Genomic DNA, 102,970 nt, shown 5'->3' on the forward strand with positions numbered 1-102,970 from the left:
AGCTGCATACGGAGCTGCAGGCTCAGAACAGCTCTCGGTCCCAAAGGAGCCCCTGGTGAATCTGGATTCACGGCTTCGATCCTTAATGCTTCCCAAACACCTAGATGCCTGTGCTGGCTGAGAAGGGTAAAGTACTGAACTATTAACATTCTGTTGCTTAATCTTGGAACACTCCATCTGCATGCTCTGCCCACCCTTCCAGGCATCTTCATTCCCCACACTCCACACCAGGGGCTGTCTTAAAAGACGGTCCTCAGGGCCCGGGAGCACCGTCCCCAGCTAACAAGACCCAGCAGCGTGTCCATACTGCACGTGTCCAGGTGCAGCCCAGCATCCCCGACAGGCCCAGGCGAAAGCACAGCACAGACCAGTTCCTCAAAGGACTGCAGTCTTGCCTCAGTCTCACAGCCCCACGCTGAACTGTGTCAGCGCCTGTCAAGAGGTGAAGCCGAGGGCCCGAGGTGCTAGCCTTGCACACAGCTGGCCAGGGTTCGATCCCCAGCACTGCATAAGCTCTCATGAGCACAGGCCGAGGAGTGAGCCTTGAGCATAGCTGGGTGTGGCCCCAACCAACCCCTACACACCACACACAAACACACACACACACATACACAAACACAAGCACACACACAGAGGTGAAGCCTAATTCTTCTCTCCTTGAAAGGGGGAGGATCTATGTGACGCCCTCAACACAGAATGTGGCAAAAGCAATGCTGAGTGCCTGTGTATCTGTGCGTCTGTGTGTCTGTCCAGCCGTGAAAGGCAATGCTACACCTTTGCACGCTGCTCTCTGGACACGTGGCTTTGGAGATCACGTGCGGTGCTGTGAGGAGGCTCAGGCCTCCCGAGGGAGCTGGGACAGCTGTGCCACGGCAGGGAGACCCGAGCACGTGTGCCGGTGGAGACTGAGTGACCATTCCCACGTGCCGCTCGCACCAGGACTTATCATTTGTGGCCATATGTACGAACCTTGAGGATAGTAAGCGTAGAGAAAAGTAAGTTAGAGAAATACAAGCACCCATGATTTTACTTCTCTGTGGGATATAGCAGCAGTAATGAGCCAACAGAGATTGGATTGGTGTTACCAAAGGGGATAGGGGTGGAGGGCTAGGCCAAGTGGGTAAAGGGAGACAACTGGGTAATAATGAGTGGAAACTAGATTTTTTCTTAGAAACTAGATTTTTGGTGATGATTATGTTGAATTATACAGAGGTTGTTGTGTGCCTGACGTTCATGTTACAGAGAGAGAGAGAGAGAGAGGTCACAAGACCTCACTTGTAGCATGGATGAAGAGCAGTCTTAGAGCACCTGCCTTGCAGGCATGCAGTCATGAGTTATAACCCCCAGAGCCCCACATGGATAGAGCATGAGCCTGGTCACCCTGACAGCTGCCTTCTCTGGCTCCAATAGCGATTTCTGGCCACAGGACCATCGAGGTGTCTGAAAGCACCGTGAAGAGAGTGCCACCCTGACAAGCACACGTAGGCCCACCTCAGCCACATTGGGCCTGTGCCTAAGGAAGAGTGTGACCCAGGGGAGCACTGTGTGGGCACCAAGCAGCCCCCAGCTGGCCCTGCGGGCACAGGCAATAACACTGCCACTGAAGAGTGCCCATGTGCCAGGCCACAGTCAACAATAGCAGCAAAGCAGGCAAGGGGAAGGATGACTGGGAAAGCAGCGTCCAGAGGCAGGGAAGGCAGCTGGCATCTTGGCCTTAATCCAAGCCTGCAGTGATGGGGCAGGGCTCAGGGGACTTGACCCAGCGAGGCATGCAACTCAGTGGTTAAAGACATGATCTGCACATGCAAAGCCCTGAGTTGGATTACAGCACCCCTCCAAAGAGAGGAACTGACCAGTTCTCTAAAATACCCACCCAAGTTCTTCTGGGCTCCAGCCTCACCCGACATTGCTGCTTCTTGGCATTTGGCATTCCCAACACTGATCTGATGCTTTTCTCATCTGTGGGTGTTTTCCTGGAAAAAACCTATAGTGTCCAAGAAAGTGATTCCAGGAACATATGCAGATCCGCAATGATCGCTGTCATGTCAGGAAGTTAGATGAGCAGAACCCTGCACGTTTGGCAGGAGCAGGCTTTCTGCAAGGCAAGCTCAATCCCGCTGCTGTGGATCTGGGTGCTGGCCCGGGCATGTGCAACCAGGTCCCTTCGTTCCTCTCACCCAGGAAGAGTCCAGCAGCCAGCCACCTGGAATTGTTTGGTTTGGGTTGGGGGGCACACCCAGCAGTGCTCAGGGCTTACTCCTGGCTCTGCAGTCAGGAATTACTCCTGGAGATGCTCAGGGGACCATATGGGATGCCAGGGATCAAACTCGGGTCGACCGCGTGCAAGGCAAGTGCTTTAGCCACTATACTGTGGTTCTGGCCCCGCCATAAGGCATTCTTTTAAAATTTTTATCAAATCACCGTGAGATGCAGTTACAAAGCCTTCATGTTTGAGTTCAGTCATACAATGATCAAACACCATCCCTCCACCAATGCACATTCTCCACCACCAATGTCCCCAGTATACCCCTCCCCCTTTCCACCCCTCCTCCGGCCTCTATGGCAGACAATTTCCTCCAAACTCTCTCTCCACTTTGGGGCATAATGGTTTGCAGTACAGATAATGAGAGACCATCATGTTTGGTCCTTTATCTACTTTCAGCACACATATCCCATCCCGAACTATCCCTCCAACCATCATTGACTTAGTGATCCCTTCTCTATCCCAGCTTCCTTCTCCCCTAGCTCATGAGGCAGTCTTCCAACTTTGGGGCAATCTTCCTGGCCAACAAGGCATTCTTTCTTTCTTTCTTTCTTTCTTTCTTTCTTTCTTTCTTTCTTTCTTTTGGTTTTGTTTTGATTTTTGGGTCACACCTGGCAATGCACAGGGGTCACTCCTGGCTCTGCACTCAGGAGTTACCCCTGGAGGTGCTCAGGGGACCATATAGGATGCTGGGAATCAAACTGGGGTTAGCTGCATGCAAGGCAAGTGCCCCACCCGCTGTGCTATTGCTCTAGCCCCACAACAAGGCATTCTTGACAAGGGAGAAGGTTGCTGCCTAAGCCTCCCTGTGTTCCAAGGAGCTGGATGCAGATGAGGGTCCCTGCTCCATCTGTCATTCAGAATAAAGGCCCCGCAGCCAGTGGCTATCCTCGTGACATGGTAGTGCTCCAAAGAGATGGAAAAACTGCAAAGTGTGAGTGCTGACATTCATCAAAGACCCAAATGAACAGAATCCGTAGTGCTCAGGACTCAGCATTCAGGATTGTTCAATTGTCCATTCCCCACCAATTGATGCAGTGCATCAATGAAATCCCACCCCAGCCCTGTAAAACAAATCCCAGGGGAACTGATTCTAAAATACACATGAAACGACCAAAAACAACTTTGAGAGAGAACAGAATCAGAGGAATGCTGCCTGGTTTCAAGTTGATGCTCAAATTTATCAAGGCAAGGTGGCATTGGCATAAAGACAGACTAGCAGACCCAAAGGGCACGGAATAAAACGTCCAGAAATAGACTCACGCCTATGTGGGCAAGTGAGTTCCAACAAAGGCACAAAGGCAAGGCACTGGCAAAAATAACTTTCGACAAATGGCGCTGGAACGATTGGAAGGCCGAAAGAAAAAGAAGGAACTTCAATGCCAGCCTTTGACTGTGGACGGAAAATGGCTCCCCTGACTCTGGCCTGAAGTGTGAAGACCACAATGAAAGGACTTGTGGCAGGCAGAAGAGAAAGGTCTTGTGGTCTTGGGTTAGGCTAGATTTTCTTGATTAAGAGAGCAAGAACATAATCTAAAGGAGAAAGTGATGAGTCACTTGGCACAGTGGCCTGGGCTTGTTTCCTGGTTCCACACACAGCACAGAGAGGAGACTGACCACCCTTGCATGATGCACCCCTTAAAATGGAGCAAGATTTGAGTAAACACACCTGCAAATATACAGATGGTAAGAATTGGGGCTGGGCCTCAGTGGTGATCACATGCTATGCACCTGTGAGGCCCTGGTTTGATTCCCTACAGAGGGAGGGAGGAGAGAGAGAGAGAGAGACAGACAGACAAAGATAGAGACAGAGAGAGCAGGTCTTCCTCAACTTACAATGGGGTCACATCTTGACCAATTCAACAGAAGTTGAAAATACCCTAAGTTTAAAAGCATTTTCACCGGGGCTAGAGCAATAGTACAGGGGGGAGGGCATTTGCCTTGCACACTGCTAACCACGGTTCCATCCCCAACATCCCACAGGGTCCCTTGAGCATTGTGAGGAATAATTCCTGAGTACAGAGTCAGGAGTCACCCCTGAACATTGCTAGGTGTGGCCCAAAAACCAAAACATTTTTAAATTTAATAAAATAAAATAAAAAGCTTTCACTATGCCTAACTGACCTGACATCATAGCTTTGACTCCCCTAGAAGTTTGGAGGAAATATCTGCCAACCAAATGTGCTCAGAACACTTACATTAGGCTACAATTGGGTAAAATAATCTAACGGTCTATTTTCCGATGAAGATGAAGCGTTGCGTATCTCCTGTAATTCACTGATTACTAGACTGAAAGTGAAAGTGCTTGATGATTGGCTGGGCTGGCCACAGCAACTGCTCACCACCACTAGAGACCAACCCCAGACAGTCTCAACCTCCAATCTTGAAGCACAGTTTCTGCTGAGTATATGCTGCTTTTACCTCATCCTAAAGTCGAAAAGTCCCAGAGTGAACCTTCATAAATCTGAGACCGTCTGTCAACACAGTGACAGATGTTCACCATCGCTGAGATCCACAGATGTTCTCATTGAGGAGCTCGTGAGACAAAACTGAAGCAATGGCATGATGTTGGCATGATGTACTCAATTGAAGGGCTGAAATAAGGAAGAATGAACATAGCAAGTATTGAAAAGGATGTGGGTAACTGGAACCCTCACCCGCTGCTGGCGGGAGTGTGGACAGCTGTAGTCCTTTAGGAAGAGTTCGTTAGCTTCTCACATGTTAATGACACTGACTGGTGGTCTAGACGTTCCACTCCAAGGTGCTTCCTCCACACAAACTAAAACACGTGTCTATTCAAAGTCTGAGATACAAATGTTCATAGAAGTTTTAGTCATTAAAAGTCCAAACTGAACACACCCCCACTGGGGCATGATAAATTATTGTCAATTTATGCAATGGACTATTTGCCACTCAGCATTAAAAAATAAGAAACTATTCACATATGCACCAGCATGGAAACAAAAACACTGTCCTCCTGTTGTTCATCGATTTGCTCGAGCAGGCCCAGTAATGTCTCCATTTTGAGACTTGTTGTTACTGTGTTTGGCATATTGAATACGTCATGGGTAGCTTGCCAGGCTTTGCCGTGCGGGCGAGATACTCTCAGTAGCTTGGCAGGCTCCTTGAGAGGGGCGGAGGAATCGAACCCGACTCGGTCAGGCTGGCTGCGTGCAAGGCAAACGCCCTACCACTGTGCTATCACTCCAGCATAGAAAAAAGCTCAAAATAATTGAAAACCTAAGTGAAAAACATCACAGGGAAAAGAACACATTCTGAGAAATGAAGCTCCCAGAAGAGAGCAAAAGAGAATGTCCAGACCCCATGTCAGGCTGTCTTAACTGGGGCAACTCAGAGGGGGGCAGGTGAGTTTCACTCCCTACCCCAATAGACCCCCCCAGCAGCCAAAAGACCTCCAGAACTCAATTTCCGCCATGCTCATCTTGCAGGCTCGGATGAACCTCACCCATGAGTGAATCTGCAGAAAAACCCAAGTATGGAGGCCCCGGGACTGAAATCTCCAAGCTCATTTGGAATGGGACTGGGCCTCCCCCCCCCCCCCCCGCATCTCCCCAGTTTTCCACTAGCTTGGCAGTCACACCCACAAACTGCCTCTGGTGCCATATAATCTCCTTAAGGGCCAAGATCCAGAGACTCAGAAATAAAGCTCCTGGAAGAGAGCAAAATAAGCCTCACCCGGGAGTGAATCTGCTCTATCATTGTATTTTAAATTTTAGAATTCCTGGAGTGCATGACTGCATTCGTGGCTATGAGGAGCACACATTTGCTTATGCTCAACAAACATGTTTGTCATCTCTGATACAAGGGCTTAATGACTCCAGGATGAAATACAACAATCTTCACACACTTTTCTCTTATGGTGGTGGGATTAGTGTTTGAATATTAAATGTAATGAATTATTGTGAGCAACTTTATAAAAATAAAATTTAAAATAGTTAAAGGGAAGAAAGAACATATTCCTTTTCCCTTCAGAGATTATAACTGACCTATAGTTTGCTCAATAGTTTATAGGATAGGTGGGTTGTGAGGAACAAGAGAGGAATTTCAAGAGGGCACAAGGAGCTTTGCGGGGTGGTGTTCAGTAAACTGTGGTGATAGTTTCACAGATATAGACACTTGGGCCTCATCTAGCTGTGCACTTTATATGCAGTGTATTGTCTTTTTGAAATCTTTTTTTTCCCAGTGTATTGTCTTTAAATTCTACTTTGATAAACCCTTGACAAAGCCTCCTTCCAGCTTCTCTTTAACTCATTCAGAGCGAAGGTCTTTACAAAGGACAAGTCATATACCAGACTGACCTCCAATAACAGCACCATTTCCTCGCTTCTAGAACAGAGCCTGGAACACAGAAAGAACTAAACAACACATACTGAATGACTGTCTGCCAGTCCCTCGATTAATTGTAGTGGGATGACTGTTAATACAAGGTGGGCTTTGATACTGCCTGGCAGTGTCTGGTGACCTGGGTCCAGGGAGCCAATTCCAATGCGGTCTGTGATTGAAGGTTCGATAGATGCAGACTTCAGGCTAGTTGCACAATCGATGAATTTTATTCAGGGTGAACAGTGATTATATAGGGGCAAAATGCTCATTGAGTAACCAATAGTATCTCAGTTGGAAGGAGCTTAACAATAGGAATACCAGAGTTGCAGAGACAGTACAGTAGGCAGGACATTTGCTTTGCAAGTTGTAGACCTGTGCTAGAATCCCAGCACCCCATATGATCCCCCAGGTTCCTGCAGGAGTGATTCCCGAGAACAAAGCCAGGTGTAAATCCTGAGCACCTAGATATGGTCCCCGAACAACAACAAAATAAAACAAGACAAAATCCATCCAATTGAGATGGATTCTGAGCAAAGCCTTGTTAAGCAATTTCATTGTGGTACAAACACCATTGACCAAGAGCTTTCAGTCTTTCCACCTCGGGATCCAGCACTGCTCAGCAGTGTAAACCACAGCCAGAGATGGGAAGTACATAGCCAGTGCATGGAGCCTACTTCACACCTCGGGAGCAGTGGCATACACGCAAGTCATTCATGGTACAAGTGGAATCAGGTAGCTGTCAAACGGAATAGTACTCAGTCATGAAAAGGAGTGGATCACTAGCACAAACTGCAGCAGCCATGGGCCTCGGAAGCTCTGAGCTGCATGCAAGCAGGCGGTCACCAAAGCTCACATCCTACGATCCCAGTGATAGGTCCTGGGCTAGGGGTATGTCTCTGCCAAAGACCACTTGCTTCACATGCCAGAGGGGGCCTGGGTTTGAGGCCAGGAACCACACAGTCCCCTAAATACCATAGAAGGGACTTCTGAGCACTGCCCAAACCAAAATCAAACACTATAAAATCCTGAGGGTGATAAGAGGGAGAAAGGTGTGATAGCTGAATGGCACAGGATTGCTTTGTTCTGTATTCCAAAATTGTGATGGTGAACGTGTCTATATCTATATATGGATTTTCTTGTTTGTCTGGAGTCCATACCCGGCAGTGCTCAGGCTTAGTCCTGACTCTGTGCTCAGGAATCACGCCTGGTGGTGCTCAAGGGACCATATGTGAGGATGTCAGGGATAGAAGTGGGGTTGGCCGCATGCAAGGCAAGCACCTGTACTCTTAACCTCTGTACTCTTTCCAGCTCCAGTATCTGTAATAACAATCACTGACCATGCACTCACATGTTGAGTTATAGGAATGTAAACTAATTCAAGGGAGCTGTTTAGAGACACCAAACAGGGTGGAGGCACAGAGGAATCACGCAGGAGCTCAGAGCAGGCTTCGGAAATGGTTTCCACTCACGACCCCGTTCTGCCCAGATTGGCTAGCACTGCCAGAAACACCTTGGATTCATTTCGCATTTGATTTTGAATTCATTTTCAGCTGATATGCATTGAGAAACCTTTTACTGTTGCCAGCATTTTCTCGACACCCACGTTCAGTTACGTGACCCCATATGGTGTCACAACCCACAGCCGAAGAAGTTAGGCTTGGGTCGCGGAGAGTTCAGCGGCTGAGCGCAAGCTTTACGTGAGGCGGCCCGCATCTGCTCCCTGCCCACACGTCCTCCCAAAGCACCATTGGGGGTGGCCCCATGCACAGAGCTGGGAGTAGTTCCCAAGAAATTCTGGATGTGCCTCCACCCCCCACCCTCCCAAGACGAGCTCGGGTTTAGAGTACCCATTCTGCAAGCATATGGTGATGAGCCCAAGGTAGGATGGGTGCTGTCACAGGCAGCCAGTGTGATCCCAACAGCTCTGTGATTCCTGGCCCAGAAGCCATTCCCAGCTGCACCAGAGCCTGCTACGTGCGACCCCCACAAAGCAATCATTGACCGTGCACTCACATGGGTGTTATAGGAATGTAAATTATGCTTCAAGAAAGCTGTTCAGAGACACAGGATATGGGTGGAGGCAGGACGACAGGTAGGAAGCCAGTCTTGCACACAGCCCGCCCAGGTTTCATTCCCAGCACCCCATACAGAGGCATCCCTCCCACACAGAGCCCGCCAGGAGTGGTCCCTAAGCACAGAGCCAGGAGTAAGCCCTGAGCACTGCTGGGTATGGCCTCCAGATCATTAGTAATAGTACTAATAATTTAAATTTTGAAAAGCATGGAAGATCAAGAGCTAGCTCTGCGGTAGACCACGAGGGGGAGGCCCTGAGTTTGTTCCTTGGCAACTGCACATGACCCCGAGTACTGCAGGGTGTAGCCCTGTTGATCTCCGAGTACCCACCGCCCTGAGCAGCACTGTATCACCAATCCAAACACCAAACCATCAGGACTCACCACCAAGCTGAGCATCAACCAGGCATGGCTTCTGGGCAGTCCCCACCCCTCCCCCCAGCATCCTTGAGTGTGGCCACGTAAGAGAAAACTAAAGCCAAGGGGTGTCTCAGGAGGGTGTGTGGGCGCGGTCCTCCTCACCCTCTGCTCTCCCACAGGCTGAGGACTCAGGAAGGACCCCTGAGATGGCTCAGTAGTCTGCAGAGCAGGGACCAAGAACCCACAGAGGACACTGGGCTGGCCCTGGCCCCTCCGATGCGACCCTGAACGGACACTGGGCTCCTCGTCTTGGGATTGGCAGAGGACAGTGACACTCGCTACCCCTCAGCTCATGCTGGACTCCACCTGAGCAGCACTGAGCACCACAACGACCCCCAGGCACCCGAACCTTCCCTCAGAGCACTGCTCACACTGACTCAGCAAAGCCAGTCCACTGCAGCTGCTCCCCCTGTGCCTCCCCTCCCCCACACTGCACTGTGGTGTCATTCAAGAATGGGGGTACATGCTCCCGCAGGGTTCTCTTCCAGCACGCCCCTCCCGCTAGCCTCAGCGCCCACCCCACCCAAAGGGACACAGGAGACCCGTGTTTGAGTCCTGGCTCTGCACGGTTACCCCCAAAACAGAACCTTACAGCAGAGGAGAAAGCAGGCTCAGCACCACCCCGCCCCCACCCCACCTCTCCATCTCCTGCCTCTTCAGCCACAACCCCAGCCTACCTGGGACTGGTAAAACCCAGGGTGCGACATTCTGGGGCTGGAGAGAGAGTATGGGGCAGGATGTTGCCTGGCATGTGGCCAGCCTGGTTTTGAGCTCCAGAGTCCCAGTTGGTCCCTGAGAACCCCCGGAGTGATCCCAGAGCACAGAGCAGAAGTAAGTCCTGAGCATCACTGGGTATAGCCCAAAATGGAAAAAAGAAAAAGGAAAAAAAAAGAATCTGGCTCTTTCCTGCCATGTGAAAACCACACCTGTCTGTCTGGTGTGATTTGCTAAATTATTTTGGGGGTCTGGGAATGATGCCACCGATTAATATGGAACATTTATATTAATAATAGGGATACCAGCGTGTGTGTGTGTGTGTGTGTGTGTGTGTGTGTGTGTGTGTGTGGTGTTTCCAGACTGAAACATAATTCATCAGCTCCTAGCAAGAGGCTCACTCCACTCTGGGGCGAGGGGGGGTCTGCATGCCGCCTTTCGCCTGTCTCTGCTCCCTGTAGGGTGCTATCCACGACCACTGTAGCTCCTAGCGAATCTTCCTCGCCCGCACTCTTCACACACAGTCGAGCCTGCAGCTGCCTTGTGCACTGGGTAAAGCCCGGCCAGGGAATAAGACGTGGGGCAAGCGGGCATCCTGGAAGGCTTCTCCCGGGGGCAGTAAGGGAAGGCCCCCACCTCCAGGACCCTCCCCCTTTCTCCACTCAGACTTCGACCTGAATGAAGGAAGCCTCCAGCTGCCGTGAGGCAGGGCGGCAGGGCTGGGTCAGGGACAATGGTGGGACCAGGTCCATGTCTGGGCCCAAGGGAGGCGAGCATGCACCTTCCAGGGCAAATTTGCTGAGTCTGCAGTGCTCCGTGTCAAGCATGAGGGCTGGCCCCGGCTGTGGAACTAAGAAACTAATTAGCCTTCTCTGTCTAGCCCTAGAAAGGGGGGGGGGTTGGAGGGGCTTCTATTCAGAGGGCAGGGAGGGGATCCATAGACTCTGAGATATGTGAGGGTTCAGCATGGATTCTGCAGTCAAGGATGGGCGTGTGGCTGGATGGAGGCAGACTGTAGTGCGGGGACCCCCGGAGTCCTGGGCGGATGGGGGTGGGGTCAGAAGCTGATTTCACTCTCCTAGCACCCTTGCTTCTCTCCTCCTCCACCTGCTCCCAAGGCCTTTGCCAAGCCAAACTGGCAGCTCAAAGCAGGCGAGGCATCTCTGCGTCCCGTTCCTCTCTGCTTGCCGCATGACAGACACTCCTGCGACCACGAGTCATCTCCCCAGAGGCTGGTCCAAGCAGGTTTGCCAGTTTGAGCCGTGTCCGCCACCTTGGACGTCCGATCCGAACGCTCATGTTTGCCTGACAGCTGACCCAGAAACCATCCAGCTTACTAGAGGGACTTGGAAACAGGGAGTTTGATAGTTGTGTGGCCTGGATGAAAAATGACCTTTCTCCCTGCAGCTCGAAGGTCTCACCTGTGCCATGGGGGGCACTGTCAGACCTGCCCCAGAGGACAGCGGAGGACTAGGTACTTTTATCCATCTGCAGCCGTTAGGGCTGGCCGCAGAGCAAGCATCAGCTTATAGCACATTACTCGCACAATTAGCCCAAGATGTGACTGAAATTGTCTTTCATAATTTGAATGGGGATTTCCTTATTACTCTCTGGGAACATATTTAAAAGTTCCGTCAATTAGTTGGTTCCCACTCTATTTTGGCAAATCACACCCGACGTTTCTCAGCAGAGCGCTGTCTGAGCCCAGGGCTGTTTAGGGTATCTGGGGATCACTGCCACTTCCATTGGGCACTGTCTCCTGGGTCTCCTGGGGCTGACATCAGCCATTTGAGTCCATTGCATGAACTGTCGGCACCATAGCAGCTTCCTTCAGGAGGGCTCAGCTTTGTCTTTTTCGGCTGTCATCAATGCTCACACTTTCTAGAGGTTTCTGATCGTCCTGCAGAGACTGGACTGCACTCAGGAAACAAGCACAATCCACACACAGGAGCATTCCAGTACATTCTCTCTCCCTTTGGCAGCAGAAATAAACCCAAAGAGCTCAGCTCCTCCCCTCTGCCCCCCAACCTCACTGGCTAGACAGGGCCTGTCTCTTCCCCTAACAAAGGACGGCTGAGCCCCCAGCCCCACAGAGGGCTTTCGGAATGAGTCATCGAGTCCATGTGTGTTAGGGGCTCTGAGAAGCTATTTCAGTCACAGTCTGGCCGCAAACAATCCCACTCCCGGCTTCTCCCTGCTGCTCTTTCGCTGATACCCGTCTGCTCGGGCTTCAGCAAAACAAATGATTGATGGGAGAATGAACGCACACATCGTCCAGAGAGCTTCTTCTCATGGAAAAACGAACCGCCAAAGGTTCCAGCCCCCCTGAGCCAGTGCTTCCAGCCAACTCCCTCTTCCCCTGGGCCCCTCTTCCCCACTGCCGACATTTCCTCTCAATGGGCTGGGAACCGGTGGCGCTTCCTCTCATCATTTCCGAGCAGCGCTGTGAGTGCTGATCTCCAGAGTCTGCCAAGGGGCAGCAGAGTGGCCCCCGGGGCAGCCGGTGGTGATGAGACCAGAGGACAAAGCGCCTGTGGCATGTTAACAAAGGGCAAGACTTCATTTTTGTTGTTGGGGGCCACAGCAGGGGTGCTAGGGCTCATTCCTGGGTCCCTCGCATCCTGGCAGGAGAGGGAAAGGCATGCTGGGAAGTGGAACTGGCAGGGAGAAGTGTGAGTGTGTGGGGAAGGCTGGGGAGGAGGGCCGCGCACTGCTGCAGGGGGCGGCTGGGGAAGGTCAGAGTCCCGGGGCCCACCTCAGGAGGGGGGGGACGCCTGTCCAGGCTATGGAGAGCCACCAGAGGGACCTAAGCCTGGGAGAGAGCGGATTCTTGGGGGTGGGGGCGTAGAGTTTGAGAGTGTTTACATGTGTGTGAGTGTGGGTATATGTTAATGTGTGTAAGTGTGCGAATTGTGTGAGTGTATGTGTTTGAGTGTGAATGAGTGTGTGTGAGTGCATGTATGAGTGCGTGTATATGGCTATGTGAGTGTGCATGCGTGTGTACATATGTGAGTACATGTATGAGTGCATGAGTGTATAAGTATGGGTGTGTGAGTGCGTGAATGTATGTATATACGAGCGCATGTATATGTGAATGTGTGTGTAACTGTGAGTATGCGTGTGACTGTGTGTGTGTGGGGGGGGGGGAATGAACCAGGTTCCTCGGCGCACAGCCTTCACTGCTGAGCTGCCTTGGTGGCTGGTTTTAGTTTAAGGAGAAAACCACCAAGCGGGACTGTAAAGGAAAGACCCTCAAGCAGAGTGTCCCAGGGAGGGGAGGTGGGGGACGTGGGGACTCCCATTTTTTTTAAAAAATCTGATTTTTTAATTATTATTTTACAATGTTGTTCATGATGATTTGTCACTAGCATTCAACATTCCAACATCAACCCCACCACTACACCTTCCCACCACCATTATCCATTTTAGCATAGTGTCCCAGGTGGACTCTGCAAGGTCTTATGGAGTTATGGAAAGGGAGAGACTGAGTCCTGGGGAAAATGAGGGGAAACAGGGTTCACTGGGAAGAAAGTGCTCCTGGGCAAGAGGCTGATGAGGGTGCAGCCCTGTGGTTAGGGTGGCTTTATACCAAAGGAGGTTGATCAGAGGGTTGGACGGTAGTCTCTCCTTGTGGGCTTCCAGGATTTTGGAGCTGTGAAACCCCTTATCTCTGGGCCAACCCAACAGACCCCACACAAGCCAGTGTCTCCCTGGACGAGATAGAGGAGAAAGAGGACATAGGTGCTTCTGAGCCCCCCAGGGCCCTGGGGCAGTCAGAGGCAGCCTGTGAACTCACGGCTCCCCTCGCTCCCCCAAGCCGTGTGTCTCCTCGTGGAGCTTCCAAAGCCTGCAGCGGGGAGAGTCCTGGCTGCACCTTGGACCCCCTCAGTAACCCTCAGCTCTTCCATCATCCAGGAGGCTTTGCTCATGCTAAAATGCAGGCATTTGTGGGTCCAGAGAGATTATGCAGTGGGGAAGATGTTTACCTTGCATGTGTCCAACCCCTGTTCAATCGCTGACACTCGATAACGTGCCCTGAGCATCACTAGGAGTGATCCCTGAGCACAGAACCAGAAGTCCTAAGCACAGCCGGTGTAGCCCCCAAACAAACAAACAGACAAACTCCCTGGGCATTTGTAATCAGTCAGGAGCCTTGCCAGAATAGTGCCTGACACAGAATAGGGATTTGGAAAACGAAGGAAGAACAGAAGGAGGGAGAAGGGCCAGCTAGTCAAAGTCACGCGTTCACCTCCAGAAAAGCTCTTCTATTCACCAGAACTGCTTCCCCACAAAGCTCTTTCACTCTGGGCTCCTAATGCCTGGGAAGATGGCCCCAGCCTCAGCTTCACGCTCCATCCCACACCCACCTCCATTTATTCTCCCCGTCACACATGCTCATCACACCCCATCCTCTAATCTCCCGACCAACAGAGGATTGCTTCTACGCTGGAAGGAAATCAGGACATCAGGCAACTTGTCTCCCTCTCAAGACTTTAAGCTGAGCTGTGCCATGCTGTGTTATATTCTGTGCTATGTCCACGGTTGGCGTGAATTTTTACAAATTAAATCACCATGAGATACACAGGTACAAAGTTGTTCATGATTGGGTTTTGGTGATCGGTGTCCCAACACCCATCCCTTCACCTGTGTGCATTTTCCCCCATCAATGCACCAGTGTTCCATTTCCCTCCTTCCACACTCCACTCCCAGTCTGCCTCCTCTACAGTAGGCACTCCCCCCCCCCCCCTTTGGGCATTATGGCATTATGATTTGCAAGAGAGATACTGAAAGGTTATCATGTATATCCCTTTACTTCATTTCAGCACTCAGTTCTTGTCCAGAGTGATCATCTCTATCATTGTCACAGCGGTCTTCTCTATCCTAACTGCTTTCTCCCCCCAACTGAGTCAGTCTTCCTGGCTCTTATTTCTACTGTTCCTCGGTAATAGTATCTTCTACTATCCTTGGGTAATAGGCTCATACATGATTTTTTTTTTTTGCTTTTTGGGTCACACCCGGCAATGCTCAGGGGTTACTCCTGGCTCATGCACTCAGGAATTACTCCTGGCGGTGCTCGGGGGACCATATGGGATGCTGGGAATTGAACCTGGATCAGCCATGTTGGCTGCGTGTAAGGCAAACGCCCTACCGCTGTGCTATTGCTCCAGCCCCTCATACATGATTTTTATATCCCACAAATGAGTGCAATCATTTTATGGCATGAGAGTTTTAACTGACATATAGTAAGCAATTTTTGTTGTTGTTTTTGGACCATGCCTAGCAAATGCTTAGGGTTTACTTCTAACTCTGTGTTTGGGGATCACTCTTGGTGGGCTTGGGGACCACCTGTAGTACCAGAGATCAAACCTAAGTTGGCCACATGCAGGGCAAACGCCCTACCCACTGTACTATTGCTCTGGCCCAAAATCTCTTGTTTCTTTCTCTCATCTTTACACATAATTCACAATCCACAGCCAAGTAAAAAATATGAAGAATAGTGATCTGGTTCTAAGAACAAGCTTCCAGGAGCACTTGCTACCCTCCAAAGCATCTTCCATTCCATTCTCCCCAGAGGTGGTAGGTTTACCGCTCCTTGTCAGAGCTGCCCAGCTAAAAACAAATGCTGTAATCTCTAAAGAACTGTTCGATATTTTTAGATCTCTGACTCATTCGAACAATGAGGTATTAACTATGGCAACCCCAAAGCCTGTTTCTTTGATGCCCTCCTCCCCTATTCTGTTTTGCTTTCGGTTCTGGAGATCGAATGTTTTTTGAATTAGGAAAGTTGCAGATGTGGTCAACTCTCGCAACTTCAGGAGTAGGGAGGAACCAAGTGGGGTGGGAGAGAGCTTGGAAAAGTCAAGGATTAATGTGACCACTGGTCCAAGTTCTCGAGGGAAGGAGGGAGCTGAGCAGGAGTCTGAGAGGGGAGACAAAACAGACGGAATCTTGCTGGACCGTCTCACCTTGGAACATCTCGAGTCTCACCCCAGACTCCCTCAAGCAGGAGCTTCTGAATATTTAGACTATCAGTCGGTGAGGTGGTATAACTATGAAAAGGTTCATTCCCTCCAATATAAAACCAGAGACAGGCTTTCTAGCTAAGCAAGCTTATTTAATCATGTCCCTCCACAATATGCCTCTCAACCTTAAATCACCTTATGATTTCAGAGGGTAACTAGAACTTCAGCCATTACATCCACATTTTTGGAAGTGTGACTGAGGAAATAAAATGGCAGAAGAGCAAAGGTACTCAGCACACAGACTGAGGAATTAGCCACCTTGAGACTAGAGTGGTAAAATACCAGGTAGGCTAGGAGTAATTTCTGAGTGCAGAGCCAGGAGTAACTTTTGAGCATCGCCAGGTATGATCCTGAAAAAAAAAAAAAAAGAATTAGCCACCTATATATGTGGCCTTCCAAGAAATCGCACATATTATTTAACTTTAAAAATACAGTTTAACCTTTAAAAAACAGTTTCTTTATTTGGCGGTGGTGGTGGCCAGGGGTGGCACACTCATCAATACTCAGGGATTACTACTAGCGCTACACTCAGGGATCTCTTCTGGAGTGCTCAGGGGACAAATGGGATGCTGGGGATTGAATTCAGGTTGCCTCATGCAAAACAAGCACCTCTCCACTGTCCTATCGCTCCAGGTCCTAAACATACAGGTTCACCTAATGGAAAAGATAGTCTTTCATTTGGGTACAAAGCACCCCCAAACGGGTGCTCTGTTGCTGAAAAAAAAGAAGGTGAAGGTTAGATTCCAGATCTAACTGCTATTGAGAAGACAAGCCCAAACTTTGCTAGGGAAAGTGAAAGTTCACCCTAAAATTGCTTCCTTAAGTTCAAATCTTATATTGGGTATCTGACTGTCTCTCTGAAGGAAAATATTGATGTTAGGGTTTCGTGGGGTGAGTTATGGTACACATGTACGTGTGCTGAGAAACTCACATTTAGCCAGAGTGGTCAGAGATGAGAAAAAGCATGGCCCTTGTCCTGTTCTCTGCATCCACCCTGCATGCCCAGGGTCCTGGCTCACAGTACACTCTCCACAACTTCCTGGCTTATGGCCATGTTGCTCCCCCTTTGCGAGCAGAGGTAGGAACCCTGTTCCCCCATGGGACTAGGCCACAATGTAGTACTCAAACCTTTCTCTCAGGCCAGAGATGGGAGAGGGTAAGATGCTTGCCTTGCACGCAGCCCACCTGGATTGATCCCCAGCAGCCCATGCGGGTCCCCCCGACACTGCCAGAGGTGATGACAGAGGAGATCACTGATTAGGGGTGATCAGACCAAGGAGCAAGCCCTGAGCACTCCTGGATGCTCCCACCTCCACAAAAATCAAACGTTTTTTCTCATTCCTGTAGCCCACTGTAAGCTCTATTCTTATTAGTACTACTGTAACTGTAATAGTTCTTACTATTCAGTACAACTATAACTGTAATAGTTCTTACCATTCAGTACAACAGAGCTGCCACCCCCACACACATACATGCACAAGTACACAAACACTTCATAACATACTGTTTAGCATTTGATAGTTTCTCAATAAATATTCATTAACTATTTGGCAGCATACCAGAAGCCGAACAATGATAGAAATTCTTAACAAGTTCAGTTGTTAGATACACAGTCTGATGATCCAACTTTATACTGCCTATGAAAAACTTATTGATGGGGCCAGAGCGATAGTACAGTGGTACGGTGCTGGCCTTGTATGCAGTCGGCTCCTGCCAGTGGTTAGCCAGGGCGGGTGGTCATAGATGAGAAGGTGCTGGATAGATAGGTGCTGGACTCCAGCACCTTGTATGGTCCTGTATGAGCACTGCCAGGAGTGATCTATGAGTGCAGAGCCAGGAGTAAGTCCTGAGCATCACCAGGTATGTTCTAAAAACAAAAAGACAAAAATCCAAAGATGTATGCTCTAAAGACACAGATAGATTGAAAACAAAATGCTATAAAAAGATATTCAATGCAAAAGGTAATCTAAAGACAGTGAGGTGACTATACTAATTCCAGGAGAAAAGTTTAATTAAAAATTGTACAAGAGACTCACAAAAGAGGGATTTCACATTGATAAAAGGGCATATCTACCAAGAAGTTACAATAATTATAAATATATATGCGCTGAACATCTGAGCCCCAAAATACATTAAGCAAACACTGGCAAATTTGAAAGACAAAATGAACAGTTTTATAATAATAATTGGAGACTTCAATACTTAGTTTCATTTTATTTTATTTTGGGGGTTGGGAAGGCAACATTTATTGGTTCTCAGGGGCTACTCTGGCTCTGTGCTAAGGGGTCACTTGTGGTACTCAGGGAGGCATATGCAGTTCTGGGGATCAAGTCAGGGTCAGCTGTGTGTAAAGCAGAAGGCTCATTTCTTAGAATACCTCTCTGCTCACTTACCCAAGTCTCTTTAGGGTCAAGTGGTCTACAAAGCCTGGTTGTCCCATGCAGCTCATCAGAGGAAGAGAGAAGCCTATAACCTCGGTGAAAAACTTTGGGAGTGACAAAGAAGATAAATAAGTTCCCTAGAACATATTTTGGGGGCTATCTCTGTGATATGAACTAAATGTATCCCAGGAAAATTCATAGGGTTAGAAGGCCAATGAGTATGACTATACGATGATCTCTGGAAACGGGGCCTTTGGGGAGTAACTCAATGTATTCATGAGAATGGAACTTTGTATTCATGATAGGATTTGGGGGAGACAAATTTCAGCCACATACAACTGTGCTCAGGGGCTACTTCAGGCTCCATGCTCAGGAATGACTCATGGTAATAACTGTGGGCCCACACATAGGGCCAGGAACTGCAGTGGTGCCCTACCTCCTATACTGTCTGGCCCAGAAGCCACTCTCAAAAATGACTAGAAGAACTAGATCGAATATTAATAAGGCAATAGTGGCTCACATTCCCCTTCTTCCAAACGCCAATTAGAAAGAAAAGAAGCAAGGTCATGGGGGTGGAACCACAGTACAGTGGATAGGGTACCTGCCTTGAAAGTGGCCAACCCGGCTTCAATCCTCAGCACCCCCATATGGTTTCCCAAGTCCCACCAGGAGTGATCCCTGAGTTCAGATCCAGGAGTAAGCTCTAAGCACTGATGGGTGTGGTCCAAGGTTTTTTTTTTAATTTAAAAAATAGTGCCAAGAAACAAGCCCACTCCTGTTATTGTAAGTGCCTTTATACTATTTGTGGGCTGGAGCGATAGCACAGTGGGTAGGGCGTTCGCCTTACAAGCGGCCAACATGGCCAACCCGAGTTCGATTCCTCCGTCCCTCTCGGAGAGCCTGGCAAGCTACCGAGAGTATTTGATATGCCAGACACAGTAACAACAAAGTCTCCAATGGAGACGTTACTGGGCCCGCTCGAGCAAATCGACGATCAACGGGAGGGCCTTTACCTTTTTACCTTTTACCTTTTTATACTATTTGTAGCATTGCTTCTCTATTACTATTCAGCAGCACTTTACCTAATGGGCGCCCCTGGGCACCAAGGATACCATCCTTTCAAACCCCAAATTTGGTTCAACCCTAGTCTTCAATTTCCACACAGTGCCAAAGACTTACAGGGCCTCAAACATCATTGCATCTTGTGCCACCAAAGCATATAAACTTGTTTATTCTAGTTTCAGGTCAGACTCCTCTTCCTCAAAATAATTTCATTTCAAGGACCTTTTCTCCCAGCTTCTGAGCTGGGGTTGGACACTGCCTAGTGCCTCTTATATTTCTTCATCAAGGCCTCTGACCTCTGATTTAGAAGAAAACAAATTAAACCTCTTTCTATTTTCATCCTGGAAGGACCTGTGTCCAAAGGTTTCCTTTCTCACTCACCAGGTCTATATGTGGAGATTTTTGCCAAAGCACAGAAACATGAGTGGCCTTACGCATCCTAATTCCAGGCAAGTGTGGAGGTTGTGGGGGAAATGGTTTTCTGCATTTGTACAACTAAGAAAGCAACTCAAGTGACACTTAATAGGATAGAGACAATCAGCTTCTCTAATTTATACATGTGTTTGTCCTATCACACAATTAATTGCTCATGAGTAATTCGTTGAGTATTGAGGAATTCTGAGATCAATATGATCAAAGAGGTTTGGAAGTACCCAGGAAATTGTTGTTGCTGTTGCTGCTGCTATTTTGTTATTTTATTTGGGGTCATCCAGGCAATGTTTAGGGGTTACTTCCATCTCTGCACTCAGAAATTATTCCTGGTGGTGCTCAGGGGACCTCAGGGGATGCCAGAGATCAAATCCGGGTCAGCCACATACAAGGAAAGCGCCCTTCCCACTGTACTGTCTCTCCAACCCCACCCAGGGAATTTTGGATTTGTCATCTGATGTGTAATCAATAAATAAGTGAGTGAGCTGCACGTGCGTTCAGTGGCCATGAGCCGCTTCCCCACCCCGGCCTGCAGCTGCTGCCAACAGATGCATGAAGGAGGGGACAGGCCGCCAGGCTGGTTGGTGATCAGTTGCCGTTTATTCCGATCTCCATCCTGCTGTTTATTCCTTTCTCCCCGTGCGCCTGTTTCAGTCCCTCTGAGCGCCCCATTGCAGTCTTACATTGCCCCTCATTCCCATCTCCTTCTGTCCCTCATGCCACGCTCTCCACGCCCAGCCTTAGTCTAGAGTCCAACCTCTGAGCATTGAGGGTAGCAACTACATGTAGGTCAGATAGCACAATCAATTTATGTAAAGCCTTTCCCTTCCTTCTGGGGAAGCTCTTCTAAGACAAAGATCTCCTTCTAGGACATCTGCTCAAGGGTGAGATTTCATCTAAGGACATGCTTCTTTCTCCTTTCCTTAGTCCATAAATAATCATTTTAGATTTACTTCTTACTAATCTTTCTAATCATTTTGTATGGACCCAGTAAGAGATATATTAAGCTGGTAGGGTGGTTCTCCTGGGGGCATCTCGCTGTAGGTTCCAGACCACAGTCCTCAGGCCAGATTAATCCTTCCTAATCTCTGCAGGGTCCTGGTCGGTCACTTCTCTTAGGGTCATGATGGAATTCATCCATGACCATGTTCTTAGCTTGGACTTTCTGTCTTGTTTCAATGCCAGGGTAGCTTACTTGCCCCAGATCCTTCATCGGGACTCTGTTTTAAGGGGAACTGAGGCTTAAGTTGAGTAAATATGACAGTTTCCCAGGAGTAAATATTATTCAGAATCAATTAATTCCCAAGTTATAAAAACATAGCATTAACTATCTTCCTGTGTCTATACAGAAAGGACATTGTTCTAAAGTAAACTATGCAAAGAGCATAAGGAAAAAGAGAAGAGCAATATTTCACTTACAAATACTAATCCAGAGATCTCTGAAGAATTTGACTTTACAAGTCACAGGTTCTGGTTAGGGGAAATGAGTGAATAACAGATAGAGAAAGCAGATCACAGAGAAGTTATAGATATTCCAAGGAAATGGGAGTGCTTCAGGAGCACTGTGATGGGTGTAGCCCAACAAACCTAAGCTCCTTGCAGCAGAGGAGAAAGCACAAACCAATGTTGTCCTACAATTGGAAATGCAGAATTTTACATCAAAATCTTACCAACACAGATTAATTTTTAAGAGGAAATTTTTTGGAGCAAACTCCTTTACTCATATTTCATTCCTAATCAATTTTCTCTTTCACACAGTTATATTATTTCTAATTTTTTGTTAAGATCTAAAATTTGAGGGGATAACTGTCACTGTCCTCCCGTTGTTCATCGATTTGCTTGATCGGGTCCAGTAACGTCTCCAACGGAGACTTTGTTGTTACTGTGTTTGGCATATCGAGTACATCACGGGTAGCTTGCCAGGCTCTGCCGTGCGGGCAAGATACTTTTGGTAGCTTGCCCGGCTCTCTGAGAGGGGCGGAGGAATCGAACTCGGGTTGGCCATGTTGGCTGCGTGCAAGGCAAATGCCCTACCACTGTGCTATTGCTCCAGCCCACTGAGGGGATAAATTGTTTTCAATTTTTTTTTCAGTGAGATTTTCCCAATTACTTGCATTTGCTAACTATTTGATTGAGATATAGTTCACATATCATAAAATTAATCTATTTAGTTTAGAATGTGTAATCTGCATTTTGGGGGGTAAACTCACAGAACTATGCAATCAGCACCAGGATCAATTTTGAACATTTTTATAATCCTCAAAAACACTCAGGCTCACTAACAGCCACTCCCATTCTTCCTAAATTGTCAGCACCAGTAGCTTACTTCTGTCATTTCTGATTTGTCTCTTTGTGGGGTGAGGGTAGGAGCACACCTGGCGATGCTCAGGGCTTACTCCTGGCTCTGAACTCAGGAATCACTCTTGGCAGGGCTCAGGGGACCATGCGGGATGCGGGGGATCAAACCCAGGTCGGCTGCTTGCAAGGCAAGTGCCCCACCACTATATTATTGCTCTGACCCCGATCTGTACACTTCATATAAATAAAATCATACAAAGTGTCACCTTTTGTGTCTTCTTTTATGGTTTCTTTTATTGTGTAATGCTTTTAATATTTGTTCCCAGTGTAGTATATATATAGCACTTCATTCCTTTTTTATTACAGAATACTTAGTTCTCTGCACACATACTACTTCGTACTTATCTGTTGACAGTTGATGCACCCACATGGGTTGCTTTGGTTGTTTTCACTCTGGGACTATTATGAATAAGACTACGTGAGCATTGATGTTCAGCTTCGTGTGTGGATATTTGCTTCCATTTATCTTGGTACATTCCTAGGAGTGGAACTGACAACTGGTCACACTTGATTATACCTGCTTAACGCTTCTGTCTTTGTCTTTCTTTCTTTAAAAATCTTTTTAACTACATTTTGCAGTGTTCAGGGCTTACTCCTGGTTCTGTACTCAGGAATCACTCCTGGAAGACTCAGGGGATCATATGAGGGATTGAACGCAGTTCAGCTGCAAGGAAAGCAAATACCCAACCTGCTGTACAATTTACTCTGGGCCCTGTCCTTGTATTTCTTTTAATGACAATGACACAGAGACAGAAAAAGAGAAAGACAGACTGTCCTTCCCCAGGAATCTTATCTGAAGTTCTCAAGGCCATGGAAGAAAGCCAATGATCTTAGGTTGAAATGATGGCATTGAAGTGATTGGATCAAAATCTCCCACAAAGGAAGAGATTTCTGAGTGGGGTAAAGTTCTAACTGGAGCTGAAGTGTGTATCTGAAGAGCTGGAGAGGAGGAAGAGAAGACAGCTTTTGAGTGAAGCCCCTAGCATAGACAAAGGAACAGTGATTGGGCTGCGTGCAGTACTTGGTGGCGAAGTAAGAGGCAGTAGAAGGTAACGTTAGAGTGGTTTGCTGGAAATCACTTCAGCCTAATGGTCTGGAGCTTAGATAGTAGAGTAAGGGTTTAAAGACTGAAATCTCATAGCTCCAGTAAATCGCTAGAGACTGTGATCAAAAAATTTTGATTTCAGAGCAGATCGTACAGGCTGGACAGAGCAAGGACTGGAGGTGCCTGCAGGATGACCCAGGAGGGGGAGATGTCTGCGAGCCAAGCCCCATCCTCAGGGGGACTGAGCAAGGCAGGAGGAAGGCAAAGGCCTTGAGGAGAGTCATGGAGAAGTCAGTGATTTAAATACTGACTCAGTGCAGAAGTGTCATTCCCTAAGGGCCAGCGTCTGAATTCAGGGAGCTTGGCATGTTTCTGTCTCACAAATTGATTAGGTCATTCAGAGCTGAGATTAATGCCAGAGGGCATTAATCTACCAAGCAAACCAGACTAAAGAGCTGGAGAACACGGCCAGCTCCCTGCCAAGGCAAGGAACTGACCCACAGGCCTGGAACACTGCAGCGAAGCACTCAGTCTCTGCCTCTGTGGTGTGGGCAGAGAAAGTGTCTGCGGAGTCTGCAGATGCCCATCAGCTGCATCTGGACAGCCCGGGGCCAACTGCAGAACGAAACTTCTCAGGGCTTCCCTCAGCGCTAGGTGGAATCCAACCCTGCCTGCTCTGTAGCTGCAGGAGCTAGTAAGAGGAGAGGGGACAGACTGGGAAGTCACCCTGGAGAGCACCGGGGTGGCACTGCAGGCAAGGGACCGGCCTTCCCCAGAAGAGAGCAGTTGGGGTGCATTTTGCTAATACCAACAGCAGTCAGCCAGGACAATCATTTGTGTTTCTCTAAGACTTGATCTGTGGGTGAGACATACTCCCCCATCACTGTCCTAGGATATTCCAAGGGGGCCACAGATGAAAAATCACATACCTGGAAGTCTTTTGCAGGAGGTGGAGAAGCACATGGTAGAATGGGGGGGGGGGGGGCACACAGGAAGGAAACAAGGTCCAAGGGGCCCAGGGCTGAGATACACTGCTACAGAGGGCAGCTCCCAGAGTGAGAAGCCTGGTCCCCACGACAGTGGTGACATCTTTCTCCATCTGTCCCCTACTAGCACGGAGGAGCTGCATTTCTAGGAAGATTCGATCCTCCAGGGTGCCCGGTTTGGGCAAATCAATGTCCACAAAGTTCAAGGCCTTTGATCTTGGGCCAGCATCCCTAACCACACCATCTGGTCTCCTTGGGGAGCCCTGAAAAGCTGAGGGGCCCCGATTAACACTCCACCCTTTAGAGGACTAACTACAGTGGCCACATTGGCTGACCTTGGGGAGAGGGTTAGCCATAGTGCGAGATGTTGGGGACAGGGGCGGCTTGGCATTCTGCCAGTTTCCCCGCTGGGGGCATCTAAGCGCAGAGGCTTAGATCATTCTTAGATCAATCATTCCTACAGCCCACCATCTCCGGGGGGCCCTCTTGCGCCAAGGCTACCAGAGGACAGTTTTCTGTCTGAACCAAGAACCTCTCTCACACAGAACTCGAGCGGGCCTGAGTCCAAGCGCGAAGGTCCAGCCATAAGCGCACGGAAGAGCTCTCCTCTCCCCCGGCCCCACCTCCCGGCTCCAGGCGTGGGGAGGGGGAGGAACCCGCACAGGGCTTCTCCTGATGCCTTTGGGACGGCCCTCCTGGGGGCGCGGACTCTTCATTCCTCTGGTGGCACCTGGGTCCCGGAGTAGCGCGTGACTCCTCCTCCCCCGTCTTTATTCCGCAGCGTCCCCGCCCTGTCGGCGCGAGGCTTCGGGGTGCGGTGGGGGGGAAGCGCGGAGGTCGAGAGCGGACCCGAGAGGGTCTGCTCGCCCTGGCGCAGCGGGCCGTGCCGCATCCCGGGGCCCGCATCCCGGGGCCCGCATCCCGGCGCCCGCACCCCAGAGCCCGCACCTCCGGGCCCGCGCCTCCGGACCCGCATCCCAGACCCCGCATCCCGACCCCGCATCCCCAGCCCGGCATCCCGGCCCGCCCGCTCGCGGCTGCGGCAGCGACGCGCTGTCCGCGGTGCTGACGCCGGCCGCGCTCACTGCGGGGCGCCGCGCCCCGGGGACCAGCTCGGGCTCCTTCCCCGGCGGGGAGCGCGGCGCGCGGCGGCCACTTCCCCTCGGGGGCCGCGCCCGGGAGGCCGCGGGGCCGCCGCAAGTTTGGCAAAGTTTGGCAGCAGCCGGGAGCCGCGACGGCGCGTCGGGGGCCGCCTCGGGGGGCCCGCCACCCACGGGAGGCGTCGGCGCCGCCCGGCTCCGCACCCCGCCCCTCCCTCCCGGACTCCCCCACCCTCCGCACCCCGCCCCGGGCCCGGTGACTCCGCCCCTCCGTGCCGCCCGGCCGCTCCGCATCCCGCCGCCGAGCGCATCCCGCGCTTGCCCCGGCGCCCAGCCCGGCGCGCCACTGGGCGCCCCCGGGGGCCTGTCCGCAGGGGAGGATGCGGGGCGCGCGGCGGGAGCCGGGCCGCGGGCCCCCGTGCCCCAGGGCCGGGGAGCCGGCGAGGCGTCGGGGCGCCGCCAGCGGAGCCCCCTCCCGGGCGCGCGCGGCCTGAGCGCCCCCGTGCTCCCGCCGCCGTGCTCCCGCCGTGCTCCCGCCGCGCTCCCGCCGCGCTCCCGCCGCGCTCCCGCCGTGCTCCCGCCGCGGGGATGCGGCGGCCCGGGCGCCGGGGCTGAGCTCCGGACCATGTCCTCCCGCAGCCCCCGGCCCCCGCCCCGCCGCTGCCGCCGCCGCCTGCCGCGCCCCTCCTGCTGCTGCTGCTGCTGCCGCCGCGCGCACCTCGACGAGGACACCGGCCGCTTCGTGCTGCTGGCGGCGCTCATCGGCCTGTACCTGGTGGCGGGCGCCACGGTCTTCTCGGCGCTCGAGAGCCCCGGGGAGGCGGCGGCGCGGGCGCGCTGGGGGGCCACGCTGCGCAACTTCAGCGACGCGCACGGGGTGGCCGAGCCCGAGCTGCGCGCCCTCCTCCGCCACTACGAGGCGGCCCTGGCCGCGGGGGTCCGCGCCGACGCGCTGCGCCCGCGCTGGGACTTCCCCGGCGCCTTCTACTTCGTGGGGACCGTGGTGTCGACCATAGGTGAGCGCTGCGCCCCCGGGGAGAGCCGGCCCCGAACGCCGGCCTCACTTCGGTGCGCCGGCCCCCGGGCGAGAGAACTGTGTCCGGGCCTCTGTTCCTGTGCCCCGCCTCGGCTTCCCCGTCCTTGGGAACGCTTCTTGTGTCTGCGCGCGGAGGGCTGTTTTCTTCATCTCTTCTCTCTTTTTTGCTTCCTTTCTACCCTACGTTTCCCCTTCAGTGTCCTGGCCCGTTTACCCTGGGAAGACTAACCACTTTCCCCCAGAATCTCTTTCTCCTAGGCGCTCACCTTCCTAGGCGCTTCTCCTGCCTTCTACGCTGCCCCCTTTCTCAAAGAAAAGAACGACGCAGAAGGCCCGGACTCAAGCCACCCTCATGCTGGCCCCGGGGCTTTCTCCTGCCCTCCCTCTCCCAGGCTCTAAACTTCCCCCTCCCGCCCTCCCTCCCTCCCTTCCTTCCTTCCTTCCACCTCCCTTCCACCTCCCTTCCACCTCCCTTCTTTCTTCTTTCTTCCTTTGGTTTTGGGCCACACCGGGTGTGCTCAGGGCTTGGCTCTGCACTCAGGAATTACTCCTGCTGGGACTTGGGGGACCCTACTGATTCAACCCAGGTCAGCAGGGTGCCTCCTCCGCCCTCCCCACTGTACTCCCTCTCCAGCCCCTCCCCTTCCATGTTTGACTCTGTGTCTGGCTGAGGGTAGGGGGCTGAGGGGGATAAGAGTCTTGCTTCTTGCCAGCATCCCTTCTCCCTCTGCCTGGGACCCTCACCGAGGATCCTGTCCAGACCCATTTCAGTGCCTGTCTCGAGGCTGTGAGCCCCAGTCAGCTCTTGCCCATTGCCCCCACCCCACCCTCCCTTCCCCTGCCTGGGCAGCACATGAGGCAGGTTCCTGCCCAGCCCTTGGGAGTCAGAGTGAATCCGGGCTTTGCACTTGGAATCTGACTGTCCTGTGCACTCCTGCTTGGAGCTGGTCACATCTCAAGCGGCTCCAAGGTGCTATTTCCTGTCGTTGGGTTTTTGGCTTGTTCTGTTTTCTTTGTTTTCAGTCTGCACCTCAGTAGCCCTGGCAGGGGGTAACAGTGGTGTCCAGGTCTACCAGGGCTCTTACTGCAAAGCCTGCCCTCCCTCCTCCGTCCACTGAGCTATTGAGCTGTCTCTCCAGCTCATCTCGTGGCAGGTTTGGACCAAGGACTGGATTCAGGGAACTAGGAAGTGAGGGATTCCATGAAGATGCTTTCTGTGGGCAGACTGTGGGCCGGTGTGGTGTCCAGCTCAGAGCCAGAGCATGGCCTCACTGATGGTGTATGCCTCTGCAGATGGCTTCTGAGAGACCCTGAGGAGGGTTATCCTCATGAGCAGCTATGAGGCTGTGAGCAGCCCGAACTCGCTCTCTGGATGCAAACCCGCTTCCTTTCCTTCAATGACTTTTCATGTGTCATGCATGATGTGATTATTTTAAATAGAAAAGATAAATATGGCCCCAGTCCAAGGCACACACAAATTGGATTAAAAATACCCTTTAAAGCTATATCGTGTTGTTATGGTGATTGAAGATATAAAATGACCCCCTCTGAAAATCCCCTTTTAAGAAGAGCTCTATCAAGTTGCTATAGCAACTATAGTTTTTTAAAGTGCTTGAAAGTACTAAGGATGCTCTGCCCCAGAGGATGACATCATGCAATCATGGCTCATTATTGGTTTATGCTCTTGTAAACACACCTTCTACCCAGAGATACACCTGTACACGTATTGGGAGACCCTGCGTTTTTTCCCCCTGGTTTGTTTGTCAGGGTTTTGTTTGTTTCTTTGTTTTGGGGTCACACCTGGTGATGCTCAGGAGTTATTCCTGGCTCTGCACTCAGGAATTACTCCTGGTGGTGCTCGGGAAACCTATGGGAATCCGAGAATTGAGCCCATGTTCTATCAAAAGACCCTTGCTTTTCTGTCTGAATGACCTGCACTGGCTTTGGCTTCCTGAAGGCACATGGGCTAAAGGAGAAGGTAGGAGCAGCACCCTCTTCCCCTGCAGGCTGTGGGTCTGGCTAAATGGGGTCTCATTCCAGAGCCCCCCGGCCTCTCAGAGGAACCACAAATGTCTTCCTTTATTTCCAGCCACAGTTTCTTAAGTGTCTCAAGTCCTTTGTGCCAAACCGGGTCAGCACGTTGGCAGGTTGGCAGATTGTTCCAAGCCCCAGCCTGTAATCAACTAGCAATACTGGCTGATCTTTAGTCAAGCAGAAAGGAACTGTGTTGTCATTTTTGGTTTGTGTTTTTGGATGCAGGCAAGCAGTGTAGGAGGAACTGCATAAAAAGTGTGGTTAGCTTACCAATGACCCAGCATATTGTTTCCAAAACCTGCCGTAGACAGATGCATTTTTGTGAGGAGAGCTTCGATGAGCCCAGAGACGGCTCAGCATTGAAGCCCTGTGCAGGGCTGCCCTCTGACAGGCATCTCCCCACCGTTGTGGCCTGGTACTTGGACTGCGTTGCTCACTTCTGGCAGAGATGTGGGGCTGAGGCCTGGAGCAGCTCGGTGGTCCTTTTCATTCTTTCTCACAGCATATTGGTAGGCGGTGGAAGTTGAGACCAACATCCTCCCATTTTTCTTTTGTTCACATATTTCTTTTCCTTAAATGCTCTGTGTCCTCAGAGACAATTATTAATGCTGGTGCTTTTATGGATTCGGCGAGCAGCTCAGGCGTCCAAAGCTTAGTTGCAAACAGGGAGTTGGGATTCTCTGCCTGCCACCTCATCCAGTGAAGAGGAAAATTACCATGTGGCCAATTTTCTATGATCAGTGGATGTCACCTCACTTGTGCCCATGCAGTTGTGTGGACATTTCTCTTTTCATTTGATTCACACTCAGTAAATGATTCACATAGTTCTTCATATAAAAAATCAATACCTTCTAAATATGCCTATAGTGTGTATATTAGGTCCAGTGCTAGAAAGGTTAAAAGAGTTTTAAGGGTTTATTCTACAGGAAAAGGGTCTAAGTGTAGCCCCGCATAGAAGGCTGGGTCACTGCAGTCCTGGGAAGCATGTCCTGGCTCCTCTCATCGACGATGAGTTCAAGACGGGGACATGGGCCCAAGATGTCACAGAGTATTCAGGAGCTTGTCTCAGTCACAGTATATTGTGTGTTCTGCTGTGTCCAGAATTTAAGTCAGGCAGTCAGTTTGGATTTGTTCTCCAAATCCCATGCATACAATTGGGGACCACATTCTGGCTGGAGATGGAATATTTAATAACAGGTATGTAGAAGTCTGTGTGACGGAATGAGTATGTGTATCTGAAACTAGGACAGGGCAGGTAAGTGGGGTAATGATCAGACCAATAGCTGATTAAGGCTAGAGAAAGCTTGGAAGTCAGACTATCTTAGAGGTCAGAGGGGTTGGACACCTCTGGCAGACCGTAGACAAGTGGGGCGCAAGAGTCAATGCCAAAGAGGCCAGAGATGGGACTTCTGGCAATTAGGAGATATTCTGGAATACCATGGTCCACAGAGAGAAAAGCCACTTACTTTTGCCTTTGTGAGTGTGTGTGTGTGTGTGTGTGTGTGTGTGTGTGTGTGTGTGTGTGTAGAAGAAGAATGATTGGAATGGTGGAATGGAGATACATGAAATAAAGTTCAGATACGGTTGTATGTACCAAAGGTTGAATGGAACATCACAGTGAGATGAAGTGTTTGACTTGGAAGGTGCCACTTCCGGAGCTGGAGAGTTTGCAATTGTACCAGCCCACACCTGTGTCTGCACAGCAAAGACCCGGGGGGGAAATTTGCCATGATTGTTCAGCAGTGGTTAAGGCTGTAAATCTGAAAGTCAATCTGAATAGCTCAGGTAAAGCAAAATTCCCTTGAGTGATTGAAATTGTTCATACTGACTGCTTACACTGAACTGAAATCCTAGGCAGGAAAATCCCCTCAACACTTGAGATGCAGTCGAAGTGAATTGTGTATTCATGTGAATGCACCCATTTTTTTCCTCATTCCTCCATGTAACTTTGAGGACAAGCAAAGCTCCTTCCAGACATGCATGCAGCCTGTGGCATGTGACGGTCTCCATTTCCTGTGAGGTCAAGAACATCAAAACCTACAAATGGTGACTTGTGAGGCAGGAGTGAGAATACAGAGAGCGAGCAGGGCACTTGCCTTGCACGCCGCCAACCTGGGTTCAATCCTTAGCATCCTGTATGGTGCCCCGAGCACCGCCAGGAACAGTCCCTGAGTGTTGAGCCAGGAGTAACCCCCAAGCGACACCAGGTGTGGCTCCATCAAAGATGGTGAGTTGTGTTCTTTTGGTTCTAAACAAGCGTTTTTGCAAGAGGTGCTAAAGTTCCGAGATAACAATGCAAAGAATATTAATCCATCATTTCATGTCCTGGAGGATGTTTTATCTGTTTCCTTTGAAAAGATTAAAAGGAAACTCTCCCCGGGGTTTTTAATTATGCAACTGCTGTCAGATTTACACATAGGGAAGAACATATTTAAAAGTCTTTCTCAAATGGCAGCTTGACATAAACAGAAATATTTTTGCTTCCTTTTATTAGGTTTTCTGGCAGCGTGTTTTAGTTATGAAGCTAAAACCATGCGACTGGAGATGGGGTGGTGTAGGTACGAGAGTCGTCACTTTTGGCACTGCATAATTTAACTTGCTACTTGCAGAATTAAGCACACTTAATTATTCACCCTCGAGATTAGTAACAAGTCCTAACTTCTTTCCTCTTTTTTTAACATGGGTTTTTAAATGTTTCTGCTTCAGAGGAAATTCAGACCAAAATGTCACTACCACATTTACATTTGGGTTTCTGCACACATGTATGTAATCCAGCTGGAGGTCGTTCTGCTACTGGGAGTGAAGTGTGTGATGAAGGAGAGGAGGAAAGAAGGCTGGGGGAGCGTCCTTCCTCGCTTGTTCCTCTCGTTGCCTCTCGTTTAATTGAAAGATGATGCTCGGGCAACTTTGAAGGACAGAGATATGCTTTTAGGGTCAAGGACACAGCCTAGGTGGTGGAATACATGCTGAACATATCCAGGACCTGGGTTCAGTCGCAGGAATGCGCAACTCCCATTCCTGCCCCACACCCCTGGGCTGAGCACCCGACCATCACTGCATTGCTGGGAATGGTGTGTGTGCGCATGTGTGCGTGAGAGAGAGACAGAGACAGAAACTCAGAGACAGAGACAGAGAAGAAAGATGGCGAGCAGGAGAAAGTACTCATTCACTTCTCCATCCTCAGCTCCCAGCACGGGCCCCTGCCCATACTAAAAGCTCAGTAACTATTTATCCAGTAAAACGTCACTCATGGAACAACTGGCCCTTCACAGCCCCTCATTTCCGCAGTTTCCCCTGCCGCTCTTTGTCCTGCCTCTTGCAGGGAAACTGCTGAGGTGTGCCAAACTGCTTCCCTTTGGCTGATGGTTCCCCCTGGCGCTCTGCCCAAGCTCCCCCTGCCCTCACACACCCATTTCAGTGGCTGCGTGATATTCCCGCAAGCAAATGCACCACCGGGAGCCAGGGGACCCGGGTCCTCCAAGTACCGCCCTTCTGCAAATGGCCTCTTGCTGCTGTCACACCTCCTGGAGATCAAGTCCCAGTAGCAAAATTGTGGAGTCAGTGGGCAGTGTCACCTTTGTGATCCTGCTGTTGGGTATCTTCTCAGCTGAGCCAACAACTCTGTAGTGCCTGACAGAAATGAGTGGATAATTGCTCCATGCAAACACCATAGATCCATTTAGCTTTTTCCAAAACTGCACTGAGTCCCCAGGCCGGAGCTTCCTTCTACACAGAGCTGTCCTCTCAACATCTCCTCAGTGTCTGGGCATCTTTTCTCATCCTTCCTCTGGGAGTTGAGGGTCACACCTGGCAGTGCTCTTGCTCCTCCCAGCGTGGTGTATGAGGGTGCTCTTGGCGGTGCTTAGGGACTGACTCCAGGCCTCCTGGGTACAGAGCATGTCTTCGAGCCTTGGAGGCTATTTCCTGGACCCCCAAGAGGAGAACACACCAATTAGTATAGCTGCTACTGACTGTTTTCCATAATGGACACTGGTGGGGTTCTGTTGGCAAAATTCTTGGGGAAAGTAGATGCGAAACGTGTGCTCCAGCCTTTTGAGCTGTTTTCTCGGTACTCTTCAGCCATCATTACTAAGGAGAGCCCCTTCCTTCGGGAAGTTTGGGGTGACAGTATGGGCAGGAATGAGGAACAGAGGAGACCAAAGACAAGGGTCTCTCCTTATCCATCCCCTGAGCTCCCAGGGATGGTCTGTTGCTACTTTGGGCCAGGCTAGCCAAGGGGGCACGTTTTTCCCCTTCGCCCCAGCTCTGCCCAAGGAACCTGGCCTGCTGTATTCTTGAATAATTCCACACAAAGCCAAGAGATAGATACCTGGCGTGTTCCAGCTTAACAGCCTTATATAAATCTTCCAATATGTTCCTGAGCATTTTAAACCATTTTGCCAACAAAACCCTACAAGCATACATCATAGAGAAGAGACAGTAGCAGCTATGCTAACCGGCGGGGGCTCCTCTGGACCCCCCAGAGGAGGGCGGCTTCTGTGCGGCTTCTGGGGAGCTCGGGGCCTGCTCCACACCCAGCCTGAAGGGGGTTCACTGGGGCTTGCTCCTCATTTCAGCTGAGGCCTGGGGAGAAGGAGAGGTGGCCACAGGTACAGAGTAAGTCAGGGGAGGCAATCACTGGGGGGTTGGAGCTCCCTGGAAAGCCCCCAGATAGATTCTGAGGCTGCTTATCTCAGATCTGAGAGGTCACATTCTCTGGAAGTGTCGTCTAAACCCCACTGACGTTGGTCTGAGTCTCTCTAACTCAATAATCTCCCCAAGAATGTGTGCATTCTCACATACAGCATGCACACAGTCTGTCTCTGTCTTTTTCTCTGTCTCTTTGTCTCTCTGTCTCTCTCTTTCTGTCTCTGTCTCTCTGTCTCTGTCTCTCTGTCTCTCTCTCTCTCTCTCTCTCTCTCTCTCTCTCTGTTTTGGGCCATTCCTAGCAGCACTCAGGAGTTTCTCCTGGCTCTGCACTCAGGAATTACTCCCGGTGGTGGTTGGGGAACCAAATGTGAACCCAGGGATCAAACCAGGGTTGGCCCCATGCAAGGCAGACGCCCTCCTTGCTGCACTATTGCTCTGGCCCACATGTGCCCTCTCTCAGACTCACTCACATGCACGTGCTCACACATGACCCGGTACGATGCCAGGCCTGCATGATAAGGAGGCAAGAGAGACATGGAGAGGCGGGGAGGGCGCCTGGGAGCCACAGAGTCAGTCCCCTGCTCCGAGGGATCTGGGGAGAGGTTCTGCCTGTGTGCTCGGAATGACAGCTTGGACCTGAGGATGAATTTTGGGGCTCAGTCTGCTGTCATCAGAGGGGGACCGCCAGGCTTGTGTGGTTGTCTCCCATTCAGAGGAGCCAAGGGGCCTGGGGAGATGGTGAAGCCCTTGCCTTGCATGTAGCTGACCCTGGTTCCATCCCCGGCACAGTCTAGAGTCCCCTGAGCCCTGCCAGGAGGGATCCCTGAGCACAGAGCCAGGAGTGAGTCCTGGGTACCGCCTGGTGTGTTACGGAAACTGAACTCGAATCAAAAGATGAAAGGATGAAGGAGACAGAGCAAAGGCCCTGTGTGGATCTGTCAGTGCCAACACTGCCATCGCCAGTTTGGGCTCCAGCCTCTCCTGGTTCTGCTGTTCCCCACGGGGACTTCCCTAGCACCCGGGACTGTGAGGCTGTGACCCCAGCCAGAGCAGGGGCAGGATTTTTCTCGAGGGCTGAGGTGAAGGATCTGGAGGCTCCACAGGGAAGAGACTTGCCCAGGCAGAGGGGGTGCAGGGAGGGCGTCGGGCTGGGTGGGGGGCAGCTGGAGTCCCCTGGGCTCACCTGATCCAGCTCCTGGCTCCTGCTGCCGCGCCCAGCAGTGGCCCTGCACTCTCAGCCCCGATGCTGCTGCCACCTCCCCTCCCAGCACAGGGCCACTGAGATCTCTTGACCCAACACTTGGCAGCCACCGAGGACTGGCTGCAACTGTCTGAGTCGCCAGCACCCTGGGTGGGGCACCCCAGCCCAGAGAGGCACCCCCACTTCCCTGGCCGGTGAGCAGTGATTCAAGGTTTCAGTTGCAGGATCCTTGCTCCATCTGCTGCCCCCAGTCCCGCTGACCCCGGTCCGAGTGGACAGACTCTGGTGGACCCTGGCGTGCTTGTGCTGGACTGCTGAGTCTGGCCATCCCCTGGTTGCTCACTTGGTGTCCACAGGCCTCTCAAGGAGCCCCCAGGTCACCTTGCTGGCTCCCAGATGAACCACAGCCGCAGAGAGCTGGGCAGGGACCAGCGCCCCCAGCCCCCACCCACTTGCCCCTGGCTGGCTCCCTGGGGGACACTCTGTGGCTCCTGTCCTCCAGGAAGAGGTGCCTGGGCTCACTCAGGAGCTCCTCTGGCCCTGATGCTCCCTTGGCCCCTCTCTGGGTGCTGGTCAGTATGGGCCATGCTGGCCACGTCCCGGTTCTGCCCTTCCCTGTTGAGAGTTCCTGGAACCTCTCCGGCCTCAGTTTCCTCCTCTGTGATGATGAGTCATGTGCATCTCTGTCCTGTGGGGATTTTTTGGGGGGGAGTCACACCCGGCAATGCTCAGGGGTTACTCCTGGCTCTGCACTCAGGAATTACTCCTGGTGGTGCTCAGGGGACCATGTGGGATGCCGGGAATCGCACCTGGGTTGGCCGCGTGCAAGGCAGACGTCCTGCCACCTGCGTTATTGCTCCAGCCCCTCTGGAGATTCTTTTTTTTTTCCTTTTTGGGTCACACCAGGCGATGCACAGGGGTTACTCCTGGCTTTGCACTCAGGAATCATTCCTGGTGGTGCTCAGGGAACCCTCTGGAATGCTGGGAATCGAACCTGGGTTCGGCTGCGTGCAAGACAACCCCCCTCCCCGCTGTGCTATCGCTCCAGCCCCTGTGGAGATTCCTTAAGGACTGCAGGAGCTCCTCTGCGTGGGGGTGCCTGGCAGCCCCCGGAATCACTGGTTTCCAGGTCAGGCTGGCCCTTTGCGAGCAGCAGCAGCCACCCTGGCCAGCGGGCTCCTGCGGGGGACGGGAGATCTGGTCCTGCCTCGCTGCAGAGGAGGAGCCTGAGGCACGGCTCATGCCCCACCTGGTGCAGCCCTGCCAGGGGCTAGTGCACCTCTGTTGGGGGCTGGGGCGGAGGAGGAGGTAGGAAGGGGCAAGGGGGGGTCTTCTCTGGCTGTGCTGTCTTCCTGCGTGGCCCGCAGAGGGCAGAGGGCACCCCAATCTGAGGCTCCCCGCCTTGCTCTCAACGAGAGCAGTGGGCAAGGAGCCCCCTGCAGCACGACCCGGCCAGCAGACAGGTCGGGGACCCGCAGCTCCGGACAAGGCCAGGCCTGGCGCCACACAGCGCCCCGGAACTGAGCCCCAGCAGGACACCCCAGCCCAGGCCTGAGCCCGCCCAGTCTCCTGCCGCCCCCTCCAGGCTGCGGTTTGCTTTCTCTCCACGTCCCACCTGGTGACGTGGGTCTTCAGGGTCCGGAACTAGACCTTCCGGCCCAGACAAGGGCACATTGTCGCTGGGCCTGTGTCCGGGCAGCCCGGCCAGCTAGCCCGTGGGGTAAAGCGCTGTGAGTGCCAGCGTGAGACCCTGCACGTAGTAGGTCGACACGGCTTCCCTTCCTTCTGACCCTGTGTCCGGCTGGCTCATGGGTGCTAGGTTAGAAATAGTCAGAGGCAGCTCGCAGCCCTGCAGGGCCCGTGTCTGAAGGACGGGAGGGGAGCAGAGGCTGCTCCTGCAAGCCAAGGGACAGAAAGCCTGACAGAGTAGCTGATTCATCCGCACACGTCGGGTGCATGGCACGAATACACGAGTGTGAGTAACTGAAAATCCTGGACTGCTGGAAATAACAGCAGTCAAACGGAGCAGTGAAATCTGGGTTCAGGGCAGGCGTGGGCGGGGGGGCTGCCCCACATTCTCATGCCTGGCAGGTGGGGACAGACTGGCATGACTGGGGCTTCCCTGGCTGGCAGTACTGCCACCGTGCCCCTCAGTCTGAGCCCCCTTGCAGTGGAACCAGCCAGATGCCTGTGTGCCCCCAGCCCCATAGTTACAGGAGGCGGGGGAGGAGCAAGGAGGCACTCACTGGCCCTGTCCCGCTGACCAGTAGCCAGTGCGGGTTCCCCACCCAAGCTTCTCCTGGCCACCAGGAGGCCCGGCTGGGGTCTTCCCCTCCTTCTTCCCCGCCAGCCCACGTGCCAGATGTTGGCGCACACACTTGACGGAAGTGTTGTCAGCAAGGAGATGCAGTTCCAGAGCCGGGGAGCCGCCCCACCCCACCACAACGCCTCCCAAAATACTCAGAGGCTTTTCTTGGCGTTGGGCGTCCCAGCTTTCTGGAAAGTTACAGTTGAGATCAACACCAACCCCAAGCACCGCCCCCCTGCGGGATTTCTCCCCGGGCCCATCCAAATGGCCACGATCTCAGTTCCCACTGCCAAGTGTCCCCAGGCGGGTGCGAGCTCTCATGCCAGGGCCAACCCGGGAGGGGGGGAGGGGAGCAGTGGGGAGGCAAGCCAGGAGGGCTGCCAGGTGGGGGCAGGGTGCGTCTGAGAGGCTGGCTTCTATGTTTTGAGGCTGGCTTCTATTTTTACATGAAAGGCGGGAAGGAGGCTACTGGCTGTGAGCCAGCTATGGGGCGAGCCCAGGCAGGGACGAGGAGGCTTTGGTCAGCTGAAGGGCGAGTGCAGCCCTGGACTTCCCTGCCCCGGACCCCCCGTCACTCCCATGCGCTGCTGCGGGTCAGGAATGGCTCGGACCTGGGCACCGCTGGGGCTGCAGCAGTGCCCGCCGGGTGCAGTGACGGGCCATCTGCAGAGGGTTCTGTCAGCAGCCCAGCTTAGAGGGACGCACTGCAGAAAGCTTATGCAGAGTCCAGCCTCCCAGTCCCTTAATGCTGGGCCACTGCCTCTTCCTCCGCCTACTGCTTGCTCCTCCTTCTTCCTCTTCCTCCTCCTCCTCCTCCTCCTCCTTCCTCTTCCTTCTTCCTCTTCCTCCTCCTCCTCTCCTGCTCTCCCTCTGCTTCTTCTCCTTCTCCGCCTGGGGAGGGAGTAGGAGGCATCCCAGTTCGTTGGCCTGCAGTTGCCGGCCACTCTGCTCCACCCACTGCCCTCCCCAGCCTTGTCTCCCACGCGTGTCCTGCCCCACGGCCCCACCCACAGCTGCACTTTCTCCCTGCCACCCCGTCCATGTGCGATCTGACCCCAAACATCCTGGCCGCTCCCACTCCCCTCCCCAGTTACTCCCAATCTAGGACGCCCCTAGCTGGGACCCACGGCTGCCTGCGTCCCCCGGTGGGACTTCCTTGCTGTTCTCACCCAACTCCAGTTCATCCTCTGCTGGTGCCTTAATTTTCTGACCCCTCGTTCCCCACTGGGCCCCCATCAGCCGCCCGCTGCCACCTGCTTCCCACCTGCCCAGGCAGAGACTGGTCTGTGTAAGCTGGTGACACAGGAACAAGCCAGGCCCTACTCAGACAGGTGGCTTCCTCACACACACCTTGCTCCCCCCCAGGCCCCTGAAGCCTCCCACATCCCTCCGTTGCTTCCACTTGAGTGAAGGAAGGGAATCTCCCCGGTAGGGCCCCTCTTAGCCCAGCACCCAGGGAGCTGCTCATGGCCGGCTGGAGGCTGCGTGTCTTCCCCAAGAGCCCGAGCGCAGACTCTGGCCTCCTCACCGCTTCGGTCCCCGTCACACCCACTCACCCGTTCTCCAAACATGCTCTGTCCTCTCTCTTCCTCCTGAATGGACACCTCCTTTCGGCCCCTCATCTCTCTCTTCCCAGCCCCCAAGCCCTCCCTCTGTCCACTCTGGGGAACCCTGCCAGGACCTCAGTTCTGAGAACCAGCCCAGCTTCCTGGCATCTCAGCCGTCCGCTCCCTCAGATGATGACTCTCCTTGCTAGGATCACGCTGTTCCCCTAGGCCTCTGGGAACCATGCCCTCTGCCACCCTCAGCCTCCCCATTGGGTCCCTCCCCCCGTCTCTGGGACTCTTAAAAAATTATGAAGAGCCCCATCTTCTGTCCCCAGACCTTTTTTTTCTTTGCTTTGCTTTGCTTTGCTTTGCTTTGCGGGGGGTGGGGGTCACACCCGACAATGCTCAGGGGTTACTCCTGACTCTGCACTCAGGAATCACCCCTGGCAGTGCTTAGAGGATCATATGGGATGCTGGGGATCGAACCTGGGTTGGTGGGTTGCGAGGAGACGCCCTCCCCACTGTGCTGTTGCTCCAACCCGTGTCCCCAGACCTTTCTCCCTCCTTTGTCCCAACAATCTCATTTCACTTGTAGGGTGGAAGCCCTTTTCTTCCTCTCTCCTTGGTTTGTCTCTGGGCTCTCCATATTACATGGTCAACAGTGAGGTTAATAGCAGCAAGGGCTAATTATGGGCACATATGGAGGCTTTTAGAGAACAGAATTAAAGTCCAGAAAAAGCTCTCGGGGAGGGCATAAATTGCTGTTTGGAGTTCAGATGAGGTTTTTGGGGGTGGGGAGCTGGAGACATAGTACAGCAGGTAGGGTGCTTGTCTTCCACATGGCCAACCCCAGTTCTATCCCCATCACCCCGTATGGTCCTCAGACCACCACCAGGAGTCATTCCTCACTGCAGAGCCAGGAGTAGCCCCTGAGTATCAGCAGTCTGGCCCCCAAATAAATCAAATTTCTTCTAATTAATTAATTTTGACTTGAAGCTACACCTGGTTGCACTCGGGACTTATTCCTGGCTCTGCGCTCAAGGGTCCTTCCAGGTTCAGGGGATAAAATGTGGTCCTGGGGATCAAACACAATTGGCAAGCACCTTCCCTGCAAGGCAGGCGCCTTATACACCATCCTCTCACTTTGACCCCATAAGATTTTTGTTGTTGTTGTTAAAGAATAACAGGACAACGTTATGACCGTGGGAAATGGTTTTCTGGGTACATTGTGGTAGGCTAAAAGGAAGGAAGAAATAGTGGTAGATGAAGGTGATGATGTGGTCCAGTCTCTGGGTTGGGGGCAGCAGGATGGGCCAGAGGAGGGGAATACCTTGAAAACAGGGTGGACAGGCTGACCCTTGGCTTGGGGACCCAGGGCTGCCACTGTCTCCTGTTGAGCCTAGCCAGCACTGCCTCAGCCCCCCGAATAGCCTCTCCAGGCTGCCTGCAAATAAGCAGGTAATGGCAAAGTCCGTTGTTTGGGCTGAACCCTTTAAACATCCAATCAACCCCTCCCAGCTGTCCCCTTTGCTTTCTGGGGAGTGTCTTGCAGTGCTGTGTCCTCAGGGTATGCCCTTGGTTAGTGTAGCCAAGCTCGTTCAAAAGGAAGGCCCATGGGTTTTGGTCTTCAGTAGCTCCTTGTGGTTCAGGATCTGTGAGGATTAGCACTTTATTTCTTTACTTATTGTTTGGGGGTCATGCCTGGTGGTGCTCGTGGCTTACTCCTGGCAGTTCTCGGGGGGACCCCACAGGATGCTGGGGATCAAACCCCAGTCAGCCATGGGCAAGGCAAGCACATTACCTGCTGTCCTGTCTCTCCAGCTCTCATCACTTTCGTTGACGCCTGCTGGTCTCCATGCTGTGAACAGAGCACCCTCTGGTACGTGCCACACGAGCAGCTCAATGCAGTTCCTTCTCAGGAGGGCAGCCTACTGGGCAGCCCCAGGTGTAACGAGCTGAGGATCTATAAATGTTTACTTGCTTGTGGACAACCCAGGATGATGGACAAGGAGTGAAGTGTGTAGAGGGGTGCCAGGATGAAGGGCTGGGGGTTCTGCAGCCTTTGGCAAAGGCATTTGAGGCATTTGGGAGGAAGATTGGCACTTCTCACCACCTCCACTAACCTTCAGTCTTCATCTGCCCATTGCTGACATCAAAGCTACAGACAAAGGGACCGACTGAGGCCCGCGGGGTCCACAGTGCCCCCTCGAAATGCGTGTAATGGTCTCAGAATGGGAGGGTGTTCGGGATGCAGCTGCGTGGAGGGGAGTGAAATCAGGCTGCGGGGAGGGCTTCGGCCCTTCCCAGTTTGGGGGAGAGATGCCCCAGGCTACGTGCTCACAGGTGGTCCAGGGCAGTGGGCTCTGTACCCTGCAGGCGATTCTCCGGGGCACCTCCCGCAGCCCTGCTGTACTCCTGCTTTAGTGCATTTCTGTTTCTCCCATGCTGTCTGTGGCCATGGGGCAGCCTGGCTGCAGACCTGGAACTGAGCGTTCGGATTCATTCTAGCCCAGGTTCTGACCCGGCCTCGCCTCTGTGCACTGAGCACTGAGGAAGGAGCAGCGGGACCCACTAGGCAGAGACCCCACTTCTCTGGGTTCTGAGATCGAAAGCCAGGGCCTGTGTGCCCTTCATGGTGCTTGGCTTTGCCAGCCCAGAATGGTGCCGTTCCAGGCCAGTACGTGACATTAGAGCGTCTCCAGCCGCGGTGAGCTGGGCACTAGGCATCAGCAGAGACCCGTAAAGATCGGAGACATGGATGCAGAGAGAGAGGGCAGGGAGGGGGGTTTACATCCTGCATGGGACGGTGAACAAGGAGGAAAAGACCTCACTGTGTAGAGCTGCAAACTCATTATCAAACCATGACAAGTGGTACAAAAAGAGAAAAAGCAAGGGCTGGATGGGGACAGAGTAGAGCAGGAAGGCACTGGCCTTGCCGGCAGCTGACCCAGGTTTGATCCCTGGCATCCCATATGGTTCCCTGAGCACCACCAGGAGTAGTTCTTGAGTGCAGAGCCAGGAATAACCCTTGAGCACAATTGATGTGGCCCCAAAACAACGACAAATAAAATTATCCAGAGGTATCTAGAGAAGTTTGAAGTCTGGGAGTCTTTTTAATTTTTTTTTTTTTAAATTTTTGGACCTGGCAATGCTCAGGGCTTTCTCCTGGCTCTGCACTCAGGGATCATCCTGGCAGACTCAGGAGATCATATGGGGTTCCTGGCTGTCCCCCACCCAATGATGTCACCCTCACTGGAACTGGACGTTAGGAATGTCCTGCCGCCAGCAGAAATACTGACCTAGAGACTCAGAACGCAAGGGAAAGAGAGCCAGAAGAGAGCTCCGAGGGATGGGGTGGGGTGCTCTGCGTACAGGGCCCTGGGTTCTCTCCCTCCCTAAGCACCACCAGGCGTGGTCCCTAACACAGTCTCAGGGATCTTAAAGATGATGAATGGCCAGGCTTGGAGGAAAACAGGAAGACAGAGAGGGCAAGAGAGAGGTCGCAGGCTTTGCTCGAATATCAGAAAATCAGCAGTGAGCAGTGAGGGTCCATTCACATTTTCTTTTCTTTTCTTTTCTTTTTTTTTTTTTTTTAGTTTTTGGGCCACACCTAGCAATGCTCAGAGGTCTCTCCCGACTCTGTGCTCAGGGACTCAGTAATTACTCCTGGTGGTGCTTGGGGGACCATATGGGATGCTGGGGATCAAACCTAGGTCAGTTTCGTACAAGGCAGATGCCTTCCCCACTATGCTATCTCTCCGGCTCCTCACTCACATTTTCTGACTTAAACTACAAACCCTGAGCAGGAGCTGAAGGGGCAGAGGGGAGGCTTAGAGACTCACCTTTCTCTCCCGGGCAGTGGGGGAGCAGCAGCCATGAACTGTATGGGTCCCCCAGACCCAAACTCTCCCGGGGTTCTTACAGCTGTCCGGTCTCCCCTCCTTTCTCCCTTGGACCCTCTGAGCTACATCCTCATTTACTCCTCCACCTGCTGTCCACCCTCCGCCTCTCCACATTCCTCATCCCCAGGAAACCTCCCTCTTCATTCTGCGCATTGTGACTGGTCTGTGCCTCCTGTCCCCTCCTCATAATTGCTAGTAGGGAGAACAGAGAAGTTCAAGTGGTGTGGGCTGAGAGATAGTCCAGTGGGCATCGCATGCCAGCACTACATATGGTCCCCCGAACTTGCCAAGAGTGGTCTCTCAGTGCAGAGCCCGGATTAAGCCCCACCAGGTATGGCCCAAAAGCCAAAGAGAAAAAGAAAAATGTAGGTGATGAGATGAGATGACAGTTGTGTTAATGAGGATTGGCATGTGGGGTGGTGCTGGGGATGGAATCCAGGGCTCATGCATGCAAGGCACATGCTCTACTCCAGAGCAACAGCCCTGGCACTGAGAGGAGCATCTTGAATGACAAGATACCCAACCTTTTATCTTTTATGTTTATTTATATGTGACAACACCACCGACGCCTCTTTTGTCACATGTTCCAAGGAACAGTTCTTTTCCAGTGTTGAAAATGGCATGATATGGTTGATACCTTCTTGTCTCAGTCAGACCAATGATGTCGTACTTGATTTTTCACGCTTGCAACCATCAGGTCCTCGATGGATGCATCCGATGCCAGCGTACGTGCATTGAAAGTACTGACAGTCATTTCTGTTCTTCATTTTGGCAGCCTAGTTCGGCCTTGAGATTTTATTAGCCTCTCCTTCCTCATCCTTCTTAACGCTGACGTAATGGTGACTCTTTAAGGGTCAGGGGAATGAGACCCATTGTATTTACTGTTTTTTGCATATTGAATATGCCACGGGTAGCTTGCTGGGCTCTGCCATGCGGGAGGGATACTCTCGGTAGCTTGCCAGGCTCTCCAAGAGGGATAGAAGCTTTTAGGGCAGCCTCTAATTGCCCTTGCAGGTGTTCCCATGCTTCAAACCATATTTGAACCCCGTCAAATATGGTGCGTTAATCTTGGAAGTTGGGTATTAAGTGTCTTATGATGTGTTGTGCAAACGGCCACGCGGCCTGCAAAGCGGCCTGGAGCATGGTGGTGATTTATATTTATTATGTATTGTTGCTGGGGATCAAACCTAGGGCCCCACACGTAAGATAGGCGCCTACCACGAGCCACATATCCAGCTAATAAATGTCCCATTCTTTTATAACTGCTAGAAACGTGTTTGCAGAAGATATTTACAGTTTTCACATTCATTCACTAATAGAACACATGTTCAAAACCTTCCAAATTAATCCAACACCAGTTTTAAATACATCGTTTCATCATAAACCCACTAATATATATTTAGAAACACATCTTTTGCATATTTGCAAATTTGAAAAAAAAAAAGCATCTACAGCACACAACACAGCTCAAAGAAAGCCTGGCAGGGCCCGAGCAGTAGTACAGTGGGTAAGGCGAAGGCACTTGCTTGGCATGCAGCTAGCCCGGGTTCAATCTCTGGCATCTCATATGGTCCTCCGATCTGTCAGGGTGAAACCTGAGTACAGAGCCAGGAGTAACCGATAAGCATTGCTAAAAAAAGAAAGAAAGAAGGAAGAATGGAAGGAAGGAAGGAAGGAAGGAAGGAAGGAAGGAAGGAAGGAGGGAGGGAGGGAGGGAGGGAGGGAGGGAGAGGAAAGCAAGCAAGAAAGAATGAAAGAAAGAAAGAAAGAAAGAAAGAAAGAAAGCAGATACCTCTCTCTCTCTCCCTCTCTCTCTCTCTCTCTCTCTCTCTCTCTCTCTCTCCTTTTGAGCATAATGGTTTGAAGTACAGGTACTAGAAAGTTACCATGTCTATCCCTTTACCTCCTTTCAGCACTCAGTTCCTGTCCAGAGTGATCATTTCCAACCATCGTTGGCATTGTCCCTTCTCTGTCCTAACTACACTCTCCATACTCCTTGGTGGCAAGCTTCCCACCATGGACCAGGCCTCCTGGCCATGGTTTCTATTGTTCCTGGATATGAATCTCATACTATTTTTTTATATTCCAAAAATGAATATAATCATTCTGTGTTTGTTCCTCTCCTTCTGACTCATTTCACTCAACACGATACTCTCCATGTCCATCCATCTATAAGCAAATTTCATGGCTTCATTTTCCTGACAGCTGCATAGTATTCCATTGTGTAGATGTACCATAGTTTCTTTATCCATTCGTCTGTTCCTGGGCACACTCAGGTTGTTTCCAGATTCTGGCTATGGTGAACAGTGCTGCAGTGAATTAGGAGTGCAGATGGTGTTTCTGCTGTGTGTTTTGGGGGCCCCCAGGGTATATTCCCAGGAGTGGTATTGCTGGGTCAAACGGGAGCTCAATTTCTAGTTTTTTGAGGAATGCTTGTTTTCCAGAAAGGCTGGGCCAGTGAGCATTTCCACCAGCAGTGAAGGAGAGTTCAGTTTTTCACCGAGTTTCTCCCCGCACCCACCCACAGGTGCCGGCTCTCTCTTGTCCCCCAGAACCAAGGTCCTTCACACGACTCCATCTCCCCTAGCCTGAGTGTAGCCAAGACCCTCCCCCTGCTCGCCACACTCAGCACAGCAGGACCCAGACTCTTGTCCTGATTCCTGGTCCGAGCACCTCCCCAGGCAGCCCTCCTCGGCCACCCCAGGCCCTCTGAGCAGTCCAAGGTCACTTCCTGATGCCATCGGTTGTTCCCAGCTTCCTGCTTTGCTTCCGCGGCTTCCTTTGCCTCCCACAGTGTCCCCCCCACCCCACTCCCTCCTTGCCGGCTTCTTGCATTTGCTGACTCCCCTCCCGGGCCTGTCTATTTGCTCCTGCCTGCGAGAAATAACGGCAACCTGAGTTGTCTTCGGTTCCTTAAAATACACGCTCGTTAGAACATTTGAAAGCCAGAGAAGCACAGGCAGGAAAGAAAAGCTCCCAACGCTCCCGCTGACACAGAGATCTGCCTTTGAGTCTTTTCCTGGGAACAACAGTTGGGAGGCTCCACCTTCGTCCAGTCGTCCATCACGGAGAAACCCGCTTTCCCAGGCCGCCCTGTTGACAGATGCGGAGTATTCCTGGCAAGGAAAGTCCCAGGGGGCCTCGTGTAGGACCCCCTCCCAGGGCGCCTGGTGCCGGCTCCGGGAGGGGTGACTGGGTTGTCTGGGGGGTGGAAAGAGGGTGGTTATGTTTGGTGCGTGGTAGGTGTTCGCTGCAGGGGGGCTATTTAGGAGGAGAGAAAATTACAGAGTGCTCAGACCTAGCCCACGGCTGCCAACAAAGGGCATTTTAAACAAATCCCCTGAAATTATAGCTTCTGCAGTCTAGGAGTAACTCAGAAGGCAAAGTCCCCGGGACTGATGTGTTTTTTAATAAGATTGCGGGGAACAGTGGTGCTCGCGATTCTGTAGAGGGAGGCCTGAGAGAGTAAGCCCCCCCCCCCCCACACACACTGTTACCAACAGTCCTGGGCAGCAAAGCCCACGGCGGGGAGACCCCAGGCAGGGATGCTGGGCTGTGAGGACCCACCCACACAGGAGTGCCAGACGGGGTGAGTCTTACTAACACCTGAGAGGCTGGAAATTGCCTTGGCCGAGGTGTCCCTGAGGTGCCCTCGTGGGATCAGGAGGGCGCAGAGGGGCAGCAGTGTGTGTGGTCCCGGGGCGGTGAGGCCTATCTTGTCTGTGCGCTGTCTTCTGAAAATGGGAGACTGTGGTCATATTTCTAGCTCATTGCCTGGCTTGTGACTGCCGTCAGGATAGGAAGGCGAATAGGCCCTGGGGGTCCAGCACCTCAGCAGTCCGGGGAGTTCTGCTTCCGGGAGGCATGATGGAGCCCCCCGCTGACCTCTGCCCTCCTCCCACTGGTGCAGAAGGTGTGTCAAAGCTGGCTGGGTTCCGCCTCTGTCCTGGCAGGAAGACAGGAAGGGTGAGGGTGAGAATGAGATTCGGGCCACAGCCAGTGGTATCCAGGCTCACTGGCCCTCCCGGCCAGTGCTCAGGAGTGACCACTGACTGTTGGTGATGCCCAGGGAGCAGATGGTGCACGGGGTTGAAGTCGGGTCGGCTGCAGCAAGGAAAGTACTTTGTCCGCTGTCCTCTCAGGCATGAGGCTGGCCTGGGATGTCTCCCATAGGCACCAGCAGGGGAGGGAAGAGCCCGTAACTTTCGGGGGACATACCCCTTGCCTCTCTGTCCCAGTGCTGTGTCATGGGGCCCAGGCAGCTGGTGAAGGCTAGCCAGGACAGAGACACCCGTCCAGATCCTGACACCAGCTCCGTGTCGGTCACCTCACACCAGTGTCCCAGGGTAGCCAGTGCCTGATCCTTATAGCTGCGTGCCAGGGCCTCCAGGCGACCAGGGGACACGCCATGCTCCTTGTTTCTAGCAGGTGCCGTAGGTCAAACAAAGCAGCGGTTCAGGGCCCTGCCTCAGCCCATTCCTTTTTGTTTGGTTGTTTTTTTGCGTTTCGTTTTGTTGTTTGGGGGCTACTCCCAGCTGTGCTCAGGGCTTACTCCTGGGTCTGTGCTGGAAGATCACTCAGGGGTGCTTGGGGAGCAAATGCAGTTCCTAGGGACTGAACCCAGCTCAGCTGTGTGCGGGGCTGGCCTTTAACCCCCTGTGCCTTCTCCCTTGCCCCCAGACTAATTTCCTAACCCAGACCCTGTCTCACTCTGCTTCTTGAGCAGCTACCGAATAGCAGGTCTCGGGTTCGATCCGAATCTAGACGGGGACTCCTGGGCTGTGCACACCCCAGACAGTGTCCCTAAGAACCCGAGCCTTGGAGGGAGAGTGAGGACAGCAAGAGGCCTCCCAGAACCCGAAGAAGTGCAGGATGCAAGACAAAGCCGGGGCCTGGGCCCAGCTGCAGGGGCCCCAGGCTGACGGGTGCACCTGCTTCCAGCTCGCCCGGAGGTTAATGCTTTGGGTAGAACAAATCCCTCGGTTACAGGATAAACCCAAATCCAGTCTGCAGCCAAGATCCTCGCTGCAGCACCCCTGCACAAAGCGAGGAGGCGAGGGGGCCCCGTGCTGGCCAGCAGGCTCATAGTCAGGACCTGATTTGGGTCCTGTACCCCACAGGGTCCGGCTGGTGAGGTCAGAGACTGAGAGCAAGGGGTCAGAGTATTGGTCTCCCTGGGGACCCAGACTTGGGGGTCCTTGTCCTCTCCCCAAGTCCTCACCTGATCCCCACCCAAGAAAGTGCCCGGCGGGGGGGCTTCTCATACTGGTCCCAATGGGCCTTAGTTACCCTCTGTCACAGTCCTTCCCTTTTGGAAGCTCCTCATCACATCTGGTCACATCCTAAGGAGCTGGAGCCTTGGGACTCCAGCCTTCAGTTTTGGGGACTTTTAGGGGGTCACTGGAGTCAACCCCGAGTCTCAGGAACAGGCCAGAGCTCCCTGTTAGTTTAGTTCTTCCTCACACATGCTGCTGGCGTGGCTGTCCCTGGGGGGACACTGAGGCTCACGCGAGGGGTGCTGGGCCGCCGAGGCATGTGCTCACCACTGAGCTGTCCCCTGGGCCTTGGTGGACATTTAGGATCCTGGAGGGGGTGAGCTCAGAAAAGCCTGCCCCCCCCCCCCGGCTGGCAGATCAATGCGAGGGACAAAGAATACGAAGCTACTTGGACCCCAAATGCCAAAGACCACACGGGTCACCCGGCAGAGCACAAGGGGAATCCAGGGATGTACCCGGCAAAGCTTGGGGGGCCATGTGGTATCAGGTTGGCCACGTGACTTAGGCCCTGTACCATCTCTCCGGCCCCTTACTGATTTGGAGGGGAGGTTTGGGGCCACACTTGATGGTGCTTGAGTGGGGGAGGTCATTGCCAGGAGTGTTCAGGGACTGTGCCATGCCATGATGGGACCCAGAACACACATGCAAGGCATGTGCCCCAACCCTTGGAGCTTTCTCAGGTCCTCTGGCTCATTATAAGAGCATTTTCAAAAAGAGGTTCCCTCTCCTCAGTGGGATTACTGAGATTTGGAGTGACTTGGACATCGCTGTTGCTTATTATCTGTGATGGAAAGACCGGTCCTTCATTCCAGAGAGGATCGGAGCCAATGTGAGTGATGGGAGCAGCTGAGCCTTGTCCCGGGGCCTGGCACGTGCCGTGCAGTGCTGGGGCTGGGGCTGGGGCCTGGCGGCTTACACAGGACAGGGCCTCAGCAGATCTTACCGTAGGAGGAGAGGAGGGGAGAAGGCAGGCGGGCGAGGGCCATGAGAGCATCACAGACAGTCCTGTAGTTATGCTCTCTCATGGGAGCTGGTGTTCTGAGTACCCCTCAGGAGTGACCGGGAGCTCAGGGGTCACTGGAAGGGGTTGGGGTCATGGGAAGGGAGCCAGTGGAGAATGCTTCTGGGAAACTGGCACATTAGATGCTAAAATCAGGAGAAATAAATTTTACAGGTCTTTAAATAAGGAACTTAGGAGCTGGAGCGATAGGACAGCGGGGAGGTGCTTGCCTTGCCCAGGGCCAACCTGGGTTCGATCCCCAGCATCCCGTATGGTCCCCCCACACCTACCAGGAGTGATTCCTGAGAGCAGAGCCCTCCCCGAGCACCTTGGCTGTGACCCCTTCCATAAAAACAAAGTAAGGAATTTAGGCGATTCGCCATCGGCAGTGGCATGGTCTTCAGATGATGCTTCTGTCACCCTCTTAAAGGAAGGCAGTTGTGGCAGCGAATCACCCGGAAGGCTCTGTGGAGAGGGAGGGTAACTCAGCCTCGGGGCTGCTGCTCTCTGAAGCTCTGTCTCAGCAAGAGGAGACACTGGGACTTGCGCTGGAGAGGGCTTACTGCTGCAGGACCCCAGAGTAGTCTGTGCCCTTCACTTCCCAGGCAGACACTAAGCCCCTGGCACCCCCATGGGCTGGAACCTAGTAAGCACTTCATGATGTTACTGGAGCAAGTGGCCAGGGCCCGACAGATGGTCCAGCGGGCAAGCACACGTCTTGCAGGAGGCTTGGATTCAATTCCTAGCACTGCTTAGCGGTTCCGGGCACTGCTGGGAGTGACCCCAAGCACAGAACCAGGACTAACCCCAAGCACTAGCACTTTGGCCCAAAAACAAACCCAGAGAAGGGGCAGCCATAACAGTAACCGTGATAGGGAGCGAGCACTCTGAACTGAGCACAACCCTCCAAATTCCTGTGTTGAGCCCTAACCTCCAAAGCCATGATACCAGGAAGTGGGAAATGTGGGGAATCGGCCATCAGGGCAGAGCCCTTGTAAATGGGATTTGACGCCTATGAAAGGGGACACAGAAAAACTCTTTGTGCCTTTCACTGCATCAGGACACACAAAGAAGTTTCTTTTCAAAAAAACAGGAACTGGAGGCCAGAAAAATAGTGCAGTGAGTAAGGCGCTTGCCCTGCACCCTATTGACCAGGGTTTGAGCCTCAGCACCACTCACAGTTCCCCAAGCCCTCCAAGTGATCCCTGAGCAGAGCCAGGAGTAAACCCTGAGCATGGCCTGTTGCTTTTCTGGCAAGTGTTGTCACTGTCCCACCCACAGTGACCAAGGGTCCCCTGGTGCGTTCAGGGCCGATCGCTATCCCCCCAGCTGGCAACGGCAATGAACAAATGAAGGAATGGGGCCCACCAGAGCTGGTCACTATTCAGTGGTCCTTTATTCAAGTCCCACGGCATTAGTTCTAGAGAAATCATGAAGGGTTAGGGGTAGTAATTACACATAGGTGTGGTTGAATATTATAATAAACAATTAACAGCCCTTCCTCCAGAGGAAGCTCTTCTAGGAGAGTTACTCAAGGACAAAATCTCACCTTAAGTGCTCATAATTCTAGATTCCTGCTAGGAGACCCGCCCAAGGGCAGAATTCCATCTAAGAATGTATTACTTTTCCCTTTCCTTAGCCAGTGCCTGTTTAAACAATCATCTTAAATTGACTTCTTTATACTATTTCTACTCATTTCGTATGGACACAGTAAGAGAAATATTAAGCTTAAAGGGTGGCTTTTCTCGCTGTATATTCCAGACCACAGTCCTCAGGCCAGGTTAGTCTTCCTAACCCCAGCAGGATCTTTATTCAGTTACTTCTTTTGGGGTCATCAGAGTTTGTCCCACGACCATGCTCTTAATTTATTATTCTTCTTATGACCTTTAGCCTGTCCCTTTTCAATGCCAGGTAGCTTACGACTTGCCCTGAGTCCATCCTTATCCCTCACCAGGACCCCCCTTTTGGGGTGTTAGGAACTAAGGGTAACTGAGGCTTAAGTCCAGTAAATATGGCAGATGACCCCGAGTGAATATTATTCAGAGTCAGTTAACTCCCAACTTACAAAAACAGCATTAACTGTCTTCCTGTGCCTACACTAAAAGGACATTGTTCTAAAGTAAACTATGCAAAGAACCTAAAGGAAAGAGAAAAAGCAGTATTTTACTTACCTATACGAAATCCAGAGCCTTCGGAAGATTTTGATTCTACAAGTTGATTTGGGGATAAGTGACTAACATAGGGGAAGAGGAGAACAAATGAGAGGTTAAAGATAGACGCAGAGAACTGGGAGTGCCTGATGGAATTGGGTGTGGCTTGGGAGCACTGTGGTGGGAGTAACTCAGTAAACCTGAGCTCCCTGTGGGGGAGAAAGGAAAGACAAACCAATATTATTTCTTCAAATGCTTAGAACTGTAGTCCAACTACAGCTGGGTATTCATGGCCCAAGAAGCAAAACAAAAACAGTCAGTGGGTCTTCACCAGACCATCTCCCCAGGGCACGTGGGCTTCTGGCTTGAGAACTGTGTGGAGTGTGTCTCTGTTGTGTATAAGCCACCAGATTGTGGACTGTGTCAGCAGCCGATGGATGAAGACAGGGAGTGAATGTATTCGAAGTAAGACCTGGGCTGGAGCCAGAGCACAGCAGGAAGGATGCTTACCTGGGTTCAGTCCCAGCATCCTCTATGGTCTCCAGAGCACTGACAGGATTGAACCTGATCCTTGAGCACAGAACTGGAGTAGGCTCTGGGCACCGCCAGGTGTGGCTCAAAAACAAAACAAAACCAAACAAAAGTAGAACAAGAACCAAGTAAGGCCTTTGGGCCGGACAGTGGCTTGTGGTACAGCACACGCGTGGCTTCCACAAAGCCTAGGTTCCATCCCAGCACTACGTGGTCCTCCACACAGGGCTGGTGTGATCCCTGAGCACCTCCTAGTGTTGCTGAAAGTCCCCAACAAGAGAAACAAGATCTGACTCTGGGCACGACACCTGAGGTATCATTGTTGAGAGCAAGATGAGGCTTGCCCAGCGTGGTCTTCTCCCTTCTTCTCTGCCCTGGGCATGCTGTGCAGCTTTGTAGTGTGCTTGCTCTGTGCAAAGCACTCCCCTGAGTGGGGAGCCTCTTCATGGCCATCCTATGAGGTCACTGTCTCTGTTCAGTGGAGGAAGAGATAGAGATGGCACTGCCTTTAAGCACGGTCCGTTCAGACTACTAGAACAGTATACCATAGGCCTTGTTTGGTTTAGTTGGGTCTGGCTTTGGGTCACACCTGGAGATGCTGAGAGGCCATTCTTGGGTCTGTGTTCAGCCACCAAGTCTGGCGGTGCCACAGAACTAGATGCAGTGCCAGGATTTGAACCAGGGTCGCGGCTGTAGCCATGACAAACACCTTATTCTCTGTACCATCTCCCTGCCCCCAGAGCTAGTAGCCTTAACAGCATTTACTTCTCACAGTGGTGGAAGCTGAGAAGTCCGAGTCCACAGCTTTGGTGTCTGGTGAGGGCCCCCTTTTTGATCTCACGGTGGAAAGAGAATGAGATTGCTCACTGAGGATCCTTCAGAAAGGGCAGGAATCCCGTTCATGAGGCCCTCACTCTTAGCACCGAATCCCTTTCAGAAACCAAATCCCGTCACCTTGGAGGTCAAGATCTTAAGTGCATGGGTCTATGGGGAAGGAGAGTGAGGGCCGTATCTCAACCCCAGGCCTCGCAGCTGTGGGCATCCCAACCCCCCTCAGTGAGCTGTCTCTCATACCTACCACCAGCTTTCTTCCACCTGCCAAATTCCAGGGGAATTGTTTGGCATCGCTCTTACTAGAACCTTCTAGAAGTTTCTGCCCTCTTGCTTACCTTGTTCCTCTTCTCAACCCACTTACCTCCTCTGGTTTCAGTGCTTCAATCTCCCCTGCACCCCTTTGCTCTGCCTTCCTTAAGCCCCTCTGGCTATCCCCCCTGCTCAGGGGTGTACAGATTATCCTGAGCAACGCTACTGGAGAGACTTTATTTTAATTACTAGCACATAAAAAAATCCAGTAAACATGATTGAGAGCAGATACACACCATATGCAAAACACATACTGATAAGCCCTCAGATATTCCCCTTGCTGTAATTGAAAGATTCTAAGGGGGTGGGGAGCAGAGGGGGATGACATTAAGAGATTGGAGATACAAATTTTGGTGAGACTCAATTAAGTTAGAGGCCGTCAGAGTCATGTGACTTCAATCTCCTCTTCTGTAAAAGGGACAGAGATGACAGTACAGAAAGATGACAGTTTCTCTCCTGGGGCACAGCAATGATCAGGCAAGATAGAACACGAAAATGCTGTTCAGAGCTATTAGGAATGTTGACGGTTATTCTAATAATCTTAATTCTTTCTAAAATGGCACGAGGTGCTACTGATCTTTCCAAAAAAGACCATTGTGGCTAGAGACGTGGTGCAGCCGGCAAGGTGCACTCCGTGTGTGTAGCTGACGTGGATGGTTTCCCGGAAACACCACACGCGGTCCCCTGAACCCCTCTCAGAAGTGATGCCTGAGCACAGAACCAGGAGTAAGCCCTGAGCACAGCCAGGTGTGCCCCCCCCCAAAAGAAAACAAGAAGGAGAAGGAGAAGGAAAGAAGAAAAGATCATTGGTTGTTTTTAGCACTTATGGTCTCCTTTGAAATTCTATTTGAATATTAATTCTGTTTCTTTATCATTTTTTCAAAAACACCCCACTTTTCCCAAAAACAAACCCCACAGGCCAGAGATATGGTTCAGAGGGCTAGAGCACATGTGTTGAACGTGGGAGCCCAGGCTTGATGCCCAGAACTGCATGCCCTACCCCCAGCAACACTGGGCTTGACCCTCAGTCCCTGAGCACTGAGCTGAGAGTAGCATCCAGCAGCACCAAGGTGGCTTCAAAGCAGAACAAAAAAAAAACCCCACTGTTTTATCTACTTATCACTCATGCTAAAATCAAAAGAAGCTCCTTGAGTTTTCTCATACTCTAGGAAACTTGTATCAACTTAGAGCTTTATTCTGAGAGTCCAGGAAACACCTGTTGCCTAACCACTTCTTGTCCAGCATCTTTCTTGTTTTTATGTCTGTGGATTTTGGGCCACACCCAGTGATGCTCAGGCTTACTCCTGGCTCTTCGTTCCTGGTGGTGCTTGGGGACCTTATGCAATGCCGGGGATCGAACTCAGGGTGGCCGCGTGCAAGGCCAGTGCGCTCCCTACTGTACAGAGCGACGGCTCTGGCCCTCAGTGTCTCTTTTCCTCTCTTCTCCTCTGACCCCAGCTCCCCTGCCTTGCAGATGATACTCTGGCTCCTTGTCCTTGTTCAGCCTTCATCAAAAACCACGCCCTCCCACACACCCCTACCCTACTCTACACTACCCTGCACCTCACCCCAGCAGCTCACACCCCTGCTGAGGAAACTTTGTTTTCATTATTTTCTGCACACCCGTGCTTTCTAACACACCACGTGACTCACGTGCATGTTATGCTGGTAGTACTCATTCGTTTTCTACACTGAAGGCAGATCTCACAGGCATGGGCACTTGGGGCCCTGAGGGTCTAGCACAGTGCCTCGTGCACAGTGTACCCTCGCTCCACGTTTGTTGAGTGAAGATCATTTCCTTTGCCCTTTAAATGCTGACATTTGGGGCTGGGGACTTCGGACAAGAGTCAGGGCCAAGATGCCCAAGTCAACCCTGGCACCATAGGGTTTCCCCCCACCAGCACCAACATGTATAGCTCTAGAGGCCCCCCAAGCACTGAGGGGGATGGCCTTAGTGGTCCCTGGGCACAAGCAGTGTAAGCCTTGGTGGCCCTCAAAACCTCAAGGCCTGTGTTCAGCCTTGTGACATTGAAGCATCTGGTGAGTTGATGGAGAGTCTCTGGGAATCGCTTCGGGTCCCTGAGGTGTCCCAGGACACTTAAATTGGACAGAGTCACCGTCTGTACAGCCTCCTCATGGCCAGGAGGCGGTGGGCACCTCGTGGGCACCCTGTGGGCCCTGCACTTCCACACCACACCGTGGCACAGAAAGCTGTTAGGAAAATGAATGCAAACCGAAGAGAAAGGCAGCCCGGGCTTCGTCCCGGGGCCATCGGGGGCAGGGCAGCCGTTCTACCAGGATCTTGGGGCCTTCCCTTCATCCCGGCCTTCACACGGGGGAGACCCCCTGTTCTCTGGGCAGGAAGGCACAGGAGGCACCGAGGGGTCTGTGAGCCCAGACACCTGCTAGCAGTGCAGGCCTCAGTCAGTGCATGAAAGGATGTGCCCACGGCAGCCCCTGCTTGCCGGAGACAAGGGGGTCCAGAGAATTGAAAGGAGGGGCTGCAGAGCCCGGTGAAGGCTGTGCACAACTGTCCTGGCACCAGGCTTGTGCATGCCGGGCTGCACCTGCTTCCCGCAGCGCCCGACACCAAGCCGGCTCCCTCAGCACCGGCAGGCGGCTAGGGTCCCAGGGCTGACGACAGGCAGGGAGAGGAGGGCCAGGAAGCCTGGACAGCGGGAAGGCACTTGCCATGGATGCTCTGACCCTAGTTTGATCTCTGGCACCATGCAGGTCCCCAAGTACAGCTGGGAGAGATCCCCACGCAGAGCCACAAGTAGCTCCGGAGCACTGCTGGGTATCCCCTCACCCAAAGGGAAAGCGAAGAAGGCAGATGATGTTACAAATGGAAGTCGGGGCGTCAAAGGTCAGTTTGAGACATTCCAGGCCTGGCCATCAGCCGGATCTCCAGGTGGCCAGAGCAGGAGTCCCCCACCCCCTAGCCCTCAGCCCCCTCCCCTATTCCTGTGTGGCCTGGGACAATATGCAGAACAGACCAGAAGGAGTGGGAAGTTTCAGAAAGGCCAGAGCCCAGGTCCCAGGTTATTTGGGCCTCTGGGAAAATGAGGGGAGAGGTTAAAAGAAGGTGACGGGGTAGGGGTCAGGTGGGTCTGGCCAGAAAGCCCACCCAATGGCTTTCTATCACCTTGGCCAGGTCTCTGTGACCTCGAGCCCAGGCTGGCTCCTGCCTCGGTCCAGGGAGGCGCTGTGGGCTAGTGCCTGGTCCACTGGACGGGTTCTGTGTTTCCAGAACCGAGCAGTATCTGCAGCTCCTGCATCCAAGGCCGAGTGAGGCCTCAAGAGGAAGCAGGGGCCGGAGCCGCAGGACAGCAGGGAGGGCATTTGCCTTGCACACGGCCGCCCAGGTTCCATCCCCAGCATCCCATATGGTCCCCGAGCACCACCAGGAGTGATTCCTGAGTGCAGAGTCAGGAGGAAGCATCACCGGGTATGACCCAAAAGACAGAAAAGAGGAGCTGGGGACAGAGCGTGGGAGTGGGCATGGCCTGGGCACCTCCACCCCCCACACCTCAACTTCTTCCTTTGCTCAGTAGTGCTCTACCCCCACCCCAGGGCCAGGCTCCGAGTGCAGAGGAGCAGAGGGCCTGACTCTGGCCGCTTCCTGGGTGCCCCTGTTGCTCCCTTCCATGTGGGAGGCTGAGCAGAAGGTGGCAGAGGGGCCCCGCTCCGCCCTTCACCTCAGTCCAGTGAACTCCATAGCCAGCCCCTGCCAACCCATCCAGGCCCTCATGCCCTGACTCTGGGCCCTGAGCCAGGTTTGGGGGCCCAGCTGGAGTGCTCTCTGGTTGATGCTTTAAACTGTTGGGTGGTCTTTCTTGCAAGCAGGAGGTGAGGTTCTGGGGACAGTCTCCTAAGGGGTGCAGGTGGAGCAGGGGGGGCATCACAGACCTGAGAGTCCCAGATCCTGGGGGCTCCTTTTATTCCCTGGCCCGGGACTCCTTCAGGTCAGGCTTAGGGATGGGGTCAGGCACGTGCAGATGCTGTTCAGAAGGGAATTGATGACCCAGAGCAATAGGCCAGCAGGAGGCGCTGTGGCTGACCCGGTTTCCACCCCTGGTTCCACATATGGCTCCCTGATCTCCACCAGGCGTGATCCTGAGCACAGAGCCAGGAGTCGTCTCTGTTGGAGTCGTCTTTGTTTGGAGGCCCCAAACAAAATACTACTGAAGTGAGAGCCAGAGAGAAAACCCCATGGGCTGAACACAGGTTTTGCATGCGGGAGACCAGGGCTCGCCCCCGGTACCTCTGGGTCCCCTGAGTGCTACCAGAGCTGGAAACAGCCTGTGAGCACTGCCAGGTATGAGCCTAAAACACTAATTTAAAGCACCTGAACTGCAGAGCTGGGGAGATAGGACTGGAGCACGGACAGTGAGTGTTGGAGGACCTGGGCTCTGAGCTCCGTACCCCTCCCTGTCTCCAGCATTCTGGGTCAAAGCGTTGAACCATCCAGCCCACACAACTAGACTAGTACCTTTGGGAGTGCTCCTGGGTCCCCTGAGCACTGCTTGGAGCACCCGCAAAAAAAAATACAATAGCTGAATTGATGGAAAGGAATTGGGACCATCCATGAGCCAATGGATGAGGCTTGAGGACCCCTATCCACCCCCTCCCACCCACCTCTGACTCAGGACAGAGATGAAAGAAGACCCAGGTGACAGATAGATTGCTCCATAGCTGGAAGCCTGCCTCATGAGCAAAGAGGAGAAGGCAGCTGGAATAGAGAAGGGATCACTAAGAAAACGATGACTGGAGGAATCGGTCGGGATGGGAGATGTGTGCAGAAAGTAGATAAAGGACCAAACATGATAACCTCTCAGGGTCTGTATTGCAAACCATAATGCCCAAAAGTAGAGAGAGATTATGGGGAATCATGTCTGCCATGGAGGCAGGGAGAGGGTGGGAAAGGGAGGGTATACTGGGGATATTGGTGGTGGGGAATGTTCACTGGTGGAGGGATGGGTGTTTGATCATTGTGTGATTGTAACCCAAACATGAAAGCTTGTAACTATCTCACGGTGATTCAATAAAATTAAAAAGAAAGAAAAAGAAAGGAAGAAAGAAAGAAAGAAAGAAAGAAAGAAAGAAAAAAGAAGGAAGACCCAGGTGACAGTGCTGACACCTCCATGAGGGCCCAGGGCCCGGCCTTGCTGATGTTCAGGGGACTCTGGAAGTGGGTGGGGGCACACGCCCCGCTTCTCCCGTCTGGAGACCAGGCTCTGTCCTCTCTGGACGGTCCCTGCTTCTCCTGGCTCCGGGCCCTGGGCGGTGATCTCATCCTGGGCGGGATTAGTCACCAAAGATGCAGGGACAGATGTGGGGGTGGGGGGCAGGCCCAAGGCCCATGGAGGATGAGTCATCACCGGCAGAACCCAGCCAGCTGCTCCCCGAGTGGGCTTTAAGCGGGAGCTGCCCGCAGGCAGGACTTAACTAGCTTTTAATAACTCATTTTGCCAAACGATTTCTGTGGATCGCTCCTAAGAGAAACTCCTAATCCTGCAAATATGAAGTGGGGGCCAGCAGGGGGAGGAGAGTTACACGCCTACTGGCTCCAAGACCGGTATACAGAGCCCGGTTGGGGGCCTGCCCATGGCAGAAGCTAAAAGCCACTGTCCAGTCTCCCTTCCCCAGGCCCCTGTTCTCTCAGAGAGCCCCTCCCAACACCCCTCGCCTCCTGCCCCTGTCAGATGATGACAGCTGTCCCAAAAGGGGCCTGAGAGATAGCACAGGGTTAGGGTACTCCCTTGTACATGGTTCATACCACCCACCCACCCCCCACCTTCGATCCCTGATACACATACGGTTCCCTGAGCACCAGCCTGGAGTGAGCCCTGAGCACTGTCAGGTGTGTTCTCCACGCCCTACCCCCCCCCCAAAAAAAAACTTTAAAATAAAAAGATTATCCCAAAGGAACTTCTTCAAGGCACCAGCAGAAGGGATAGGCCACCACCTCCAGGGGTCCTGAGCGGGGGAAACCGGGTCTGTGGGAGAGTGGGCCAAGCAGGACCGTGTTCAGGCGCTTCTTGCTGGACCCTGGCGGGCTCAGGCCTCATTCACTTGGGGGAATCCTGTTGGCTCCCATCGGCTCATGAATGGTTGCAGTTCCTCTCCATCAATTCAGGACTTCGTGTGTGTGTGTGTGTATGTGTGTGTGTGTGTGTGTGTGTGTGTGTGTGTGTGTGTGTGCCTGTGTGTCTGTGTGTCTGTGTGTAGGTGGAATGGGATGTTCCCAAGCGGTGCTCAGGGCATCCAGCCCACCCCCAGTGTCCTAGTCTGGCTGTGTGGCTGGACGGTGATGCTGGGGGGAGAGACGGGATGCTGGGGTCAAACCCTGGGCCCTGCCAGCCTGGTTGTCCTGCTGGGGTTCCCCACAAAGCCTGGCACTTGCCATGAGAAGGCCCTGGAGAAGACCCCCTCCTCTCCTCACCCCACCGCAAAGGCTGCAGACAGCCCAGACAAAGGGAAAAGAGGAGAAGAGAGTCCAAATGGCCCCTAGGCAAGTGGGGTGCCAGAGCCTAACCCCTCCCCCCACCCCTCCCCCCAAGGTCTCCAAGAAAAGTGAAGGTTGGTTCTTCCCCAGCCTGCAAAAACTGCCAGCGAGTTTCTCTTCTGCAGCATAAGCTCTGCAGAGTGTCGACAAGGCAGTCATTGGTGCCAGTCTAAGGGGTGAGGGGGATGCTCCTGGCATTGCCGGTGAAGCTCTTACCTCACAGAGCTCCTGGCAGCTCAGCCCAACACAATGGGGATGGCCAGCGAGCCCAGCCTTGCCCTCCCCCCTTCCCAGCTCCCCCTCCATCCACTGCTACTCAGCTGCCCGCCCGTCACTGAGCTGGCCTGTGCTCCAGGCATGTGGCTGCAGAGCCAAGCCAGCCCCCAAGAAGCTCTCCCACCTGCCACCCCCACCCCTGCGGGCCCTGCACACCCCCAGCCAGGCCCCCTGTCCCTCCACGGAAACCCCACCCCACCTCCCAGAAGTCTCCCCTCACTCCCAGGAGTACCCAGTACTCATTCCAGCCTAAACTCCTCCTCTTCCAGGAGTATCTGGGCACTGGGGAACAATTTCCAGATGATTCTGTTGTACAGCCACAGTTAAAAACTGTGGCTCCAGCCAAGTGTAACCTACCCCTTCTTTGTCTGAACTTTTCGTGCATTTCCTTCTCTCCCTTGTCACATCCTAAATTCCTTCCTCCAACTTTACACCCAAGCTCTGCTATGTGTGAGCTCTGTGTTGTTCTTGGCAAGAGACCTCAGTGTATTTATTAAGTGTGACTCCGTTTACTGCTTTCACAAATGAGGGTGATAAAAATCCCCACTGTTGTTCATCAGATCTAAGACACCATCCTTTACAAGTGCATCAGTATTATGAACCATCAGTGCATTTAAATGGGGGCTGAAGAGATAGTACAGGACTAGTCATTTTGTCTTGCATAGAGTTGATCCCTGTTCAATCCCTGACACCCCATATGGTCTCCTGAGCACTGTCAGAAGTGATCTCTGAGGTCAGAGCCAGGAGGAAGTCCTGGGCACAGCCAGGTGTAGCCCAAAAACAAAAACAAAACTTTTTTTGGTAGGGACATTTTCCACTCTGGAGAAGCCCGTGTTTTCTCCTTCTTTCTTTCCCATTTCATTTCCCTTCATAAATTTCTTTAAATAAAAGACTTTTACTTCACTTTATTTTTAAATTTTGTTATTAATTCACCATGAGGTACGGTAACAAAAATCTCATGTTTGAACTTTGATCATACGGTCATCAAACACCCATCCCTTCACCAGTGCACACTTCCCACCACCAAAATCCCCAGTTCTCCCTCCCATTCCAGACCTCCCCCTTCCTGTATGGCAGACAATTTGCAAAATATTCTTTCTCTAGTTACCTTCGATATTTCAAGACCAGTCCTACCACCCCTAATACCTGCCGAAAATGCAATGCTAGATAATGTGTGCGGGTTGGGCGTTTGCATTGCACTCAGCCAACATGGCCGACCCGAGTTTGATTCCTCCGCCCCTCTCGGAGAGCCCGGCAAGCTACCCAGAGTATCTCGCCCAAACGGCAGAGCCTGGCAAGCTACCCGGGACGTATTCGATATGCCAAACACAGTAACAACAAAGTCTCCAATGGAGACGTTACTGGGCCCGCTCGAGCAAATCGATGATCAACGGGAGGGCCTTTACCTTACCTTTACCTATTACTTGTTATGGATATAATATAATGTCAAGGAATTTTAAGATTTTAATAATTAAGGTCTGAAGAAATCACTGCAGCAAGTTGCTGGGGCCCAAGATTCGTTTGTGTGTCTTTGAATCATGGCTACGTGAGAGCTTAAGTAGACGGTGGGCGGATGTGACATCATCTCGGCGTCCTATGGGGTGGGGGGAAGGAAGTCCCACTCCTCCTCTGTCCCGAGAGACTTGGGATTTGCCATCACAGTGAACTTGCACCTGGTGCTTCCCGCTGGTTTCTAGAAAATGGCAACTGCTGGAGCTCTTAGAGGGCAGGTGGAGGGACAACACCTGCCCCCATCTGGAGCAGCCCAGCGGAGAAGGCCTTTTTCAAAGTCCAGGGCCATCTCCGCCGCAAGTTGCTCAGGTTCGAGATTCATCTGTGTGTCTCTTTTACTTCACTTTTAAAAAAAGTTTTTTTAATGGGACCTGAGAGATAGTAGAGATAAGGGGATTCACTTTTCATAGCTTGCTCCCTGCTACCAGAAATGGACCCCTGAACACTGCCAGGACAGAGCACCGAGCACAGAGCCAGGAGTAGACCCTGAGCACCAAGGGATGTGGCCCAAATCTCCTTCTTCCCCCAGACACTAAAAAGATCATTTAAAATACTACTCAATAAAGGGCGTCTGGTCATTGATGATAAGATGGTCCTTGATGTTCGAGACATGAGAATTTCATGGGAAGCTCCGCGACAGAATGGATGAAAGGCAATGGCACGTGCAGCATGCCTCCTCAGCACCGGGCCGGACAGAGCCAGGTCAATGCGCGTCAGCTGCTGTCTTCCCCGTTCGTGCCTCCATTTGTCTCAAGAGGCTCCAAGCACTTTCCTGGCCTTCCTCTCAGCTCTCACAGATGGTGTGGGGCCTATCCAGGCTGCTAGGTGACCTCTTGGGGGAGTCACTTGGAGAACAGCACAGCGAGCAGCCTGGAGGTGTCTAGCAGGGGTTCATGTACCAGAAAAATCTCTCTGCCCCAGACCCTCTCAGTGCTCCCTCCTCCCCTCCCCCATGCCCCTCGGCCAGAATCTTCCCTCTGCTCCTGCGGGTGACGGGTCAGCAGCAGCCACTGAGCAGCCTTCAGCCAGCTCTTTGGGCTTGTTTTGTTCTGGGGCCACACCCAGCAATGCTCAGGGATCACTCCTGGCTCTGCACTCAAGGATCACTCGTTGCAGAGCTTGGGGACCATATAGGATGTGTGGGATTCGACCCGGGTTGGCTGCACACAGAGCAAACACCCTACCCACTGTCCTATCTCTTGGCCCTCAAACTAACAAACTTAACTGGGCCTTCTGATGAGTCCCTGCCCTGCCCTTTGGCCCTACACCCCAGCTTTCACACTGTCTCCAGTAGCTGAGTCTTCATGGCAAAAATGCTTGAAATATTTACTTTCAGCTCAGTTGTCAACTAATCGCCATTAGTGCATACTTTGTTGGCTTGTTTGTTTGGGAGCGACATTGGCTCTGCTCAGAGATTACTCCCGGCAGTGCTTGGGGGACCAATATGTAGCTCTGGGGGTGAATCATTGTGGGCTACATGCGAGCAAGTGCCTTATTCCCTGGACTATGTCTCCAGCTCATCTAGTGCACACTTTACACAGCGTTCCCTTGTTCACTCTAGATTAGCAAGGATGATGATGCTGAACCTTTACTGAAGACACAATTCAAACACTTAGGCACTGTTCTAAGCGTTTTGCAGATATCAGTTCACTGTGATACCAAATTATTGAGCTTGGTGTATTACATCCATCTTAGAGATAAGACCGCTGAGTCAAAGAGAGGTTAATTAATTTTCTCAAAGTAGGATTGGCAGAGCTAGCCTCCCAACTTGGGCGGCCTGTTTCCAAATAACCGTTTGAACCTCTACTCTCAGGGGGGTTCCCAGTTCCACTATTAGCTGCCTGTGTGAGCTGTTCGGAATGGGTTTCCCTGGCCCTCTGCAGCGATAGCACCAGACTAGAAGTGCAAAATCCTGATTCCCCCACCCCAGACCGTACACGATCTCCAGATGGACCCTAAACAGTATAGTTTAAGAATCTCAACTTCATACAGGTGGGAGAAGAGTCTGTGTTCATGCATTCAATACGGTTTAAACACATTCTGTCCACCAGCACTGTCCTAGGTACAGCCACGTTTTATTTTATTTATTTATTTTTTCATGTGGAAGCTCCTTTGACAGAATTTTGTTTGTCTTTGGGCCACACCTGGCGATGCTCAGGACTTACTCCTGGATCTGCATTCAGAAATCACCTGGAAGTGCTCAGGGGACCATGTGGGATGCCAGGATTGAAACTGGGTCAGCCGCGAGGAAGGCAAACACCCTACTATCACATTAGCAACCCCAACTCTGCATACTGACTTTCAAGAGTTTCCTCCCTAATTATTTATTAGTGTAGAGTATTTCCCAAAGAAAACTCTTCAAAACTCTTAACATACCTGAGGTGATTAAGACATTCTTTGAGGTTCTGCGGGGCAAGGTTTCTCAGTGGGTCAGAGCTTCGCATGCAGGAGAACCAGGTTTGCTCCTCAGCACCACACTGAACACAGATGTTGTTGAACACCCCAGCACAGAACATTGCCAGCTATGCACCCCCCCCCAAAAAAAAACCCAAACCTTAATTCTATGACCACGTTGGTTTAGGGAATACTAGCTAGCATTAGTTAGCATAGGATTCCCCCCCACCCACCCCCATCTTGAATTTATAAATTGCAAGAGCACTTTAGGGCTATGAAAAGTCCTGCAATAAATAGACTTGTTTCATTTTCTTTCTTTTTATAACCTTGGGAATTCTCACTTCCCATGATGTCTATTATCTCATCTTGAGGAATATGCTTCGACACAGTGAATTACAACTTACAAAGAATGTTCGCCTCCCCAGGCGGGGCTCAGAGCAGTTAATGAGAGACGTGTTTCGATCACAGAGGCCACAACAGAAGTGAACCTTTTGAGTTCAAGCCTTTCCTCGTCACCGTGCTGCTCAGCGAGCCACACCTGTGCAGCATGTTTGGCTGCAGAAAGTTCAAGCAGGAAGAGCCGTTTATGGGCGTTGGTGGCTGGAGAAGCAGAAATAGGGCAGACAGCACCATCAGTTTGATTCGGCGGCTCAGTCGGGTAGTAGAGTGGTTTCCTTTGGGCTGCCTCCATCAGCTTTCTGCAGTGTTGGTCTCATCATCTGAAGGTGGGCTTCTCTCCTAGTCCACAGGGGGCTGGGCTTCCTGCCTTCTACATCCACCATAGCTCTCCTTTTAAAGTGGAGTGTTTTCAGCCCCAGAAACTTTCAGAGAAACTCTCTTTCATCTGATTGGCTTAGACAGGCCAATCATATTCCTGAGCCACGGAGATATGCTGCTTTGACTGTTCTTGGATCCAACCTGAATTCTCCCATTCTCCTGATTGGACTAGATAAATGAAGCCCACACTTGCTCGTGGAGCCACCGTGAGGTCACATGGAGGGCGAGCAGTAACTGAGTAGACAGGTGTAATATTTACTAGTTAAGTTCTAGGTCACCTACAGTTAAAATGAAAGACAAAATTTTATTTGGAGGTCACACATAACAGTGCTCAAGGATAGCTCCTGGCAGGGCTCAGGGGACCATATGTGGTGCTGGGGACCAAACTCAGGTCAGCCTCATGCCAGCCAAGCACCTTACTCTCTTACTATCTCTCTGGTCCTAAATCAAAATATATACGAATGGGGAAATTCCAAGAGTAGGGTGATGAGGGATATCTTGTAAGATCGTTTCATACCATCAGAGCCTCTAGCCAAACTGCGTGAGAACCATCTGTGGAGCTTGGGTAAAGTGCAAGTTTCTGGGGCCTCTTCTGACTCAGTGTTTGGGGAGGGGGAGGAATGAGCTGCACCCAGCGGTGCCCAGGGCTTACTCCTGGCTCTGTGTTGGCAGTGAACCTGGGGGCCATATGTTGTGTCAGGGCTCAAATAGGGGTAAACCGCATGCCAGGCAAGCACTTTAACACCTGTCCCTCTCTCCAGCCTCCTCAGTCAGCATTTTAATGAGATGTCCCACTGGCTTGGAACAACGTGGTTTGTATAGAATGCTCCAGGACGGTTATTAGCAGTCTCCATTCTACTCTCAAAAGAACCCTGGATTGGAATCTTTCCCTTTTTAAAAAAAATTATTTTTTTATTTTAAAAAGCAGTTCACAATATTTGGTTACATTTAATATTCAGACACCAATCCCACCACCATTGCACCTTCCACTACCATATTTTGGGTGTTTCCATCCCGAACCCCAATATCCCTGCCCCAAAGCAGAACTGAAGCAGTATAATATTTTCCTCTCAGGTTGGTTGCCTCCTGCTTTGAATCCCATCAATGTGGTGCGGTAGTCTTGGAGTATGGGTAGGGTGTGTTTTCCTATGAAGTGCCGCACATGCGGCCGCATGGTCCATGGGTGAGGCCCGTCTGAGTGTGTGGAGAGGGGCTGTGAGTATGGAGGTGTTTGTGTCCTAGAAGTTTTTGGCTGCTGGGGCTGAGTCCCTTGGGACAGGGAGGGGTCTTACCTGTCCCCCTCCGGGGCACCCTGAGTGAATCAGCCTGGCTCAGCAGCATGGTTATGGCTAGTGTCCTGTTATGCTGCCTCCCCCTTCCAGGAGAATGGGACGTGTGGTGTCTCTCCTCTCCTCCAGACTGACACTGCAGGCCAGACAGGGGAAGGGATGGGTCAAGACTCCCCACCGATGCCTTTACCTCCCTTGCCTGCACAGTCGGGACTGGTGGGGGGTTCACGACACTTGCAAGGCATCTGGGGGATTTGGATCCTGTTCTGCTCTGAGAGTCTGCTCAAGAGCCCCTGGTACTCATCGGTCCTGCCACCTTCTTGCTCCCAGGCTCGGTGGGCTGATCCCCAACGTCCTGTCACTGGGACCCCGTTGGTGAAGGCGGCACCAGACAGGCTGTGGGAGCATCACAGCTTCTGTCAGCATGGCATAATAAAGCACCCAAGGTCTGCTCTCTGCAAACAGGGTGGCAGATCGATTGTGGCATAAACCAAATAGCAGGCTGGGTGCGAACCTGCAGACCCATCGCACCCCTGCCAGGGCGACTGGGAGGAGTGGATTCTAGGGTGACAGTTTGCCTTTCCCAGCCGAAGCTTTAAGGCCCCACGCCAGAGCCAGCCTGACTCCACCAGCTTGGAGTCATTCTCTTTTTTTCTTTTCTTTTTTCTTTTTAGTAAAACAGATTTTATTTGGAGGTTTCTGAAGGGGAGGAGGGACAGAAAGTGGGCGAGAGTGGCGAGTAAAGTGCTCAAGAGAGAACCCAGGCTTCTCCAAGTGTGGAGAGCGCCCTACACACACCCCAGCATTAGGAAAACATGAGACTCCACATCTCAGGAGGGGCGATGCAGGCGGCCCATGTGCTCGGGCACTGCACGTGCTTGGTCACGTGGGCAAAGCAGCACATGGACTCCGGCAACTGGTATGTCATTCTTGGGAGCAAGGGACGAGGTAACAGACTGCGTACATCCCCAAACATGCCTCACTCTGGGGCCCGCGGGAAGGGAGGCTGACTGTCCCCTCCGCCTTCTCTCCTGAGCTGGTCCTGAAGCGGACAGCTCCATTGTCTACTGTGCTGTCAGACCCTCCTGACCTGACAGGCCCATCATCCAGGCCCAGGGAGCACGCGGCCAGCTGACCATTCTGAGCCAGGGCCAGAGAGATGGTCCAGTGGGGAGGGTGGTTGCCTTGCTAACCCAGGTTGGATCCCGAGCACCCCAAATGGTCGCCTGAGCATGGCCAAGAGTGATCCCTGAGCACTGCCGAGGGCTTGCCTCTCCCCCCACGTCACCAAACATTGTGTCTTATTTCAGACCCAAGTCACCATCCTGATGGGCTCCGATGGGTCTCCTCGGTGAGACCGGGGAGGCAATGCTTGAGCCCACGGAAGTGGAGTGTCGAGAGGTAGCAAGGGAAACAGCATTGCTGGGGACGGGGCCATGGCCAGACCAGTCACTCCTGGGGGTCATGCTCTGGGCCACCAGGCCTGCAGGCTGCAGGGAGGCTTGGGACAAAGAACCCAGGTTGGGATGCTCTGAGGAGATGTCTGGGAGTGGAGAGAACAGTCCCCAGACACCACAGACCTGGGCCCTGTCTTAGCTGTCCTGGCTTTGAGCGTTGGGCTTCAGGCACCACGTAACCCTGTGGCCTACAGCTTCCTCACGCACACCCCCCTTGAGCAGGGCTGTAGGGGGAGGTGTGAGTCTTCTTCACAGGATGTTGGGGAGAGGAAGAGAGACTCGATATGCCACGCTGGCACTATTGATCAGGAACAAATCTACATGAACCTGTGGCTACAGGCGCCCACACAGGAAACGGCTCCATCTTCCTCAAAGTGCTTTGTGTGGAGAAGGCTTGATGTCTACACTGAAGAGTCTCCTGAGCACTGAGGAGGGAGTTTCCCTGAGTATTACAGGGTGTGGCACCAAAACCCACCCAGCAAACAAATAAACCCTCCCCTTGGGACTAGGGAGACAACGCAGCGGGGTGGAACCTGGGCCTCACTTTTTATTTTTTTCTTTTTTGGGGTCACACCCAGAAATGCACAGGGGTTACTCCTGGTTCATGCACTCAGGAGTCACTCCTGATGGTGCTCGGGGGACCATAAGGGATGCTGGGAATCGAACCCAGGTCGGCCGCGTGCAAGGCAAACGCCCTACCTGCTGTGCTATCGCTCCAGCCCCATGGGGCTCACATTTTTGTGGTCCTGAGCAGAACCTCCAGCTTTGTATAATTGCCCCGGCCCACCCCAGTGCTGCTGGGTTCTGGAGCGGTAAGCACCACTGGGATGAATATTGCTGGGAGGGGTCTGCAGACCTCCAAGCACCACTGGAGAGACCTCCTTCTCCCCAAAACCTTACTTTTGAGTTTCTTTACCATCTCAGATAGCTACTTGAGTTTTCCAATGACAACTTTCTTTTTTAACACCAGCACTCTTAGGGGCTGGGGAGAGCTTGCCTGGCACAAGGCTTACTTAAATTGGATCCCCGGCATCATATGTGGTGCCCCAGGCCTTGCAGTAGTGACCCCTGAGCACAAAGCCAGGAGTAAGCCCTGAGCACCTCCAGGAATGGCCCCCAAAATCAAAAAGTCAGAACAGAAACAACTGCCATATGGGGTTGGAGAGATAATACAGAGGTTTAGACACGGGTCTTGCTAGGAATACCCGACCACGGCTGGGAATGGCCCCAAGCCAAAAAACTTAAGAGAAACTTGGTGCCACAGAGACAGTGTATTGGGAAGGGTTTGCCTTGTACTTGGCCAAGCTGGGTGTGATCCCGGCTCCCCGTATGATTCTCTGAGCACCATCAGGAGTGATCCCTGAGTGAGGAGCCAGGAGTCCTCCCTGAGCACTGCCAGGTGTGGCTCAAAAACAAAAACAAAATTTGGGCTGGAGCTATTGTACAGCACGTAGGGCACTTGCCTTTCACCTGTCTGGATTTGATCCTCAGCGCTGCTCCAAAGGGTCCCATGAGCCCCACCAGAGGAAGCCCTGGGCACTGCCAGATGTGACCCCAAAAAACAGGAATGAACAAAATCCACTGTCTATGAGTTTCTTAAAGACCCATCATGAGTACAAAAAAACAAGCTGTCACAAAGCATATTATTTGACAGATGATACAATGAATAGTCACGGGGTCAGTGCAACACTTCTAGCATCACTGAGCCCCCGGGGTTCCAACCACAGCCTCTGCCACTCCCAGAGGAAACTCCGTGTGTGTGTGTGTGTGTGTGTGTGTGTGTGTGTGTGTGTGTGTGTGATGTGGCTGATCAAGCCTGGAGCTGCCCACATACACATAAATTATATAAATCACATCCCCAGTCCCTATTTTTTTAAAATTGAGATACATAATTACAAAGTTGTTCAGGATTGGGTTTCAGGCATACAATGTTCCAACATTCAAACCTTCACCAGTGCACATTTCCAGCACCAGTGTCTCCGGTTCCCTCCCACCACTCTCCCCACCTGCCCACTCCCAGCGTGCCCCTATGGCAGGCAGGCACTTTCTCTTCTCTCTCTCTCTCTCTCTCTCTCCCTCCCTCCCTCCCTTCCTCTCTCCCTCTGTTTCTCCCTCTCTCTCTCTCTTCCCCCATCTCTCTCTCTTTCTCTCTCCCTCCTTCCCTCCCTTCCTCTCTCCCTCTGTTTCTCCCTCTCTCTCTCTCTCTTCCCCCATCTCTCTCTCTCTCTCTCTCTCTCTCTCTTTCCTTCTGGACATTATAGTTTGCAATATAGGTACTGAACTGGGAGGTTATCATATATATATCCCTGTATTTTTTCTTTTTGAAGTAAAACATTTTATTTGAAGGTTTTTGAAGGTAAGGAGGGAGGGAAAGCGAGAGGAAAAAGTAACACGCTCAAGAGAGAACGCGGGCTTCTCCCGGGCGGAGAGAGCCCCTACACACATCCCAGCATTAGATATGAAAATATGAAAGTACACTTCAAGAGGGAGAATGCGGGCACCACACGTGCTCGGCCACGTGGGCACAAGCAGCACGTGGGCACAAGCAGCATATGCGCTTCATGTGTATCCGTTTACCTCCTTTCAGCACTCAGTTCCTGTCCAGAGTGATCACTTCCCACTATCATTTTCTTACTTGTCCCTTCTCTACCCTAACTGCCCTCCCTGACTCCTCCAATTGTGGCAAGTTTCCATCTATGGAATAGTCCTCCTGGCCCTTGTTTCCACTGTACTTGTATATTAGTTTCATACTATATTTTTCTTAGCTTTTGTGTGTGTGTGTGTGTGTTTTATTGAATTTTATTGAATCACTGTGTGCTATAGTTACAAAGCTTTCATGTTTGAGTTTCAGTCATACAATGATCGAACACCCATCCTTCCACCAGTGCACATTCCCCACCACCAATGTCCCCAGTATACCCCCCATCCTAACCCTCCCCCTTCCTCCATAGCAGACAATTCCCCCCACACTCTCTACTTTGGGGCATTACTGTTTGCAATACTGAGAGGCCATCATGTTTGGTCCTTTATCTACTTTCAGCACACATCTCCCATCAGGAACGATCCCTCCAATCATCACTGACTTAATGATCCCTTCTCTGTCCCAGCTGCCATCTCCCCCAGCTCATAAGGCAGGCTGCCAGCCATAGAGCAATCTTCCTAGCCCTGTCTCTATTGTCCTTGGGTGTCAGTCTCATATTATGTTTTTGTTATGTCCCACCAATGAGTGCAGTCATTCTATGTCTATCTCTCTCTGTCTGACTCATTTCACTCAGCGTGATACTCTCCATGTCCATCCACGTATAAACAAATTTCATGACTTTGTTTTTCCTGGTGGCTGTGTAGTATTCCATTGTATAGATGTACCATAGTTTCTTTATCTATTCATCTATTTCCAGATTCTGGCTATTGTGAATAATACTGCAGTGAACAGAGAAGTGCAGATGGTGTTTCTTCTGTGTGTTTTGGGGTCCCCGGGGTATACTCCCAGAAATGGTATTGCTTGATCAAATGGGAACTCAATTTCTGTTTGAGGAGTGACCATATTGTTTCCACAAAGGCTGGACCAGTTGGCACCCGCACCAACAATGAATGAGCATCCCTTTCTCCCCACATCCGTGCCAGCATTGGTTGTTTTTTTTTTCTTTTTGATATATGCCAGTCTCTATGGTGTGAGGTATCTCGTTGTTTTGATTTGCATCTCCCTGATGATTAATGATGTAGAGCATTTTCTCATGTGCCTTTTGCCTAGCCCTATTCTGAACTTTATCAAAATAATTCTTTTTTGGTGGGGAGAGGGAGAGGTTTGGGCCACACTAATGCTACTTAGGACTGACTCCTGGCCCTGTACTCAAGGGTCATTCCTGGTGGTGCTCAGAGAAATTTATGGGATGGCAGGAACTGAACCGTTGTTGGCAGCATGCAAGGCAAGTTCCCTACCCATTGTGCTCTCTGGTCCCTCTTTGTTTTTGTTTGGGGGATACTCCTAGTGATGCTGAGGGTTCTTTGCTTGTTGCTCAGGGGTTGCTTCTGACAGTGCTCCAGAGACCATCTGGTGCCAGGGATCAAATTCAGGCAGCCTACATGCAAATCCTGTACTTAGCTCATTGAGTGATCTCCCTGGTCCTCGCTTTTTCTTAAGAACTAGGTATATATCCTGAAAGAACATCATAGTTTGACTGTGTCTGTTTCTGAATTCAATATAAACGTAAGAGTTTGTTCTTTTTGTTTGTTTTTGGCCACATCCAGAGATGCTCAGAAGTTACTCCTGGCTCTGTACTCATGAATCACTCCTGGCAGAGCTTGGGGACCATAGAATATACTGGGGATCGAACCCGGGTCAGTGGCATGCAAGATAAGCTCCCTTCCTGCTATACTATCTCTCTGGCCTAAGAGTTTATTCTCTGCTGTCCACCTTCTTCTAACATCCTTTTGAGAGAGTCATACTTGATTTTGCAAGCAGGGGTGATTTAGGCTATTTTAATTTCTGTATAACATTCTCTTGTATAAATAGACTGAATTAGGATGCAGCCTCTGGATTCTCAATCTAGGACATTGTAGCAATTACCCCAACCCCCACATGCATTCCGCTGATGGCCATGTAGATTTAAAGTTCATTTCCTTATAAATTGAAGGTCTTGAGCTTGCCTTTCCAGTGTAGCAAAATTTATGACGGGGAGATAATTCATCACACTAGAATACATGCAGAAAACCCAGTTAGATTTTGAGATGCACAGGGAACAAATCCTGAGCACTGAGCCAACAGTAAGTCACAAACACCGCCAGGTGTGCTGTTCCCCGAATAATAAAATCTACCAAAACTTTCCTACTGAGTGCCCGTGCAGCGCCCATGCATACTGCCAGTTCAGTTTTCTATCTCATTGATCCAAGTTCTGAATATTTTTCCAGATAGCTAGCTGAGGTCAGGAGAGTTTCTCCTAACTTGAGTCACTTAACGTAAGATGAAGATGATGTCAGAAGTTCCTTCAGGGGAGATAGATGACTATTGGCCTGTAAGTTTAAAGACTGATCTGTGGGGGAGAAGTACTCTCTGGCCGTTTGTGAAATTGCAAGTGAAGGGAAACAAAACTTTTCCCCAAAACCCCTTTCCCAGTACTGGCCCTCCTGCTGCCCGAGCACAGGCAGCCCCCGACCTTGTATACTGAATACGCGAGGTGCCCAGAGCGCTCTGCAGACGCCTCTGCTCAGACCGATGGTCCATTTCAGCTCAGACTGGCCCAAGAGGCTCATCCCCTCAGGACCAGATGCAGGCGGCCACGGGACCCATAAAAAATGGCCAGCGTCAGTGGCAGGTCGAGAGCAGGTTAGAGAGGCAGCACTGCTGCTCGTGCTGTACAGGCTCAGACGCTCACACAGAGCATGCTACTAGGAAGCCATGCCTGCTGCACAAATCAATGGATGAAGAATCTCCCTTGAGGGCCAGAAAGATAGCTCAAGGGGCAGCGCTATCTCTAGCATGGGTGAGGTCCCAAGTCTGATCTCCAATAGCGTATTTCCCCTCCCCCACAAGTACTGGGGTATAGTCCTGGGGTCCAGCAATTCCAGATCAGACTGCTAAACTGAGAAACAAAAACAAAAACACCAGGACCAGAGCAATAGGACAGCGGGTAGGGTGTTTTCTTTGCACATGGCCAACCAAGATTCAATTCCCGGCATCCCATATGGTCCTCCAAGCACTGCCAGGAGTAATTCCTGAATATAGAGCCAGGAGTAACCCCTGAGCATCGTTGGGTGTGACCCCAAAAGCAAAAATAAATAAATAAAATTTAAAAAACCATCTCTCCTCAAAGATTGTGCTTTGAACAAGTAGTAAGTTAAGAATTTTTTGAGAGAGGGGAGATAATACAGTGAGTAGGGCACTTGCCTTGCACACAGCTTGCCCAGTTTGATGGTTCGATCTCCAGCATCCCATATGGTCCCCCAAGCTCTACACGGAGTAACTCCTGAGTGAGGAGCCAGTAGTAACCCCCGAGCAACACCTGGTGTGATGCCTAAACCGAAAAGAAAAAAAAATGAACTGTTCAAGTTCAAAACAATAATGGGCCTAGCAGAGCCAAAACCTCTCCGTCACAAGTGTGAGCAAGGGGGTGGGCTTTGGTCCTTGGGTGACAAGGAGTTGACATTCGAGATGAGCTCCCTCACTCTGTAGGCTGTCGGCTCATCCCCATCTCCTTGGTTCAGTCACTCATTCCTACCCTCCCCCACCCTCCCTCCCTGGATGCTGGTGGGTTGGGTTCACTCACACTTGCCCATGGTGCTCCTACACTGGGCTGCAGTGCTCCAGGGCTGCCTCTTTTCTTTGTGCCCTCAGGTGTTCCTGGGGGTCACACTCCTTCCCTCAAGGTGCTCAAACATGTTGCACCCTGGGGCCTGGGACCAGCAGGGCATCATTGTGGAACCAGCAATTCCTTTCTTTTTTCTTGGTAGGAGGGTTTGAGGTGGACAAACAGGCCTGTGCTCAGGGCTTACTTGAGAGTCTGAGCTCGGAGGTCACTCCTGGGGGGGTCAGGGACCATGTGGAGAGCCGGGGTAGGACCCAGGTCAGTCCTGTGTGAGGCAAACACCGACACACTATCAGCACCTGCGGACATTTTTTCTTCTTTTTTTTTTCTTTTTGGGTCATACCTGGCAATGCACAGGGGTTACTCCTGGCTCTGCACTCAGGAATTACTCCTGGCGGTGCTCGGGGAACCATATGGGATGCTGGAAATTGAACCCGGGTCAGTCGCATGCAAGGCAAACGCCCTACCTGCTGTGCTATTGCTCCAGCCGCTCTCTTTGGATCGCATGTGGCGGTGCTCGAGGCTTACTCCTGAAAGTCAGGGATCATTCCTGGTGGTGCTCAGGAGGCCTGTGGGTTGCCAGGAATCGAACCCAGGTTGGCTGTCCTCTGTCTCTGGCCCCCAAACAATCCTTTCCAGCGACAGTAGCAAACCTGGACTGGCCAGCCTGCAGGGTCCCTGCTGTGCCAGCCCTGGCGCCTCCTGGGAGGCGGGCTGCCCACCTGTGCCCTGGGGGCCGAGGACGCCTGTTGGCGGGTCGGAGAGCGGTGCCTCCTGGTGGCACCTAGGCAGCGGCTTCCTTCCCGGCGACCACCCCGCACCCACCCCGTCTCGTTCATGCCACCGAGACCGGGCGCAAATCTGGACAGCGGGTTCAGCGCCGGGGGGATGCCAAGATCGGGAGCCGGGGAGGCCGGTGCCGGGGAGAGGAGCCGTCCAGCCCGCGCCGCGCTGACCCTCGCCCTGTCCCCACAGGCTTCGGCATGACCACCCCGGCCACGGTGGGCGGCAAGGCCTTCCTCATCGCCTACGGGCTGTTCGGCTGCGCGGGGACCATCCTGTTCTTCAACCTCTTCCTGGAGCGCATCATCTCGCTGCTGGCCTTCATCATGCGCGCCTGCCGCGAGCGCCAGCTGCGCCGCAGCGGCCTCCTGCCCGCCACGTTCCGCCGCGGCTCGGCGCTGTCCGAGGCCGACGGGCTGGCCGGCTGGAAGCCGTCCGTGTACCACGTGCTGCTCATCCTGGGCCTCTTCGCCGTGCTGCTGTCCTGCGGCGCCTCGGCCATGTACACCAGCGTGGAGGGCTGGGACTACGTGGACTCGCTCTACTTCTGCTTCGTCACCTTCAGCACCATCGGCTTCGGGGACCTGGTGAGCAGCCAGCAGGCCGCCTACCGGAACCAGGGGCTCTACCGCCTGGGCAACTTCCTCTTCATCCTGCTCGGCGTCTGCTGCATCTACTCGCTCTTCAACGTCATCTCCATCCTCATCAAGCAGGTGCTCAACTGGATGCTGCGGAAGCTGAGCTGCAGCTGCTGCGCGCGCTGCTGCCCGGCGCCCGGCGCGCCCCTGGCCCGGCGCAATGCCATCACGCCCGGGTCCCGGCTGCGCCGCCGCCTGGCCGCGCTGGGCCCCGCGCCCGCCGCGCGCGACGGCGACCCCGACGGCCGCCGCTTGTCGGGCGAGCTCATCTCCATGCGCGACCTCACGGCCTCCAACAAGGTGTCGCTGGCGCTGCTGCAGAAGCAGCTGTCCGAGACGGCCAACGGCTACCCGCGCGGCGTGTGCGTCAACACGCGCCAGAACGGCTTCTCGGGCGGCGTGGGCGCGCTGGGCATCATGAACAACCGCCTGGCCGAGACCAGCGCGTCGCGGTAGACGTGCCCGGACCCTCTCCCTGCAGGGGTGCCGCCAGGCTTTGCTTTCCCTCTCTCTGACCGGCGCTTTCTCTATCCAAGAAAGAGAGCCGGCGCTTTCCTGATCTTTAGCCAATGTAACCAAAAAGAGAGGGGGGGGAAACCCAAACTTTTTTTTTTTTAAGAAAAAAGAAATACTATTTGGCCAGGCCTGATGTTATCCAAGGTAACTTGCGGGGGAGGGGGAGGGAGCAGCCTGTTTTCCCCTTTGTGTCCCCTATTTGGAAAACTCTGGTCCCCAGAGGATTTTTCCCAGGAGAGACAGTGGCACCCAAGTGCCCCACCCCAGCATGAGGATTTGGCAGGCTGGCGCTCAACCCTGTCCCCCAGCCTGTAGGCAGCTGGCAACCCCAAAGCATATGGTGCCCCTTCGCCATGGCGCGAATTACCTCCGCAGCATTTCGAATCCTGGCCCAGCCTCCCGGCTGCCTTCTGGTGTCAGAAGTGCTGTAGTCACAGTTTTGACAGGTGGGGGTGGGGATGGCCATATGTCGCCTCCTGGATATTTATAGAACAGCCCTACACACGGAGCCGGGTGTCGTATTATGCAACAGCCAGCCCCCAGGGTGGCATTTCCCCGAGATCTGGAGTGGCGAGGGGCTCGGTGGCCTTTCCCAGCCTGCAGCCAGTGCAGTCAGCCACGGCAAGCAGCCACTGGAATGAGGGAGAGTCAGGGTGGCCTCCGGGGAGGGGACCCCTGTTTCTGCACCGGGCTGATGGCTGATACCCCCGACACACCTTCCCTGCACCAGCATCGTACCCGGGAAAAGTGTCCTAGGTGGGGAGGCCTTTCGCACGGTCACAGCGTTTGCTGTTGTGTGGTTCGCTTCTGCTGCTTTCAGAAAACGGCGCTGCCTCCTGGCAGACTTGCCTCTTCTCCAAACCAGGCTCTGCCAGCAACGCCCTCAGGACCCCGGGACCCCCGCACCACTGTCCCGCACATGGCAGAGAATTTGGCTCCAGAACCCGCTGTGTTCAGGATCCGGCTCATTCTAAGCCTGCCTGACCCAGATGAGCATCAGGCCTTTCTCCATCCACAGTCTGGGGGGAGGTAAGGGAGGCAGCAGAACGGGAGCTGGTAGGCAGGTGGAGCAAAGGCATTTGGGGGTGAGAGTTTGCCCTTGGATGGCCATTAAGCTGAGTGACAGGTTCTCCACAGCCTTCCAGAGCCATGGACTTAGTAGGGAAGCCAGAAACTGCCCTCATTGATGGGAGGGGCTTGGACTGTGAGGAGCCCCACCTGGGGCTCATTTTTTCTCATCTAAAATGATGACAGTCCCAAGGACGAATGCCCGAGTTTAGTCAGACAGAGTGTGACCAACCAAAGGACTCTGGCAAAAGGTCTCAGAAGAGCACCCGGATGCCTGAGAGGCGCTGGAAGCTGTAAACCCTTGCTCACAGTGACAGGGACATGTGCCTGGGACACACACACACACACACACACACACACTCACATACACATTCACAAGCTCACACATGCATTAACATGCTCACACATATTCATACATACATATTCATGTGCTCACATGCACACACTCATACATTCACATGCTCATACACATACACATGCTCACACACACATACTCCTATACATATGCATATTCACATACACTCAGACACACATTCACACACACAGACTCACATGTTCACACACTCACGTAGACACACATTCATAAACAGACATGTTCACATGCTCACACAGACACAGTCACACTCAGATACCCCTGCAGGTGTATGTCACCTCCCCTTTCACTTTCCAGTTCTCAGCAGGAAGGTAGAAACCCTTCTGAGTGACCTATTGGTTCCTGTGGGGGGGTTTCTGAGTGGGCTGGGGCTGATGTTTGAGTCCGGGCCCTGGTGTGGCTCAGGAAGCTGCGAGGCCCAGAAACCCCACAGAACACCATTGCAGAGGGCCAGTTGGGAGGGCTTTTTTTTTTTGGTTTTGTTTTGTTTTTGCTTTTTGGGTCACACCCAGAAATGCTCAGGGGTTACTCCTGGCTCTGCACTCAGGAACCACTCCTGGCAGTGCTCAGTGGACCATATGGAATGCTGGGGATTGAACTTGGGTCAGCCATGTGCAAGGCAAATGTTCTACCCACTGTACTATTGCTCCAGCCCGTGGGAGGTTTTCTGTACCCGGTCACTGAGCCAGAGGCTCGTGGGTGAGCCCTAGGCTGTCTCCAAAAACAAAACCTGTGCCCATGAAGGAAACTCACCTCCGAGATGCTGCGGTCATAGGCTGCCTCAGCCTTAGCTGGTTGCTCCCTGTCCTGGCCTTTGGTTTTGGCCAATCACCAAAGCTCCAGGAGAACCTGGGAACATGGTCTGAACAAGCAGGTGAGGCCTCTTCCTGCTCCCAGAGAAATGCCAGGCCTCCAAAGAGTGGTGGCTCGTGGTCCAGTGGTTCACATGCTGTGTCACCCGTGAGCCCTGCCCCTGCCCACCGATCTTGGTTCATCTTTCCTTCTCCTCAGGCTGAAGGGCTCCACACCTCAGCGGTCACACCTGCCATGACGGGAAAGCTGGGCTTCTGCGCCCACACCCCACAGGGCTCGGGTGACAGCCCACTGCAAGGAGCGCTCAGCTGACCCTTTTCTCTGTGAACTGCCGGTCCTTCTGAGCCCCAGGATAGGAAAGGGCCCCGTTGTTTGCCCCTTCCAAGCTCTCATGGGGGTCTCCATTTGAAGGAGCAGTTGGTAGCTGAGGCAGACCACAGCAAATGCCTCCTGGCCTCAGGCCCTCCCCTCAGGAGTCACAGTGGGAAGATCTCGGCAGGCGGTGTGGAGTGCACAGTAAGGAAGCCCCCTTCTTGTTCCTGCTGGCTGGGGCCAGGGGTTCACTCCTGAGCCCCCGACTCAGGCCAGAGCTGCCAGGATGGTAACTAGGCATTTGAGCATCACACCACAGCAACACACATACACACACACACATCCATCCATCCACACACATCCATACATACACACATGCACACACACTTCCACACACATACATGCACACACATACACACGAGCACATACACATGCACGCACACACATGAAAACACATACATACACACATACGCACACCTGTGTATATACACATACACACGTGAGCATTTACATACAGGCACACACATACATACACACACGCACATACATACATCCACATACATATACACACATGCGCGCACACATATACATGCATATACACACACATATATACACACACATATACGCAGAACCTTTAAAAGACTTAGCAACCCCTTTCTTTGAGGAAAACTTTGAGTCTGAGCACATGGGAAGGAACGCTTTCCTCGGGTACCATAGCTCTGTGCTGGAGCACATGCTTTGCGTGTGTGAGGTCCTGGGTTATATGCGTGACATATACACAAAACTTCCTTTTGTTCTTTTTTTGTGGGGGTGTCTTCCAAGCAGTGCTCGAGGGACAGCTGGCCCTCCCAGTGGTATTTGTTCCTGGGCTCAGGGTTGGGGGCTCAGGCCCAGGCCCAGGCCCCTGGTGGCAGGGGTGCGTGAGGGATCAGATCTGAAGCCTTGCGCATGGCGCTATTTTCCCACCCCAGTTTTCCTGTTTTCTTTCTGGGTAAATTTTCCATTTTGACTTCCTGGCTGGATATCTAGAAAGGCCTGGAAAGTTCTCGCTGCCCTGGGGCGTTCTGCGCACACTCTGCATGTCTGGGTGTTTGACACTGAAGCCAGAGACCGCAGCAAAGCCGAACCCTGGGAAACAGCTGCTAAATGTCCCCGAACACTGTCCCTCCTCAGCGTCTGTCCTCCCGATATGGGCTCAGGGATTGCAGGAGAAACGTCCGAGGGAAGCGAGATGGAGTGGGCAGATGGTGGCCACAAATGTCTGTCTTCCTGCACCTTTTGCATCTCAACCAACCAAAAGCACAATTCCACACGACCCTGTCTGAAACCAAGGCCTCAGGCAGCTGAGCCGGGGACACCAGGAGTTGTTTATTTTGCTCTGAGGCGTGGCCTGAAGACTCCACATCTGGTAGGTGGGGGAAGGAGAGACCGGAGCCACTGAGGCCAACAGCAACCCCACGACAGGCCCATCTGCACGGACTTGGGGCTGGACTCTTCTCTGGAGCAGCCCCGGAAACTTCAGGGCCCCTACCACCCCCTCCTCGACCATGTAGGGTTCCCCCAGGAGTCTTGCGCGGGGAAGAACAGCCCTCCCTAAGGAGGCTCCTCCTGGCTCTCCCAACCATTTTCTACACTCTGTGTTCTCTCAGGAGGCGCGAGCATGCGGGCAAGCCTGCGGGGTTTCTTAAACAATACATTTATTTTTCTGAGCAACAGGACATGAAGGGTGTTTAAATCAACCATGAATAAAACGCAGCCTGCCACCCCCTGCGCTGTTTGCTTTCTGTCTGCCAGAGCCGCGGCGTCCCCCTCTCCTCGCTCACACCTCATCCCAAGAGGCCTCAGGAGATTTGTGCTTCAGGATTGGGGCTGGGTGGCATCTCCCACGGGAGAGAGTCTGCAGAGCAGCAGTTACATCCGTGCCCACCCCCGCCCCCACAGGTCTGTGTACCCGGGTGTCCGCGGGGATGAGATGGGGCATTTCTGACAACTAGGGCCACTGGGAGGATGGCACAGAAGGTGGGGAACAGGGAGACAGGACTGAAGGCCTGGGAGACGGTCCCAGCTGAGATTCTCCGGAAGGAGCAGTTCTTTGTTTTGGTTTGGTTTGGATTAGGGGCCTCATCCTCAGTGCTCAGGGATTACTCCTGGCTCAGGAGCGCTGTTGGCAGTGCTGGGCCCATATGCAGTCTGAGGATGGAACTAGGGTCAGCTGCGTGCTTGGGAAGGAACTTAACCCCTGTGCTATCTCTGTCCCCCCGCAAAAGGAGATTTTAGATGCTGCTGAAGGGGTGGGGGTGTGGTTCAGGTGACAGAGCATCTGTTTGGTATGTGAGAGGTTCTGCATTTTATCGCAATTACTGCACAGCCTCCCAAGTACTGCTGGGGGTGAGCCAAGGCCCAACTATTGCTCAGTGCAGAAGAGAGAGAGAGAAGGAGCGAGGAAGAGAATAAAAGAGAAAGGGGAAGAGAGAAGGAAAGGAGGTGGATGGGAAGAGAGAAGAGAGGGAAGGAAAGGGGATAGGGAGGGAGGAAGGGAAGGAAGGGAGGAAAGGAGAGGGAGGGAAGGGAAGGAAAGAAGGGAAGAGAAAGGGGAGGGAAAAAAGAAGGAAAGAAGAAAGGAAGGAAGAGATGGAGGGAGGATAAGGAAGAAAAGGAAGGAGGAGATACATGCAATTATAGGGATTTTTATCAACAAAGGACTGGAGCGATAGCACAGGGGGTAGGGCGTTTGCCTTGTACATGGTCAACTCTGCCCACCCGAGTTCGATTCCTCCGCCCCTCTTGGACAGCCCAGCAAGCTACGGAGAGTATCTCGCCCGCATGGCAAAGCCTGGCAAGCTACCTGTGATGTATTCAATATGCCAAACACAGTAACAAGTCTCACAATGGAGGCGTTACTGGGCTCACTCGAGCAAATCGATGAACAACGGGAAAACAGTGCTTATCAACAAAATACCCTCCGTAAGCATCGGTGAAGCAGCCAACCCAGTTTGAACAACCAGTTCCAGACCTTCTTCCTCTGTAGATGTGACTGGACGGAGGCTGCCGTCATGCTGGGCTCTCCCTGTGACCCTTCACGCTCACACCCAGGGCTGTGAGAACAGGCCTGAGCTCCAGGTCCTTGTTTGCGTTTGCTTCTGCTTCCCCTTCGACAAAGCACAATTCTCTTCTTTTTTGAATTTTGGTTGGTTGGTTGGTTGGTTGGTTGGTTGGTTGGTTGGTTGGTTTGGTTTGGAGGCTACACCTGGTGGTGCTTGGGACCCACTCCCAGCTCCTTGCTCAGGAGTCTTTCCCAGAGGCCTCAGCAGGCAAAGCCTGTGCCTCGCCCACATTTCCTGAGTGGGCCAATGCAGCAGTGCCCATAGCACACAGAGCTATTTACCTCGAAATGAGATGAAACAGGGAAGCTCAGCTCCAGAGACGCACTAACCACATTTCGAGCGCCTGGCATTATTTTTTTAAACAAAGTATGCAGGTGCGATTTATTTAGACCGTAATATAGTTGTCTTAGAAAACACAGTGGCATCAGAAGGCTTCAACCCGGGTGGCCAGGAGGGGCAGGAGTGGGTGAGCAAGGGGCATCCCTTCCCCAACCCCTGGCCCCAACACGGTCTTTCCCAACTCCCCGTGCCTTTTCTCTCTTCACCCCATACACCCGTTCCTCCCTCAGGCCCAGGGCAGAGCTCGTGGCAACTTGTGAGACTTCCCTGAGGTCTGGACATAAATGCAAGTCAAATTCGCATCTCTGTAATGAGGATGCACCTCCACAGGGCCAGAGAGATATCATAGCATGTAGGCTTTTGTCTTGCATGTGGCCAGCCCAGTTCAAGCCCCAGCAACAGAAATGGTCCCCCAAGGAATGATTGCTGAGCACAGAGCCAGGAGTAAGCCCTGAGTACCACTGGCTATGGTTCCCACCCCCTATTTATATGTATAAATATATAAAATGGGGGCCCCCTCTTAGCCCAGTATCACATAAGTCAGGGTTCTGGGGAGCTTTATTTGGGAAGGGTCCAAATAGGTATGTGAGACCCAAGAGATATGCACCAAGCTGTACTTTCAAAGTCTCATTTTCCCAGATCTGCTCGATGCTGTGAAACAAAGTCTCCGACGACTGCTCCCTTGATGCAAGACATTCATTGTAGAATGTTCTAGAAGAGGATGAACTAAAAAAGGAGCATTTGCTTGACTCTGCAGTTGATGGCAAAGAGACCCAACAAGGAGAAGGTCACCCAGCATGTCACAAGTCAAAGCACAGCCCAACCCCTCACTCGGGGCTGCCCGTGTGGAGTACTCATTCATCCCACAAACACGGTGATCTCCCGCTCTGGGCGTGTTCTGTGCTGGGTCCCCAAGAGGGGACAGTCCAGCCAAACTCTGCCCTGTGAAGCCATCCATCATCCACAAAAGTGTATATTCATTCACCCTTCCATCCCTCGACCCACCCACACATGATCCCATTCATCATCCATCACACATGTACACATTCATCCCTCTGTCCATCAACCCACATATGTTCCATGCGGGCATGCGTCCGTCCATAATACACACATGCACGCGTTCATCCTTCCATCCATCCACCCATCTACCTCTTCTCCCATCACCTCATCAATTCGCCCATTCAAGGCTCTGTACTGCAAGGCTTCTTGAGCACTTTCTATGCACAATCCACTGAAAACTCTTCACAGAAGCAGATATAGGAACACACACACGCACACACACACATACCAGAAACAAAAATGAAATATCAAGACCAGGATATAAATAACTTGGCAGAAAGTGAAAAGCGCCATAAGGGAGGCACGGAGAAAGTGGTGGGAGATTAAACACTGCAGGGTCCTCTCTGGCAGCAAGAGAAGGCGACTGCCAGGATTACACTCTACTTGATACAACATCTCTCCTCGTCTCACGGAGAAAGCAGGACATTTTCTTCCCCTCTCACACAAGGGAGAAGCAAGCCCCAAACACTAATGTTCTAACCTTGGCAATGACGTCTCCTCGCCTTTCATTCACTGTGTTTATCTCTCAGCTGTGCTGAGCCCAAATCCCTTCCAAGACTTCCACTGGACCTTCCATGAGGGAATTTGAAACCAATAAAATGAGCCAAATGAGGAGCGTCGAAGCCTGCTGGCTGGGCCAGACTGTCAACGGGTGTGGGGGGCGGGTGTGTGCCCGGAGACAACCACCGGGATGAGATGGGAGGGCGTCAGGAGGAGGATATCTCCCCCAGGGAAAGGCCCAGGCATTTCTCCAGGAGGGGAGGAGGAGCTGACACATTTGGTGTCCCCTTGGGAAATAAGGAGCCACCGGCACGGTGAAGGAATAGGCCCGTACCAGCCCCTGGGTGGCGTTTGGTTGCCAGTCTCTAGCCAGCACATTACCGAGAAGACTTTCGCTGCTGGCGCTGCTGGCCTGAGCCAGAGGCAGGCAGCAGCCCGGCCTTGTCCCTGTGCCTGCATCTGGGCAAGGCTTTGGTGTCTCCTGAGCAGCACGAGAGCCAGCCTTGCCCACTGTGTGGGGGAGAGAGGGAGATGCCTCCGTGTTTGTCTGGACAGACGCAGGTGTGTATGCCATGCGAGGCAAGTAGGTACTGGGTGGGTTTCTGCCACCTTCCCTGCGCCTTAGCTGCCCACTTTCAGCTGAGCCCCACCCTGGCCTAGGGCAGAAACTCGGGTCAACCCCAGTCCCCATGCCACGACAACACATCATCAAGTGCCATGCCGGTCAACGGGTGTGTGGGGCATGACCCGTTGACAATGGCTGGAGGCTTGGTCACTTTGGGCAGCTGCAGATAGTTCCCCCAATTCTTCCCTTCCCATCACACCACCAGCCACAAACCCGCCCCACTCTGCTCACCTCCCAGACCTTCCCAGGGCGTCTCTGCATCCCTGAGGGACCCTCGAGCCTCACGTGGGCGGGGCCGGCACCTGCACCCTAAGCCACTCTCCAGCTCTTCTAGACTTTTCCATCATTTCCCTGCCCTCATCTCTGCTCCTTCTCTCTTCGTTTTCCCCCACTCCCCTTGCCCTCGACTACCCTCCTAGTGGCAGCTGACACTCCTAGGGGTCTTCCGAGGGGCTCGTGTAGCATGTTTGGCTTTCCCTGAAAACTTTTCTCTTCTCCTCCTGTCCCCCCCCCCCCCGAGAGCCCAGCTTAAACTGTGAGTCACAATCCCATGGGGCCATGTAACTTCTGGGGATGCTTGGGGGTCACTGTGGCTTAGAGCCCGGAGGTTACTCCAGTAGTGTCTGGGCATGGGTCCCCTAAGCAATGTGTACCTGGAGAGACCCCCTAGTACTGAGTCAGGAGTATCTCCTGAGCACAGTAGGGTGTAGCCCCCAGCCCCCCTCCAAAAAAATTTTTAAAAGTCTCAGGATCAAAGAGATTTCAAGTGGAAACATTCCAGAAGTCCTTCAGGGAGAGGAACGTGGGTGCCTGCCACTCTGTCCAGCCCAGCATTCCTCTCTCCCTCATTCCTGAGCCCAGCGCCCTCTCTCCCTCTCTGCGTCACTCCAGTCCCCCATTTCCTCTGGGAATGTTTTTTGGTTTGGGGCCCCACAGAGTGGTGCTCAGGGCTCTGCACTCAGGAATGACTCCTGCCAGGGATGGAACCCAGGCCAGCTGCATGCAAGGTCAAAGCCCTACCTACTGTGCTACTTCCATGGCCCCCATCATTGAGGGTCTATGCTCCCCTGTTCAGCACAGTGCTGGCAGGGCTACCTGCTGGTCACTGCCTCTGGTGATGGTGACCAGATCGTTCCTGGGCCCTTGTCATGGCTCTTCTCTCTACTTGATGGAGAAGGTCAGGATGCGGCTGGCCACTGACTGTCCAGCCCACACTCTCTTGCTAAAGTTAGTGTGGTCACCTGCCCTCGCCACATGCATGATCGGGACATCAGGAAATTGGCCCGACTCAGGTCGTTGCCTTCTTTGACAGGTGTGGAGGCTAAGTTAGGTGAGCGGTGGCCAGCCAAGGGCTGCTGTGGGAAGATGTCCATGCTACCATGTGACCTCCACGGGGACGGTGCTGCTAGAAGGGCTGGGTTCTCTGCAAAGGGACAGGGACACGCCCGAGTGGAAGATCATGCATTGAGACGGTGCAAGGTCCACGATCCCGGTGACCCCAGCAGAGCTGGCCCGAACTCCACTGGCACAGCCCTGAGAGAAACACAAGTAATAACCTGGGGAGAGTGTACAGTGGGGCAGGCACCTGCCTGGCATGCGGCCAACCCGGGTTCAATCCCCATCAGCCATGTGGTCTCAAAGCACCACCAGGAGTGGTTGCTGAGCACAGAGCCAGGAGTCAGTCCCGAGCACGGTCTGGTGGGCACCCCCAAAACACACCCCAAAAGAAGGAGCAACCCAGGAGAGAGATGCAGACACATGCTGCTCTCGCCCCCTTACGCTCCTCCAGGGCAGGGAAAGCCGAGGGTCTGTGTGCAGGGGGGCAGCAGCCCACCTGCGGGGGGCCACAGAGGAAGTCCTGAGCAGAGAGAATCAGATCCTCCGGCGAGTCTCCAGGGCTCCTGAAGCGCAGTGGGAGCCGGGGCTGCTTGTGTCGGGGTTCCACTCGGCTCAGTCAGCGCGCAAACCCTTCGGGAACCTGGGGCCCTGGAACATGTTGTGGGGTTCACCCGTTGGCCCCTGCGCCCATCCACACCCCTGGCTCTCTGCGCTCTGTGGAGTTGGCCCCGACCCCGTGTGGAACGGGCCTGGGGTTGCTGCAGGGGGGCTGGTCAGTGAAGTGGGGAGACTTGTGCAATCACACAGAACCTTGTAGACAAGCAAAGCCAATTCTAGTCTTGCGGGGGGTTGGGGGGGTGAGCGGCCGGTTCCCCACGGCCGGGCAGTCAGTTCCCAGGAACACCTCCTTCAGAACCGCACAGAGAGGGAGTGAAGGCCCCCATGCCCAGCCCCACCCTCACCCAGGAGCACAACAAGGGCCCCCACATCCTTGCAAGCCCCGCCCCCACCTCTGAAGCCTTGACACTGGCTTCGCACATCAAGGGTTGGGCTCAGGGACATCAAACTCCTGGCTCGCTCGTCCCGGGACGGTCACAGTGAAGGAAAGGTGCCCTGAGGCACCAGAACCACTGGGCACCGCTGGATGTGGGCCCCAAACCGGAGAAAGACAGAAAGGATGGAGAAAAGTCCAAAGGGAGCAAAGCTGGCCCAGGGCCCCCATGGAAGGAGCACAGGCAGGAGGGGATTGGTCCTTGGCCTGCCCTGACCACTCCGTCCCTCTGGGGTGCTGGTCTCCCCTCTAAAGGGTGCGGGCTCAGGCCAGTGCTTCCTGAGAGAGCGGACATTCCTTCTTCCAGCTCCTGTCACTTTTCACACGGGGGCCAGGGGGACGGGGCCGTCTTGGTGAGGGATGCACATGGGCAAACCACCTAGATCTGCCATGCAGGAAAATCAGGGCAGCCTCTCTTTGGAGCCGAATTCATCAATCACAAGAGGCGAAGACAAGGAAAACAAGCTCCAAAGACATAAAGATTCATGCCGCAGGAGGGCGCCCCAAGAGGGCCGGGAGGGCCACTCTCACGCCTCCAGCCAGCGGGGGACCTGAGCCTGTCACACTCCCCCACCCTGCGCTATGATGTGTGTGTGGGGGGGGCGGGGGGCGGGTTCTAAAGGAACCCCTCTGGAGGTGCTCTCTCATGCAAGGCATGTGTTCTACCTGGGCTTTCTCTGGCCCCAGATAGGTCTTTTTAAAAATAATAATAAATAAGGGGACACTTCCAGCGTGACCGGGGGTGGTAGGGCAGTTAGGGATCGAACTCAAGCCTCACACCTGTCGGGCATGACCTTTGCTACTTGCATCATCTCCCTGACCCCCAGAGGGTCCTTCAGTAAAAGAGCACCACGTTCCTCGTTCCTGCCCTACATCGCAAGCCCTGCTGGTGAGTCCAGTGTCTGCTGCCCTGGGTGCTCGAGTGTTCCCAAGACCCCTCCACACCAACTGTGCTCAGAGCTGTGGGCCGTCAGACCGGGAGCTGCATCCCTAACAGCTGGGTCCAACCGTCAGCAATCACATCACTCGGCCCCAGAGGAGGCATGAGGAAAGAAAGAGAAGGAAGAACAAGGGCTCAAGGGATCAGAAAGCATGCAGGGGGTGGGACCCAGTCTCCCCCCGGGACCTGCATAGTCCCTCAAGCACGGAGAACTGCTCTGTGTGCCTCCCAGGGCAGGGGGCGCGGTTTGGAGGGAACAGCTGCCAAACAGTGCTTTGAGAGAAAATTAATGTATTACTTGAGACTGGTGAGCATATATCACGTGTGTGTTTACACATATATGTAGTGTATATGCTATAGAGTAAACTTATAAATGTTCTATTTTAACTAAGTGAGCTGAAAAGGAAAGCCGCCATCCCCAAATATTTACGTAGCACCAAAGAATTCCTTTGTCATTCCCAGACACACTTTTCAGGAGGAGCTTTGCCAAGTGGAGGGGCAGAGGGAGGGAGAATGAAAAAAAAAGAGAGAGAAAGAAGAAAGAGAGAGAGGGAGGGAGGGAGGGAGGGAGGGAGGGGAAAAGAAAGGGAAAAGGAAGGGGAAAGGAAGGAAGGGAGGAAGGGAGCAAGGAAGGAAGAAGGAAGAAAGGGAGGAAGGAAGGAAGGAAGGAAGGAAGGAAGGAAGGAAGGAAGGAAGAAGGAAGAGAAGGAAGGAAGAAGGAAGAGAAGGAAGGAAGAAGGAAGAGAAGGAAGGAAGAAGGGAGGGAGGGAGGGAGGGAGGGAGGGAGGAAGGAAGGAAGGAAGGAAGGAAGGAAGGAAGGAAGGAAGGAAAAAAGGAAGGAAGGAAAAAAGGAAGGAAGGAAAAAAGGAAGGGGAAAGGAAGGAAGGGAGGAAGGGAGGAAGGAAGGAAGGAGGAAGAAAGGGAGGAAGGAAGGAAGGAAGGAAGGAAGGAAGGAAGGAAGGAAGGAAGGAAGGAAAGAAAGAAAGGAAGGAAGGAAGGAAAGAAAGAAGGAAGAAGACAGGCAGGTCTCCTGCTGCTCCTTGGAAAGAAAGATAACTGCTCTCCTGAGCTCCTCATGTGCAGTGGTCTTCGGCAAGTCACTGAGCTCCCCCTGCCCGTGTTCTCACTCCTGAAAGGGATCTCCGCTGTCCACTTAACAGGTTGCTGAGAATGAGCTGAGTGAGGGACTCTGCTTTCAGAGTCTGATAGTGGCCATTACTCACGCTCCCCTTAAACACGTCCCCACTCCCTTCCCTCTCTGGGAACAAGGGGTCATACACTTGGCTGGTGGGGCAAAGTTCTCATGGTCCTGGGTCCCAGCCAGCAGTGCCACCAGGATTGCACCTGGAGCATAGGGAGGTCTAAGGCGGGCAATTTAGGTACTGAGCCACATTCCTGAGCTCTAGGCCACTTTTTTTCATCAGCTTTGTTGAGATACAATTTGCACCTGTTTAAAGTATGCAGTTCCATCATTTCTATCATAGTTAAAGAGTTTCGTGATTATCATCCTGATCTAATTTTTTGTTTGTTTGGAGTCATACCCAGCAGTGCTCAGGGATCACTCCTGGGGTGGGAAGTGGGGGTGGAGGACTCAGACTCTGGGTGTCCTATGGGATGCTGGGGATCAAATCTGTGTCAGCCACACACAAGACAAATGCTCTACCCATCATGCACTATGGCTCTGCCCCCTGAACCAACCTTAGAATGCTTTTATCATCCCCAAGAAACCTTATGCCGTTAGCAGTCACTCCCCTTCTCCCTTGCTCCCCAGCCCCTGGCATGTTTTCCCCGAAGAAATAGTCCTGCCTTCCTTCCCTTTATGCCTTCTGCCCCCTTTATTTTTCCAGTTAATTCTGCCTCCACACTCAGGGATCACTCCCGGTGGGGTCCAGTAAATCCTGGTCAAACCAGAGTTGGCCTTGTGCAAGGCAAACGCCCTTCCCAATATCCTATCGGTCCAGCCCCAGTTCTCTTTTAAGGAAATGAGATTTGAAGATGTTTTGGGATATTGCAGACTGTCAGATGTTGCTTATGGACTCATTTTTCCTGTCAACTGGGATTGTCCACGGAGAATTTAGTTGGGGGTGCAAGTGTGACATTACACTGTGGGCTGTTTTTTCAGCTGTCAACATGCTAAGTGAGTAATAGCATGATTTTCTGTTCCTAAGCTCATTTTGCAGCTAACACTGATTTTTATCAAAGTGATCGATATTATTTTACAAAATCAAATTGAGCAGCCCACGGCCTATAATGGAAGCAGCGTTCCCAGGCCATCAGTTCAGTGCTCAGAATCTGCCAGCAATGATTCCCCGTCTTCGTAGAACATGTTTATGCTGTTCAGTTACTCTCCAGACAAGACGTCGTCTCATAAACACATGGCAGCTTCACTGTTCCACACCCTTCCCTATTCCCAGGTCGCTGTTTCCTACCATTTTTCTCAAGCACTTTTTTTTATTGAATCACTGTGAGACAGACCCTTACAAAGCTGTTCATGATTGAATTTCAGTCATACAATATTCCAACACCCGTCCCTCCACCAGTGTACATTTCCCAGCACCAGTGTCCCCAGGTTCCCTCCCACCACCCCCACCCCCTGCCTGCCTCTCTCTCTGTGTGCCTCTGTCTTTGTCTCTGTCTCTGCCTCTCTCTGTCTCTCTCTCTCTGTCTTTCTCCCCCCCCCTTTTGGGCATTGTGGTTCGCAATATTGATACTGAAATGTTATCAAGAATATCCCTTTACCTATTTTTCACACTCAGATCTTGTCCAGCGTGATCATTCCCAGCTATTATTGTCATACTGGTCTCTTCTCTATCTTACCTACCCTCAGACCCCCCACACACTTATGGTTAGTTCCAACCACTAACCAGTCCTCCTAACCCCTGTTTTCCCTGGCCATGGATATTATTCTTCTGCTATATGGCTGGAGCAATAGCACAGCAGTAGGGCATTTGCCTTGCACGCAGCCAACATGGCCGACCCGAGTTCGATTCCTCCGCCCCTCTCAGAGAGCCTGGCAAGCTACCGAGAGTATCTCGCCCGCACAGCATAGCCTGGCAAGCCGCCCGTGATGTGTTCGATATGCCAAACACAGTAACAACAAAATCTCCAATGGAAACGTTACTGGGCCCGCTCGAGCAAATCAATATATATATATATATATATATATATATATATATATATATATATGTATATATATATTTTATATATCACAAATGAATGCAGTCATTCTGTATCTGTCTCTCTCCTTCTGACTCATTTCACTCAGCATGACATTCTCCATGTCCATCCATTTATAGCCAAATTTCATGACTTCATTTTCCTGACAGCTTCATAGTATTCCATTGTGTAGATGTACAATAGTTTCTTATCCATTCGTCTGTTCTTGGGCAATCATGCTGTTTCCAGATTCTGGCTATGGTGAACAGTGCTGCAGTGAATTAGGAGTGCAGATGGTGTTTCTTCTGTGTGTTTTGGGGGCCCCCAGGGTATATTCCCAGAAGTGGTATTACTGGGTCAAATGGGAGCTCAATTTCTAGCTTTTTGAGAAACATCTATATTGTTTTCCAAAAGGACTGGCATTCCCACCAACAGAGAAGGAGAATCCCTTTCTCCCCACATCCACACTTGTTCTTTGTGCCAGTCTCTGTGGTGTGAGATGATATCTCATTGTTGTTTTGATCTGCATCTCCCTGATGATTAGTGATGAAAAGCATTTTTTCATGTGTCTTTTTGCCCTTTGAATTTCTTCTTTGAGAAAGTTTCTGCTCATTGCCCCACTTTCTGGTAGGATTGAATGTTTTCTTCTTTTTTTTTTTCTTGTTGGATCACACCTGACGATGCACAGGGGCTCCTCCTAGGTCATACACTCAGGAATTACTCCGGGCATTGCTTAGGGGACCATATGGGATGCTGGGAATCGAACCAGGGTCGGCTGTGTGCAAGGCAAATGCCCTTCCCGCTATGCTATCACTCCAGTCCCAGGATATTTTCTTCTTGTAGCATTCAACCAGTCAAACACTTATTAATGTATTAATTATCATAATTGGGCCGGGGAGGACGTACAGTGGTCAGTGCACTTGCCTTGCATGCTGCTGACCCGGGTTCAATCCCAGGCATCATATTACGTCCTGGGAGCACTGTCAGGAGTGATGCCCGAGCACAGAGTCAGGAATAAGCCCTAAGCACACCCAGAAGTGGCCCAACTCTTCTCTTCCCAAACCCCAAATTATGATAAGATGAGTTAAATATTAACAGAATCATTAAGAGTGAAATGGGCAATATACTGTCATGTTTACCTTTTTATTTTGTTGTGTTTGGGGCCTTACTTCGTGGTGCTCAAAGCATACTCCTGGTACTATGCTCTGGGATCACTCCTGGCAGGGCTCAAGGGACCATGTGGGATGCCGGGGATCCAACCCAGATCAGTGCTTGCTGAAGTAAGCGGCTTAGCCAACGGACTGCTTCTCCGGCTCTCCTGTCCTAGATACTCACTTTTTAAATACAGCATTATACTGTCCCTAAAGTCCATCTCAGCCCTTTCTTCCCAATTGCTCTTTTCTTTCTGATGGGGGTGGGGCCACACCCAGCAGCACTCAGGGGCCACGCCAGCTCTGTGCTAAGGGTCACTCTCGGCCATGCCCCAGGAACCCTGGCCCCATTTTTAAATGTCTGATTGCATTTAGCTTTTTTTTTTTTTAATAGGAGGGAGCCGTACCCAGCCATGCCCCATCAGGTCTTATTCCTGGCTCTGTGCTCAGGCATCCCTTGTGGTAGAGCTCAGCACATGCTCTGGGGTGCCAGGGACTGACACGTAGGCCATGTGCAAGACAAACCCCCTCCTGCCGTCGTACCTCTCTGGCCATTGGTCATTTTTAGCCTTTTTTAACTTGCCCCCTGCATTCTCTGTACCTGGCACCTGCCTGCCCCTGAAGGCGGAACATTCGAAAACTCTCAGACCCCAACCCCTGAAAGGATAGATGAGAAACATCATCGGTGCAGCCAGGGCTTACAACGCCCACTGCCTGGCCCTTGCCCATCTCTGCCCACCCTGCTGCCTCTGGGCCTGGCCACGGTCTCGACTCACCAACCTACAGAGCAGAGTGCAACCCTCGGTGACGCCTCCATTTGGATTCAACCCTCCCGGCTCCAGACAACAGACAGAAGCTCCACACAAGTGCCAGAGGACCAGAACGACTATCTCAGCACCTTGCGCAAACACTTGCATTTCCTTCTAGTTTCTTCTTAATTTTTTGACTCTTGTATTTTGGGGTGGAGAGACATCCCAGGTAGCACTCAAGGGTTTGGTACTGGGGGCTGACTCCCAGTGACGCGAGGTCAGGGATCAAGCCCAGGACTCCTGTATGCAATGCAGTGCTCCAGCCCTTTGAGTTATCTCCCCTGCCCTAGATGATGATGATGATGATGATGATGATGATGATGATGATGATGATGATGATGATGATTTGGCGGGGGGGGTCACCTGGTGATGCTCAGGGCTGACTCCTGACTCTGCACTCAGGGATCACTCCTGGTGGTGCTCGAGGGACTATCTGGGATGGCAGGAATCGACCTCCCCACTGTACTATTGCTCCAGCCCCCTGTCATTTTATTTCCTTCCCCTTGTTCTTCCCTTGGTGCTTGTTTCTGTGACAGAGTCACACTTCTTGCATGAACATTCTTTCGGTCAGAGGCACGGAGATAGAACACGCAAGAAGAATGTACAGAGCACGGAGGGCCAAGTCTCATTCTGGCTCTAGGGGAAGGGCAACAGCAGAGGCTTCCTTTCATTCTATTTTTTATCAGTTCCATCCTAATGACTTCATCACAGAGAAAGGCTCACTAACGAGAGTACAAGCAGTTATAGGGTGAGTATTTGTCAAAAGAACATCAGGGTTTACATTGCCTTGTCAAAGCTATGTTGTCAAGGTTATGTTGTTATGATTAAAAACATCAGAGGAAGATATGGAACTGGACACGTAGGCTCTACAGATTACGTTCCTCACATGTGGTTGGTTACACATAGGGCAAAGAGAAGGCTCATACTGATCCTTGAAGGCCAATCCAGATTAAGGATGTGCAAGAGAGGGGGAAACCGCTGCCTTGTACTGCCAAGGTAGTGTATGACTAGGCAGGTATATGAGAACATGCTGTACTCCTCCAGGTCATTGGACTCACAAGCTTTTAGCTTGCCCACTTAGTGAGAAGTGGGGCCTCGGTTCTGCTTCCTGCTTGCAGGGCAGCATCCAGAGGCTCGTCCTAATGTCCTGGCTTAGCACCAACATCTCCCCCTTTTTATTTAGGGCAAATTTTAGCCATCATAGCAGATTGGGCCGCCTGCTTATGCTGGCTTCTAGTTTTGTACTGCTTAAACTTCCAATAAAATATCAAGCACATAATGGTCAGTCGGCAGAGTCTGGCAAACTCCCTGTGTCGTACCCAATATGCCAAATACCAGTAACAATGATGGGTCTCATTCTCCTAAAGAGCCTTGTATATAATCTCAGGGCTAGAATGAAGGAGACGTTACTGGGGCCTGCTCGAGGCAATCGACGATAATGGTCAGTACAGGTAGCAGAACAACCATTGCTACAGATCCACCCATCAATCTTTTGAAGCTAGTTACAGGGTTGAGGGAGCTTAGGTCATCAGAAATTCCTTGCCATATTTCTGGAGGTCCCAGAATAGGAAGCACTGTAGCACTGTTCTCCTGTTGTTCATCGATTTGCTCAAGCAGACCCAGTAACGCCTCCATTGTAAGACTTCTTGTTACTGTGTTTGGCATATTGAATACGTCACGGGGAGCTTGCCAGGCTTTGCCATGCGGGCGAGATACTCTCAGTAGCTTGCCTGGCTCTCCGAAAAAAGGCGGAGGAATCAAACCCGGGTCGGCCGGGCAGGTCATGTGCAAGGCAAACGCCCTACCACTGTGCTATCACTCCAGACCCCAGATTAGGAAGATGGTCTTTAAAAGTACCATGCATTTTACTTTGCAAATTCAGAATCTTAGCTGTAATATTTTTATGCATTAAAAGATGTTTTTTAACCTTATCCCATGGAAACTCAGTTTCATTATATGGTACAGGGGTTATACAAAATGAATTAGTATTCCAATCACATTTCAAAGACATTTGTTGGATGAGACTAGCTAACTGGTCTCCAAGCAAAGTAGTAGTTTGTGTAACATCAGCTAATTCAGCCTGCAGTTCAGAGTCAATTTGTCTTTGAGCAGTCCATAATTTCTCAGAATTCTCATGAGACTTCTAGAGGAATTCTGCAGTCTGTGTTCCTTGCTTCAGGGCCACAATGGCCACAGTCGCTGTCGCTGCCACTGCAACGATCCCATGACTGCAACAATAAGCAGACCCAGGAATCTCTTGGTCCGTCGGGAGAAGAGGACGATCAGTTGTCAAAGCATGCCTGCGGTTGGATTCTCTTGCCATGGTCGAGGAAGAGTCACTGGCATCCAGAAATCTACTCGAGCTCTGAGAAAATATAAACTCTCCTTCTAGGAGTCTCATAGAAGGGTTAAGACAAGTATGCATGGAACACTCTCTGCAGGAAATAACTCCTTCATGTATATCCCAATTAATTTTTCTTTTCAAGATCACATAAGGAAGAGTTACACAAGCTAAGACAAGGGCAGGTTAAATTTCTGCTGAAATACATCACTGATAGTGTTGTTCTTTCTTTGGTTGCCCTGATAAGATGCTAGCTCAGATAGAGCAGAGCCAATTTTTCAAAAATGAATTTGTTTTGCGGAGCCTAACTGGAATGGTGCTGGAGGGGAAATCCTCCATTTTTCCAGAACATAGTATCATATGACACAGCATCCATATATTGATCACCTTTGATCTCCACATCAGACTTCTTTTTATCCCTGTTATTTCCATCTGAATAACGTAACTTTTAGGGCTCTAATCCAGAATTCTAATGGAATCATCAATTTAAATATTAGCGACAATTTTTCCAAGAAACCCAATGGTACAACTCTTTCATGACGGAGGTATGGCTGGGATCAATGTATTTGCAGCCAATCCAACAGCTTTAAAGCCTGTAGCTGAGAACATTAACAGCCTACATTATCTAGGCTCAGTAATAAAGAAATATGACGTCAGCCAGACCTGATTGGTCAATTTCAAGCAATGGTGCCCTGCACCAATGCAAAGAGGCGTTCCCTCAATTTCTGTCTCAGATTCTGAAAAAATTGTTCCTTCTTCCTCAGGTTTTAGGGGTCCGCGATTGTCATATGGGTTGGGCAGTTAAGAGGTTTTATTATTGGGGCTGGAGAGATAACACAGCAGGTAGGGCATTTGCCTTGCACGCGGCTGACCCAGGTTCAATTCCCAGCATCCCATATGGTCCCCTGAGCACCACCAGGAGTGATTCCTGAGTGCATGAGGCAGCAATAACCATGTGCATCGCTGGGTGTGACCCGAAAAGAAAAAAATGGGTTAAGAAAGTGATTTTCCAGAGAGAGAACAAAAGGGAATGCCCTGTCACAGAGGCAGGGTGGGATGGGGGGATGGGTGTGGGAGGGATACTGGGATCCATGGTGGTGGAAAATGGGCACTGGTGGAGGGATGGGTACTTGATCATTGTATAATCAAAACCCAGGCACAAAACTTTGTAAATCTACAACTGTGCCTCATGGTGTTCCACTAATAAAAAGAAAAAAATTGCTTTTCTTTGGTATATCTACACAATGGAATACTATGTAGCTGTCAGAAAGGATGAAGTCATGAAATTTACATACAAGTGGTACTACATGGAAAGTATCATGCTAAGTGAAATGAGTCAGAAAGAGAGGGATAGACATAGAAAGATTGCATTCATCTGGGGAACATAAAGTAACAAAATAGGAGACTAACACTCAAGAATAGCCGAGATAAGTACCAGGAGGATTACTCCATGGCTTTGAGGACAGCCGCACACGCTAGGGGAAAAGGCAGTTCAGATAGAGAAGGGAGCACCAAATAAAGGGTGTTGGGAGGTTCCTCTCAGGATGGGAAATGCATGATGAGAGTAGACTACAGTCCAAACAAGATTGCCACTCAATGTCTCTTTTGCAAACCACAGCACTCAAAAGGAGAGAGATAACGGAGGGGAATGCCCTCCCACAGTGGTAAGGTGGGCTGGGGGGAAGGGGGGTGGGAGGGATACTGGGACTGGTGGTGGTGGAAAATGGGCACTGGTGGAGGGATGGGTATTCGATCATTGTATAACTGAAACCCAAGCACAAAAATTTGTAAGTCTACAACTGTACCCCATGGTGTTCCACTAATAAAAAATTTCCAAAAAAACTAAAATTAATTAATTAATTAATAAATTAGGGGGGAAAAAGAAAGCACTTTTGATAATATAAAGCTAGCAAAATAAATTATGACAAAATTGCTGTAAACTTAAGGTGGTCAGATGTTACCATTTTTTACTTTAATTTTAAAAGTTCTTAATTGAATTGTGTTCTGTTCTTGGGGGTGTCCCGGGGGCAGTAGGGACGTTTCCCACACTCCCCGAACAGTGACCTTCCAGTGCATCCGCCTAAGACTCACTGGAAAAGATAGTTTTTCTGATTTTTGACCAGACTCGTGTTGAGGAATCGGGGCAGTGATAATTACTTTTTTCCTTCAAAGACAGACCAGCTGCCTTTATCAAAGAGTTCAGGACATCAATATACATATACGGCTGAGACATTGAATGACCCATTTTTTATGACTCTGGCTTCTGGGAGACCCTACAGTCCTGATGCAATTTTTTATCCCTCCCAGTTCCTCCCGTACTACTGTACAAGAAGGGAGACATCCACGACATTGGCAACTATCGCCCGATCTGCCTATTGTCTGTCATCTACAAGCTGTTCACTCAAGTCATCCTGAATAGGATTGGCAGAACACTAGATGAAGGACAACCATGCAAGCAAGCTGGGTTCCGCAAAGGATACAGCACCATTGACCATATCCACACGATAACCAAGCTCATTGAGGTTTCTCGGGAGTTCAAGATGCCGCTTTGTTTAACGTTCATTGATTTAAAGAAGGCCTTTGATTCTGTTGAGATGGAAGCGGTCATTGAAGCCCTAGCCAATCAGGGCATTCAAACTCAATACATCAGGACCCTCTGTGAGCTGTATTACAGATTCACTACCAGGATCTCACCAATCTACAAAGAAGTAATCATTGATGTCAAGAGAGGGGTTCGGCAGGGTGATACCATTTCACCGAAACTCTTCAGTGCCACCCTCGAGAACATCATGCAATGACTGGAATGGGAAGGAATGGGAGTGAAAATAGATGGTCGGCAACTACACCACCTCCGCTTTGCTGATGACATTGTTCTAATAACACCAAACATTAGCCAAGTGGCACAAATGCTGGCCGACTTCAACCGTGAGTGTGGAAAGGTCGGACTACAGCTGAATCTTACGAAGACAATGTTTATGAGAAACAGCCTCGCTCCTGATGCTCCATTCGCTCTCAATGGAACGACCATCTCCGAATGCAACAGCTATGTGTACCTAGGTCGAGAAATCAACATGACAAATGACCTGGCACCCGAGCTGCGCAGGAGAAAGAGAGCGGCTTGGAACACCTTCAAGAGCATCAAAGAAATAAATAGCTAAGAGGACAAAGAACCTCCGGCTCTGGGCACATCTCTTTGATTCCACTGTTCTTCCTGCATTAACATACGCCTCAGAGACCTGGGCCCTACGCAAACAGGTTGAGAACCCTATTCGGGTCTCCCAAAGAGGAATTGAAAGAGCTATGCTTGGATTATCACGTTTCACTCAAATGAGAGAAAGAATCCAGAGTTCTGACCTCTGTCGATGATCAAGAATCAGGGACGCTGTCTCCTTTGCCAAGGCGTCAAAAATCAGATGGGCTGGTCACGTAATGAGATTTAGAGATGACGGCTGGACTAGAGTTGTTACTGACTGGATTCCACAGGATGTCAAAAGACCGCGTGGCCACCCACCTACCAAATGGTCAGACTTCTTCATCAAGATCATGAACAATCGGTTTGAGGCTCTTCGTGTTCCTAGAGCGAACAGACGCCATTGGGCTACACTAGCATGAGACAGGGACAGATGGAGACGTTACTGGCGCCCGCTTGAGCAAATCGATGATTAACGAGAAGTCAAGTGACTTGATCAAGTGATCAAGTTCCTCCCGTAACCCAGGTTCTTAACTTCAGGCCACAGAGTTGGGTGCCAGATGTTGCATGAACATTCTTTCAGTCGGAGGCACGGAGACAGAACACTTGAGAGGAATGTACAGAGCACGGAGGGCCAAGACTTGTTCTGGCTTGAGGCAAAGAGCAACTGCCAGAGGCCTCCTTTTATCCTATTTTTTATCAGTTACATCCTAATGACTTCATCACAGAGAAAGGCTCACTAACGAGAGTACAAACAGTTATAGGATGAGCATTCATCAAAAGAACATCAGGGTATACATTGTCTTGTCAAAGCTATGTTGTCAAGGCTATGTTGTTATGATTAAAAACATCAGAGGATTGGGGTATGGTGCTGCCAGCAGGTCAATATGTACCTGTGAGGCGAGTGCATCAGCAGCCTGATGATGCCGTCAGACTTCTAGATACACCAAAATTGTTGCTGTATCTTTGGCCAGACCCCAACAACTTGGGGCCAAGTTTACCAAGAAAGTAAACCGCCAAAAGTTAGGTATGTGGGAGACACACCCACGAACCACCTCCGGCTCAGCTATATAATTGGAGGCAAGACCTCTCTGGTTCCTGATCAAACTGCTTAATGGCCATGATCCCAGAGACTCAGAAACGAATCTCGGAACCCAGCGGCTCTTGATAGAAATGCATCCAGTCCCTGTAGTAGGTTACCAACCCCAGGGGGGAAAGGGTGCTGTCCCTCCGCCTGCTCTCTCTTGGTAGCTTTGTGGCTGCCATCCTCCAGAGACCACTGGACAGTCAGATTTGGGCCTGCAGTGACGAGACACATGGGGCCTCACAGGATGGGGATGGAGCTGGCCATTTCCTCCCCTCCCCAACAAGAACATGGGTCACCGCCTACGAGCAGCTTCTCTGGCTCCTGATCAAGCTGCCTAATGGCCATGATCCCAGAGACTCAGGAACAAATCTCCGAACCCAGGAGGTTTTGGCAGAAATCCCTCCAGATTTAATTGTTAAAATTTCGGAATTCCAAAATCGCACTGCCACTACTGCAGCTGTGCAACATCATATGTTATTCATAATAAGCAATAGAAAACAAATTGTCTACGGTTGCCTTTTCAGCAGAGCTGAGAGTTGGGGTAAAATCCCAAATAATAATGGTGGTCTGGTATCCAAATATTGAATGTGATCGAAGTAGAGAGAGAGTAATATGGAAGCCATCTGCTCCAGAGGTAGGGGGAGGATGTGGGATGGGGGTATGCTGGTCTTTTTGGTGGTGGAAATGGGCACTGGTGAAGGGACAGGTGTTTCATCATTGTATGACTGAGAAACCCGAAAGCTTTGTAACGGCTCTCCCGGTGATTCAATAAATAAATTTATTAAAAGGAAAAAAAAGTAAGGTGGAGTTCATGCCCAATTCAGTCAGCCTAATCAATGGCTGAATAAATAGCAATACTCCTACATTTAAAAAAAATCAGAGGAAGACATGGAACTGGAGATGTACATTTTACACACATTCTTAATTGTGATGCTCCTGAGGGGTGCAGGCATCAGCTGCGGGGCGCACACACTTGGTTGCAGAGCACCCAAGACCACATACCTCCCTATGGCACCGAAGTCTCCCATGTAGAGGTACCATACTCAGACGTGGGTGGTGCCATGGAGCAACTGGCCCACTTCACACTTGCAAGGCAGGTGCTTGACCACTGGGTCATCCACAGGCCTGACATTTAATTCAGATCCCCATTCCCCAGGATTCTGGCTCAGCAGTTCCATTCTTTAAAGCACCGTTATTTCCATAATATCAGACTGACACCCAAGGACAGTAGAGACAAGGGCCAGGAAGATTGCTCCGTAGTTGGAAGCCTGCCTCACAAGCTGGGGGAGAAGGCAGCTGGGGTGGAGAAGGAATCACTAAGTCAATGATAGTTGGAGGGATCACTTGGGGTGGGAGATGTGTGCTGAAAGTGGATGAAGGATCAAACATGATGGCCTCTCAGTATCTGTATTGTAAACCATAATGACCCAAAGTGAAGAGAATACGGGGGAAATTATCTGCCACAGAGGCAGGGGAAGGGACGGGATGGGTGTGGGGGGGAATACTGGGGATATCGGTGGTAGAAAATGTGCATTGGTGGAGGGATGGGTGTTCGATCGTTGTATGACTGATACTCAACCATGAAACCTTTGTAACTATCTCATGGTGATTCAATAAAAATAAATAAAGCACCGTTATTTCAATACTAAATATCTGTACATATTTAAACATGACCCAAGAAGGGCTGTCAGCATTTGACAACTGATGAACTTCAGCAACCAGGCAGAGTCGGAAAGCAAACGGGAGATCTGCCTTGGACCACTGTGAGCCAGCAGAGCCTTGGGGCCACTAACTGCGTCCATCTGTCCATCCTTGGCAGCCCAAGAGACGCTTCCGCCCGAGTGCCCGCCTCCACCGCAGAATTAGAAACACTTAACATCTGTAGCACACTTCCCTCTTTATTTTGCTCGACTCCTGTTACATTGCTCATTTGGCATGCCAAATAATATTTAGAAAGATTAAATTTATCATGCATGTACATCTGAGAATCCTAACTATGTTTTAAACCTCAAAATGGAAAGAGAAAAAAAGCTGTCTGTTCTGGAGACGGAGCACTGGGCTTCAGATCTGAGCGCAGCCAGATCTGTGCTGGCTGTGTGACCTGGGCAGGGGCTGGCCTGCTGAGCCTGTGGACTCCTCTCCTGAGGGCAGACAAGTCCTTGCTCTGGTTTATTTAGGAAGCAGAGTCTGTTCATGATGCAGGTGAGGTGCGTGATGAGCCGTGAGGTGCCAGGGATCAAACCTAGGGCCTTGCGCGTGCCACAGAAGCATCTCTGCCTTTCCAGCTCTCTCCCCAGCCAAGGGGGAGTATTTTAAGGAGCCTCGTACAGTCCTGTGGCCTTTGCAGATTCAAAGTAATGCTGCAGAATCCCTGCCCACATCTACTATGAGGGGTCAGCAGGGATGGAGCTGGTCAGAGTACCATCCGCAGGGCACCTGCTTTGCACGTGGGCACTCGATTCCTAGCACCCCATATGGTCCTTGCCGGGAGAAATTTCTGAGTGCAGAGCCGGGAGAAAGCCCTGAGCACTGCCAGGTGTGGCCCCCAAACAAAACAAAACAAAAAAGGGTCGATGTGGATGACCCAGATGGCTCTGTGGCAAGAGCCCATGAGTTTCATCCTGGCACCACCCCGAGTGCTCCAACCTGTCAGTGCTGCTACTGTGATTGCTGATGCCACAATGCGATGCACAAACCTCCGGGCACTGCCACAGGCTGTGTGGGTGAAGTGTGCCCTTCCCAGCCAGCACCCCAACACCCCAAGAATCACACACGCATGTGCACGTGCGGGCACACACACACACACACACACACACACACACACACACACACACACACCCCGCCATGTCCCTGGCCACAAAGGGAAGCAGAGGATCCAATGTGGAAAGTGCTTTTTATGGCTGATGCTGCTCAGCCAGGCAATGGTGAGCACCAAGGCATCGCTTGAGAATCATTAGCGTGATGTCCCGATCAGGGTGTGAAGAGAGAGGAAACGCATCTCGCTGGAGGAGCATGTCTGCAAAATTTCTGAGTCGTCGGCTGAACTGAACACGCTTGCATCGTCTTCTTTATATTTAACCAGATTTGATGGGGTTTTAAACTATTTCAAGATTATTCAACTCCTTAATCGCAATTGGTGTCAACAAAATTCCAGGGAATCAGTGTGCTGGAGTTGGAGGCTAGTGTTCCCTTGCTGTTTCTGGTTGACTCAGAACACCAAAAGAATCACTGCCATTGCCCAAATGAATCACTGCCATTGCTCCTTCATTAAACCAAGGACCACTTCTTCCGAACTTGGCCATTTCAAGGAATTTTTGACTTGTTGGGGTGAACCAAAGTCAAGAGCAAGATGGTCTTTTGAGAGGGGACAGAGGGCTAATCCAACAATGCTCAGGGCTTACTAGTCCTGACTGCACTCAGGAATTACACCTGGCAGTGCTCGAGAAACCATATGGAATGCCGGGGATCAAACCTGGGTAGGCTGAGTACATGGCAAATGTCCTTCCCGCTCTGCTACTGGTCAGACCCAGCAAGATGCTTTTCACTCCTTCGAGTCAGAAATAAGACCTCAGGGCAATGAGCAACCCCCAGCATCCGCCACGCCGCCGCGCCACTGTGGAACTCCCCCGAACTGGATGGCAGCATTGCGTGGGCACCTGCTTGGACAAAGCTCACGCCAAGGCAAGAATATTGGAACGCTGAATTTGGATCCTGTGCCTAACATTGTCTGACGACAAGCAACAGCGTCCCAGGGAGGCGGGGAAGCGGCTGCCGCAGAGACAAACCAGGGGCCTCGCCTGTGTCTCCTGAGGAGACGGGCCAAAGGAGAGGCTTCTTCCCAGAGATGCGAGCACTGCCCGCCGAGCACTGCCACCTTGCTCAGAGACATGGGAAAAGCAGCCACTTAGGTAAATGCAGGAGAGTAAGAGAAAGCAAAAGTTGGCTTTATCCAGTTGAATGAAGAAGAGAACGTGGAGAGGGGAGAAATTCAGGCAGAAAGCTCTACAGTGGCTCCGCATCCACTGGCAATCATTCCAGGGGTCTTCCTAGCCAGATTCACTTCCTTATCCCAAACAAGACCTAGGAAGGCAAAATGGAGATTTCCTTTGTAATACAAAAATTCTATCTACTCATAAACTGATTAACATGGTCCCATTTGTTTTAGACCACAGACTGTCTTTTCTTTGGACTTTTCTAAAAATCACTTTAATCAACAGAATCTAACTATCAAATTGGAAGAGCCATCCAGTACTGAATCAGCAGCTCCTACCATATGCTGTGGGTAAAAACATACTTCCCCAAAAAAGCTAAATGCAGAAAGACCAAGGATAGAAGATGCATTTCATACTCAAGAAGTCTAACAGGATGTGCTTAGTGTGTGGAACACTGAGATTTCTTAGGGGGAAAAAGATATTTTATATATATACATATATATACACATATATATACATATATCTTAAAGCACTTCAATTTTGTTTCAAACTTAACCCTTAAAATAGTATGGAAATGGAGAAAAATCAAATTACAAAGACAATTGCGTCTTAGATGGATTTTGGGTGGTGACTTGAAAACAGGTTATCTTCTCAGAAATGTGGTTATGTGGCCAACAAAGTTTACAATACAGGGGTAGAGGATAGGACAGCGGGGAGGGTGTTTGCCTTGCACATGACTGAAAGACCCGGGTTCGATCCCCGGCATCTCATGTGGTCCCCCGAGCATCGCCAGAGATAATTCTTGAGTGCAAAGCCAGAGTAAGCCCTGAGCATCTCCTGCTCTGACCCAAAATCAAACCCCAAAATGTCTACAATAACATAATGGGCATGTTCTAAACCTTAGGTGATGCTAAGCATTATCTCAAGCATTATCCAAGTTCATATCTGAGTGAAGAGGAAAAAGAAAACTCATTACAATGAAAAAATTTAAATGTAACTTTTTCCCAGATCAGAAGTGAGTTCACATTTTGCATTGCACCTACCATTCCAAAAGGAAGGAGACACTAGGGGCCAGAGCGATAGGACGGCGGGGAGGGGGCTTGCTTCCTATGTGGCCAATCCAGGTTTGATCCCTGGTATTCCTTATGGTCCCCTGAGCACCGCCAGGTCTAATTACTGAATATCTCCGGGTGCGGCCCCAAAACCAATAAAAATAAAGGAGACTCTAATGAAGGCCTGCCGTCCTCACTGACATACTCATACACACTTTCATCTCTCTGAAACACCTTCAACAGATTGTGTGATTTTTCATTTTCTTTTCTTTTTTTTTTTTTTTTTTTGTGTGTGTGTGTGT

At 51.8% G+C, this 102,970-nt stretch overlaps 1 protein-coding gene across 1 annotated transcript; it reads left to right on the forward strand.

Annotated features, from left to right (window-relative positions):
* The first annotated feature begins 25,559 nt into the window (after nt 1-25,559).
* Nucleotides 25,560-74,367, forward strand: KCNK12 (potassium two pore domain channel subfamily K member 12). Its single transcript, XM_056116823.1, has 2 exons — nt 25,560-26,213; nt 73,466-74,367. The coding sequence occupies exons 1-2, from the start codon at nt 25,823-25,825 to the stop codon at nt 74,365-74,367; spliced, it is 1,293 nt and encodes a 430-aa protein (XP_055972798.1). The 5' UTR covers nt 25,560-25,822.
* Nucleotides 74,368-102,970: the final 28,603 nt, after the last annotated feature.

The sequence above is a fragment of the Sorex fumeus genome, unplaced genomic scaffold (genome assembly GCF_029834395.1).
Source record: "Sorex fumeus unplaced genomic scaffold, SorFum_2.1 ptg000003l, whole genome shotgun sequence".
Taxonomy (NCBI): domain Eukaryota; kingdom Metazoa; phylum Chordata; class Mammalia; order Eulipotyphla; family Soricidae; genus Sorex; species Sorex fumeus.

Coding starts and splice junctions, on each gene's coding strand:
- KCNK12 (XM_056116823.1), top strand. CDS start 25,823: ATGTCCTCCCGCAGCCCCCGGCCCCCGCCCCGCCGCTGCCGCCGCCGC. Junction 26,214..73,465: donor GACCGTGGTGTCGACCATAG/GTGAGCGCTGCG, acceptor CTGTCCCCACAG/GCTTCGGCATGACCACCCCG.